This window comes from Cavia porcellus, unplaced genomic scaffold (assembly GCF_034190915.1).
Source record: "Cavia porcellus strain 051 isolate PalLab524CR breed Dunkin Hartley unplaced genomic scaffold, mCavPor4.1 scaffold_3, whole genome shotgun sequence".
Classification (NCBI taxonomy): domain Eukaryota; kingdom Metazoa; phylum Chordata; class Mammalia; order Rodentia; family Caviidae; genus Cavia; species Cavia porcellus.
This window is the reverse complement of record NW_026947486.1, coordinates 40696172-40818067: the sequence shown is the minus strand read 5'-3', so window position 1 is coordinate 40818067 and position 121896 is coordinate 40696172. Positions and strand designations below refer to the sequence as shown.

Sequence of the window (121896 nt, the reverse complement as noted above, 5' to 3'; positions counted from 1 at the left end):
GTTAAATCTGTTCCTATCTCCATGTACTGATGTGCATAACTGGCTAAGCCATTTCTTTATCCCTTCAATTGGCTTTAAGCAATGGAAACAGGGCTGGTTGAGGTGCTGATGTGTATTATTTGAAGCTAGGCAACAGTAAACTGCTTCCCTGCTGTGTGACTCCAAAAAAAAAAAAACATGATTAAGCTAGGCAGGATGAAAAACCACCCTTCCATGCTGCCAACTGGGGTTGGATGTTGAGATAAGAGACTGTAACATTCCAGGGCAGAAAAGCTTACACATCAGAAATGAAGTTCTGCCCTGGAAACATTAGATGCTACCTTAATTACGTTATGCAGGTCACTCTTTCTATGTAACTTTCCCTCTGCATATTGCAGAGGTGATCTCTGGTCATCTATCTAGCCAAGGTCAAAGAACTCATATTCTTCCCACCACTCTCACAGTTACCCATCCTCAAGTCACTCTCCTCTTCACAAATGAATAAAACCCAGGTTCAACCCTGAATCAAAGCCTTTGTTGTGGCGAACCACCATTTTGTATGGACCTGTGGCCCTCTTGGCTCCTCATAACTATAAATATGTCTTGGTGTGTTCATTCTTACTGTATCTTGCACTGGAATTGGTAGATTGCAATTAACTTTCCAGAATTCCTATAACTTTTCCATGGGATTACAAATGTCAACTTCCTGGATAAAATAAGGGCTTAATATAATGTACAACATACAAAGTTAAATATGATTTATATTTTGCATGTCATGTCATGTATCAAGTATCATGATTGTTGCATACTACATATTTTAAACACTATACAACTTGTTTATATATTAGTGAAATTAACAACATTTATTTATTTATTTATTTATTATAGTGCTGGTGATCAAACCCATTATATATAAAACATGGGGCCAGAAATATAGATCAGCAGCACAGCATCTGCCTGGCAAGTGCAAGGTTGTGAGTTTGAGTCCCAGTACCAAAACAAAGTGAAACAAATAAAAAAAACACATAAGAATATTTTTTATTCTATAAAGTTTACATGAAAATGTTTTAGAACATTGTAAGAGTGTAATTTTATATCATTTGTATATTCTACATTACAATGTATATTATATAATTTAATCAGAATTTATAGTATATAAATCTAATATACACACTATATATAGTAGAAATAATTATTTGGAGCATACAATAAATAAATACCATGGGCTAGATTTAGTAGTGCATGTCTGTAGTCTCAGCACTCCTTAGGCTGAAGTAGGGGAGTGGGGAAGAAGATGGCAGCTTGCTAGGTAGCTGGGTAGAGAGTCGCTCTGGGATAAACAACTCAGATGCTGGAATTTGAGAACATGCAGAGGGCCAGATGAGTGGAGAGGGATTCTCATGACCCCAGGAGGAAACTGAAGGAAAAACAAAAATAGGAAGAGAAGGGAAAAACGTAGGTGGAGGGCTGGAGCCAGACATGCTCTGAGACCCTTCTCGTGCTGTGCTGGGAGTGCCATGGGGTCACAAGATCTATAGTTGCACTGAAGCTGTAGCTGCTGATCATGGGAGTTGGTGAGTCCTGGGCCCTTGGTGGGAGGACATGGGGCAGTGTAGAGTAGAGCTAAGGTGGAAATTGCATTCTCACTGAGTGCTGGAAATTTGGTCCTGCGACAGGTGTGGCTGGTTGGAAGATATCTTGGAGTGGGGCAAATCCGGGCACCACAGTAGTGTCAATCAGCCACCCTTGGCCCAGAGAGGAATGGTGGGATCAGCTTGGGCTGAGTCATGCCCCTGGGCATGACCCAATAGCCAGGGATGAAACTGTCTCAACCATGTGAGGTTGCCACAGCACAGCCTAAATTGCTGAAGTCACTTGCCGGTTGACTGGCTCAGAGTAGGGAGGCCAGCCTGCATTGTCCCAGCAAGCACCTCAGATAGTTGCAAATTGGAGAAGGCATCAAGCCCCCAGTCAACATGCTTCTGAAAAACTGTAAGCAATACGGAAAGGACCTGAGACCTCTACCACACACCTGTGAAAGAAACCAGAAACATGACAAGAGAAAAAAAAGAGAAAACCTCCAGCCACTGACCCTGGGGAAATAAGCCCAGGAGAGGTAACTACAGTGCAGCAATCATGCAATATTAGCCACAACATCAGCAGACATAAAGAAATTCCTTCATGACCTCATAGACGAACTTAAAACTGAAATTCTAATCCAAATGAGGCAAGATATAAAAAAATTAATTAAAGAAATGCTAAGCTCCTCTCAAGAAAACACAGATGGAACAATGGAGGAACCCAGGAAAGGAAGAGAAACCATTGGTGAAGAATATAAACAAAATCTAGAATACATGAAGCAGATCCAAAGAGATTACTAGAAAATTAAAACTCCATTGAAAGCTGGCAAAATGCCTTGACAGAAACTACAGTAAGCCTTTTGAAACTTGAAGAGAGATTGACAATGTGTCATCGTGAAACAAAAGACCTATTAAAAATAACAAGGAACCAGGAAATAACAATTCAAAGGCTAGATGACAAGAAGATCTATAACTTAAGAATAAAAATGTGGCAAAGAAGCAGGAGTAACCAAAAATGAATTACAAAGACTATTCACAGAAATAATCAATGAAAACTTCGCAAGCATAGGAAAAAGAAATGATATCCAGATAAATGGTGCATACTGAACTCCAACCAACTGCAACCAAAAGAGATCTACATCCAGATGTATAATAATCAAGATACCAGAAATCCACCACAAGAACAGGATATTAAAAGCAGCCAGGGAAAAGAAGCAGATCATCTACAAAGGACAAATCATCAAAATAATGACAGATTTATCAATGCAAACTATCAAATAGAGAAGAGCCTGAGGGGAAATAGTCCAAGCCCTGAAAGAAAATAACCTCCAACCTAGATTGATGTAACCTGAAAAATTCCCTCTCAAAATTAATGGAGAAATAAGATGTTTCCAAGATAAGGAGGAACTGTGGGAGTACATGGCCACCAATCCAACCCTACAAAAAATACTGAAGGACATTCTAGAGAGAGAAAGAAAAAATATCAGAATTCCAGCAACAGTAGCAGAGAGGCCTCAGTGAATGGGGCAGACAGTGGAGTGAAGGAGACAAGTGGACAAATAATAGCAGAAAAATAGATTAGTAGAGGTGAGGCAGAGAAGGTGGGCTATAATCTCTAATATAGATAGCCTTGATACACTAACAAAAAGAAACACAGGCAGAGTAGATCAGGAGATAGGATCCATCGAGATGCTCTTAATAGGAAATATATTCAACCTGAAAGAGGGTTAATAGTCAAAGATGAGAAAATGATGCCCTATGTGACAGGGAACTAGAGAGAAATATGGACAACTCACCCAGCAGCTGCACATAGGTTGGAAAGTTATGACACTCTTGTGCAGTATAGAACTACACAGCTAGAAGGAAGGAAAACCTTGTGACTTTAGTAAGTAAAGGAGTACAACTCAGGATCAAGCTCAAGGGCAAAAAAGTTGAGCACCACTCAGACAGATAATGGGTTAACCCCCTAATCTAAAAACTAAAGGAGCTAGTGGGACCCAAAATATACAAAGCATCCTGAGAAAGCAAAGGTGAGGAATTCCCTAAAAAGGAAAGCAAAGGACATTGCTAATAGTGTATCAGGATTTAATAAACCACAGTAGTCTTATTGCTCTGTTTAGTTTGATTTTATTTTGTTCTGGTCTGTCTACTTATACTAGATTTGAGGCCACAGACAGCTATCCCAAAAATTGCAGGCTATACCATGGTAACTATCCTTAATTTCCTATTAACTTAAACTCAAGCCCTGTATTACTACTAACATTGTCTTACTATGACTGATCTTATTTGAAGTTGTTTTGTTAGACTGCTATTTGCCTTGACTCATTTTATTCAAATTTCGTATGCTTGATAGTATCTACTCTAAGAGTAGAGGCAACTACTCTGAAGATAACAAGATGTAATAAGATACCCATTCCAGTTTGATTATTAACTGCTTTTGAAATCCTACAATGTCTTCAAAGTTATGTTTTTATTAAAATTGCTCTGTAGGGGCTGGGGGTTTAGCTCAGCGGCATAAGCACCTGCCTTGCAAGCAGGTGGTCGTGAGTTTGATCCCGGTACCGATAAAAACATGAAAAAGACAAAAAATAAAATAAAATAAAATTGCTATGTAATACTATGTTCAATTATGTTATTTCTGAGGTGGACAATTCTATTGAAAATAACAAGAGAAAGCATAGTAATTACTGTAGATCACATAATTTTGTGGTTTTATATGTCTTTTTCATTTCATGTTTTTCTAGGAATTTGTTTTGTTGTCTTGTTATGATCTGTTTTTCCTTATAATACAGAAAGGATAGGTATACATGTAGAGATCCACACATGGAGAGAATTTCTAAACAGTTTATGGGAACAGATTATATAATACATGATATAATGAACAGATTCTCTGAAGAAGAGACACTAAGAAACCCAGTGCTAATTCTGTAGCATTATGATATAAAATCTAGCAATACTATTATTCACTGTTCAGAGTGATATTAGTCTAGTGTCATATGTTCAGTTTCAGCTTATGTAAAGATAAGGACAGCTACTACAAAGAGAATGAGAGACAATATGGCAGTCATTATTGACTTCCCCAGTGTCAGGTCTTCAAGACCTAGATAGCCTTCATCATCCTGTTATGATTAGATTAGTTCTATAATGTTCAGTATGTATTCAATGTATGTGAAGATGGGCACAACTATTTGGAACAAAACTAGAAACAATAAGATAGATGGTGAAGATCTCCAGTGGACTTGCTTTGAAATCTATGTTTCTTAAAATTGTTTCCTTATTTTCTGCTTTGTTTTGCTTTGTTCTGTTTTTTTTTTTTTTTTACACATTTTGGATTTTATTACTCCTTAGTTCTTATTACTTTTTTGGGGGGGGGAGAATAAAATCAAATATGGCAAAACAAAGCTGTCAGTCAAAACCAAGGATAGACATAGCACATGATGTAAAACAGAGTACAAGGTTATCAACAATGGTTATCAGCGATGTCTCTTGTTTCCTTAAAAAGAATTGTCTATCTCATTAGATATTATAAAGTTGAACAAAACAGTAGAGAACAAGACCAATAATACTTAGGCATTGTAAACATTACAGGACTTCCAAAGGAGACAATAGTCAAACCAGAATGGGCATCTTAGTGAATCTTATTGCTTTCAAAGTAGTTGCCTATACCCTCAAACTTGATATTATCATACAGAATGGAACAGAGTCTAATCAGTCAAAACAAGATCGTGGGAATATTACAGGACTTCAAAACAAGTTAATAGGAAATGAAAAAAAGTTACTATTATATATCCTGCTAATTTTTTAATTTTCCCCTTAATTAGAACAAACATAAGAAATAACTAAATAATTTTTTTTAAAGAATAAGGGAGAGATTGAGATAAAACAGAACATAACGATATAACAATACAGGTCAAAGCATGACTGTTTCAGCAACCTAGTGCTTCACCACCATGCTTTGTTCTGTTTAATCTTACCCTCTTTAAAATAAAAAAATAGGCTGAGGTAGGAGGAGTACTGTGAGTTAGAAGCCAGACTGGGCTACATAAGCAAGTTCACAGCCAGCCTGAATTACAAAGTAAGACCCTGTCTCAAAAAAAATATTATATATCACATATAATATACAATATTGTACGTGATTCTATGAAAAAGTGTATTATATATTTATATATAACATATTTTATGAGCACAAAATTGTGTATATATATATATATATATGTATATATATACACACACACTTATATGTATGTTTACCTATATACACATAATCTTTTCCTTTCTTTCTTTTTTCCTTTCCCCCACCTCAATTGTTCTTTCCTTTTGAGCCCTTTCTTTCTTTTTCCCTTTCACAATATCCATTGTACATTTTGGATCTTATTGATCTAAGGGTTTTTTTGTTATACTAGAGGCACAATATGCTATTTACACTTGTAAGTTTGATTTATTTCATTTATGAATATGGTCTCAAGTTGTATCCATTTACCTATAAAAGCCTCAAGTTTATCTTTACAACTGAGTCATACTCCATTGGTATAAAAATACCACATCTTTTTTTAATCCATTCGGCAGTTGATGGACATTTGGGTTGTTTCCCAAATTGTGCTGCTATAAACATGGGTGCACGCATATTGCTGTGGCATGATACTTTCACTTTTTCTGGGACAAGATTCCTGAAGGGGAGTAGATAGACTGGATGGGACATCCAATCCTAGATTTTGAGGAATCTCCACACCGATTTCCAAAGTGGTTGTACCATTCTACATGCCCAACAGTGGAGAAGCTTTACTTTTTCTCCACAGCCATACCAACATTTTGTATTGATTTCTTCATGGCAGCCATTTTTTCTACAGTGCGATGAAATCTCAATGTTGATTTAATTTGCATGATGCTAATGACCAGTGATGTTGAACATGTCTTCATGTATTTATTTGCCATTTATATTTCTTCATCAGAGAAGTGAGTGTTCATCTCAGATGTTCATTTTTTTTATTGAGTCTTTAAATTTGGGGACCCTGATGTTTTTTCATTCTTTATGTTCTAAATATAAGTATATATCAAAATAATCAAATATAACTTTTATAGTATTTAAGTGTGCATACTTTGTGTATTACTGTGGAGGACCAACTGGATGACTCTCCTTGAAAGAAGAACAATTATCTCCATTTTGGCTAATGCCCTATTTCCAGGTAGTGATTTGTACAGAGCTGGCTAGGACTTTTTCTTATCCCTTCAATTGGTTTTAAGTAATGTAATTTGGGCTGGATGAAGTGCTGATGTGTAGTCTTTAAAGCAAGGTGACAGGTCAGTGTTACCCGACCCTCATAGTTCCCAAAAACCATGTGTGAGCCAGGTGGGAGGGAGAGCCATGCTCCCTGCTGTCAACTGAGACTGAGCCTTGAGATAAGAGGCTATGACTTCTCAGGGCATAAAAGTTTACACATCAGAGTTGAAGCACTTACCCTACAACATTAGATGCTACCTCATATTGTGTCATGCAGATTACTTTTTCTGAATACACTTCTCTCTGCATATTGCAGAGATAATTTTAGGGCTAGCCCAGCTCATGTACTCACATACATCTCACCACTCTCACAGTCACTCATTCCTGAGTCACTCCCTTCATCAAGAAGTAATAAAATCCAGTTAAACATCACTCCCGCAGAATTTAGGACTCCCTTGGCTCCCTGCAACTAAAAATATGTCTTGGTGTTTTTATTCTTACCTTGGGTTGCACTGGAAGCGGTAGATTGGAATTAACTCGCTAGAATTCCAAAAATTTTTCAATGGAATTACAAATATAAGCTTGTCAGACTGCAATGTGGTCTGGGAAGTGCTCTCTGTATAATACAGTATTATGTCCATAATGTTTATAGATTATATATAATATACAGTTTTTAAAATATAAATGTAAACTAGGGATGGTGACAGTTGTAATCCCAGGTATCTGGGAAACTGAGACAATAGGATCACGTGTTTAAGCACGGACACAGATTTCTTGAGACTTTATCTCAAAATAAATAATAGAGCTGTGCATAGGAGCCCATTCTTATAATCCAAGTACTTAGGAGGCTAAAGTGGTCTACATAGTGAATTCAAGTCCAGCTTCAAAAAGTAAAATAATAGAAGGCCTGGGAAGGTAGCTCACTGATAGAGCTCTTGCCTAGGATTCATGAGATCCTGTGTTCACTCCCTAGCATTAGAAAAAAAAAATATGATATAGGATTATACATCATTATTATATAGTGATATGTAAATATTAAGTGCAATATTATTAGGATTTAGTTTTAGTCCATAATTTACATAACTATGATAATTATGTTGCCATAGTGGTATGTATGATCTTTCTGTGTAATCTTCATTTATATAAATTTTATACAGATTACATATGACATAATCAAAACAATAATTATATTTATTGAATATAATTAGAAATGTAGTACATATAAATATTAAATTTATCACATGGGTTGTTATGAATAATTCATATATTACATTAATTATATATAAAGTATATTTTACATATGTAACATGTAATATAATTTTGTCTTAGTCATTTTTCTCATTGCTGAAACAAATACCCAATATCCACAAGTTAAAGGGGAAAAGTTTATTTCAGCTCCCAGTTTAAAGTTATTATAGTCCACAGTTGGCTGGCTCAAAGTCAGTGTGGCAGGGCAATGAGTCTTGGCAAAGGAGAAGTGGTGCATGGCATGGCAGGCAGAAAGTAGCCAAGCAGTGAGCCTTTTTTACTTTTATCCTATCCAGGCTACAAGCCTATTGGATAGTGCCACCTTCACCAAGGTGGGCCTTCCCTTTACACTCAGAAACATGCTTAGACAATTAGTAGACTAAACCAGCACCACACACCTTTAATCCCAACATCACATACTCATGAGCCAACCACTTCTCCATATTCCCACCTATAAATGCATGAGGTTTTGGGAGGATATTAAATACTAAATATAGTATAAAATATATATAATATAAAGCATAATTTATTTTCAATGTTTGTATATGGAATTAACTAAAAATAGTGATGCTTTCCATTATTACATGTAATAATATAATCATGATAATATATAAGTGTGACATTTATAACAGTTATAAATGTCACAATGTAAAAATGATATGATATTCTTTGTCACAAAGCATGTTATATTATACATTAATTAGCTAAATTACATGGGGTATATTACATTGTATCATAGGTAACATGTTATAATATTTATAAAAATATAATTGTGTATTAAATTTTATATTGGAAGCTATGTGTAATATATAATTCATATATCATAATAGATGCATCATAGCTGTGTATTACATGTAACTTAAAATATAAACAATACATAACTGTAATGTATTATGCAATGATCATATAATTGTTTATATTTTACAAATATGCAAAACTAGAAAATTACTATATTCTACATAATCTATAATTATATTTTATTAATGTCTTGATATTAGTTAAAGATAAATGCATATTATAGATATGTAGTTATACACTAAATTTAAAAATTCTAAATCATATAATTTACAATAACCAAATGTTATGTTATCATGTGATTATATAATTATATATCATGTATGAATATGCACTATAACACATCCAGTTATGTACCATATATTTTGCATATTTTACTATATAACACATATCACATGTCCTATATATTTAACATTGCATGTGAAATATATACTTTCTACTATATATTATTCTTTTGTGTAAAACATGCAACATATATGATAACAAAGTATAGTCTGATATGATGCAAAACACCTGTAATCATAACACCCTGGGAGACTGAAGTGGGAAGATTCTGAGTTTGAACACAGCCTGGAAAATTTAGTGAATTATGACCTTGACTCAAAATTTAAAAATATAAAATGTAGTAGAGATGTAGCTCACTGCAAAGACTTTACTTAAGCCCTGAGTATCATTAAAATATATATATATGTAACTTTATGAAGCACTTTACATTTACTTTATGAAGCATTTTACAGTTGACAAATGTAAAATGCTTCAAATTTAGTATATGATGAAAATATAATTTCATTATATTTAGTATATAATGAAATAATCATATATGATATATAATCATATCATGCATGTAATTATTGTAGTATGTGTTACATATAACATACTTGCATAAAGTATCTTTATATGGGGTATTATGTGAATGATGTAATATTACATAATATTTAATTATATAGAAGTTATGTAATTTGTATTATTTATAATTAGGTAACATACATTAAATATTGATAAAATATCTCATATTCTACAGTACACTATATTGTGTATTATCATATAAGGCATGAAGTACTATATATAATAATTTATATTTTCACATATCATTATTGTTTTGATTCATATCTAGATATCCCCCTAAATCTTCATATAGTCATGTACATGATTTGACGAGGTGATTTGATCACAGGGGAACTGTACTCATTGGTGGATTAGTCCACTGATGAATTTATAACGAAATGAGGAGGTATGATGTGGTCAGAATAGAGGCATGACCTGGAAGGGTTATTTATTTATGTATTTATTTATTTATTTATAAAAATTTATTTAAGGAAAAAAAACCAAAAAGGGTACAAGTTATACAGAATCTCAGAAAATCAAACAGTAGGAAATCACTAGCTAACAGATTACATATTGTCATCTTAGAAATAACTGTTCAAGTTACAAAATCAAAGCACACAAAGTGGACAATGAAACAGTGAGACTGCAAACAGTTCTGTTCAATGATCCAACAAAACTCAATAATATGGTTATCTATCTTATACACTTAAATATACACGCAGTTACATCCTTTAGAGCACTTTCTTTTCCTCTCTTTTGTACAATGACAACTCCACATTTTGGGTTTTATTACTCCCACAGTTCTTATTACTTTTTTTGAAGAGAATGAAACCAAATGGGATGTAACGAAATAGAGTCAGTCAAACAAAAAGGATGGGCATAATACATACTGTAAAAACAAAATATAAAGTGATCAACATTGGTTACTATAATGCCTCTTGCTATCTTAAAAAGGATTGCCTATATCATCAGTTATAAAAAAACAGTAAAGAGCAAAACCAATAAAACCAAAATATTGGAGACATTACAGGACTTCAAAAGAGGATAACAGTCAAACCAGAATGAGTATCATAATGAATCTTATTGCCTTCACAGTTGTTCCCTATACTCTCAACCTTGGTAGTATCAAGCAAGACAGAATAGAGGAAAATCAGTCAAAACAAGATGGTGAGGGGCTGGGGATTTAGCTCAGCGGCATAAGCACCTCCCTTGCAAGCAGGCAGTCGTGAGTGCTATTCCTGGTACCGATAAAAAGGAAAAAGACAAAAAAAAAAAAAAAAAAAAAAAAAAAAGATGGTGAGAGCAATACAGAGTTTCAAGTTAATAGGAAATAGAAGTGGGTTACTAAAATATATCCTACTATTTTTTATTTTTCCCTTAATTACAAAGATAAAAATGAAAAGGTAAATAAAAAAAAGGAGACTGAGATAAAAGAGGGCATAACAACAAAACAGCACAGGTCAGAACATAACCATTTAAGCAAAATAGTGTTTCACCACCAGATATCCTAACATAAAATTTGTTATCATAGTGTCTCTTTTCTTGAAATCTTTGAGTATAAGTCTGTATACTGTGGCATCAAACTTATCAAGACAATGTAAAACCATTCAAGAGAATGACAGTATTACAGGGTATTTAGAACCAACTAACAGAAAATGAACAATGGTTTCTGTATTATCTCCTTGTCTATAAAAGTTTTTGTTTATATTATCACATATAATAAGAAACAACATGTTAAGACCGATGGAGACAGAAGAACAAAAGCTTGATGGGACTTCAAAACAAAATGATATTAAATCAGCACTAGCTATTATGATGTCTTGTTTTCTCCAAAATAGCTGTTCCTACCCATTTTCTCTGCCTCATTTGTTGAGCTCTCTTTCTGTCATTAGTTGTCAGTTTGTCTTCTTCATTTTGCTTTCTGCTCCATTCATTGTGGCCTCTCTGCCACTGTTTCTGGAATCTTGGTATTTTTCTCTTTTAGAATGTTCTGCAGTATTCTCTTTAGAGTTGAATTGGTGGTTGCAAATTCCTCTAGTTCCTCTTTATCCTGGAAGCACCTTGTTTTTCCATCAATTTCTAGGGATAGTTATGCAGGGTATATCAATCTTGGCTGGAGGTTATTATCTTTCAAAGCTTGAATTGTTTCCCCTCATGCTTTTCATGATTTGATGGTTTGTGCTGAGAAGTCTGCTGTAATTCTGATGGGTGTTCCCTTGTAAGTGATCTGTTTCTTGTCTCTGACGGCTTTTAATGTTCTGTTCTTATATTGGATTTCTGGAATTTTGATTATTATATGCCTGGGTGTTGTTCTGTTTGGGTTGTAGGTGGCTGGTGTCCTATATGGCTCATACATCTGAATATCGTTACCTTTTGCTAAATTTGGGAAATTCTCCTGGATTATTTCTGTGAATAGCCTTTGCAGTTCATTTGTTTGTGTCCCTACTTCTTCTTTTACGTTCTTAATTATTAAGTTATGTAAATATCACCAGTATAAATGTAAGATGTATGCTAATGTTCCCCAGGCAGCTGGGGGAGTTGGCCTCAACTTTGCTGTCTTAAGAGTACTGTCTTAGGGAACGCCCAGGGGGTCTCCATCCTGATGGCTTAAAGTGCATTGTTTTTCAAGTGGCTAAGGGAGTCCACTCTTCTAGGAAGGTACTAGTACCAACTCTGTTTCAGATAGAGACATCTGTCTAGTGTATGTGTCTCACAAGGGACTACTTGTGAATGGAACTGACTTATCTTCTGTTGGTATATAAAGACCACAGACCTGGTTCTCTCTGTCCATAAGTCCCAAGATGAGCCATGGGAAACACCATGAACTGTACCCCATAGATCCCATAGGAGCCACCATTAGGCTACATCCTTTAACACTGGGAGTGCTTCAACTCTACAAACCTGAAAAAGGAACAATTTATTTACCATTGCAATATGATTTGGCTTAAGTATGAAGTAAGAAATGGTGAGAGATGGGTATAGCATGCCTGTTTAAATTACAATACCGTTTTTTTAGTAAAATCATTTCTGCAAAAAGCATAGATATTAGAGTGAAATCCCTTTTATTAAGGATTTTATGTCTCTTTATCTCTGAAAATCCTTCAAACTATGATACTTACAAAAGCTCCTGGGAAGGAAGAGGATACCATTGATAAACTTGTCCTCAGATAACTGTCTCTCCGTGATATATAGTTCTTTCTAAACTTTTTAATGAAAATGACCACACTGGGAGATCTGCTCAGCCACCTCGTCATAATTTTCATGCTAGTAAATTAGTCCTCTTTTCTTCATGTATCTCAGGAATCCTACCAGCACCTACCCACTCCAAAGAGACCGAATATTTTCAGATCCTGGTAAGTTTGCAGAAGGATTTCAAATTTTGACCCTTGCTTTGGAGATCTCATGCCAAGATATCCAATTTGTCTTGCCATCTCCTGTACCTCAGATCCTTATCTCCCAATGGGCAGACACAGCCATTTCTGTGTTCAACAATTGAGCTCTAGGTAAGGATAATGGAGAAGGGCTAAGAAACAAGACAGTAAAATTACAACTGTCCAAATTGGCAATGCTTTAAGCACATACAAGTCATGCAAGGAAAAGCCCAGGGCCAGCTAAGGTCTGTGACACAACTGTGACACTGGACACATGAGTGCACCACCTGGGCCTTTCTTCATGTGTCAGGTAGCTGATGTGCTTTGACTCGTGGCACCCAATTACTGTCTGTCCCTGCTCTCAGAGAGGAATAAGGCCAGTCAAAACTTTCACCTCCCATACTAATGAAGAGGATGGAATGGATATGGAGCAACCTTAATGCCCTTGTCCACAGATAACACTATTTCCTGTAAAGAGCCCAGGATATCATGAGTAAGGAAAGTCAATTCTGTTTTAGCTTCCTTCTGCAGAAAACCCTCCTCTAGATCTACAGTCATAATTTGGGTTGAGGGGATCCTTAGTCAGAGCTTCTTTACACCTGCTCTTATATAAGAGCATGTCTCTTTGTTGTATATTGAAGTGAATGACAATGACCTGCCTGGGAAGACAAGACTGCCTCTAATTTTACTAGCAAGTCTCCTCTTATAGCCAATAGGGCACTAAGGGACAATTGAAAGACCAAACATTCAACCATGAGTTTTTAATTGTCCCACAGTGCCCTATTGACCGATTAAAAGACATGTCTAAATTCTCCTTGGGAAATCAAAAGATGATAGAGAGGCAAAAAGGGCAATGATATTTGTTATTGTTTTATGTTTGCTTCTTGATTTTTGTTTTTTTCTCTTTAAAATAAAAAATAGAGAAATAACCCTCCTACCCCCCCCCCCAAAAAAAAAACCCTAACCTTATTTTCACTTTCTGAGGAACCATTAAAACTAGGAAACTGGTCATTCTTCAAGGGACACAGTAGAAAGCAATAATAACCCTACATGAAAAATGGTGAATCATATTTTCATATGACTAGGACTACCAGTGACTTCCTGACAGGTTTGCAAAGCTTTCTCACTAACCTTGTAAAGTTCAGACCATCTTGTTTGTTAGAACTTGTGCAAAGGAGATGAACACCTCTTAGGAAAGACTGAGAATTATAAAGCTGGTTCTACTTGAACTGTCTGAAAAAAAAAAGACTATCCAAAAGAAGAAAGTTATTCCTGTAAATCTCTAGAAGAACTGAGGCTCAAATTTTTCTCTTTTTTCTTTTCTTTGCTTTTTTTTTTTTTTGAGGCTCTTCTTTTAAAAAGTAACTCTAGTTTTTCTCTAAGAAAAGATAAATAGAATCATATCCACTGTAGGTCGTACCTATTTGTCCCTTCTTCAGGAAGTAGCAATATGATAACAGAGATCACCACACCCTTTGTAGCATGAAGAATTGTGGGGATTTATGTGTCTATGGAGAAAATGAGGCAGGCAATTATGGTGTAGCAAACTGACTGAGCAAATGGTCATGCTCTATCATATCATGAAGATCCAGCAAAACAGTTTACAAACCCCTGTGTGCTAGAGCAATCAAAGAATTCTGTCTTCAGTTCTTATGAAAACTGAAGTAGGTTTTTTATAGGACAGTGTAGATTTAACATCAATCTGAAGAATAGGAGATATAAAAGATGGTCACCATTTGTCTCCTAGACATTGTGTGCTCTTTTTCACAGTGGTGTACTTTGTCCCTGCAGAGTATACTTTTTCCAGTATTTAGTTGACCCACACTCAGTTTCAATGCAAAATCGTTGTGACTGATTCATGAGATAAACTTATGGAAAGCCAAGGGTTTGAGAAACAAGCAAGTTTATTTGATAAGAGAATGACAGACCAGCTAAGAGTGGCTGATGCTGTTGATGATGAGTCTTCATTCCCCCAAACTTTTATACTGGATTGTGAGATCAAAGGTTTTTGGTTACCATAGCAACCATATCACAGTACATCACTTCATTGAAATGCCATAAGATCCTTTTCCTCAACCACTGGTCTTTTTTCACACAGGATTAGGGCAGTGGTCATTTTGGCCAGTGTACTAAAACTGCCTGTTCCTTATCTAACTGCTTGGTTCTCTTTTATGAGATTTATGGCTAAGTACAGTGGAGGGAGGATTTTAGGAGTGAGGTCATCTAAAGTTTAGCTATAAGCTAAAATGCACACTAAAAGGAAATGGAATCACAGTTACTTCCATTACTTCAACAAAAACTCATTTGCATTTACCCTTATTTTGTCCAGTTCTTTGTTTAAGACAGGAAGACCCTAGGAAAAAACTCTAGAAAGGGTCTCTAGAACTCTAGAACCTGGTTTAAAAATGGGGAGAGCATTTGTTTTGGTAAAAGATAAAAAGGGTTTATTGAGAATTATGGTGTAGCAAACTGACTGAGCAAATGGTCAACTCTGAAGTGATGAAGAGGCCTCATCATACAGATCAACATCTCACAATGTGCAGTTGTGTCAGAATCTTTTATAGCAAGGAAGAGTACAAGCAAGGATAAAAAGAGACAAAAATATCATAGCTTACCAATTACTATTATGGAAATGCAGTTGTTGCACCCTAATTATAAGGTCTCAAAAAGGAAAATAGTCCACCTTTAAAAGCTAATTCAAGAAGTTTGTTAAGATTAGAGATGCAAAGACAAACAAAAAGAATAAAAGCTACCAAAAAAGGGAGATAAGGACTAGAGTAGATGGTATGGAAAAAATGGTATACTAAGCTAATTGACACTTCCTCTCTACCCTTGGCTGTGCTCTTCAGTGTTAAATAGAAAATATTAGAAATGCAAGACAATCTGGTTTTTTATTTAACTTTTTTTTTTTTTTATCTTTTTCCTTTTTATCGGTACCGGGGGTCGAACTCATGACTGCCTGCTTGCAAGGCAGGTGGCTTATGCTGCTGAGCTAAATCCCCAGCCCTTACTTAACTTTTTTGAACTCAAGTCCTTTGAAACAAGTCCCCATTCTTTGGCTCTCTGTATAAGGCCAAAACAAAGAAAGCATGTTGGCCCTCTTTATCTTCTTTGTGGATATCCACCAAGAGCTTTTTCTCATTATTATTCCTAATAAATACTCTCCTTAATTCCTACTTTCATACTTAAATCTATTCTTCAACTTTAGGACACAGAGAATTTACAATTTATAAAATTACAAATTTTACAATTTACAATTTACAATTTTACAAAATTAACCATTTAGTAAGACATGTTTATTCTTATTTCCTCCCTTCCTGGACTCAAATCTTTTCCCTTTTTTGCCTAAGGAAATGGAACTGGGCCTTCATGTCCTGGTGCTGGCACCTACATACCCAGTCAATCTTCTGGGCTCAGGAGAAGTGAAAGTAGATATTTACGCCCTGGGCCTGAGGAATTCTGGAAGAGCCACTTGCCTTGACAAGAAACATCTTAAATTTTAAAATTCTATTTTGCATCCAAGGATATAGCTCAGTGAGTAGTACAGTGCCTTCCTGGCAAGGGTGAGGTCAAGAGTTCAATCCCCAGTACCAATAAATAAATTTCCATTTTGCAGGGCTGGGGATTAAGTTCAGCACAGTGCTTGACAGCAAGCCTAAGGCCATGAATTCAATTCCAGGTTCAAAAATATTTTTCATTTTGCTGTGACAATTAAAACTTTCTCCTCTGATTTGATACAGCCCTCAGTATTAAAGGCCTTAAGGTACCACATCCTTAGGCTGACTTTCACACATTGGATGGGCATGTAGATTCTAAGTAGCTGGAGCATAAGTGGATGTCAAGTATTTGACCCTAAAAAGGGACCACCAATGATTAAAAATGGCAAAGTAAAAGCTGTTAACAAACTACAGTCTATCTTGGATTTGGAATTGAGACAACTGAAAAAGTAACAACTTAGTGAAGAAAATAAGAAACAGATCTCCAGGAATCAGGAAGGAGCTGACAGCAAACCTAGAAACTGCTGGAATGAATGGAGAAACTGAGTACAAGGACTTCTGGAAGAACATGGTGGATAGATAATAGCAGCTATGAAGGCTCTCTGAGGTAGCCAGCTTAGATTCCAGGAATGGTGCAGTGTGGGGAGTCCTAAGCAGGGCAAGTTATAGCCTGGCAACCCAGGAATGAACTAAGCTGAAAGAAAGCAACTGGAAATATAATCCTGGTGTTATGACTGGAACAGCTAAAGTATCTGCCAAAGCAGGAACTTGCACCTCTGAAAATCAGCTTGAATTTCCTGTCACTGCTGCTGCATCTGAATTGGCACAGCAGGGATAGAGATGGGAAAGAGCTGAGAGTGGGAATCGGTGAAGCAAATTGAGAACAGAGCTAGCCAGGAGCCCTGCATTGACCTGCGGTGAGTGAGAGGAACAAGGACCCTTCCATAGACTAGGAGGCTCCAATAGAGGACATCCTGTGACCAGACAGACTAGCTGGAACAGGACACTGCAGTGACTTCAGTCACATATTCCACTCTCAAGCAGGATTTGTGGGGGGCACTTGACCTGGGTGATGCCATGGGCTAAGACCCAGTAGGCTAGCCCAAACCAGGTCCCTGCACCTGGCAGTGCACCCTGGGGCAGGCTCACATAGGCTGTCCAGGTCTGTGTCTCCCTAGTACACTGCAGTGGGCAGGAACACCTAGCCAGTATGATTCAAATAAACTGTAACTGACAAAGAAAGAAACTGGGCCTCCTATATATGCTTGTATGGAAGGAACAAAAAGTATGGGAAGAGGGAGTAACAAGACAGGGTCCTTGGCCCCCAATCCTGAGAACACTGACCCAGGAAAGATAAATGCAAAGGAGAGTGAGGACAGAAAACATGTAATATCAGGCACGGCACCAATAGACATAAAGCGATATCTCTGGGACCTCATAGACAAGTTCAAAAGTGAAGTATTTAACCAAGTAAAGCAAGATATAAGTAGAATAGTTAAAGAAATGCTAAGAACCTCCCAAGAAAAAACACATGGTAGAATGGAAGAACAGAAAAGAAGGGGAGAATTGTTTGATGGAGAAAATAGAGAAAACATAGAATACATGAAGCAGGTTCAAAGAGATTACCAGGAAACTAAAAACTATTGAAAACTGACATAACAGCTTGAGAGAAACTAAGGATAGACTATCTGAACTGGAAGACAGATTTGTAATGTGGAAGCATGAAAGGAAAAACTTCTTAAAAATAACAAGGAAACAAGCAGTGACAATACAAAGGCTAGAAGGTGATAAGAGGATCTATAACTTAAGAATGTAAAGGAAGAAGCAGGGGTACAAACAAATGAACTGCAAAGGCTATTCACAGAAATAATCAAGGAGAAGTTCCCTAATATGGGAAAAGGTAAAGATACTCAGATCTATGAGGCATACGGGACCCCAGCCACCTACAACCCAAACAGAACTACACTCATGTATATAATAATCAAAATTCCAGAAATCCAATATAAAAACAGAATATTAAAAGCTGTCAGAGACAAGAAACAGATCACTTACAAGGGAATACCCATCAGAATAATGGCAGACTTCTCACCACAAACCATCAAATCATGAAGAGTGTGGGGCAAAATAATTCAAGCCTTGAAAGACAATAACCTCCATCCAAGATTGATATATCCTGCACAATTGTCCCTTGAAATTACTGGAAAAACAAGGTGCTTCCAGGATAAAGAGGAACTAGGGGAATTTGCAACCACCAATTCAACTCTAAAGAGAATACTGCAGGACATTCTAAAAGAGAAAAATACCAAGATTCCAGAAACAGTGGCAGAGAGGCCACAATGAATGGAGCAGAAAGCAAAATGAAGAAGACAAACTGACAACTAATGACAGAAAAAGAGCTCAACAGAAATGAGGCAGAGAAAGTTGGATGATAGGAACAACTATTTTAAAGAAAAGAAGACATCATAATAGCTAATGCTGATTTAATATCATCTTTTTTTGAAGTCCCATCGAGCTTTTGTTCTTCTGTCTCCATTGTTCTTAACTGGTTGCATCTTATTGGATTTTATTACATGTGATAGTATAAACAAAAACTTTTATAGACAAGGAGATTATACAGAAACTATTGTTCATTTTCTGTTAGTTGGTCCTAAATATCCTGTAATAATGTCATTCTCTTGAATAAATTTACCCTGTCTTGATATGTTTGATGCTAGAGTATACAAGTTTTACTCAAAGATTTCAAGGAAAGAGACACAATGGTAACTACTTTTATGTTGGGATATCTTGTGGTGAAACACTATTTTTCTTAAATGGTTATGTTCTGACCTGTGCTGTTTTGTTATGTCCTCTTTTATCTCAGTCTCATTTTTTTATTATTTATTTTTTTATCTTTTTAATTAAGGGAAAAATATATAAAAATAGCAGAATATATTATAGTAACTCACTTTGATCTCCTACTAACTTGATTTGAAACCCTCTATTGCTCTCACCACTTTGTTTTGACTGATTTTGCTCTATTCTCTTTTGCTTGATAGTACCAAGTTTGAAAGTATATACAACAACTCTGAAGACACTAAGATTCACTATGATGCCCGTTCTGGTTTGACTATCATCTTCTTTTGAAGTCCTGTAATGTCTCCAATGTTTTGGTTTTATTGGTTTTCTTCTGTACTGTTTTGTTCAATTTTATTATAACTGATGATATAGGCAATTCTTTTTAAGATAGCAAGAGGCATTATGGTAACCATTGTTGATCACCTTGTATTCTCTTTTTACATTATATACTATGTCCATCCTTCTGTTCTAACTGACTCTGTTTTGTTATGTCACATTTGGTTTTATTCTCTTCAAAAAAAGTAATAAGAACTGTGGGAGTGATAAAACCCAAAATGTGTAATTGTCATTGCAAAAAAGAGAGGAAAACAAAGTGCTCTAAAGGATATAACTGCATGTATATTTAAGCATATAAGATAGGTAACCATATTACTGAGTTTTTGTTGGATCATTGAAAAGAACTCTTTGCAGTCTCACTGTTTGGATGCCCACTTTATATGCTTTAATTTTGTAACTTGAACAATTATTTCTAAGATGACAGTATGTAATCTATTAACTAGTGATCTCCTACTGTTTATTTTTTTGAAATTCTGTATAACATACCCTCTTTCTGTTTTTTTTCTTTTTCTCCTTTAAATGAAATTTAAAAAAAGAGAGAGAAACTGAGTACAAAGCTGAGAAAAGAATGATGCAGTTGGAAATCCTAACCCCAGATCTTGAAAAAGGGAACCTGTCTTCTCTAACACAAGGTAAGCCTTGAGAGGGTTGCCAGCTTCAGGGAAAAACAGCAGACCAGTTTGGCTATGCTAGTCTTAATAAGAGCCCATTGTTATAATATGCAAAAGCAGCATAGGGTTATACTTTGAAAGTAGCTCCTTTCACATGAATTTGAGAATATTTAATTAGTGTTATACACAGTTAATATAGGTAGAAACATAGGCAGTTACTTAGGACTAGGTCCTTGAGAGAGCCAGAATGAAAGATGAAAATGGTTCACAATGATGGTCAGAGACGCATTAGTTGGAGGCCAGGTCTCAACATAACAACAAGGAAACCAGGCCTACATACTCCACCAGAGATGTGATAAGTGATAATATCTGATATGATAATGTCTAAATAGGTATCAGTCACCTCAGTGGACAACTAACACCTCTATATCTTTTGCCTACCTGAGAAGTTCTTTGTTCTTTCTATTCCACTTTGCTATGTGAGCTGCTTCCCCATTGGACCAAAGTTGCCTAAGTATCTATACTTATAATCTTGGTTGATCATAGCTATAGACCAGATTATACCTACATAACTGTGGTTTATAAAACTTCCTCAGAAAAGTGGGTTCCTTGGGCAATCCTTTCTGGGGATCACCTCCTGTCCCTTTGGATGGAAGTTTTTTTTTAATCTCTCAATAATTATTTCCTACTGTTACCATTCATTGTTCCTAAAATTCATTCTTCAATTTTATAGAACATGAACTTAGTATATTAGACATCTAACAGGTTGGGAGTTAGAATGCTTCCTTTATATCATACTTGGAGGTTCTGTTACCATCTCTGTATCATTTGGAAACATTTTATTCAGGGTTAATATTTAAGACTAGACTACAAAATAACTGTACAGTATCTACAACCCACAGTTTCTGGGGTCATCCTATATCAGTGATTGGATAAGGAATGAGTAAAAGATATAGCCATGGAGAAGTAATGGACTAGATATGGATGCTCCTGAGAAGTTTATGCTCAGGCCAGAAAGGGCACAACAGTTTGGATCTTCATGTTGAGAGTTAAGGCCTGCTATGTATGGTTTCAGGAAGTAGCTGAGTCTGAAAGTGTTGACTTTCAGTCCAGCCAATAGATTGCTTACCTCACCTATACTGCCGCTTCCATCCAGCATGGAACTCAATAGCCTTTGCACTTTGTCCATCTGCCAACACAATCAAGGATATACCTCAGCTTGAATAGTTGCCACAAACTGGGATGTATGGGCAAAGAGGTCTTTGGAGTGGGAGGGGCACTTCACAAAGCTATAAGCTGTAAAACTAGGCAAAGAGAGCAGTGACTTAAGGTGTATAAGGGTACATGGAAATTTGGATCACCTGGTGTGAAAGTAGCCCCAGAGAAGATAAAATTCACAGCCACACCCAGAAGAAAAAATGTGGTAGGATTCAGGATTGACACACGAAACCATGACTGTGGCAACAAAATAGGACTTACTTGTGGCTCACTAAGCATCTCCTGTACTCCAAAATCTGGTGGATTCCAGTTCTGCAGATCCTAAAAAGTAACCACTCATTCAAAAATGAAGGAATATTTTAGAATCATTCAGTTTTGTTTTTCTTTTTCTTTTTTTCACTGGGATCAAACTTATAATCTTACACTTGCAAGGCAGGTGCTGTGCCACGGAACTATATTCCCAGCCATAGAATCATTCAGTTTTGTTCGTCATTGGTATTTTGGTTTTTTCTTTCTTGTTTTTGTATTTTTTTATACTTTTCCTTGCTTGTTATCTTGTTATATTTATAAAATTCTACAATTGTCTTTTATACTTTAACAGGATCTCTTTTATCATTCTTCTCTTTCTCATCTTCCTTTTTATTTTTCCAATTTTACTTCTTTCATTCTCCTTTGCTCAAATCAGTTTCTCTATTTTGCTAGTATTACTAGTAATCTTTATTGTTCTCCATTTATTCAGTTGACTCAATGTTATTATTGTTCAATTTTTCTATTGTCAACAGAACTACAGTTGTTAAAGTTAGTAGATATTTACTGTATGTCAATACTTGTTTTGTCTTTGAACATATATATATGTACATATATATGTATGTATATATATGTACATATATATGTATGTATATATATTTTTCTTTTTGATACAGGGTCTCACTATACAGTTCAGGTTGGCCTTCAGCTCATTTTGTAACCCAGGCTGGTCTTGAAATCACAATGATCCTCTTGCCTCAGCTTCCTGAATGCTGGGATTACAGGCATATGCCACCAGTCTGGCTATGTCTATATTTAAATTTTTTCATTTCTATGTGGTTGCAACATATAATGTTTACATTCTTTGTGTGGAGGTTTTTCATCCCCTGTCCCTCTCCTTCCTCTCCAGTATTTCCGTCTCTTTTCTTTTTTTTTTGGGGGGGGGGCAGCAGAATAAAACAAAATGAGACAAAAAGAAAATGGAGGCATTCAAAAGAAATTGATGGACATAGTACATGATTTAAAATCACAATACAAGGTGATCTACAATGGTTACTATGATGTCTCTTATGTTCAATAGAATTTTTTGTAGGGTTGAACTGGTGGTCACAAACTCTCCCAGTTCCTCTTTGTCATGGAAACATCTTGTTTCTCCACAGTTTTTCAGGGTACATCAATCTGGGTTGCAGGTTATTTTTATTCAGGGTTTGGAAAACTTCAATCAAAGTTATGTTTGATTTGATGGTTTGTGTCGATAAGTCCACTGTCATAATTCTGATGGTTTTTCTTTATAGATGATCTGTTTCTTTTCTCTGACAGCTTTTAGTATTCTGTTCTTTGTATTTCATTTGTGTTTATCCCTGCTTCTTCAGTCACATTTTTTATTCTTTTTTTTTTTTTTATCAGTATCGGGGATCGAACTCATGACCATCTGCTTGGAAGGCAGGTGCTTATGCCGCTGAGTTAAATCCCCAGCCCCCACAGTTTTTATTCTTAATATACACATCCTCTTGTCATATTCTATCCTTTGTATTGTTACTTCCTGGATCCTTGTTACTTTTCAGAAATCTTTTCTTTCATGACCACAAGTTGCAAACCTGTCTTCAAGGTTTGATAGTCTGTCTTTAGTTTCTTTCAAGCAGTTTTGCCAGCTTTCAATGGAGTTTTTAATTCCTTGATAATCTCTTTGACTCTGTTTCATGTAGTCTAGATTTTTTAAATATTCTTCATCAAAGGTTTCCCTCCTTTTTCTCTGCTCCTCCAGTCTTCCATCGGTGTCTTCTTGAGAGGTGCTTAGCATTTGTTTTATTATTTTTCTTATATCTTCCTTTACTCGTATTAGTATTTATAATGTCACAAAGATATTTCTTTATGTCAGGTGCTGCTTCTTCAGAAATTGCAGGTGTGCAATCCCCGATCTCTTCTGTCTTTACCTCTCCTGGCTCAGTATTGTTTGCGTTAGAGGCTGGAGACTTCCTTTTGTTTCTTCCTCTTGTCATGTTTCTAGTTTCTTCCATAAAGTGGGTAGTGGGGATTCTGGGCACTTCCTGTATTGGTTGATTCCTATGAACCAAGTTGGCTAGGGATTGTTGCCCTACCCAGTCTGCTGATAACCACTGAAGTATAATCAGAGGTCGGTCAGGCTGGCCCCTCCCTTCTCAGCTGGTCAACCACTGGGAGTATTCACCATGTTAGTGTATGCCATGCAGATGTGGCCGGTTAGGGGTAACTTCAGGAAAACCTCAGCCTTGGCTATGGGATCACACACAGGGACAAGACTCAGTCCAAGCAATTCTCACCAATCTGCTTTGCATTAAGAGTGGCTGACTGAAGCCTCTGCAGTTCTGGTTCTGGGATTATCCTGCCTGACTCCAAAATGTTGCCTGACCAATTGCCCACTCTTGTAGGACTGATTTTTCCCCCACTCACTGTGAGCCAGTGTAGATCTCTGAGCTGGTGCTGTTCTCCACTCCCTCTCTCTCCTCCATGACCACGTCCTCTCACTGAGGCCCTCAGGATTGCCAACCTCCAACTTCACCACGACCACACATCTTTGGATTCCAGTGGCATTTGGTACACAGTGGGACTGACTCTGGGGAGAGTGTGTCTGGCTACAGCCTTCCATTTTTCTTTTTTTTTCTTTCTTTTTTTTCCCCCTTTAGTTTCTTCCTGCGTTGAGAGGATCCATCTCCTTCCTTCTAGTCTTCTCCAGGATGCTATTTTCCAGCATCTGAGATGTTTCTCTCAGAGAGGTTCTTTACTTTGCTGCTTATTGATCTGCCATCTTGCCACCTTCCTCTCCAGTATTTCCATCTCTTGCTCACCTTCCCATTACAATTACTGTAGCTTTATAATGAGATAACTTTGTAGCCCAGTTTTGAGTATAATGCAAATCAGAGATATTTTTATTTGTAAATGCACATGTATGTTCACCACAAATTATTATTACACAAAACTTGTATATAGAATTATTTTATTTTATTTTATTTTATTTTGGTACTGGGGATTAAACTCATGACCTTACACTTGCCAGGCAGGTGCTTATGCTGCTGAGTTAAATCCTCAGCCTTTAGAAGTATTTTAATGTAAGTAGTATCATTTCATTGACTTTGATTCTTTTATATATAGGAAATTGCAATAGCATCTCTGATAACCCTACAAAGCACTAAAATTTTACATATCTATAATTCCTTTAAATTTTTGATAACATATTACGGTTTTCAATTTTACAGAAGTAAGCATAAAATGAATTTATTTCTGATTCTTTTAATTTTTTAATTTTAAGAATCAGAATAAAAAAGGATAGGAATGACACACAATTTAAAAAAACAATAGAAAATCAACACTAGTTAACGTATTACATATTGTTATGCTAGAAGTAGTTATTTCAGTTACTAGATTTAGTAATAAAAACAATCAAACAATGAAAGCACAAACTGTTCTTTTTGATGAACTAACAGAGATTTGTACTATAGTTACATATCTTGCATATATATAGAAGCATACATATATATATATATATATATATATATATATATATATATATATGTATATGCATACAATCTTTTCTCTTTCCTTTTCTCTTTTCCCTATCACAGTTCTTTCATTTTGAGCATTTTCTTACCCTTTCATTATCACAATATCTATTGTACATTTTGGATCTTATTGATCTTTCAATTTTTTTTTACACTAGAAAGAATCCAATATTTACATATGTGAGTTTGATTCATTTCATTTGTGAATATGGTCTCAAGTTGGCTCCATTAACCTATAAAAGCATTAAGATTATCTATCATTATAGTTTAGTAATATTTCATTGTATAAAAATACCACATTTTTTTTTATCCATTCTGCTAGAAATTTGAGTTGTTTCCAAGATTTGGCTACTACAAATTGTGTTGCTATAAACAGGGATGCACATACATCACTATAGCACAATATTTTCAATTTTTTCTCACTGTTTACTTTTGTTTTATCAGTACCAGGAATTGAACTCATGACCGCACACTTGCAAGGCAGGGGCTTAAGCCACTGAACTTAATCACCAACTCAACATTTGCAATTTTTCTGGGAAAACACCCAAAATGGGAATAGCTGGATTAAATGGGACATTCAAACCTAGTTTTGTGAGGAATCTCCACAATGATTTTCACAGTGATTTTGCCAGTCTACACTCCCACCAACAATGGAGAAGTGTTCCTTTTTCCCCACAGCCCTGCCAACATTTGTTATTGGTTGATTTCTTGATGGCAGCCATTTTTTCTGGAGTGAGATGGAATCCCAATATTATTTCAATTTGTATTTCTGGAATGACCAGTGATGTTGAACACTTCTTCATGTGTTTATTTGCCATTTGTAATTCTTCATCTGAGAAGTGTGTGGTCATCTCAGATGTTCATTTTTGGACTGGGTCTTTGAATTTGGGAGGCCAGATGTTTTTCAATTCTTTATATGTTCTAGATATAAATCCTTGGTTTGAGGGACAGCTAACTAAAATTCTTTCCCATTTTGTGAGTTTTCTTTTCACTCTGTTGGAGATTTCTTTTGACATGTGAAAACTTTTTCATAAGATGAGATACTACTTGTTGATTCTTTGAATTAGTTCCTCTGTCCTTTGCAGTTTCGTCATGAACTCCCTGCCTACCCCTATTCAAAATTTCTTCCTACTTTGTCTTCCAGTACATTTGGTGTTTCTATTTTAATATTTAGATCTTTGATCCATTTTTACTTTAGTGCATAGTGATAGACATGGATTTAGTTTTAGTCTTTGGCATATGGAAATACAATATTTCCACAACCATTTGTAGGAGAGGGTATCGTTCTTTGAATAAACATGTTTAGTCCCTTTATCAAAGATTAGGTGGCTGAGTGTCTTTGTAATTGAGTCTGAATCTTCTAATCTGTGCCATTCATCTTCAAATCCATTCTTGTTGCCAGTACTATGCTGATTTTATCTTGTAGCTTTCAAGTATAATTTCAAATCTGGAATTGTGATGCTTCCTGCCTTGCCTTTGTTGCTCAGGATTTCCTCTGCTATTCTTGGTCTCTTCTGTTTTCAAATGAATTCTGGAATGTTTTCTCTAGATCCGTGAGGTATGTTAATGATATTTTGATTGTAATTGCATTAAATCTTATAACAGTTTTGGGAGTATGGCCATTTTTCCTCTGTCAGTTTTTCCTGTCCAAGAGCAAGGGAAATCTTTCCATTTTCTGACATCCTCTTCAATATCCTTTTTTGAGAATGCAATAGTTTACAATATATACATCTTTACATCTCTTCTTAGGTTGATTCCTAAGCATTTCTATTGTTACATGCTATTATGAAAGCATTATTATTTCCCTAATTTCTCTCTCAGTGAGTTTTTTGTTTGTGTACAGGAATACTATTGATTTTTGAGTGTTGACATTGCATTTAGCTATTTTAGAGAATGCCCCATGTGAAGCTGAGCACAATCTGTATTCTGATGCTGTTGGGTGCAATACTCTCTAATATCTTAAAGTATCAGTACCTGTTGACAGGTTTGATGCAGTTGTTTCTTTGCTGACTTTTTGTTCAGATAATCTATCTCTTTATGACAATGGGCCCCTGGGGGACCTGCTAAAGGTCCCCTATTACAATTGTGTTATTACTACTTGGTTTTTTCATTTCTATTAATATTTGTTGTATATAGTTGGGTTCTTCTATTTTTGCTACATAAATATTTATGATTGTTATCTCTTCTTATTTTTCCCCAAAGAAGTATGTAGTGTCCTTCATTTTCTCTTATTATCATTTTTGGTTTGCAGTACCTATTGTCTGCAAACAGAATAGCTACCACTGCTTTTTTTCTGGGTTCTTTTTTTTTTTTTTTTTTTGTCTTTTTCATTTTAATCGGTACCGGGGATCGAATTCATGACCGCCTGCTTGCAAGATAGGTGCTTATGCCGCTGAGCTAAATCCCCAGCCCCTTTTTCTGGGTTATTGTCACGTGGAATATTGTTATCCATCCTTTGATTTTGAGTCTATGAGTTTCCTTTGAGTCAGATGTGTTTCTTGTATACAGCATATTTTTGGATCCTGTTTCTTGAGCCATTCTGTCAATCTGCTTCTTTTAATTGGTGAATTAAATCCATTTACATTGATAGTTATAACTCATATGTGCTGGCTTAACATTGTTATTTTCCTGTTTTTGGTTCCCTGCTTTTCTCCTTTATTGCTTCTACTGCCTGGTGGTTTCTTTCTGTTGTTATTCTGAGAATTGTAGTCATTTTTGTCTCTTTCTAGTATGCCTTTTAGTAGTTGTTCTTTGTCATGAAAGCATCTTATTTCTCCACTAATTTTCAAAGAAATTTTTGTAGGGTAAGTCAATCTGGGTTGAAAGTTGTTTTCTTTCAAAGCTTGAATTATTTCACTCTAAGCTCATCTTGACTTGAGGGTTTCTGTTGACAAGTTGACCATGATTCTAATGGACTTTCCTTGATAGGTTAGCCCATTAGGTTATCTTTTCTCTAACAGCTTTTAGTAATGTGTTCTTGTGCTGAATTTCTGGGATCTTGATTATTATATGTGTGGGTGTAGGTTTATTTTATTTATGACTGTTTGGAGTTATACATGCATCACTTATCTGTTTGTCAGTGGCAAACTTACAGAACACAATAATTAAAAACAAGTTGAGTAAAAACAGAAGAGCAAATTAAAACAATAACAACTGTTTTAACAAAGAATTAGGGTCCATGAAAATGTACTTAAAATAACCCTAGTGATAACAAATGCTATTGAAAGTATCAGTAATATGACCTATATAAGAACAGTGTTAGAACTAGAAGGTAATGCAGATGCAGCTGACTTTATACTCAGAAAAAAAAAACCCTTAAAAACAACAAGAGAATATAGAAAATGGATCCAGATGTTGCCAGATGATGTAAAGATGACTAATCAAAAGTTCACTAGAATTAGCAGAAAAACCAAGATGGTACAAATGGCATAAAAAAAAAAAAAACTGTTTACAGAAATACCAGGAAACTTTCAAAGTTGGTGGAAAATATCACAAATGCAAATAAATGAAACATATAGAACCCCAAATAGCTAATATTAGAAAAAATATTGTCCATGACACCTCACAGGCAAAAATCCCAAAAATGAGCACAAAGAATCTATAAAGCTATTAGAGAGAAACAATAAGTCACCTATAAACCCAACAGAAGTAGAGCAGATTTCTCAACACAAACCTTAAAGACCTGAAAAGTTTGCCGTGATGCAAGTCACCCACCTACCTCATGCTCTGCAAAAACCAAAAAAGCCTTCTAACCCAGCCAATAGAATCTGTAAAAATACATTTAAAAATTGATTGAATCAATTTTCAAATACATGACCACCAAACCAAAGCAGTAAGGTACTGGTGTAACAGAAAATGGTCCTTCCTGTCAGTATACATCAGTTTGTTAGTTCCTCACATTCCTATTGCAGTTTCAGTTGCTTCTGTCTCCTAGAAATTGCTGGTTAAAAAAATAAATAAATAAAAATAAGATAAATTGCTGGTCACTGTGATATATGGCTGGTAACTATGATGCATACTGTAAGACCCAAAGATAGTCAAGTACTCTACCTTTGTACTTTTCTTCTTTGAAATCCAAGCAAAACATCCCTCCCTTTGGTTCCTGATGTTTTGGAAATGACCTCAATCATTCTCCCTCATCATAAACTAAAGCTGTCTGCAAATCATGGGGTCATTTTTGTGTTTTTGCATCCCATTGTTCTGGAACAAAAGCAGAAATGTTGATGAATGGAATAAAATAGAAGGTCCAGGAGCAAATCCAGGCCCATTCAACCATCTGATTGTTGACAAAGATTGAAAACGATGCTGGAGAAAAGACAACCTCTTTAGCAAGCAGTTCTAGGAAAACTGCCTATTTACATATAGAAGATTAAATCTAGATATATATCTCTTGATATCTAATAAACTAAAATCAGGATAGGATAGGCATGGAAGGACTTTTTATTTTTAGGCAATCATTGATAAGAATGCCCTTTCATAATCACTATATCTCTGCTTATTTTTATAGGGTTGACAGAAAGCAACTTTTTGAAGTTCACAAGTCTCCCCTTATCTGAATGCATTTTCTTTTCTTCTGAAGGCACTGCCAAAAAACTATATGTGGCCTAGTCCCTCAGTGACAAGGTAAATTTCCCTGATGCTCCATCAGAATAAGTCCCACTTTGTTTCCTTTTGGTCCTCTATTTAAAAATGATGAAAAACCAAACAGTCATATCAAAAAGGGCCACAGTCATGTGCAGCCTATTTGGTCCTCGCTGTGCCCCACCCAGTGAATTCCAGGTAACTGGGCTTTGCATATGTAAGCAGAAACTCACCAGAATGATTACTACCTAGCTGTGCAGTGGTAGCTCTTTGCTTGGAACCTGTTGGAGCCACACCCAGAGACCCCAAGAAGCCTGGGAGATTTGATGTGCTATGTGGTGTGAGCTGAAAGCCTGCCCAGTATACCCCACATACCATTCAGCCTTACTATGCTACTCAGAAACAGGTAGGGCCCTATTCAGTGACCTCAAGCAGCCAGGGAGCTTTGTTGAGCTACATGGGGTGTGTTGAAATTCCATCCAGTGCACAACCCCCACCTGGTGAGCTGTTAAATGCCCCTAGGGATCCATGGAATACAGGAAAATGACAACATGAAAGAGCAAAATGCAATTTCAAACCTCCAGTGCATCCCAAATGAGCCTAGAAAATATAAGCCATAAACCTGGAATTACTGAAATGATAGCAACTGAAGTAAAGAAACAACTCCATGAAGCTGTAAAGGAACTCAGATCATAAATAATCTCCCAGATCAAAGAAGAAATGATAAACATAGTTTTAAAAAGTTGAAGAACACTACAAAAAGATAGAAACCTTGCATGAACAACATAAGAAAGCAATAGAATGCATGAAGCAGATTCAAGGAGATACCCAAGAAATTAAAAAAAAAAAAAAACATCAAAAGCTGGCAAAATCACTTGAATGAATGTGAAGACAGGTTTTCACACCTAGAGAACAAGACTGCAGCTACTGAACAAGAAAGGAAAGATCTTTTAAAAATAACAAGGAGGAAAAAGCAACATACCTCCCTTCCTGGTAAGTGGCCCTGGCGTAGCCTAGCAGGTGAGCAAGGAAGGGAACCAGTCAGTGTCTCCCATGAGGCTCCTGGCACATGGGTTGAGAATCAAACATCCCATGCCCCACCACTCCTGTTAGCAACTAGAGGTCTGAGTATCTCTTAGGAGGATAACTATATGCAATATAAAAAATATGAGGGATTTCCTTCTATCTTCTGTTTGAAGGCAAATGTTATTTCACTATTTTTGCTTTTTTCTGATTAATTGTTTTTGCTCTATTTGATATTCTGTTTTGATCAGTTTTATAATATTCTGCTTTTGGTTTGATTTTGCTATATCTGATTGAATGGACAACTATTGTGAAGACAACAAGATATACACTGGTACCTATTACTATTATCCTGGTATCCTGCTGTAAAGTTCTGTACCAATTTCAGTGCATTGTCATGATTGGCTTTGTTCTGTCTTGTTACATTATATTTTACTATGTTCAAAATAATAACAAGGAATTAGGAACTAACAATTCAATGGCTACAAGATGATGCAAAGAATAACAAGATAAGATTTATATGTGTAAATGAAAAAGTGACAAAACAAATGATATCAAAAGGCTGTTCACAGAAATAATACTAGAAAATTACCCAAACATGGGAAAGGAAACTGATATACAGATAAGTGATACATATAGAACTCCAATTAACCATAACCAAAACAAATCTATGAATTTCATAAGAATAGAATATTAAAAACTGTTAGAAAAAAGAGACAGATAACCTATGAAGAAAAGCCCATTGGCATCACAGCAGACTTCTCAACACAAACAATGAAGTCAAGAAGAGCATGGAGTGAACTATTTCAAATCCTAAAGGAAAATGACTTCCAACCCAGATTGATATAACTTGCAAAACTGTCCTTCAAAATTAATGGAGAAATAAGATACTTCCAAGACAATGAACAGCTGAAGAACTTCATGACCACCAAACCAACCCTTCAAAAAATACTGAAAGGTATTCTATATAGACATAAAAACAACTACAACTTGAAGAACACCAATAGAGGAAAGGAAAGACAATTAAAAAGAGGGGAACTGTAAAGAATCAACAGCAAAAAGATAACATGACAAAAAAGGAGCCTATATATATATCAGTTATATCCATTAATAAAAATGGCCTCAGTATACCAATTTAAAGAAATTGGTGGATCAAGATACAACTGACAGAATTTCAAGAAACAACAACCAACCTTATGCTGTAAACAAAAAACCCATCTAACCCTAAAGGAAATGCATAGACTGAAAGTCAAAGGATGGAAAACAATACTTCATTCAAAAGAACCCTCCCCCCAAAAGCAGGGGTAGCTGTACTGTTTGCAGACAATGTGAATCTCAAACCAGAATGATCAGAAGAAATAAAGAAGGTAATGATACTGATAATATGGTAATGATAATAATACTGGTTAGGGGAAAACTTCAAGAGGAACAGATAACAATCTTAATTATATATGCACTGAATATGGGAGCACCAACTTATATAAAATAAATATTAACAGAAATGAAAACTCAAATAAGCAATAACACAATTATAATGGGAGACAGTAACATCCTTTGACAAAAAGAGACAGATTAACTAGACAGAAAGTCAGCAAACAAATAACAAAATTGAATTAAACTTGTGAACAAATGAACTTAGTAGATGTTTGCAGGATATTCAACCTGCAAGCAAAAATATACATTCTTCTCAGTTGAACACGGGACATTCTATAAAAGAGACTATATACTAGACCACAAAGCATGCTTAAGTAAATGCAAAAGAATTGAAATTACCCCATGCATATTATCTGATCATAGAGCTATAAAATTGAAATTTAATGACAAAGAAAGTGGAAAAACACTATAAACACATAGATATTAAATAATATACTACTGAACAATCAAAAGATCATAGAAGAAAGTAAAGAAGTGATTAAATAATATCTACAAGTAAATGAAAATACAAATACATCTTACCGGAACCAGTAAAATGCAATGAAAGCAGTCCTCAGAGGGAAATTTATTGCAGTGAAATCCCACATCAGGAAAACAGAATGAACATAAATAAACAACGTGCTGCTACAACTCCAGTGAAGCTTAAAACCAAAAGAAGGGGGGCACTTATAAAGATCAGAGCAGAAATCAATGAAATAAAGACTAAGAAAGTGATATAAAGATATAAATAATCAAAGAGTTGGTTCTTTGAAAAAATAAATGAAATTGAAAAGCCTCTAGCCAAGATTATTAATAAAAGAACAGAAAACACTCAAATTCATGCAATAAGGAATGAAAAGGGTAAAATCACTACAGACCCTGTGGAAATACAGCAGATCATCAATACTTACTTTAAAAGCCTTTACTCTCATAGGGTGGATGACACAGAAGAAATGTACAGATTCCTAGAAACATATGAATTACCAAAGTTGAATCAAAAAGATATAAAACTGATGAATAAATCATTTTCAGTTAATTAACCTGAAAATGTGATTAAAACCTTATCAACAAAGAAAAGCTCAGGTCCTGATGGATGCACAGCTGAATTCACGGAAGACTTGACGCCAACATTCCTCAAAATCTTCAGTGTTATTGAAGGGGAAGCAATTCTCCCTAACCTCTTGCTGGAAGCAAGTATTACCCTAATACCAAAACCAGAGAAAAACCAAACCAAAAATGAGAACTACAGGCCAAACTCTCTAATGAACATGCAACAAAAATCCTCATTAAAATACTGGCAAATAGAATGCAGCAAGTCATTGAGAAGATCATATTCCATGACAAAGTGGGATTCATCATGGGATCAATATATGTAAATAAATAAGCATAATAAGTCATATCAATATGGCCAAAGATAAAAATCACATGATCATTTCAATAGATGCAGAAAAATCTTTTGATAAAACCCAACACTCATTCATCATAAGAACCCTTAAGGAATACTGAAATAGACTGTCTCCATCTTAAGCTGATAAAAGCTGTCTATGACAAATCAACAGATACCATCATATTAAATGGTCAAAAAATGAAAATTTTCATTCTAAAATCAGAAACAAGACAAGGCTGTCCACTATCACCGCTCCTGTTCAATATAATGCTATAAATTCTAGTGAGAGCAATTAAACAAGAGAGAGAATTAAAAGGAATAAAGATAGGGAAGTAAGAGAAAAACTATCATTATTTGCAGATGGCATGGTATTCTATATAGAACACTCCCAAAACTCCATTGGAAAACTTCTACAAGTAATAAACAAACTCAATAATGCAGCTAGGTACCAAGTTAACACTCAAAAATCAATAGGATTCCTCTACACAAACAACAAACAGAAATAAAAGAAACCACAGCCATCCTAGTAGCATCCAAATAATGAAATATGTAGGAATCATTCTAACAAAGGAAGCTAAACATCCATTCACTGAGAATTACAGAACTCTTTAAAAAGTAATCAAAAAGGACCTCAAAAAATGGAGACATTCCTTGTTCATGGATAGGAAGAACAGACATTGTGAAAGTGACTGTTTTCCCAAAATTGTTATACACATTTAATGCAGTTTTCATCAAAATATCATTAATATACCTCACAGATATATAGAAATCATTCATAAAATTCATCTGGAATCAGAAGAGACTTAGAATAGCATAGGCAATTCTGGGCAACAAAGGTAAGGCAGGAAGCATCACAATCCCTGACTTGAAGTCATACTACAAAGATACTGTGATAAAATCAGCACAGTACTGGCATAAAAACAGACCTGAAGATCAGTGGAATAGATTAGAAGATACAACCACAACTACAAACACACTCAGCCACCTTATCTTTAACAAAGGGGCCAAACATGTTCACTGGAAGAAAGATAGCCTCTTTAATGGTGGTGCGGGAAAAACTGGTTTTCCATATGCCAAAAACTAAAATTAGACCCATGCCTATCACCATGCACTAAACTATTAAAACAGAAATGCCAAATCTCCTGGAAGGCAGAATAGGTAGAAATCTTGAAGACATATGGGTCAGCAGAGAATTCATGAAGAAAATCAAATTGTATGGGAAATACTTCCCAGAATCAGTAACTTAGAACTCATCTTATTAAGAAGTTGTTTCATCTCACAGAAATCTCAAAGAGGAATGGAGAAAAATAGATTTGGTATTTTTATACAATAGATTACTACTCAGCTATAAAGAACGAACACATTGAAAGGGTCGTGGATTTAGCTCAGTGGTATAAGTGCCTGCCTGGCAAGCATGAGGTGGTGATTTTGATCCCCTGTACCAAAGAGAGAGAGAGAGAGAGAGAGAGAGAGAGAGAGAGAGAGAGAGAGAGAGAGAGAGCGAGAGCGAGAGCGAGAGAGAGAGAACATATTGAGGCTTTTATATGTAAATGGATGTGACTTGAGACTAATAAGTGAAATAAATGAGACTCACCTGTGTAAATACTGTATGGTGTCCCTAGTGTAAGAAACTGAAAGTGTAAATAAGATAGAATATCTTCAATACATATTGTGAAATGGTGAGAAACTTCTCAAAGGGAAAAAAATAACCCAGACAGGGAAATAGAGAAATAATGGAAGAGAAATAAAGTAGAATATAAATTTTTATATATACACTAAGATTACTAAGATGATTGTGCTACTAATTCTATCAGTTCTTGGAACAAAACATAAAATCCATAGGATTAGATCAATTTTGCATGACTACATCTGGTAATTCAAATAAGTCTTATGAAGATAACTATGCAAAACAAAAATTGTTATCTTCCTACCACTGTGTTTTGAAATCCTACATTGTTATTATTTTGAGCTCATAATTATAGTTATTAATCTGTTGTTTTGTTTTCCCCTGTAGTACAGAAAGGACAGATATTCATGCATAGGCTTATATATGCCTAGAACTTCACTTAAAGGATTCATAAGATTTGATTTTAGTATGTGTGATAGTATGAGCAACTACACTGAAGAATATGAGACACCATGGTAACCATCAATGGTTTCCTATCATTTTGATTCAAAAATCAAGAATGCTTTTATTCTTGGTTTTTATTGGTTTTAGTCTGTTTTCAATTATTTGATTTCAGTATGTATGAAGATATGTACATCTATTTTTTTAAATTTTATTTAAGAGGAAAAAGAAAAACACAAAACAAAACAAAGCGCTGTAAGGGTACACGTAATACAGAACTACAAAAAAAAACATAGCAATAAGAAATCACCTGTTAATAGATTACATATTATCATCTTGAAAATAGTTGCTCAAACCACAGTATCAGAGAATACAAAGTGGACATTCAAACAGGGAGACTGCAAACAGCTGTGTTCAATGATCCAAAAACATTAATATAGTCAGCTATTTAACACCCCTAAACACACTTGCTGTTACATCCGTTAGAGCTCTTTTTTTCACCTCTCTTTTTTACAACAAAATTTACACATTTTGGATTTTATTACTCCTTAGTTCTTATTACTTTTTTGGCAGGGAGAGAATACAGTCAAATATGGCAAAACAAAGCTGTCAGTCAAAACCAAGGATAGACATAGCACATGGTGTAGAACACAGTACAAGGTTATCAACAATGGTTATCAACGTTGTCTCTTGTTTCCTTAAAAGAATTGTCTATCTCATTAGATATTATAAAGTTGACAAAACAGTAGAGAACAAGACCAATAAAACTTAGGCATTGTAAACATTACAGGACTTCCAAAGGAGACAATAGTCAAACCAGAATGGGCATCTTAGTGAATCTTATTGCCTTCAAAGTAGTTGCCTATACCCTCAAACTTGATACTATCATACAGAATGGAACAGTCTAATCAGTCAAAACAAGATCGTAGGAGTATTACAGGACTTCAAAACAAGTTAATAGGAAATCAAAAAGAGTTACTATTATATATCCTAATTTTTAAAATTTTTTCCCTTAATTAAAACAAACATAAGAAATAACTAAATAATTTTTTTAAAGAATAAGGGAGAGATTGAGATAAAACAGGACATAACAATATAACAATAGAGGTCAAAGCATGACTGTTTCAGCAACCTAGTACTTCACCACCAAATAACCCGACTTAATAGTAGTTACCATAGTGTCTGTCTTTTTCCTTGAAATATTTGGATAAAACTTCATATGCTATAGCTTCAAATATTTCCATATCAAGAAGCCCAGAATAAAGCCTTTCTAATTAATAAGTGAAAACTTTATAAGGCTTCAAGGCCACATAATGGGGAATCATGATTACCACATATTTTTATATATTTGAATCATTACTTACATTGTACATCTATTTTGAAGAAAATAAGAGACATTATGGTAGCTATTATTGATTTCCTAGTGTCTGGTCTTTAAAGGCCTTAAGTCTGATTCTTGCGTTTTCACTCCTTTTGTATTATTGTGATGTATATTAACTAATTGTGTATGAAGATCTGGACATCTATTTTGAAGAAATCAAGAGATGCCCTGGTATCCACTGTTGATTTCCTGCTGTCTTTTTCTAACATACTGTGTTATTTTCATTTTATTACTCTAATCTACTTTGTTCTGTTTTGATTTGCTTTGTTTTACTTCCTTTAAAATACAAATAAAAATAAATAAATAAACAAATAATGAAAAGAAAAAGGGAAAGAAAGTGCTGAAAGAGAAATTAAATTATATTGTTAGGCCAATCCCACATGCCTGAATCTGGTAGCCTGAGCAAGCATTTTTGGGAAAATGATATACAATATAACAACCATTGTTAAATTGCTATCTTCCTTTGAAATCCTGTGCTGTCACACAGAAGATTTTTTTTTTTTTTGCTTCATTATCATTTGGAATTTTTACATGTATTTTTATTTTAAAGAGAATAAAACAGATAAAAAACAATAAAGAAAATCAGAACAAAACAGGAAATCAACAATGACTACCATGTCTCTCCTTTCCTTCAAAATAGCTCTCCATGCTATTACACACACACACACACACACATTAGACAAAACAAAAGAGAACAAAACCAATCAAAACAAAGGAATGAAAGAATTGAAGGACTTCAAAACAAGGCAACAGGAAATCAACAATGACTACCATGTCTCTTGTTTTCTTCAAAGTAGTTCTCCAAATATAACACTATCAAATATAACACCAAACAGAACAAAATAGAATGAAATCAATCAAAACAAACAAATGAAAGTATTATTGGACTTCAAAACAAGATAATAGGAAATCATCAATGGCTAGTATAAAGTCTCTTGTTCAAAATAGCTGTTCATAGTTCCACACATAATAAAACCACCCCCCCAAAAAATAATGAAAACAAAAGAATGATAGCATTATAGGATTTCAAAAGAAGATAACAGGAAATCAACAATGCTTAGCATAATACATCCTGTTTTCTTCAAAATAGCTGCCCATACCATCTGGCACAGTAAAATTTAACAAAATATGACAGATTAAAGCAAACCGAATAAAATTATGAAAACAACACCAGGATTCAAAACAAGATATTAGGAAATTAACAGTTGTTATCACTTTCCCTTTTTAGGTGCTTCCTCCTCTATCACTTTTGTAATACCTGTTGTGCTTTTTGAATCCTACTAACTCAGATTTTTATGCTAGGGATACAACTTAGTGTTCACTTGTTTGAGTCCAAATCACTTCACCCATGAGCATGAACTTGAGTTGCATCCATTTACCTGCAAGTGCCGTGAGATTATCCTACTTTGTAGCTGATAGCTTTCCATTGTATGAAAATACCGTAACATTCTTATCCATTCTTTAGCTGATGGGCAAGTTACTTTTGCTTTTTTCTGCTCTCCCACCTCATGAAACACTTGTTTTATCTCCTTTAATTTTCAGTCCATGAATTTCCTTTTGAGTTAAATGTGTTTCTTTTATACAGTGTATTGATGGATCACGTTTTTTGATGCATTTTCCCCATGTTTCTCTCAGCCTGCATCAGGAGTTCTCTAAGGATGGCAGGCACACAGGTTTTTTTTTTGTTTGTTTGTTTGTTTGTTTGTTTTATCTGATTGTCTGTCTTGATGGGCATGGGCTGCCTGAAGAAAACAAGTATCTCAAATGTGGGCCTTTGGACCTACGTGTTAAATCTGGCTGTCTCCCTACCTCCATTTGCTGCCCACAGGAAGCAAGTCTTTTGATGTTGGCAGCAGGTGTGCAGGGTTGGATCTTTCTCTATCTCCCTGCCAATGCTGGCTGCCCATAGGAATCAAGCCTTCTGATCCTAATGTCAGATTTAAATTGTCCTATCAAAGACCTGCTTAATTTTTGTATCACATGTAAATGAAAAATTGAACATTGCATTTTTCCAATGATTCAGAGGTTGGCATTCGAGAAAATGATCAGATTCTGTGTTCTGTATTTGTGCCCTAGGTCTCATGACATTCAAGATTATGCTTATGTTTTTGCCAGGCTTTACCTTACTCTAGTCTCCTACCACAAGGCCAGACAATGTGTTCCTGAGAGATCTGTGTGTAAAGCCTTGAGAGTGAAGCTGAAGGCTCTGTGAAGACATGTTCTAAAGCAGCATATGTAGAGTTCATTAGGCAAAGATGGAGAAAATAGCACTATTCAAGAGCAAGGAGTGGACACGTAGAGAAACAAGATGCATTATAGTTTTGAATTAAATACAGTTGTAACTTGGTTCATGGACACCTTTGTTTTCAAACTATTTGGTTTGTGAACAAAAGCATTTAGCAAAATCTTGTTTTTGTTTGAAAATTGTGTTATGTGACAAACTTGAGTACAGTCATCTTTTGTGAACAAACACATACATGGCCATCTTTTCCAAAACCGTAGAACAAATTAAGATTATGAACTGATGTACTACTGTACATCTGAGACTGCACTGTGATTTAAATGCAAATTTTTTTGTATGTTTGTCCTCCTGTTTAATCTGTGTTAACCAGGTAAAGCACCTTAAACTGCTTCACTGAAGAAAAATATTTTTTGAGTTCAGCAATTTCCCATTTTTCCCTAATAGATAGCTCTTTTTGAGATACCCATAAAAAATTTATGTAGGTTTTCAGAGCAGCAGAATTCACTTAAAACATTATGAGATAAAAGACTGACAAGCTCAGGGTTTACATAGGACTAATAAAAGCCTTAAGGCTTGATAACATGAAGATTACATATGATTTCATTTAATACGTATGCTTCTATGTTAAATTTTAGGTGTACACTATCCTCTAAAAGTTCTATTTACATTGTCTTATTGATAAATAACCAGTTAAGATATTACCTCAAATGCTTGTGGTTCATATAGTTTAACAGTAGGCTAATTTAAATCATTTGATGAGAATAAATATATCATTAAATTTGGTAACATATTACCATCCAAGGCATTACATAACTCAAGATAATATAAAAATTATTTTACAAATGCAATATCTATTATCATCTTTGTATAATATATAAAGCATCTTGCTTGATCAAAGATAGTATAGCTTTACTAGAAGTGTTAATTGGTATAGTCATCCAAATTAATTGTTTTGCTATAATATAAAGATTATATTTAACCAGGTATTGTGCAAATGTATTGTAAGAATGTAAGACCGGTGTTGCTAAGGAGACTCCAAGGGCTCTGTTCTCATGTAAGAACAAAGGGATCTTTAATTATTCCGCGCGCACGGGGTCCTCCAAAGAGGTGGAAACGGAGAACCCTGAGTTGGGGCAAGGCTGGTGATTTTAAGGGGGAAAAAACCGCAATGTAAGCGTTTTTTTTACAGAAGCCAATCACAGCAGTTAGAGCGGGATAGTCGGCGGTCTGTCTATTTGTGGTTGGTTAGCTCATAAGGGATGACCAGCAGGTCAGAGTTAATTAACTGTCTTATTCTGCACAACTTATCTTTAGGACACCTGGTTTCTGTATGGTTCAAGTTTGACGTGTTTTACAACCCTGAGTAATGTAATCGGCAGGCTCTATCTCTGAGTTCCCTGGCACAGCACAGCCTGAGCATATCACAGCTGCAGATGTTTTCTTTGATCTCCCTGCAGGGCTGAGTTAGGACTGAGTCATGAGGCCCAGAGCTGTTTCTAGCTGAGAAAAAGCATCTTGTTTTTAACCCTTAAATTTCTGGTCCTTCAGTATATAATCCCAGCACTAGGAAGACTGAGGGAAGAAATTGCCAAAATTTTGGAGCCAGTCTCAGCTGCATAGTGAGTTCAAATGTAGCCTGAACTTCATAATGAGACCCTGTTTCAAAAAATAAATAAATAAAATAAGCTAAAATAAAAAGTTACATTTTCTGTCTCTAAAATAATACAGTTTTCTTAAAATATAGAGATGCTTTGGTGTAAAATTACAAAATTAGATTTAAAAGCAAACATTCCATGCGGTAAATCTGCAAATTATGAATGAGTTCCATTCTGAAAGAACATTCATAATTTAGATTTGTTCTTATTCCAAAAAGGCAGTTTTATGTGGTACACCTGTAAAAGCATGAAACTCAAATATTCATAAATCATGAACTTACTGTATTTTACTAAAATATTTTCTTGTGTTCCTATCATTAGTCATTTGGTTACCAAAAAGCAAGCTTTGTCAAGAAGGGTGATGCATGCCTATAATCCTAACATGAGGGAGGCTGTGGCAGCAGAATCACCATGAGTTTAAGGCCATGCTGGGCTACTTAGTGAATTCAAGGCCAGCCTGCACTTCAAAGCAAGACTCTTTCTCAAAACGACAACAAAATGTACTTTAAGAGTTACAGAGTATTTAAATATTAACTTATAAGATGTTTTCAATCAGTTTATAAGTGGTTAAGCAAACAAGTGTTATCTTAGTTTATGACATCATTTACATATTTGGGAATACAAACATGTATGCATCAAAAAACAAATTACACAGTGAATCTAAGTTTTAAAGGAAAATTTATAGAATTAAAACCACATAAATTTAATGTATACAGTGTAACAAGTAGATACTCTCTTTTACACAAATACATTTAGATCTTAAACATTTAAAATTATCAAACATTGGAATCTCTTTAAATTTCGCCCTGGCCAATTATGGTGGTACATGCATGTAATTCCAGCATTTATGGATAACCTCCATCAGTAGACAGTTCTAAGAACCAACGGGTTTGTAATCCTTATTCCTTTAAAAGAAGTGTCTGTAATGTACCTCCATTCCTCAAGCTGTCTTTCCATTCTACTACTCATGTTTTGGTTATGAGCACTTAGTAAAATTTGTTTATACCTGCTTAGAGGCTGCCAGCTTTAAGTGATCATACAAGTGGAACCAATAGTAAATGAGCCAGACTCCTTTAACTGGGGTCCACTGGATCAACCTTCTGAAGGGGACTCAAAACTGCTAAATCCCAACATGACTGCTATCCATTAAGTCTCTGAAAAAGCCCCATAACTGTGGTTTCTACTACATTGATCCATCTCAACTTGGAGAAGCTAGATTGAAACTACACTCAACCTTTTCTAAACAAAATGGGGGATAGTCTTTAGAAGGGAGAATTTTTTTTATTTCAAACAGAAAAAAAATAAAAACAGTTTCAAAGCAGGGTAGTGTAAGAGCAACAATAATGAATTTATGGTGTGTTGTTATATTCATGGAAGCTGTTAAGAGTACCACATATAGGAAAGAAATATTGTCCTAAAGTATTAGCACAAATCTTTCTTTTCAATGAAGAGAAACTAGCTGTATAATTATCTTGTGTATATATATTTTCTTTTACCTTCCTTTTCTTTTTCTCCTATAAGTTTTTATTTTCATTTTATTTACTTATTTTTGGCCCTGGGGATTGAACTCTTGGGGATCAAGCTCAAGACCTCTTGCTTGCCAGGCAGGTGCTTGGGCCACTGAGCTAAACTCCTGCCCCCATCACAGTTTTTATATTCATTTGAACAGTTACTCCTTTATTCATGATATCTACTGTACATTTTGGATTTTATTTACTCTTTCAGTTTCTCTAATGAGATAATATGTTTACACAGGTGGGTCTGGTTTATTTTACTTATGACTATGGTTTCACCTTGTATCCATTACCTATAAAAGTCTCAAGTTTGTCTCTCTTTTTGGCTGAATAATACTACATCATTATTACTAATTTCTATCTTTTTGAGACAGGGCTTGGCTATGCAGTTCAAGCTTAATTTGAGCTCACTTTGTAGTTCAGGCTTGTCTCAAACATGCAACAATCCTCAAGCCTCAGGCTCCCTGAGTGCCGGGATTACAGGCATGTGCCATCATGCCCAGCTGTTGTACCGAATTATGCTTTTTTTAAAAAAAGAAACACACACACACACACATCTTTTTTCATCCACTTCTTGGGTGATGGGCATTTTGGCTATTTCCAAGACTTAGCTATTAAAAATTGTGCTGCTATAAACATGGGTGCACATATATGGCTGTGGTATATTTCTTTAATTCTTCTGGGAAGACACCCAGCAGGAGAAGAGCTGGGCCAAATAGGACCTCCAATCCTAGCATTTTAAGGAATCTCCACACTGATTTCCACATTGGATATACCAGTCTACTCTTTCCAACAGTGGAGAATTGTCCCCTTTTCACCAGAGCCCTGTCAGCATTTGCTATTGATTTCTTCATAATAACCATTCTTTCTGGAGTGAGATGGAATCTCAGGATTGTTTTAATTTGCATCTCTCAAATCACTAGTGATGTTGAATATTTTCATATATTTATTTGCTGTTTCTATTTTGTCATCTGAGAAGTATATATTGATCTCAGATGCTCATTTTTGGATTGGCTCTTTGAACTAGGGGCCTGATTTTTTTTCAAGTTCTTAATATGTTTTAGATATAAGTCCTTTTTCTGAGGGACAGTTGACTATAACAATTTCCAACTCTGTGGGGGGTATTTTATCTCTGTTGGTGATTTCTTTTGTTGTACAGAATCTTTTTTTAAGGTGAGATCCCAGTTGTTGATTCTTTGTAGTATTTTTTGTGCAGTCTCAGTTTTGTTCATGAAGACTCTGCTGTCACCTGTGACTTCAACATTTCTATCTATTTTCCATTTCAGTATATTTAATGCTTTTGTTTTAATATTAAGATCTTTGACTCATTTTGACTTTAGTTATTACACAATGATAGACATGAGTCTAGCTTTAGTCTTTGGCATGTGGAAAGCCAGTTTTTTCAACAATATTTTTTCAGGGGACAACAATGTGTATGCATTGTGCATTGTCACCCCCAAATCATTCACCCATAGCAGAAGACATTTACATTCAATTGTCCAGACAATACTAGTTCAAATCTTTCTCTTCAGTGAACTCAGAGAAATCAGTACTATAACTAACTGAATTTTTTTATATACAAATACATCTACATGTACGCATGATGTTTCTTTCAGCTTCTCACACTAATGAGAGAATATGATGCTTGCACATGTGAGTTGTATTTATTTGACTAATGAGTATGGTCTCAAGTTGCATCTATTTACCAATAAAATTATCCTTGCCCCTCCTTATGGCTGAGTAGTTCTCCATTGTATAAAAATACCACATCTTGGCCATCTTTTGAGCAGTGTCACCTGAGGGTGTCTGCAGCAATCCCTACCTAGTTGTGCAGCCACAGACCTTTGCTCACAACCTGGTAGGGTTCTGGCTAAAGTTCACAAACAGTCTGGAACTTTTTGGACATAATTGGGGCCTGATTCAGCCCCACCCAGCAACCCTTAGATAGCTGGGAGATGCCTCATGTTGTGCCACATGACCTGAAGTACTCCACCATGATCCCTACCTAGAGGTTCAACCATAAGATTTTGCTTGGAATCTGGTAGGGCTCTGCCCAGGAATCCCAAATGTTCCAGGATCTTTGGGTCATTGCTCATGTCTTGGCTGGGCCCCACCCAGTGACCCCATGTAGCTGGGAGTAGCCACGTGTTGAGTGGCACAACCTGAGGGACTTCCAGAACAAACTCAAACTAGCTGTGCAGCCCTGGAAATTGCTCAGATCCTGGTTGGGCCACACCCAGTGAACCCCAGAATCTGGGGAGCTTTGGTGTGCTGCATGACATGAGCAGAAGGCATGCCCAGTGTACTCTACATACCTTTCAGCCTAAGTATGCCTCTAAGAACCTTGTAGAGCCTAGCCCAGTGACCTCAAGTAGCCAGAGAGCTTCAGTAAACCACATGGGATGTATTAAAAGTCTACACAGTGCACCCACTCACATTTGGGGAGCCTTTGAAAGCCACTAGTGACCCAGTAAGAACTGTTTAACATGCCCTTAACTGGGGAAACTCCCTGCAGTACAGATAACAATCTTCAATCCAAGAAACAACTGAGACTTTGCATTCCACTGCCACAGTGGAATACAGGAAAGTGGCAAAACAAAAGAGCAAAATGTAATCACAAACTTTCAGCCCATCCCAAACAGGCTTAGGGGTTATGGACACAGAAGACAATGTAAGCCATAGACCTGAAATTTCTGAAATAATAGCAACTAAAGTAAAGAAACATCTCCATGAAGTAAAGGAACTCAAATCAGAAATAACCTCCAGGATAAAAGAACAATTGATAAATGTAATAAAAGAAATGCTGAACACATCGAAAAAAGACAGTTAAAAAAAATTGAGAAGGGCTGCAAAAAGATGTAAACATTGAGTGAACAATATAAGAAAGAAAGAGAATACATGAAACAGATTTAAAGAGATATCCAGGATATGAAAAATTCCATCAAAAGCTGGCAAAAACACCTCAATGAATGTGAAAATAAAATCTGAGACTTAGAAGACAAGATTGTAGCTAGTGAACAGGAAAGGAAAGAGCATTTAAAAATAAAAAGGAATCTAAAAATAAAAATTCCAACTGTTACAAGATGATGCAAAGAAAAACAATATAAGATTAATAAAATAAAGCTGGGATTGGAAGTCCCATTTGTTCCAGCTATTCCACTTCTAGGCATCTTCCCAGAAGAACTGAAAGCATCATACCACAGTGATATATGTGCACCTATGTTTATAGCAGCACAGTTTGTAATCACCAGATCTTGGAAACAACCCAAGTGTCCATCAACTAAGGAATGGATAAAAAAGTTGTGGTATGTTTATACAATGGAGTACTACTCAGCTATAAAGAAGTATCACATTGAGGTATTTATCAATAAATGGGTGCAGCTTGAAACCATACTCATAAGTGAACTAAATCAAACTCGCATCTGTGAACACCAAATAGTTTCCCTAGTGTAGGAAATGACTCAAATATATAAAAGTATGTGATAACCATGATTCCCCATTATATGGCTTTGAAGCCTTAAAAATTTTTCACTCATTAATTGGAATGGCTTTATTCTGGGCAGTTTGATATTATGGCCTGTGATGCAATGAACAGCTACTTTGAAGAAAATAAGACATAATAATAGCTAGTGCTGATTTAATACCATCTTGTCTTAAAGCCACACCAAACTATGGCTCTTCTGTCTCCATTGATTTTATCATGCTGTAATTTGCTGGATTTTATCGTATGTGGTAGTATAAACAAAAATTGTTATAGGCAAAGGGATAATATTGAAACCATTGATCATTTTTTCTGTTAGCTGGTTCTAAATACTCTACAATGCTTTCATCCACTTGAATGGTGTTACACAATCTTGATATGTTTGATGCTATAGCATAGGAAGTTATATTCAAATATTTCAAAGAAAAATTCACTATGCTAACTACTATTAAGTTGGGTTATTTGGTGGTGAAGCACTAGGTTGCTGAAAGTGTCATGCTTTAACCTGTATTGTTATGTTGTTGTGCCCCCTTTTATCTCATCCTCTCCCTTAAAGAGAAAGGATAGAAGGGAAAAGAAAAAAATGCAAGTTAGTTATACCATTAGTGTCACTTAGTTCACTGAATAGGAAAGGTTGTGCTAATTTTGATTGAAGAAATTTTTATGCCTATATTTTGTACTTGAGTGACTAAAGATAATGATGTGTAATTTATCAACAATTGTTACTTTTTTATTATTTTGTTGTGAAAATTTGTTTTACCTTTTCTCCTTAATATTAACAAGTAAAGTAAAAAAAAAGAAATGATACCTCAAAATAAAGAAAAACAGATGAAGAATTTCAGACCACTAAGCCAACACTGTAAAGAATACTGAAAGATATTCTAGATAGACATTAAAATACCTATGACTTCAAGAACATCAACAGAAACACCATCAAGCAGCAAAAACAATTAAATGGAGGGAAAAGGTAAAGAAACAACAGCAAAAAGATAAAGTGACAAAAATGAGCCAATATATATCAGCTCTCACCATTAATTTAAATGACCTCAATTCTCCAATTAAAAGAAACAAACTGGCATACTGGATCAAGAAACAAAAACAAATCATATACTGTATACAAGAAACATCTAATACAAAAGAAAATAAATATACTGAACATCAAAGGATAGAAAATAATGCTTCATGCAACAGGAACTCAAAAACAAAAGTAGGGGTAGCTATTCTGTTTGTAGATAATGTGATAAATAAGATCATTACATACTGGTTAAGGGAAAATTTCAAAAGCAAGAGATAATAATCATATATGTATCAAATATGGGAGCACTCAGCTTAATAAAACAAATATTAATAGAATTGAAAACTAAAATAAGCAATCACAATTATAAAGAGAAAACACCCCACTGACACAAAAAGATTGATCAATGAGCCAGAAAATCAGCAAAGAAATAAAGGAACTGAATCAAACTCGTGAATAAACAGATTTAATAGATATGTACAGAGTGTTTCACCCAGCAACAACAGAATATGCATTGTCTCAGTTTCACGTTGGACATTCTATGTAATACATCAGATACTAGCCTATAAAACTTGCTCAAGTAAATGCAAAAGAACTGAAATTCTCTCATGCGTATTATCTGATCATAGTGCTATATAAAACTGGAAATTAATGACAAAGGAAATGGCAAAAACTCCATAAACACATGGAAACTAAATAATACACTCCTGATCAATCAGTGGGTCACAGAAGAAATTAAACAATTTCTACAAGTAAATGAAAACACAAGTACAACTTATTGGAGCATGTGGAATGCAATGAAAGTAGAACATAGGGGAAAATTTGTTGTGGTGAATTCTCACATCAGAAAAACAGAATGAACACATATAAACAAACTGATGCTACACCTCAAACATCTAGAAAAAAAAGAGCAAGTCAAGCATAAAACCAAATGAATAGAGGAAATTATAAAGATCATAGTGGAAATTGATGCAATAGAGACTAAGAAAACAACATAAAGAAATAATGAATCAAAGAACTGGTTCTTTGAAAGTAAACAAAGTTGATAAGCCACTAGATAATCTTATGTTAAAAAGGAGGGAAAAAACTCAAATTCATACAACAAGAAATAAAAAGGGTGAAATTACTACAGACCCTGTGGAAATACAGCAGATCATCAACATTTACTTTAAAAACCTTTACTTTTATAGGATTGATGACACAGAAGAAATGCACAGATTCCTAGAAACACAAAAATTACCAAAGTTGAATCAAGAAGATATAAAACTTCTGAATAATCAAATTTCAGTTAATTAAATTGAAAATATAATTAGAACCTTATCATCAAAGAAAAACCCAGGTTCTGATGGATACACAGTTGAAATCTACAAGAAATTCAAGGAAGGTTTAACGCCAATGCTCCTCAAACACTTCAGTGAAATTGAAAGGGAAACAATTCTTCCTAACTCATTCCTAGAAGCAAATATTACCCTAATACCAAAACCAGACAAAGACCCAAACAAAAAAGAGAACTACAGGTTCATCTCCCTAGTGAACATAGATGCAAAAATCTTCAATAAAATACTGGCAAACAGAATTCAGCAAATCAACAATAAGAATATACAACATGGCAAGGTGGGCCTCATACCAGGAATGCAGGGATGATTCAGCATATGCAAGTCAATAAGTGTAATACTTCATATCAATAGAGGCAAGGATAAGAATCACATGATCATTTGAATAGATACAGAAAAATCTTTTGATCAAGTCCAGCACTCATTCATGATAAGAGCCCTAAGGAATACTGTAACACATGGTCTATACTTCAATCTGATAAAAGACATCTGTGACAAATCAACAGCCATTATCATATTAAATGTTCAAAAACCGAAAGATTTCATTCTAAAATCAGGAACAAGACAAGGCTGTCCACTATCACCAATCCTATTCAATATAGTGCTGGAAATATTAGTAGAGCAATTAGACAAGAGAGAGAAATAAATGAAATAAACATAGGAAAGGAAGAGGTTAAACTATCATTATTTGCAGATGACGTGATGCTCTACATAAAAACTTCCAAAATGCTATTGAAAGACTTCCACATGTAACAACTGGATTCAGTCATGTAGCTGGATACAAAGTTAACACAAAAAAATTAACGGCAGTTCTTTACACAAAGAACAAACTCACCAAGAATGAAATATGAGAACGTACACCCTTCAAAATAACATTCAAAAAAGTGAAAAATTTAGGAACCAATGCACCATAGGAAGTAAAAGGTCTATTCACGACAATTACAGTACTCTGAAAAAAGAAATCTGAGAGGATTTCAGAAATTGAAAGCCATTCCTTGTTTTTGGGTAGGAAGAACAAACATTGTGAAAATGGTCATTCTTATACAGATTTAATGCAATTCCAACCAAAATACTATCAGTATAATTTACAGGTCTAGAGAAATCATTCCTAAAATTCACCTGGAACTAGAGAAGAAGTAGAATAGCAAAGGCAATTCTTGGCAATGAAGGCAAGGCAGGAGGCATCACAATCTTTGCCTTGAAGTTATACTAAAAAGCTAGTGTGATAAAATCGGCATGGTACTTGAATAAAAACTAACCTCAAGATAAACAGAATAGATTATAAGATACAACCACAACTACAAACACACTCAGCCACCTTATATTTCAAAAATTATCCAAACAGGCTCACTGGAAGAAAGATAGCTTCTTTAATAATTGGTGCTGGAAATAGTGGCTTTCCATATTCCAAAAACTGAAACTAGACCCATGCTAACCACCATGCACTAAACTAATGATAAAATGTATCAAGTTCTAAGCATTAAATTAGAAACACTAAATATGTTAAAAGACAAAACAGGTAGAAATCTGAAACTATAGAGGTCAGCAGAGAATTCATGAACAAAAATCAAACTGCACAGGAAATACTTCCCAGAATCAACAACTGGGATCTCATTTACTAAAATGTTTTTGCATGTTAAAAGAAACTTAAGAGAGTGAAAAGAAAACTCATGAATTAGGAATAAAATCTTAGTCAACTCTCCCTCAGACAAAGGACTTCTGTCTAGAAGATATAAAGAATTTTATAATATCAGACCTCCAAAATTCAAAGGCCCAATCCAAAAATGAGCATCTGAAATGAATACACACTTCTCAGATGAAGAAATACAAATGGGGGAAAATATATGAAAAAATGTTTAGCATCATTTGTCATAAAATAAATGCAAACTACAGCAACACAGATTTCATCTCACCCTAGAAAGACTAGCCACAATCAAGAAAACCACCAATAACAAATGCTGGAGAGGCTATGGAGAGAAAGGAACACTTCTGCACTGTGGGGGAAATTGTAGACTGATGCTACCATTGTGGAAATCAGTGTAGAGGTTCATCAAAAAGCTGGGGTTAGGGGTTGGGGATGCTCAGTGGCATAAGTGCCTCTCTGGCAAGTGCTAGGTTGTGAGTTTGATCCCCAGTACCAAGAAAGAAAATGAAAATGCTGGGATTGGAGGTCCAGTTTGACCCAGCTATTCCACTTCTCTCTATATTCACAGAAAAACTGAAAATATCATACCATGTGATATATATGCACCCATATTTATAGTGGCAAAATCTGTAATAGCTAAATCTTGAAAACATCCCAAATGCCCATCAACTGAAGAATAGATAAAAAAGTAGTAGTACTTTTTTTTTTTGGCACCAGAGATTGAACTCACGAACACCCACTTGCCAGGCAAGTGCTTATGCTGCTGAGCCAAATCCCCGGCCCAAGTAGTAGTATTTTTATACATTGGAGTACTGCTCAGCTATAAAGACCACATTGAGGCTTTTATAGGTAAACAGATGCAACTTGTGTCCATACTTGTAAGTGAAATAAATCAAACTCACATGTGTAAATATCAGATTCTCTCACTAGTGTAAGAAATTGAAAGAGTAAATAACATACAAACTGTTCATAAAATATTGTAAAAGGGTAAGAAACTGATCAACGAGGAAAAAATAACTCAGATATGGTAAAGGAGAAAAGAATGAAGAGAGTAGAAAAAATGTAGACTTGTATATATGCACTTAAGATTATTAAGATAGATGTAAGAGAAGATGGCAGAATAGTAAGCAGCAGAGAAAACAACCTCCTGAGAGAAACAATCCAGATGCTGAAATATAGTATCATGGGGAAGACAAGAAGAAAGAGAGTCCGCTTGACCCAGGAAGAACCTTAAGTGAGAATTGAAGCCCACAGAGAGAATTAAAAAATGAAACACTTAAACAAAGAAGAAGGTGGTAGGTGGAAGCACCTTCACCCAGAGCCAGACCCATCATGCGAGAGGAGCTGTTGAAACTTGGGGACACACGTTCACAGTGACTGTGGTGGCTGGTGAGTCTGAAGGCCTCTGCAAAGAGATTCAGTGGTAGAGGGGAGCAGTGGATGTGGAGAACTGCACTGGCTGGTGCTGAGTGCAGAGGACTCCGTCCTGGCACTGGAGAGGATGATTGGCTGGGAGCCATTTTGGAGTTGGGCAGGATAAGTCCAGAACCAGAACTGCAACCAGTTTCCTCCAGGAGTTCCTAGTGGGGAGCAGACTTATGGAAATTGCTTGGACTGAATCCCTAGTATAAAATCTAAGGGAGTTAGTGGGATCCAAAGTGTACAATACTTCCTGTGAACATTAAAGAGGAGGAATTGTTTAAAAAGGGAAGGCAGTGGCCATTGTGAATCAATTGTGATTTGAAACCCATATTATTTTCATTGTTCTGTTTAGTTTGGTTTTATTCTGTTTCAGTTTGTCAACTTGTATTAGATATGATGGCATGGACAGCTATTTCAAAGATAACAGGATATATTATAGTAACCATTTTTGATTTCTTATTAGCTTGATTTGAAGTCCTGTATTGCTTTCATTGTTTTGTTTTGACTCATTTTATTCTATTCTGTTTTGTTTGATTGTATCTTGTCTTATGGTATAAGGCAACTAATTTTAGGTAATAAGATGCATTATGATACCCCTTGTAGTTTTGCTATTATATTCTTTTATAGTACCTTACTGTTTCCATTGTTTTGTTTTTATTCATTTCATTCTGTGTTATTTTGCTTGCTTCTATTATGCCTGATGGTATGGGCAATTCTTTTGAAGATAACAAGAGTCGTTATGGTAGCCATTGTTGATCTCCTTATATTTTTTTAAGTCATGTGCCATGTTTATTGCTGTTTTAATTGACTATTCTGTTTTGTTTCATTTGGTTTTATTCTTTCTTTTTTTTTTTTTTTTTTTTTTTTTGTGGTACCGGGGATCAAACTCAGGGCCTCACACTTGCCAGGCAGGTGCTTATGCCACTGAGCTAAATCCCCAGCCCAGTTTTATTCTCTTTAAAATAAAAAATTTTTTAAATTTTATAAAATATTCCTAAGATGTTTGTACTAATAATTGTATTCTTGTAACAAAACAGTTAATATCTGGAGGATTAGATCAATATTGCATGTCTATATATGGTAATGCTAGTAAGACTTTTGGAGATAACTGTGCAAAACAGCAAAATTATTTATGTTCCTACCACCTTGCTTTGAAAGCCTACAGTGTCATTGTTTGGGAATTTTTGTCACAGTTATTTATTTTAGTATTCTTAGTTTTGTTACACTTTACTGTGTTTTAATTTATTTTTGTCTAATACAGAAAAAATAGATGTACATGTATAGGCTTATATATGCCCAGAATTTCACCTAAGTAGGTTGCAAGAATTGATTTTAATATGTGTGATGGTATGGACAGCTAAATTGAAAGAAAAAAATCATGGTAGCCACTGCAGATTTCCTACCTTCCTGTTTTAAAGTCCAGTGGTGCTTTTATTCTTGGTTTTGATTAGTTTTAATCTGTTTTCAATTATTTTATTTCAATATGTGTGAATGTATGGACAGCTATTTTGAAGAAAAGAAGAGTCAATATGGTAGCCACTTGATTTCCTGTTGTCTGGTTTTGGAGATTCATAAGGCTCTCATTCTTTTTTTCTGATTACTTTTATACTATTTTGAATTGTACTAATTTATTGTGTGTGAAGATATGAACAACTATTTTGAAGAAAACATGAGACACCTTGGTAGGCCAGGGATTTAGCTCAGTGGCATAAGCACCTGCCTGGCAAGTGCAAGGTCATGAGTTCAATCCCCAGTACAAAAAATAAGAGACAGTATGGTAGCCACTGTTGATTTCCTGTTGTCTTGTCTTGAAGTCCTGTGTTATTTTCATTTTTTTGCTCTGATACATTTTGTTTGATTTGTATTTTTGTTTTATACTTTTTAAAGTAAAAAACAAATACTGTATCTTTTTTATCCATTCCTCAGTTGGTGGGCATTTAGGTTGTTTCCAAGATCTTGCTATTACAAATTGTGTTGCTATTATCATTGCTGCTATAAATATGAATGCATGACACCCCACTTGGGGCCCCTTCTATCTGTAAGACAGAAGCTTTCTTTCTTTCAATAAACATATTCTGCTCTTGACCTACATCATTCCTATAATTCATTCTTAAATTTTAGAGAACACAAATTCTTACCGACATCTAGTAGGTTGGGAGTTTCATTCCCCTATTTCAATGGGATGTTTTCCACTTAGGTAATTGGACAAAGGTAAGAGTTTTCTTTGCTTAAATAAACTCTGGACTGTAACTCATTTGGGTAACAAATTTTATGCTTCAAATTTTCCTTTTCTCTTTGCCCATTGCTTACAGTTATTTGTGCCTTTTCCACTGCTTATAATTGCTTGTGATATAATTGCTTTCTCTCATGTAGTTTTCTTAAATAATGATAAATTTAAGTTAAAACATGGGAAGGTTATAAGGTTGTGATATTTCTTTAATGGAACACTTTTATTGTTATTTTGTTCTTGTACATGTTGCATTTGAAATACTCACCAAATTTACTGGTACTCCTTGCTTGACCTTATTTAGACATGTGCTAGAGAGTGTAGCATTAGAATATACCTAGTAAACTTTAATATAAACTTCTGTAAAATGTGTCCTCTTAAATAAAATCTAGCTCAGATTTAGAGAGTATGCATGCCTATGATAAAACTGGGACTCCTTCTACAGTTAAAACAGCATAAGGCTGATGATCAGACTTTAAGACATAGAGGACAGGTTTCACTGGGGGCAAACTGGTTCTGATCCTTCTCTACACTCTAGAGGAATGTAAAGCCTATTCTTCTTCAGTTTCCTTTCTTTGACTTTACTTCTAATGTTTTCCCCCACTTTGTACTTTCCTTTTTAGAGGCATGTGAAATTAGAAAGAACTCTACACTGTTCCAACCTTTTTCTCCTACTAAGTTAAGCTCATGGAAAATGAGCATTTGCTAATGCTGAAGAAAGGGAAGTCATCTTAGATGAGAGACACATATCCTGTCTCTGGATCAGATGAGACATTGGAATTTTGCCTGTCCAAGAGGACACACATAAAAGCCATGTCCCAGCTTAGTGTTCTGGGCAAGTGTCCTTTGGGAGACTGAACCTGAGAAACAGTGGAAACAACCGACTTCTGGATGAAACCAGTGCTGCATTTCCAAATGCAGCACTCTTATGGTAACAAAACACATTTAGGCTATGGATGCTTTCCAACCTTTTAGTTATGGACTTTAAAGTCTTTATTGTAAACTTATAAAGTATTAGGTCATGGTCTTGCTCAGGCTTTTAACTATCCCTTATACATATTTGATAAACAGTGGCTATTCTGCCAGCTAATTAAATACACTTAGAGCAACTTCCACTCTTAAAGTAGAAGAACAGATTTCCCCAGCACCTCTTTGGTGAATCCCCATTGATCCCAATGGCCAATGGAATCAATGGAACGTTGATCAGACAGACAGTTGGATTCTTTTCAACTGATCTCTAGTTGTGTGGGCCAATAGAAACTGAGGACAACTGAGGAGTCATAGCCAGGACACCCAAAATTTCCTAAGTAGAAACTGGCTCTCCAACTACAGAGAAATTTCTATGTATCTATAGTATTTATCTCTCTGATAGTAGACTAGAAGCTCTCCCTAAGGTTTTCAGTCAATTTTAAAACTGTCTCCCTCTTCAGATTTGGCTGATGCAGCTTAGGGCAATTGTATATATTTCACAGCAGCTAATAGGGGAATGATTTCCATTTATGCTTTAAATATGTTAATTAAGAGTGAATAGTGAGCCCTTTCTTGTATATGTGCACAGAAAAGTGATGTGCCTTTGCTAACATATCAAATGTTATTGCTAGATAATAAATATGTTTAACTTATACAAGAGCTTCAATGATAAAAAGATTAAATGAAGTATAGCCTTCTTTTTCTAGGAAATGTTATCTAGGTAAATAGATAGAAGATACAAATGTCTGGGGACTTCTTTGCCCTATTTCATGGAGCAAGTCTCCTCCAGTTAATTGTTCTATCTTTCTAGAGGTGAGCTCCTTTACAACCTGAAAAGGGCTCTAACTACTTCCATCTCTCTTTTTACTTATTCTCTCTTCCAGTGAACAAAAGCAATAGTTTATTACAAAGTTATGCTTCCTTCTTTAAACGTTCCTGCCACAGTTAGGATCAATTGTAATATAAGCTTATAAATGTCTTGTAGAAACAAAATACAAAAGCTATCAGGGAAGATAAGATTGGGCACCAGCTTGAGGATGGATAGACTAGCTGAATCATTTACTCTCTCCAGATGGCATGTGCCTGTCTTGGAGTGGAATCAACTCCAGGGGTGCCTTGATGACATTATCAAATAGGAATAAGAAAGGGATGCCTAATTATTTACTTTTGCATAGACAGGTGGCTTAGTGTCAAAGTCTCATCCACTACAGGTTGGAGACAAAATGGTCAGAATTGCCTTATGTTCAAATTTCTTATATTAAGTAATTAATCTTTTATTTTACAGGTGTAATTATAATTCATATGAGACTATCTCCATTCGCAGGTCTCTTTCTCTCAGTGACTTAAAGCAAATTAAGCTAGAGCTAGGAAAATTTTCAGATGACCCTGATAAATACATTGATGTCTTTAGAGGATTTATTCAAACCTATAATCTAGTCAGAATTGATATAATATTAATCTTAACATTGTTAATCAAACATTGACTTCTAGTGAGAGGTAAGCAGCGTTATAAGTTGCTATTTTATTTGAAGATAAATATCTTACTGTTAATTTTAGAAGGCCAGAAGACAGACAGTGAGGGGAACCACCAGATTCCATTGATGTACAAGCAGTTTCCACCCAAGACCCCTACTGGCCTGGCAACCAGATAGGAGATTAGAGCAGGAGACATTTTCAAGTGTGTATTTTTAAAGGTCTAAAAAGGATTTAAAAAAAGTCTAAGCCCTCTTGTTAGCTGTTTTTCAGGAGAAAGATGAAAACCCCTCTGACTTCTTAGGTAGCTTACTAGAGGCACTGGTAAAACACACTTCCCTAGATTCTGATTCAATTGAGGGAAAGATTTTGCTTAAAGACTTGTTCTTTATCCAGTCCACCTCAGATATTAGAAAAAGTTACAAAACATAGCCTTTGCTCCAGATAGTTCACTTGATGCTTTAATAAAACTGCCTCCTTAGTATTCTATATTCAGAACTGGGACAAAATCAAAGAGAGAAAACAAAGAAATCAAAAAGTGGCTGTGTTTGTTGTAGCTTTAAGAGAAACAGACCCTAAGTCTGGTTCTCTGGCCCCAAGAAGAGCTCAATGAAGACTAAACTGATCTGCTACTACTGTTAAAAGCCAGGCGAGTTTAAGAGAGACTACCTTAACAGGCCCCCAAAGCCATGCTTTGACTGCAATGGAGCTCAGACTGCCCACTGAGGCCACAGCCCCAGAGTTCACACTCATTCTATCAACTGGTCTGGCAAGACTGAAAGGCCTCAGGGCACTAACCTCTTTCCTCTGGCCATACCATCTTCTCCACCTTTCATCTCTGTGGAGGAGCCCTAAGTAATCATGACAAGAGGTTAAAAACCAGCCTATTGCTGGACATTGGCACATGTCTCTTTGTCCTTCTCAACTCTGGTCCTTTCTTCCAGGAATTGCACCTCAATGAACAGCCACCAAAAGATGTGTTTCTTAAGCTGTAACTGGGATAATGTTCTCTTGATTCATTTCTTTTAGTTATGTCTGAAAGCCCAACTCCAATCCAGAAGATATTTTATCTTGTCTACTAATCAAAATAATGCTGAGACTGGTTTTTCAAATACAATACATATTGTTGTTCATATATAAAAATACAAGAGAGTTTTTCACTAGTCAAAATAGTGTATTACTCTGGTTCTTCATATGTCATAAAAATTTAGACGTATTTACAAGTAAAGTTATAGAGATTCATGACAAAATGTCAGACTCCATCAATAAAGTGACTTAAATCAATGGATTACAATTGCTATTCCTTAAAAAAGTTTCTAAACCTTACCTGTCAGCTTTAATGCTCATTTGTTGATTGCACATGCCTTTGTATACATACTTTGATTATACATGCTTTGCTAAAAATTTGTTCTTGCCTAAAGAATGCCAAATCCCAAGTAATCACACAGATAATACAAATAACAAAAATGATAGACTCTTTTAAGATTCCTTTTACTGTGATCTTCCAGATCATGTTCAGAAAAAAAGTTATGACACATATTGAGGCCTTAAGTGATTGTACACAGTGAGCCTTAAATAACACAGTAACTGGTCTTTCTCTCCTACATGAAGAAGTAAAATTAATGAGACAGACTCTCCTCCAAAATTGGATGGTATTAGACATTCTAATAGCACCAAAGATAGTTGTGCAATTGTAAAAACTAAATGTGTGTACATTTCTGATCTTTCTGCTTGTATTTCAATAGTTGTCCGAGATATTAGATGACAAATCAATGACATGGCAGACTAAAATTTCATGGATATTATCCTTATCCTTTTTATGGGAAGCCATATTAGCACCTCTTGGTAGAAATCTTTGTTAACTATACTCATAATTATCCTGTTGATTCTATTAACTGGCCCATGCATACTTAATTATTTCTCTGGCTTTGTATCCTCCAGACTTAAAGCTGTACACTTGCCCGTGCTGAAAGTGCCTGGTGTCTATTGAGGGTTTTTAGATAGACCATATGTAGAGTATCTCTGCTGATCAAGAGCAAGGACCCATTTCAGCCTGAAGAAGCCAGATCAATTATCAACCATTTCTCCATCATAGCAGTTTGGGTTACTTCTTCAGAGGGGGCAGTTGAGTTAATTAGAAAGTTGAGTTTTATAGGCAGTTGAGTTAATTAGAAATATTATAAGCAGTCAGATGGGGCTAGACCTTCAAATAGCTAGTGCAGAAGACTTGATAATTTGTGACTTTGAAGGAGAACACATCCTGCTGTGGGCCAGACCTCAAGACAAAAGATCAGATACACATACATCCTAAGAACTAATATATTTTTTAAATTTTATTTTGAAAGTATACAACAGAACAAGATAGAATAAAGCCAACTAAGACTGTACAGTGAAATTGGTACAGAATTTCACAGCAGGTTATTGGGATAACAGTAATAGGTATCACAATATATTTTGTTATCTTTATAATAGTTCTTTCAATCATGTATATCAAATTGAGATAAAATATAGAACACTATAGAACTTATCAAAACAGAATACTGAATAGAGCAGTACCATTAATCAGAAAAGAGCAAAACAGTAATAAAAATATTTGCCTTCAAAGAGATGGTAGAAGGAAATCCCCCTTATTTGCTGTGGTCAACCTCCCAGGAGACGCTCAGATTTCTGGTTCCCATTTGCTAATAGGTGGCGGGGACGGGGGGAGAGGGATAGGGGAATGGGATATTTGACTCTAGGCCATGCATCAGCAGGTTCACTATTACTTACGGGGGGGGGGTGCTTGCTTTGCTTCCCAGCGTCCTAAGTTCCAACATGGTGCAGATCTCAGGAGCTGCTGCTGGTTCTCCCCCTGGAAGGGCTGCAGAAGAACTAATATTTTAAAAATGTCTCTATGACCCTGAGGAAGACAAGAGTCACTAGCCCAACACTCTACAGCCAAAGGTGCCCTGTTCTATATTCATGCACATTTCCTAAGTGACTTTCCTCCCCATTAGATCCCAATTTAATCAATTTCACCTGAGTAATTACACTCAAACTTACTGGTTAACCATAATTCTGTCCCATCTGATGCCCAGCTGCTTTGTGAATTCCCATTTTTCCCCACATGAGACCTGCCTCACCTCATAGTTTTGCTCTATTAAATTCCCTAGAAAAATGAAGGTCTTCAGCTCCTTCTCAAGATCCTTTATGTCTCTCTCTCTCAGACAGAAGTTTTCTTTCTCTCAATAAATACATTCTGCTCTTAACCTCCATTATTCCTAAAATTCATTATCTGATTTTAGAGAACATGAACTAGTACTGGGCATCTATTAGGCTGGGAATTTCACTCCCCTATATCACTAGCATAGAAAAAGTAATGATGGTTAGAAAGGAGATAAAGAAAATCATATATATATATATATATTGTTTTGTTTTGGTTTTTTTTTGTTTGTTTGTTTTTTGAGACAATGTCTTGCTATGCAGTTCAGGCTGGCTTTGAACTCACTTTGTAGCCCTGATTGTTCTTAAATTCACAATCATCTTCCTGCCTCAAACTCACAGGTAACTGGGATTACAGGCATGTGCCATCACATCTGACAGCAAGAAAATCATAATTTTAAAAATGAAAACTCTAGCTTCAGGATGCAAGATCAGTTTAATAATTTTTCTTTCTTTTCTCCCTAAACATTAAGCCTGGGCAATTTTCCTTTCAACTGAAAATTGGTATCTTTCACCTATGAATAGATCACCTATTTTTCCAATACATTAAAATAGGTTTTTTTTTAATAGGAATAGACCATTATTTTTCTATGGATAGCACACCATTTTAAGTCCCAAGAGGAAATTTTCAATGTTCCAAGCTCCAAACTATAGAATATGTCTCTCTCTCAAGGGCCAGTGTTCTATTTCTTTGAGCAAGTACTATACTTTAAATTTCTACCTACTGTATAGTAAATCCTCTTATACCTCTTTAAAAACTCTATTCCAGCCAAAGATTTAGCTCAGTGGCACAGTGCCTGGCTGGCATGTGTGAGGTCCTGAGTTCCACTCTTGATACCCAAAGGAAAAAAGTCTAGTTCCATGCTAGAATCTTATCAATACCTAAAAAATTAATTCAGGCATAGTATTATGTATCTTTAGGCACAGCTACTTAAGAGACTGAAGCCAGAAGATTTCAAAGTCAAGTCCACGTTGGGCAACTTATTTTTATATTTTTTTTTTATTTTAGTTACATGGTGTTTGGAAGGGTGGCAATAAGATTTTTCCTCATTTTGGTTTCAGAACATGAGTAGTGCTGATTAAAACTCCTTTAGTACCTACCACTTCTAAAACCAACATCTTTTTCACAAATGTTGGCTGTGTAGGTCCAGGTCCCTTCATTGTAATTTGTGTAATGTTTATGAATATCTGTATCTTATGGCTTTCATAAATGGCTAGTTGATACTCAAAAACCTATTTCTGTATTTTGAGGAGTGGGAAAAAAACACATGACAATTTAAGAAAGACATAGTCCTTCTGGATTCTAAGTGTGGGAAAATACTGTTGCAATGAAAATGTTGATAATTTACTGTAACAAGCAATCATTAGTTTCTCAAAACTAATAAATCTTTGCCACAGTATTGTTTTCTTTAAAAAAAAGTTTTTTAAAGGCCTGGTAATGCAGTTCAGTGGTAGACCATTTGCCTAGAATGCTTGAAGCCCAAGGTTCAATCCTCAGTACAGTACTACAGAAGGAAAAGAAAAAAAGAAAGAAAGAAATTTATAACATAATATCTGTACAATTTTAGTATCATGTAAATACAAAATTCCAGGAACAAACAACACTCTAGACTTTGTGGTTTATTCTTTCAAGTCATTTCAAACATTGCAAAAAACATACGGTTATATACCTACAGGTTTTGTTTTTACATTACTACATTTATATCACTATCATCAGATTTGCTTAACCACTGATTGGGGAGGGGACAGCCCTATGTAGTGCAGGTTGGTTTTGAACTTACAAGTCTACCTTAAGCTTCCAAAACCTGGGATTGCAGGCACAAACCACCACAACCAGAAACTGTATATATTTATCATATAACTTCTTTTTGTGTATGTGCCTGGAATTGAATATGGGACTTTGCACATGCTAGGCCAAAATTCTACCACTAAACCATATATATCACCAGCCATGATTTTTTTCTCTATAATTATACCAACTTTTATGATGATCATTTAATGACTTTCTGTAAGCGTTCTTTTGTGTGGTTATGGAAATCTCCACTTTCATAATCTACACTGTTACAGGAGCATGTCTTTAATGTTTCCAGACAAAAAGTTACAGGGTTAATCTGTTTGCATTTTGAGGTGCACCCTAGTAGGGAGAACCTATAAAATTAATGGGGGGTATTAAATAGTAAAACGCAACTTTTGTCTTGTGGAAAATAAAATCTTTTTAAAGGTAAAAATCCCTTGTCATACCTAAAACAATTCTTAACCAAAATTTTTCTGAAATTCTTACATGTTCAACTTATTTTTGTTTGAAATATGATTTTTCCCCTCTCTTCTAAAACTCTCAAAACAAGTGAATCTCTGAAAAAAAACCCAGACTATATATTTAACATTTTATGACTTTTGAGCTGTGTAAAAATACTGAATACTTGATACTCTGCTTTATTATGGAATTTATGAAATGGTGAAATGTATTAATAGTTCAACCATGTATTTATACTGTCTGCATGTTTATAGTTCTGTGGGAGAAATAGTTTGTCAATATACTCCACCTTGTAAGAATTTACTGTGAGAGTTTCACATCTAAATCAATAATGAAATGTCCTCATCATTTTAAAAAATGAGTGCACATATCTCATTGTGGTATGATGTTTTTAATTCTTTTGGGAAAATAACCAGAAGGAGAATAGCTGGGTCCAATGGACCCCTTAGTCCTGCATTTTGAGGTATCTACACACTGATTTCCCCAGTGGTTGCACCAGTCTGCATTCCCACCAACACTGGAGAAGGGTTACTATCCTCCAGCTTTTATTATTGCTCGATTTTTTGACAATATCCATATTTCTGGGGTGAGGTGGGATCTCAGTGCTGTTTTAATTTGAATCTTTCAAATGACCAGTGAGGTTGAACAGTTTTTCATGTATTTATTTGCTGTTTGTATTTCTTCATCTGAAAAGTGTGTTTTCAAATCAGATGCACTTTTTTGGATTGGATCTTTAAATCTTAGATGGCTGAGTTTTTGAGGTCTCTATATGTTCTTTTTGTATTTAAAGAAAGAGTAAACAAAACAGAAAATAGGTAGAAATAGTACATACATTCAGAGAAAAAAAGAGTAAGAAATCACTAGTTGATGTTGTCGTTTTACAAATAGTTGTTCAAGGTACAAAAATGGAACATGAAAGTGGGAATTCAAACAGAGAGACTGCAAAAAGTTCTAATCAACTGTCCAACAAAAACTTAGTAACATGGTTGTCAATCCTATACATTCAAATATACACACAGTTATCCATATTTTCATTTATGTTTAGATTAAACAAACTAAAGCAGGTTAAAATCATTTTGAACAAAGAATAATAGTATTGCTGGATTTCACATCATGACACTCTCTGATCAGCACTGGGTACTGTAGTGTCTTCTTTTTAAAACTGAATTTAAAGAAAGACTTAAAATACAGAAAACGGGTAGAAATAATACATAATTTCAAAGAAAAATAAACAGAAATCACTAATTGATGATTACAGATTGTCTTCTTACAAATAGTTCTTTAAGATACTAAATTAGAGCATATAAAGTGGGGATTCAAACAGTGTGATTGCAAACAGTTCTGTTCAGCTATCCAACAAAAACTTAGAAATATGGTTATCAATCCTCTACACTTAAACATATATGCAGTTACCTATATCTTCAATTATGTTGACTTTCAATAAATCCAAGCAGGTTAATATTACTCTGAACAAAGAATAACACTATTGCTGGGTTTCACATTATGACACTCCAGGATCAGCACTGGGTATTTTAGTGTCTCATTTTCTTCAAAATATCTGTTCATTTCATCAATTGTCATAAGATCAGTTCTCATAAACTGTTTATAGATTCTACATATGCATGGGTCTTAACATGTACTTTTTTTTTTTTTTTTAATTTTGAGAGTAGCAAATATGCAACAGTGCAAGACAGGACAAAGCCAATCAAGACAATGCAGTGAAATTGGTACAGGATTTCACAGTAGGATACTGGGATAGTAGTACTAAGTACTATGGTATATCTCTTTAATTTAACAATAGCTATTGAGTCACTTACGTATTGTAAAATCAAACCAAAAATAGAACATTGTAAAACCAATTGAGAATACTGAATAGAGCAAAAGAAATATAACAAAAAGTGAAAACAACCTATGCCTTCAAACAGAAGATAGAAGGAAATCCCCCATATTTGCTATGCTGCATATGGTCATCCTCGCAAGAGATGTTGAAATATCTATCCCCAGTAGGTAAGGGGGGAGGGGGGAGGGGGGAGAAGGATGCTTGATTTTCAGCTCATGTGGAAGTTGGCTCACAGGTAATGGTTCTCCTCCAGGCCCAAGCTGCAGGTGCTTATCAAGAGGGCAGGTGAATAAGCTGCCTGAGTCCCTCCATGACCAGAGCTCTGGAGCTCTGTTCTCCTGGCCCACGTTGCAAATGCTTACCAAGAGGGCGGGTGAATAAGCTGCCTGAATCCCTCCATGGCCGGAAGTCTGGAGCTCTGTTCTCCTCCTGGCCCACGTTGCAGATGCTTACCAAGAGGGTGGGTGAATAATCTCTCTATATGTTCTTGACAGTAATCTTTGAGGTACAGCTGGCAAACATTTTCTCTTACATTGTGGGTTGTGTCTTCACTCTGTTGGTGGTTTCTCATCCTGTGAAAAAGTTATTCTATAGGATTAGATCCCAGTTGCTGATTCTTTGTGATAGTTTCTGAGGTATCTTTTTAAAAAAAAATTTTTTTTTAAATTTTATTTTGAAAGTATACAACAGAACAAGACAGAATAAAGCCAACTAAGATGGTACAATGAAATTAGTATAGAACTTTACAGCAGGTTACCGGCCAGGTACCTTTTAATAAAGAGACTTTCTTCCAGTGTACCTGTTTGGCTCCATTATGGAAGATAAGGTGGTTTAGCATGTTTGGAGTTGCATCTTCATTTTCTAATCTGTTCCATTGATGCTGAAGTCAGTTTTTCCCCTGAAGGACCAGAAATTTAAAGGTTAAAAACAAGATGCTGTTTCTCAGCTAGAAACAGCACTGGGCTTCATGACTTAGTCCAAACTCAGCCCCGAGGGAGGATCAAAAAGAAAACATCTGCAGCTGTGATATGCTCGGGCTGTGCTGTGCCAGGGAACTCAGAGATAGAGCCTGCCGATTACGCTAATCAGGGTTGTAAAGCTTGTCAAACTCGAACCATACAGAAACCAGGTGTCCTAAAGATAAGTTGTGCAGAACAAGACAGTTAATTAACTCTGACCCACTGGTCACCCCTTATGAGCTAACCAACCACAAATAGATAGACTGCCGACTATCCCGCTCTAACTGCTATGATTGGCTTCTGTAAAAAATGCTTGCATTGTGGTTTTTTCCCCCTTAAAAGCACCAGCCTTGCCCCAACTCGGGGTTCTCCGTTTCCACCTGTTTGGAGGACCCCATGCGCTCGGAATAATAAAGACCCCTTTGTTCTTACATGAGAGTGGAGTCCTTGGAGTCTCCTCCACGACACCGGTCTTACACCCCCAATATCATGCTGATTTTATCACAGTAGCCTTGTAGTATAATTTTAAGTCTGTAGTATAATTTTAAGATTGTGATGCCTCCTGTCTTACCATTTTTGCCTAGGATTGCCCTGGCTATTCTAGGTCCTTTCTGTTTCCAAATGAAATTTAGAAATGTCTTCTCTAGATCCATGAGGCGCACTAGTGGCATTTTGATCCAAATTGCATTAAATCTGTATCACAGTTTTGAGAGTATGGCCATTTTCATGTTTGCTCTTCCTATCCAAGAGCAAGTGATATCTTTGCATCTTCTGATATCCTCTTCAATTTAATTTTTTGAGTACCATGATATTCAACACAAAGATTTTTCATACTCTTTGTCAGACTGATTCCTAAGTATTTAATTTTTTTTGGATTTTACTATGAAAACTGTTATTCCACAATTTCTCTCTCAGTGAGTTTGTTGTTTCTGTGCAAGAATGCCATTGATTTTTATCATCACACATTTTTATTTTTAGTTTTTAATTTTTGTATTTTAAAAACGATAAAACAAAACAAAACAGAACAAAGTGGGGCACAGTAAAGCAATGCAAATAAAACAGGATTTCAGAAAATGACAGCAGGAAATCAACAGTGACTACCATAATGTCTCTTGTTTTCTTCAAAATAGTTGTCCATACCTTCATACACAATAAGTTAATACAAAACAAAATAGTATAAAAACAGTCAGAAAAAAGAATGAGAGGTTTTCAAAACCAGACAATAGGAAATCAATAGTGGCTACCATATTGTCTCTTGTTTTCTTCAAAATAGCTGTCCATACATTCACACATATTGAAGTCAAATAATTGATAACAGAATAAAACCAGTCAAAACCAAGAATAAAAGCATTATAAGTAAGAGCCAAAAACAATAACAATGTGGGCTTTCAAAACAGTGATAGGAACATCGCAATTTTTGTTGTTTTGCATAGTTGTCTTCATAAGTCTTATTTGAATTACCAGATATAGTTATGCAAAATTGATCTAATCCTCCAGATGTTATCTGTTTTGTTCCAAGAGCTAATAGAATTAGCAGTATAATCGTCTTAGTAATCTTAAGTGTACATATATGAATTTAATATTATTTCTTTTTTTCTAACTTGTTTCAGTCTATGTAATGGCCTGTCTCACAGAAAGGAGAGTGTTAGAATAGGTTAGACTTTCTTGCTATAAACTCAAATTGTGACAGACTACTTTGATAATCTGTCAGAGTGTTGCTTGCACGAATTTAATATTGTTACATTTCTCTTCCTTCTTTTTTCCTTTTCCCTGTTTGACTTACTTATTCCTCTGAGCAGTTCTTTACCCTGTCACAATATTTATTGAATCTTTTGCATTGTATTTACTCTTTCAGTTTCTTACAGAAGGGAGCTAATACTGTATTTACAAATGTGAGTTTGATTTATTTCTCTTATGAGCATGATCTCAACTCATCCATTTACTTACAAAAGCCTCAATGTGGTCTTTCTTTATAGCTGAGTAGTACTCCATTGTATAAAAAAAAACCCTCATCTTTTTTATTCATTCCTCAGTTGGTGGGCATTTTGGCCATTTCCAAGATTTAGCTATTACAAATTGTGCTGCTGTATACGTGGGTCTACATATATCACTGTGATATGATGTTTTCACCTTACATGGGAATATGCAAAGAAGCAGCATAGCTGGGTCAAATTGGACCTTCAATCCCAGATTTCTGATGAACCTTCACACAGATTTCCACAGTGGTTGCACCAGTCTACACTCTCAGTACAGAAGTGTACAGAAGTGTTCTTTTTCCCCCACAGCCTCTCCAGCATTTGTTATTGGTGATTTTTATGATCCTGGCTATTCTTTCTGGATTGAGATGGAATTTCAGTGTTGTTTTAACTTGCATTTCTCTCATGACCATGATGTTGAAGATTTTTAAATGTATTTATTTTCCATTTGTGTTTCTTCATCTGAGAAGCATGTATTCATCTCAGATTCCTATTTTGGATTGGGTCTTTGAAATTTGGGTACCTGATTTTTAAAAATTCCTTACATGTTCTGGATAGAAGTCTGAGGGAGTTGGCTAAGATTTTTTCCCAATTTGTGGATTTTCCTTTCATTCTCCTTGAGATTTCTTTTGACATGCAAAACCTTTCTAATAAGGTGAGATTCCAGTTGTTGATTCTGGGAAGTATTTCCCGTGCAGTATCATTTTTGTTCTTAAATTGTCTGCCAAGCTCTATATCATCAATATTTCAACCTAATTTGTCTTCCAGCATATTTAGTGTTTCTGTTTTAATATTTAGATCTTTGATCCATTTTGACTTTAGGTTAGTGCATGGTGATAGGCATGCATCTAGTTTTAGTTTTCAGCATATGGAGAACCAGTGTTACTCTTTTTTATTTTGAAGAGAATAAGACCAAATGAGACAAAACAAAATAGAGTCAATCAAAACAGAAGGATCCACACAGAACATGACTTAAAAAATATATAAGGAGATCAATAATGGCTACCATGATGCCTCTTGTTATCTTTAAAAGAATTGCCCATCTCATCAGGCATTATAAAATTGAACAAAACAGTACTGAAGAAAATCAATAAAAACAAAACTTTAGAGACATTATAGGACTTCAAAAGAAGATAATAGTCCAACCAGAATTGGTTTCATAGTGTATCTTGTTGTCTTAAAGGAGTTTCCTATGCCATCAGACTTGATACTTTCAAAAAAACAGAATAGAATGAAATTAGTCAAAATAAAAAAGTGAAAGCAATACAAGGCTTCATATCAATCCTATAGAAAATCAAAAGTGGTTACCATAGTATATCCTGCTATCTTTGGAATAGCTGCCCATGCCATCAATACAAGTAGACAAACTGAAACAGGGTAAAACCAATCTAAACAAAACAATGAAAAAATATGGGTTTCAAATTACGATAATAGATTAATAGTTGCCACTGCCTTTCCTTTTTATACAATTCCTCCCCTTTCACTTTCATGAGGTGTATTGTACATTTTGGATCCCACTAATTCCTTTAGGTTTTATACTAGGAAGATAACCCACTATTCACCTAAGTGATTGTGAACCTTTGTATCCCTGAGCATGATCTCAAGGTGTATCCATTTGTCTACAAGAGCCTCAAGGTTTTCTTTCTTATAGCTGAGGAGTTTTCTATTGTATAAATGTGTCATGGTTTCATAACCTATCTGTAGCTGATAGGCAACCTACCCCCACTTTTTTCCTGGTTCCCTGTTACATAGAGCACTGTTTTCTCATCTTTGACTTTCAGTCTAGAAATCTCCTTTTGAGTTAAATGTATTTCTTATACAAAGCATATTGATGTACCTTATCCACTCTGGCTGTGTTTCTTTTTATTAGTGAATTGAGGCCATATTTACTAGTGGTTATAGCTAACCTCTGCCTCTTCTCTCCCATGCTATTTTTCTGCCTTTGGTTGTCTACTTTTCTGCTTCTTTCCACTGTCTGCCCCATTCATTGAGTGCCCTCTGCCACTGTTCCTGAAACCATGGGCTTTTCTCTCTCTCTGTTGAATGTCCTTCAGTATTTTTTTGTAGGGTTGGTTTGGTGGTCATGAACTCTCCCAGTTCCTCTTTGTCATAGAAACATCTTGTTTCCTGGTTTCTTCCAGACAAGTGGGTAGTGGGGTTCCTGGCACTTACTCTATTGTGTATAATTACTCTGAAGCATGCTGGCTAGGGATTTCTACTGTTTGCTGCCTTTCCCAGCCTGCTGGTGGCTACTGGAGTGTTAGCAGGGATGGGGTAGGCTGACCCCTCCTATCGGAGCTGGTCAACTGCAGGGAGTCTTCACTACAATAGTATGTGCAGGGTGGGTGATGCTGGTTGGAGATAGCTTTAGGGAAACTTTGGTGGTAGCTGTTGGACCGTACACAGAGGTAGGACTCAGTCCAAGCAATTCTCACCAGTCTGCTACAAACTAGGAGTGGCTGAATGAAGCCAACTGCAGTTCTGGCTCCGGGCTTATCCTGCCTGATTCCAAAATGGCCCCTGGCTAATTGCCCACTCCCACAGAAAGACTAAATCCCCCAAACTCACTGCCAGCCAGTACAGTTCTCTGGTACGTTGCTCCCCTCTGCCACCATGTCTCCGGAGAGTCCTTCGGGCTTTCTAACCACTGGCTTCACTGTGACTGTGTCTCCAGGTTCTAACGCACTTCTCATATGGTGGTAAATGGTTCCATTGAAAGTGCTGCCAACTCCTCCCTTCTTTTGTTTTGGTTCTTCTTTTTTTTTATTCTCTATGTGGGCTTCAGTTCTCACTTTAGTTTCTTTCTGGGTTGAAGGGACCCACTTCCTTCCTTCTTGTCTTTTCCAGAATGCCATGTTCCAGCATCGGCAGTTTTTTTTGTTTGTTTGTTTGTTTGTTTGTTTGTTTGTTTTACCAGAGAGGCTGTTTATTCTGCTGCTTATTGTTCTGCCACCTTTGTTGACTCTGGAGAGCCAGTTTTCCAGCATCACTTATTAAGGAGGCTAACTTTCTTCCGGTGTACATGTTTGGTCCCTTTGTCAAAGATAAGGCTGCTGAGTTGTGATTTATCTTCTAGTCTATTCCATTGATCTTCAGGTCTGTTTTTATTTCTGTACCATACTTATTTTATCATGGTAACTTTGTAGTATAACTTCAATTCAGATTGTGATGCCTCCTGCCTTGCCTTTGCTCCTCAGAATTGCCTTTACTCTTCCACATCACTTGTGCTTCTAGATTAATTTTAGGAATGATTTCTCTAGATCTATGAAACACACTAATGATATTTTGATTGGAATTGCATTAAATGTGCATAATAAATGTGTATAACAATTTTGAGAGAATGGCCATTTTTACGTTTGTTCTTCCTATCCATGAACAAGGAATGTCTTTCAAATTTCTGAGATCCTCTTTGATTTCTTTTTTTTTTTCTTTTAGGGTACTGTAATTTTCACTGAATAGATCTTTTATTTTCTTTGGTAGATGGATTCCTAAGATTTTCATTTTTTTGGATGCTACTGTGAAGGTTGTGGTTTCTCTTGTTTCCCTCTCAGTGAGTATATTGTGTAGAGGGATGATGTTAATTTTTCAGTGTTGATTTTGTATCCAACTACATTACTGAATTTGGTTATTATATCTAGAAGTTTTTCTATAGGATTTTTATGGTCTTCTATATAGAGTATCATGTCATCTTCAAATAATGATAGTTTAACCTCTTCCTTTCCTATGTTTATTCCATTTATTTCTCTCTCTTGTCTAACTGCTCTGGCTAATATTCCCAGCACTATACTGGGATTGGTGATAGTGGATGGCTTTGTCTTGTTCCTGATTTTAGAGTGAAAGCTTTCAATTTTTGAGCATTTAATATGATGCTGGCTGTTGGTTTGTCATAGATGGCTTTTATTGGATTCAAGAAAATCTGTTCTGATTTTCCATGGGGTTCTTATCACGAATGATTTTTGGACTTCGTTAAAACTTTTTCTGCATCTATTGAGATAATCATGTGATTCTTATCTTTGGCTCTATTGATATGAAGTATTATGCTTATTGATTTGTGTGTGTTGAACTGTCCCTGCATTCCCGGGATGGATCCCCCTTGGTTCTGGTGTATAATCTACTTGATAACTTGCTGCATTCTGTTTGCCAGTATTTTACTGAGGATTTTTGCATCTGTGTTCAGTAGGGACACTGGCCTGTAGTTTTCTTTTTTAGTTGGGTATTTCTCTGGTTTAGGTATTATGGTAATACTTCTTCTAACAATGAATTAGGGAGAATTGCTTCCCTTTCACTTTCTTTGAAGGCTTTGAAAAGTGTTGGCATTGTCTTCCTTGAATTTCTCATAGAATTCAGCTGTAAATCCATTCAGACCTGGGCTTTTTTTTTGTTGGTAAGGTTCTAATTACATTTTTAAAGTCATGAACTGAAATTGGGTTATTCAGCAGATTTACATCTTCTTGATTTGCCTTTGTAATTCATATGTTTCTAGGAATCTGTCCATTTCTTCTGTTATCAAACCTATGAGAGCAAAGGTTTTCAAAGTATATATTGATGATCTTCTGTATTTCTGTAGAGATTTCAAACTTTTTATTCCTTATTGTCTGAATTTGAGTGTTTCTTTCCTTTTAAAAATAAGATTGGCTAGTGGCTTATTGATTTTATTTATTGTTTCAAAAAACCAAATCTTTTGTTCATTAATTCTTTATATTGCTTTCTTAGTCTCTATTGCATTGATTTCTGCACTGATCTTTATAATTTCATCCCTTTTCATTTTGCACTTGACTTGGTATTCTTTTTCTAGATATTTGAGGTATAACATCAGGATGCATATTTGTGTTCATTCTGTTTTCCTGATGTGGGAGTTCACTACAATCAGTTTCCCTCTGAGGACTACTTTCATTGCATCCCACAGGTTCTGGTAAGATGTATTTGTATTTTCATTTACTTATAGATATTGTTTAATTTATTCTTTCATTTCTTCTATGGCCTATTAATTGTTCAGGAGTGTATTTAATTTCCATGTGTCTACAGAATGTTTGAAGTTTCTCTTGTCATTAATTTCCAGTTTTATAGCACTGTGATCAGATAGTATGCATGGGATAATTTTTATTCTTTTGCGTTTAGTTAGGCATGCACTATATGCTAGTACATGATCTATTTTAGAGAATATCCATGTGCTGCTGAGAAGAATGTATATCCTGATGTTGCTGGGTGTAACACTCTGTACACATCTACTAAGTGTATTTGTTCACAAATTTGATTCAGTTTTGTTATTTCTTTGCTGACCTTATGTCTAAGTTATCTATTTGTGTCAAAGGAGTATTAAAGTCTCCAATTATAAATTTTTGCTTATTTGATTTTTCATTTCTATTAATATTTTTATATAGGTGGGTGCTCCCATATGTGTTGCATGTATATTTAGAATTGCTATCCCTTCCTCTTAAAATTTTCCCCTAACAAGTGTATAGTGACCTTCTTTATCTCTTCTGAGTATTTTTGGTTTTAAGTTCACATTGTCTGCAAACAACCTGCTTTTGAGGGAGCCTCCTCTTGCATATTGTTTTCCATCTTTTGACTTTCAGTGTATTAATTTACTTTTGTTTACATGTATTTCTTGTATATAGCATATGGTTGGCTATGTTTCTTGATCCATTCTATCAGTTTCTTTTAATTGGTGCATGGAGGCCATTTATATTATAACTGATATAAATTGTTTCAGTTTTGTCATGTTATCATTCTGCTATTGGTGCTTTACCTTTCCCCTCTTTTTAGTTGTTTGCCCTGCTTAGTGGTTTTTTTTCCCATTCGTGTTCTTTGAGTCATCATTGTTTTTATGTTTATCTAGAACATATTTCAGTTGTCTTTGCAAGAATGATTTGGTAGTCATGAAGCTTTTCAGTTCTTTTTTTGTCTTGGAAGTATCTTATTTCTCCATCCATTTTAGAGGACAGTTTTTCAGGGTGCATCAATCTGGGTTGAAAGATATTTTTCTTTAGGATTTGAAATAGTTCACTCCATGCTCTTCTTAACTTCATTGTTGGTGTCAAGAAGTCTTCTGTGATTCTCATGGGCTTTCCTTTATAGGCTATCTTTCTCTTTTCTCTAGCAGCTTTTAATATTCTGTTCTTATGTTGAATTTCTGAGATGTTGATTATTATATGTCTGCATGTAGATTTACTTTGGTTATGGCTAACTGCAGTTCTTTTTTTAAAAAAACTAGAGTTCTACAAGCTTCACTTATCTGTATATCCATTTCCTTTTCCATGTTTGGGAAATTTTCTCCTATTACATCTGTGAATAGTCTTTTGGTGTCATTTGTGTTGTCACCTTTTTATTTACACCTATCCATCTTATGTTATTTTTCTTTGCATCATCTTGCAACAGTTTGTTATTTCCTGATTCTTTATTTTTAACATATATTTCCTTTCTTGTTCACTAACTGCAATCTTGTGTTCTAGGGAGGAAAGTCTATTTTCCCATGCATTCAGGTGTTTTGCCAGGTTTTGGTGGAATATTTGATTTCCTGGATATCTCCTTGAATCTATTTCATGCATTCTATTTTTTTCTAATTTTGTTTATGCAAGGCTTCCTTCTTTTTGCAGTGTTCCTCAATTTTTAACTATGCTTTCTTTAGATGTGTTCAGCATTTCTTTATTATATTTTTAATTTCTTCTTTTATCTGGGAGACTATTTCTGATCTGAATTCCTTTATAGCTTCATTGAATTTCTTCTTTACTTTAGTTGCTCTCATTATAGAAGTTTCAGGTGTATGACATGCTTTTTTCTATGTCCATGTCTCCTAGGCTTGTTTAGGTTGGGCTAGAAGTTTGATATTGCATTTTACTTTTTCATTTTGTTATTTTCCTGTATCTTCTGGATCCCTAGTGGCATTTAAATGCTCTAAAAATGGGTGCTAAACACTGGATGGACCTTCAGCATTCCCCAAATAGCTCATAGAAGCTCCCTAGCTGCTTGAGGTCACTGAGCAGAGCCCTAACTTCTGAGTGGTATATTGAGGCTGAATGGTATATGGAGTATACTGTGCACACTTTCAACTCATGACACATGGTACACCAAACCTCCCCAGCTCCGTGGGATCTCTGAGTTTGGTTCTACCAGGTAACAAGCAAAGATCTGCCACTGCACAGTTAACCAAGGATCACTGTGGCAGGCTTCAGCTCACACATGGCAGCTCCTGGATACCTGTAGGTAATGGGGCAGGGCCCAATCACGCACACACACACACACACACACACACACACTGAGGCTGGAGATTGCCATGAGTTTGAGGTCAGTCTGTGCTACATAGTGAGTTTAAATCCAGCCTGAACTACATCATGACAGCTTTTTTTAAAAATAAAAATAATGCCTTATTCAAGCAAAGATGGTGGATAGATAACAGCTGGCTACTGAGGCTCCCTGAGATAATCAACTTAGAATTCAACATAATACAGCATGGGGAGTTCCAAACAGAGGGAGATAAATTCTGTCTTCCCAAGAAGAAACTAAGGTGAGAACCAATCAAACATATAGTCCCAGTGCTATTACTGGAACAGCTAAAGCTTCAGTGCTCCCACCACAGCAGGCAACTTGGCAAGCTATCCCAGGTCCTGCCACCTCGACTCATTGGAGGCACAGTCACACTGAGGTCAGGAGTTATCCAGCTGAACGGACAGCTGAGCTGGAGGGGGAGCCTGCATCAACCAGTGGTGAGTGATGGGAGTGGAACTATTCCACAGAAAGGGAGGCTCTGGTAGATGGCATTCTGGAACCAGGCAGTACTGGTAAGTACAAATGGCAGTAGTGACTTCAGTCAGTTGTTCCCTTCCTGAATGGGATTAGTGAAGTATGCTTGGCCTGGGTCATGTGAACTGGCTGAGACCTAATAGGTTATCTGAAATCAGTTTCCTATGACAGCGGTGCACACTGATGCAGTGAAGGCCTCAGAAGTTTGACTGTCCCAGAGGGAAGGTGGTGCACAGTAATTAACTGAAGGTCTCACCAGCTTGACTGATCTGGAGGGGATGGGCCAGCATATCCTCCCCCTGTTTGCAACTCACTAGCACACTGCAGTGGGAAGGATCATCTAGCCAGTGTGCTTCAGAAGAATTGTAACAAAAAAAGAAACTGGGGCCTCCTGGAATAAACAAAAAAGATAGGATGAGGAAGCAACAAGAAAAAGTCCCCAACCCTGAGAACACTGACCCAGGACAGGTAAATACAAAGGAGAATGAGAACAGCAAACATGCAATATCAGACACAGCACCAGTGGACATAAAGAGATATCTTCAGGACCTCATAGATGAGTTCAAAAGGGAAATATTTAGCCAAGTAAAGCAAGATATAAGAAGACTAACAAAAAAGATGCTATGCACCCCTCAAGAAGACACAGATGGAAGAAGGGAGGAACTATAACAAAGGAGAGAACCATGTGATGAGGAATATAAAGAAAATATAGAATACATGAAGCAGATTCAAAGAGATTACCAGGAAACTAAAAATGCTATGGAAACATGACAAATCTGCTTGAAAGAAACTAAGGATAGATTCTCCAAACTGGAGGACAGTTTTCCAATGTGGGATTATGAAAGGAAAAAATTTCATAAAAATAACAAGGAAACAAACAGTAACAATACAAAGGCTAGAAGACAACAAGAGGATCTATAACTTGAGAATAAAGAATGTGAATGAAGAATCAGGTGTACAAGTGGGAGTAATAAAACCATAATGTGTAATTGTCATTGTACAAAAGAGAGGAAAAGAAAGTGCTCTAAAGGACATAACTGCATGTATATTTAAGTGTATAAGATAGGTAACCATATTACTGAGTTTTATTGGATCATTGAACAGAACTGTTTGCAGTCTCACTGTTTGAATGTCCACTTTATATGCTTTAATTTTGTAACTTGAACAACTATTTCTAAGATGACAATATGTAATCTATTAACTAGTGATTTCCTGTTTATTTTTTTTCTGAAATTCTGTATAACTTGTACCCTTTTTCTGTTTTTTCTTTTTTCCGTTTAAATAAAATTTTAAAAAAGAATCAGATGTACAAACAAAGGAACTACAAAGGCTATTCACAGAAATAATTAAGGAAAACTTACAAACATAGAAAAAGGAAATGATATTCAGATTGTATGAGGGATACAGAACTCCAGCCACCTACAACCAAAGCAGAACTACACCTAGGCATATAATAATCAAGATCCAAGAAATTCAATACAAGAACAGAATATTAAAAGCTGTTAAGAGACAAGAAACAGATAACCTATAAATGAAGGCCCATCAGAATAACGGCAGACTTCTCAGCACAAACCATCAGGTCAAGAAGAGCCTGGAGCAAAATATTCCAAGCCCTAAAAGAAAATAACCTCTAGCCCAGATTGATATACCCTGCTAAACTGTCTCTAGAAATTAATGGAGAAACAAGATGCTTCTAAGACAAAGAGGAACTTGGGAAATTTTCAACCACCAATCCAACTCTGCAGAGAGTCATGCAGGGCATTCTAGACAGAGAGAAAAGTACTAGGATTCCAGGAACAGTGGCAGAGGGGCCTCAATGAATGGAGCAAAAAACAGAATGAAGAAGATAACAGACAACTGGTGGGAAAAAATTAGCATGACAAAAATGAGACAGAGAAAGTTAGTTATATTCTCTAATATAGATGGCTTTGATACACTAAATTAAAAAAGAAAAAAAAAAAGAACCACACGTGGAATGGAGCAGGAGGTAGGGTCCACCGAGATGCTATTTATAGAAAATATAATTAACATGAAAAAAGAGTACATGGACTGAAAACCAAATATGAGAAAAACAATGCTCTATGTGACAGAGAACCAGGAGTAATAGGGGCAACTAGACCAGTATTTGTGGATAGGTTGGAAAGACAGGCTTTAATAGGTAAAGGAATACAATTAGAGATCAAGTTCAGGAGAGAAAAGGTTTGGAACCACTTAGGTAAATAACAGGTTGCCCCCCCCCAATTTAAAGCCAAGGGTCTTTGTGAGACCCAAAAATACACAGTGTACCCTGAGGAAGTGAAAGAGAAGGGAGAGTCTTAAAAAAGATGGCAGAAGATATTGTTAATAGTGTATCACGATTTAAAACCCACATAATTCACACCATTCTACTTTGATAGATTTTATTCTGTCCCAGTTTGTCTACTTGCATTAGATTTGAGGGCACAGACAAGTATCCCAAAACATCAGGATATAGCACAGTAATCATTTTTAATGTCCTATTAACTTAATCTGGACCCCTGAATGACTTATACTGTTTTATCATAACTGATCTTAGTTAAATGAGGTTTATTTGATTGCTGTTTGGTATTAGCAGATTTTATTCAAAACTAATTTGATTGATAGTATCAAATCTGAGAGTATAGGCAACTACACTAAAGATGACAAACCTCACTATGATACACATTCTGGTTTAATTACTGCCTGTTTTTGAAGTTTTATGCTATATACAAAGTTATGGTTTTATTCATACTCTTATGTATTTGTCTATTCAATTATACTATGTCTGATGATATAGTCAATTCTATTGAAGATAACAAGAGACAGCACAGGAACTATGGTAGAATTCCTTGTACAATGATCTTATCTGTCTTTTTCATCTCATGTGTTTATAGGAATATGTTGTGTTTTACCTTGCTTTTCTTTATTTCTCCCTCTAATATAGAAAGGATAGAAATACATGTTAAGACTCATCCATGTGTAGAGCCTATAAAGAGTTTATGAGAACTGATCTTATGATACATGATGAAATGAACAAATACTTTGAAGAAAAAGAGACACTAAAGTACCTAGTGCTGATCCTGGAATGCCATAATGTGAAATCCAGCAATATTATTATTCTTTGTTTAGAGTTGTATTAGCCTGCTTGGGTTTGTTCAGTCTCAACATAATTGAAGATATGGACAGCTGCATGTATGTTTAAGTGTATAGGATTGATAATCATATTTCTAAGTTTTTGTTGGGTAGTTGAACAGAACTGGTTGCAGTGTCACTGTTTGAATCCCCACTTTATATGCTCCATTTTAGTATCTTGAATAACTATTTGTAAGAGGACAATTTGTAATCATCAACTAGTGATTTCTTACTGTTTATTTTTTTCTTTGAAAGTATGTATTATTTCTACCCATTTTCTGTTTTGTTTAGTCTTTCTTTAAATAAAATTTAAAAAAAAGAAAAAAATAGGAGAGTAACAATAGTTAATATATTATTATCTTTACTCAGAGTACAAGATATAGGCATTTAATTGTCCAAACAGTATTAGTACAAACCTTTTTTCTCAATTAACTAAGAGAGATTAGTAGTATAATTACCTTAACTATCAGTACACACACACACACACACACACACACACACAATTTTCCCCTTCCTTTTCTCTTTTCCCTCACCCTAGTTTTTCTTTCTTTTTGAACAGTTTCTTCCCATTTTAGAGTATCAATTACAAATTTTAGATCTTATCTACTTTCAGTTTCTCACACTTGGGAGATAATATGATGTTTATGAAGGTGTATCTGGTTTATCTCACTTATGTGTATAGTCTTGAGTTATATCGATTTACTCATAAAAATTTCAATTTTATTCCTTTTTATACCTGAGCAGCAATCCATTGTATAAAAAAAGACTGTATCTTTTTCATCCATTCCCTGGTTGATGGACATTTGAGTTTTTTCCAAGATCTAGCTATTACAAATTGTGCTACTATAAACATCGGGGCACATATATCACTGTGGTGTCATGTTTTTTTTTTTCAGTTCTGGGAAGAAGCGGAATAGCTGGGTCAAACAGGACCTCCAATTCTAGTTTTCTGAGAAATCTCCCCACTGACTGCACCAGTTTACACTCCCGCCAACAGTGGAGATGGATCCCTTTTTCCCCATAGCCCCTTGTTATGGGTTGAGAACTGGTGGTCAACTTAATGCCAGCTGGATTACATCAGCATGCATTGAGCGGAGATGCGCCACCTGAGAAGGGTTGCCAGGATAAATAGGTGGAGAAGAAGGGTGGTGTTGAGGGTTGAGGCACTAAGGAGGCATTGTGTGTTCTCTGAAGAGTTGCTGTTTGAGCCATTGGTTCTCCTGGGGAAGCTTTGGTCCTCACATCGAGCATTGCTTCCTGGCTCCGGAGGGGAAGACACGTGCTGCTTGGTCTCCAGGATGAACTCGTCACACTGCTTCCTGGCACGTACCCAACTGTGCTTGTTGTCAGAGGAGCTCAGGGCCTCCGTGTCACTGAGGACAGCTGTGATGCCTTTCAGGATAGCCCTGGTCTTTGTGAGTGTGACTCCTCAGCTCCAGCGTAGAACCCTCATCCCACTATCACAGCTCCTTAATCCTGCTGGCATAGACTTTCTGGCTTTCCCCGCTGACCCTTGGATCTTCCTGGCATGGATCCATAAAACAGACTGGTGTGAGTCCTTCTTGTGGGCTCTGGACTTCCAGTTGGACTCATGGGAGGCATTGTCCTGAGCTCTGGGTTTTTATCTGGACTCATGTGGGACATTGCGGTGGGGTTTAAGGCTCTTGACTAAATAATCTATGTCTTTGCTGTTGCGGATAGATTTCCTGCATTTTCCTGTGTTAACTTCCCGTGACCATTATAAAAATATTATAAACTCCATGTCCTGATCTGAATTGTTCGCTGTGTACAACCCCTGACTACAACACCCCTCTAGTATTTGTTACTGGCTGATTTCTTGGTTATAGCCATTCTTTCTGGGGTGAGAGGAGAATCTTAGTATTGTTTTAATTTGTATCGCTTGAATGACCAGTGATGTTTAACATTTTCTCATATATTTATTTGCTGTTCATATTTTTTATCTGAGAAGTATACATTCATTTCAGATGCCCATTTTTTGTACTGGGTCTTTAAATCTGGGAGAGACTAAAGATTCTAAGGAGGGAAAAAACCCCTTGAATTGTTTAATATTGACTATAAAATTAGGTATGGGCTAGTCACATATAGCCTTTTATGTAGTGAGCTACATTTTTTACACTTAATTTCCAGCACAAAATGTATCCTGAAGAAAATGTAAAATGCTATCAAATGCTTTTTTCTGTAACTATTAAGATTTATTAGTTTATTTTTCACTTTGTGGATATGATGTGACACATTTATCACACTTTGAACCATGCTTGTATGTTCAGAATGAATCCTACTCTATAATGGCAAATCATCCATTTAGTGTGTGCCATTAAATCTGAATTGCTAGTATTTTTCTACCCATGTTCATCAGGAATATTGGCCTATTTTTAGTTTCCTCACCTGAATTTACTATCAAGATAATGTAAAACATATAAAAGTGGAAGTACTTATTCCACTTCATTTTTTTAATGATTTAGTGAAAAGTTAGCAATAGCTTATCTTTAAATGTTTTCTACAATTCAGCAAGAAAAGCACCAAACCTTATTCTGTTTAGAAGAAATTCAGTGATTCAATCTTATTAATGTATTCAAGTCTTCTATTCCTTTATGGTTTAGTACATTATATTTCTAAGAAGTTATCCATTTCTTCTGAGCTGTATAATTTCTTATGATCCATTGTACCTTGGTGGCATCAGTGCAATGTCCCTTTTTAAAAATGTGGTTCTGAGGAGTTGAAGTGAGAACTTCAAGCATGCAAAACCATGTGCTCTAACAGTGACATATATCCTTACACCATTCTTTCAGTTTTGATGTTGAGATTTTTAGTGCCAAAGTTGGGATACACAGAGATTTATCAATTTTATCTTTACAAAGAACCATTTTGTGTCTAATTTTTTAGCATTTTACCTTTTTATTTGGTGTATGTTTAGAGTACATAATCTTTACATTCATCTTAAGAAGTTACATGTACTTAAAATATCTTGATTATTTGTATTGCCTTTCACCTTCCGACTTACCTCCCTTGCTCTTTGGCTAAATCTCCTTTCCCTATTTTATTACACTTGTAGTTCACTTTTGCAACATATAAAGATTGCATTCATTGGGCATAGTTAGTATATACACAATGACACATCTTAAATCTTTTTATGTTTCCATCTCCTACCCTCTCCCTTCATCCTTAGTCTCTTGGTCTCCTTCCCATTTGCAAAAGATCTCCCAGTTTCATTTTATTAATCTTTTATTTTGTTCTGAATATGTACTTTGGATTATGCAAATGAGAAAGCATGTTATTTAAGTTTGTATTTTTCATTTATTCTTCAAGCTTTCTAATAGTTTTCTATGATCTATTTGTTTCCAATATAAACTTTGTGTTTTTTGTAATTATACTTATTTTAGTTTGATTTGTGATAACGCTTTTACTTGGAATCATTTTTTGTGTATTCCTTTAATGTTACACATTTTCCTACTAGAGCACAGTGCTAATTAATACACTATGTTTCCAATCTTGATTTATTAATTTACATATACATTTCTTCTTATCCACTGATTAATCAGTGACATTTAATTTCCATATGTTTTTGAATTTTCCAAACTTCCTCTTGTTATTTCCAATTTCCAGTCATTGTGATTAAAGTGCTTAACATGATTTCAATATTTTAAAATTCATTTTTTATGACACAACATATAATGTATTCTTGAAAAAGTTCCATATACACTTGAGAAAAGTGTTGCTTCACTGGCTGTGGGATGGAAGGCTATGTAACCATCAAACTCACTTGGTCTAATGTATAGCTAAAACCAGCATTTCCTTATGGATATTCAGTATGGCTATTCTGGCTATTGATTAAAGTGAGGTATTGAAATTCCTTGCCACTTTTGTATACAGTCTTTCCTGTCAAATCTCTTACATATTAGGTACTAAAGGGTTCGATGCACATATATTTACCTGTGTGGTAACTCTCTTGATGAACTGTTCCTTTTATTATTGTGCAATGGTTACCTGTATCTTTACATGATTTTCTAACTCAAATCATATTTTACCTGATAAATGTACCTGTGTTCTCTTTTGGTTTCATTTGCATATAATATCTATTTACATCAGTTTACTTTAACTCTATGTATGTCACAAAAAATTTAGTGTTATAAATCATCATATAAATATCTTCTTTTCATCTATTCATTCACTCAGTGCCTTCTGCTTGGGAAATTCAATCTGTTTGCATTCAAAGTAATTATGGACAATTTGTTTCTATGATTGCACTAATTGATTTTTTTTTTGTGTCTTTTTCATTTTTATCGGTACCGGGGATCGAACTCACGACCGCCTGCTAGCAAGGCAGGTACTTATGCCGCTGAGCTAAATCCCCAGCCCCGCACTAATTGATTTTGGATTGAGTTGTGTGTACTTCATGTTTTCCTGTCTTGCTTTGTGACTTGATTTTCTTTTCTATTTTTTTTTTCTTTGCTGGTAATGGAGATCAAATTCAGGACTCCGTGCTTGCAAGGCAGGTGCTTATGCCACTGACCTAAATCCCTAGCAGTGTGACTTGATTTTCTATAGCCATATGCTTTGAATTCTGTCTTTTTTTTTCTGTAATCTACTAAGGGTATAGGTTTTCTGGTTACCACAACTGTTATAAAAATCACTAGTCCACAGATTAGGTGTTATACTTTACATCTAGATTTTCTCTCAAAGTCTCATGTGGTCATAAATGGAGCTTTCCAGGGGTGGCTGGATGTAAGAAGTGTAATGCTTAGATTACAGACAAGACACAGGGATTAAAGGTGCAATGCTGCAATTAAAGGTAACCCACTCTGACTGTAAGTATTACCCACCAAAAGGGCAAGGAGCCTAGATGGAATGTAAGGGACAGAAAAACGGTGGCTGCTGCTTCCTCCTTGCTACTCAACTGCTTTGCTGCCTTCTCCTTGCCATGAATTGTTTTTCCTGTTTAATGCCCCTCTGCCATGCTATTCTGCCTTGGAGCCAGTCAATTATGGACTGAAACCTCTATAAACTGTGAGGCTACAATAAATCCTTTTGAGTGTTGAGTATTGTGTCTCAGCAACATGAAGAGTATCTAAGACACATTTCATACCAGGAGTGAGACTCTTGCTATAATTTCACCTGACCATGCAGTTTAGGACCCTTTGGAATTGGCTCGTGGGAAGAGTCTGGCAAGGTCTGGAGATCCTGGCTGAAGAAGTAGCCTTGGAGTACTTTAAGCTCTACTTCATTGGAGATTCTGGTCAGAGTTCAGAAAATCAAAATGCTGATAGAAGGGTCAGTAATTTTGCTCAATGGTGTTGCGTCTGCCTGGCATGCATGAGGTCCTGAGTTTGAGTCTCACTAACTCACTACCCAAAGAAAGAATTCTGATAGAAATGTAACAGATAAAGACCAGGCTCAGAAGGTTTCTCCTAGAAACAACTACTGTGTTAGCTCCTAGTCTCCAGACCATGTATTATTCTTTAGCGGAAAATTCACCTGAATTTACTCATGTTCAAAGACTTTGCCTGAAACTGAGATTAAGCCTAATTAATTTGGCAGAAGAAATTTCAAGGTAGTCTAATTTGAGGTAGTGGCATGGCTAATGGCAGAGGCTTTTAGCCAGACCTATGTTGAGAATCAACAGCAAATAGCCCATCAGAATGATTTAGAACATGCTTTGAATTTGGCCAGAAAGGAATCTCCTGTAAAGTTTCAGAATTTGGTTGCAAAAAAGGAACAGGACAATATAAAAGTGGGCCTGAGGACATCATTAAAACCAGCATGATTCCATACTTTGCAGCCTGAAGATTGCAAAGGTAAAAGACTTTGTTTGAGAAAAAAGCTCCAGAGTACTAAGTTTCAGAATGGCTGCTGCCTACAGAATTTGTTCCTCTGGACAGAGTTGACAGTGCTCAGCAATTCAGGCTGATAAGATTTTGGTGCTACAGAGACAAAGAAATAAGAAAACAGGCTTTTTTTGCAGGTATGAGAAAGCTGCAGAAGAGATGCAAGCACCTTGAGGTAAGAACAAAGAAATGGAAGTACTTTTATCATGTCTGGCTGGGGGAAGAGTTTGGGAGGTAGGCAAAATGACATCAATAGCTGACTTGAAAGAGGATCTCTGTGCACAAAACAGGAAACAGAAAGATTTACTGGAGGTTGAGGGTGGGACCTTTGGGTGTTTGTGGAGTCTTGGGATTGGATAGGGCTCAGTGCAGACACAAAAAGGGAGTGGGAGGTTTATTTCTGGAACTAGAAGAACATAGGAGTTACTCTTGGAGAGATAAGTTGCTTCTCCCAGTACCAAGTTGGGCAGATGTCATGTTGAAGACAGCTAAGCCCCAGGCTTTCAGAATCTATCATAGGCATTCCACTGCTACAGCCAAGAGAGAAGCAAATCTGGATATCACTCCAGCTGGCAGCACAACCTGGCATAATCTGTGGAGTTCTTATTTCAGTGCATGTAGAATGCAAGCATTCTGGGGTCAGAAAGGCTTCTGCCAGATTTCAACTATAGGAAGCCAAGTAGAGTGCTCCTCTCAGTGTGAAGCTGTGAGTTTGAAGCTGAAAAGTGCAGTGGAGACCCTAAAAGGTTGGAAAAGCCAGGAATGCAGATTGTCTCAGAAAAGCTGCATACAGAGAGCAAAGCTGGCTCAAAAGAAATTGAGGGAGCTAAAACTACCTGCAGTCCCATAGATGCAGACCCACCCAAGCCCTTTGGAGTTCACGTCCTATCACAGACTGCACCAGACACTGGACATGGAACTATGGGACTTAATGTTTGCCCTGCTGAATTTGGGGCTTACTTTAGTTCTACTTTCCCCCCCACTATTTGTACCTTCTGGAATGGAAATGTTTATCCTGTGCCACAGTATATTGGAAGACTTTAATTTTTTTTTCATTTGTACAGGGGCTCTCAGATAAGAGTTTGTGTTAAATATCAGAGGAGATTCTGTTATCTGATATCAGATTGGACTGAACTTCTGGACAGATTGGACTGGACTTGAACTTTTTAGCAATGCTAAATCTGTTAGGAATGTGAGAACTCTCAGAGGTAGACTCAATGCCTTTTTCATAAAGGGATGTTTGTGCAACTTTTGGGGAATGGGGCAGAATGTTATGGCTCATTATATAGATGTTCTCCAAATCCTCATTAGTTGTAGATGGAGCTTTTTAGATGTGACTGGATTTAGGGTGTGTGATTCTGGGATTATAAAGGTGATTCTGGGATTAAATGTGTAATGCTGGGATTAAGAGTGACTCACTCAGCCGGGCGTGGTGGCTCATACCTATAATCCCAGCACTTGGGAGGCTGAGGCAGGAGGATCATTGTGAGTTCCAGACTAGCCTGGGCTACAAAGTGGGCTCAAGGCCATCCTGAACTACATAGCAAGACCCTGTCTCGAAAAGACAAAAAAAAAGTGATTCACTCTGGGTGTAAGTGCTACCCATCTAAAGGGCAAATAGTCTAAATAGAATTTAAGGGTCATATAAAAAAGGCTGTTGCTACATGTTATTACTTTACTGCCTTTCTGCCTGCCTTGACCTGTTTCTTTTCTATGCTATCATGCCTCCCTGCCTTGGAGGCCACCAACTGTAGACTGAAATTTCTATAAACTGTGAGATACAAGAAACTTCTCTTTTAATTTTAGGCATCAGCTATTAGGTCTCAGTAAAGAGAAAAGTAACTAAGATTATTGTACCCCTATATATAGTAAGTATCTGTTCATGATTTCAAGGTTTTGTGCTTTTTCTTTTGCTTTCTACACTTTATGATACACCCAAGAGAGGTCTTTTTATTTTTACAATACTTGTCATTTAACATTTTGCATCTGTAAATTTTTCTATTTTACTGAGTTGGGGGAATATTTTTTTTGCTTATTTATTTATTTTTAACTGATGACCTCATACTTGCCAGGCAGGGGCTGTGCTGCTGAGCTATATCTCTGCTGGAAATATTTTATATATTCAGCTTCCATTACTAAAAAAGTTTTTGGCCTATTTTCTTTCTCATCTCCATTTGAAATTCCAATTATGCATAATTACAACTGATATAAGCCAGTAAGTCCCCAACACTTGGTTCTGTCTGTTCCAATCTTTTTCTACTTTGTTCTCCACCTAAAGATTATTAGAGTTACTCTATTTTGACATTCCTTTAACTTTTTTCTTTATCCACTGAGCTTTTCACTTCAAAAACTGTACTGTTCATTAATTTACAATTGTTTTATTTTCCTGGCTTGGATTTCTGTATTGAGAATAACTTTTTCTGCTACTATTGATTTGTACACTGAAAATATGTCATTTTATTGTACTGAAAATAGTTAAAAGTATTCACCTGAAAATTTTTGTATTTGGTTCACATTACAGACAAAATTAAATTTTTTTTTCCTCTGGAGCAAATATCAGTCAGTATGCTGTTTTTTTTTTTTTTTTTTTTTTTTTTTATAAGTCAAGAATGTACTTTGCAATGAACCTTGTAAGGGTAACAACTATGGGGTTTTATTCTATCAACCTAATAGAAAAATAACAGCTAAAGAGCAAACATGAAAACTAAAAATAGGATTCCACAAACAAGGAGCAGAAGAAACAGATAAAACAAAATAAAATGCAAAACTCCAAAAAAAGTTCATCAGAAACTACATTAATTGTTGTCAGAGTAGGCAATATAATTCAGTTAGAGCTTACAAAAATTGATCAAAAAAGTAAAAATTAAATGATTTTCCAATTCTAAGAAATGATTTTAAAATATAAAGAAAGTGGTAGGTTGAAAGTAAACACACAAAAAAGTATAAGACTGAAATGGCTATATTAATAACAAGATAAATTTCAAAATAAAACAGTACCAGAATGCAGGAACTCTTACTAATGACAATAATAAAAACTGATTCAATAAAACCAACAATTAAAAAATGTAGATGCATTGAAAATCAATTATCAGGGTAGAGACACAGCTTAGTCAGAAAGCATGTGTAAGAAACCATTGGTTTAATTCCGAGCAGCACAAAAACCAACCAAACAAATGAACAACAACAACAAAACCCATGTATCAAACTTCATAACATAAACATGGGCAAAATTAAAAGCAAAAATAGTTCACTCATAATCAATCACAACTGGTTATTTTAAACTCATCACTCATCAATTGATAAACTTTAGAGGATGCTGGGAAACCAAGCAAGCAGCTCCCCTCCCTGGTAAGTGGCTGTGGTGTGGCCAGCTGCACCCCTTCCAGGGGGAGAACCACCAGCGACTCCTGAGATCCATGCCATGTTGGAACTTAGGGTTCTGGGAAACCAAGCAAGCAGCTCCCCTCCCTGGTGAGCAGCTGTGTTGTGGCTGGCTGCAGCACTTCCAGGGGGAGAACTGCCAGTGTCTCCTGAGATCTGCACCATGTTGGAACTTAGGACACTGGGAAACCAAGCAACCAGCTTGCCTCTCTGATAAGCAATAGTGCATGGCCTAGAGTCAAACATCCCACTGGTGCATGGCCTAGAGTCAAACATCCCACTTCCCTTACCCTTCTTCCCCTGTCTCCCCATTAGCAAATGGGAACCAGAAATCTGAGCATCTCTTGGGAGTTTGACCATAGCAAATAAGGGGGATTTCCTTCTACCATCTCTTTGAAGGCAAATATTTTTATTACTGTTTTGCTTTATTCTGATTAATGGTATTATTCTAGTCAATATTCTGTTTTGATAAGTTTTATAATGTTCTGTATTTCATTTTATTTTGATATACGTGATTGAAAGAACAACTATTGTAAAGATAATGAAATATACTGTGATATCTATTACTGTTATCCAAGTAACCTGCTGTGAAGTTGTATGCCAATTTCACTACCTGGTCTCAGTTGGCTTTGAAAAAGAGCATTGATAAACTTTAAAAAATGTCAGAAAGACATAATGATCTGACATTATCAATAATATAGGCACTATTTTTAAAGATACAACAAAAATTGCACACATATCTATTTTTTCAATATCACAAGATAATTTTACCAGAATAGATAACATTCTAAACCATAAAGACTTTCAGTATAACTGAAAACACTTGGATCAGAAAGAGTACATTCTCTCACCATAACAGAACTAAAATAGAAAACAAAACCACATATTTGGAAATTCAGTAATATTTTTTGTTTAGTTTTGTTTTGTTTTTTCCTTTCCCTTTTTGAGACAAGAGTCTTGCTATGCAATTCAGGCTGGCCTTCAGCTCACTTTGTAGCCCAGGCTAGTTTCAAACTTGCAATGATCCTTTTGCCTCTCAGCCTCTTGAGTGCTGGGATTATAGGTGCATGTTACCCTGCCCAGCTCTACTTTGATATAATATCAGAACCATTAACAATATCCAGAGAAAAGAGTTAATTACTGTTAAGTAAACTATAATGAAATACAATAATATAATATGTGGAATAAAGCTAAGAAGAAAAATGTGTAAGTTTAAATGTCTATGTAGAAGAGGCCTCAAATCATGATCTAAACCACAAGTGATCAAAATACAACTTCTATGACTGCATTCTTTGTTTTATTAGAACACAGTCACATTCACTCATGTAGGTATTATCTATGATTGTTAACTTTAGCTACAATGGCAGAGTTGAACAGTGGGTCTATAAAGACCAGATAGTATATAAAAGTAAAATAATTATTATGTTGCCCTTTTATTCCTGGTTTTCCTATACCTGCTCTAATCACATTAAGCACAATTTGTTTAGATAAATTAAATGCAAAAAGAAAGAAATTATAAAGAGCAAAATAAATCAAATAGTAGAGAAAATAATTAAGGCACGTCTTAATAAAACTGATAAATGTCTAGCTATATAAGAGGAAAAGTCACATTTCTAATTATTCAGAATTAAGGGACATTGCTGTAGACAGACAGAAGGCTTATACATTTAAAGGATAACAAGAAGGCCTAGGAATATAGCTCAAAAATGCAGCATCTTCCTGGCTAGCTCAAGATCCTGAGTTCAATTTTTGGTACCCCCTAACCTCCCAAAAAAAGGATAAGAAAGTATTAATAAGTTTTTATGGAGATACTAAGTGAAAAAAGCAAAAGTGTTACAGAAGATATATAGTTCACTCTATGTAAGAAGAGAAAATATGAACCATCTATCAAATGACTAAAGCAGAAAACAATTGATTTTTCTATATGGTTACCTATAAGGGGTGGGAAGTGAATGAGATATATATATGTGTATGGTTTTTATACACTTTATTTTTAAAAATAATGTTAGTATCTCAAATATTCCAATACTAAATTTGTTATTGAGAATGAGATGAAAAATTAAAACTAAATTAACTGAACCTTGTTGCATTTTGCATTTGTACTATGATAAAGGCAGAAAAAAAAATGAAGACAGAAATGGACAAGTGAAGGAAGAACAGAAAGAAAGGCAGACAGGCAACCTTGCTTGTTTCAAATCTCATAAATAGCCTGTGGGAAGGAGTAGCAATGTGTGTGGGGAGTAACAATAGAGAAGCAGACAAATCTTTAGTTATTTTGAGTAGGTTTATTGTTTCTTAAATGAGAGATTTTGAAACTATTTTAGATGTAAAATAAGATCATACTATGGAGCAAAATGTTTCTGAATAAAGTTTTTTTTGCTGTTGGATCCAGTTTCCTCATGGAGCTTAGAAGGCACATACAATTGTAGAATGAGGAACAGCAAAGAAAGAATACTGGAAAGATGAGTGGGATCTGAAGATACAATATGAACCTTCACAGTTTTTAAAATATGTGTATGTCTGTGTGCATATATATTTGTGTATCTCTGTATATAAATGCATCATTTGTAGTTCTAAATGAATAGTCTAACAAAGAATGATTTGCAAGGAGTAATGAGCAACTTAAAATTACAAATACAATCTTGATTTGTAAATACAGTTCTCCCACTAAAAGGAATTAGGTCTTTTAGCAAAAAAGGAGGATTACTAAAATAGGGTGTGCAACGAAAATCTTATCACAGAAAGTATGGAAGTGCTCCAGGCTAGACATAAAGCTACAAGGAACACTCTGAAGTGGCTTCCACTGGCCAGTTCTAGAACATTGAATACAAAATAATAAATCATTGCTAAAAGCCAGAAATTTTAGTTCCTTTTAATAGCAAATAAATAAATCACAGAGAAAGGAGGCTTTGTGATTACAGTATTATGGTGAGATCTAACTAGTAAATCTGTAATGAGTACCACAGTTCCAAAGTAACCATGTGTAAAGAATGAGCCAGAACAAAGAGCAATCAATGATCCTAAACCCAGGAGAATATTTTGACAAGGAGCAAGACATGTTTGTGAAAGAAAGAAAAAGAGATAAGAGGGGAAAAAAGGAAAGGGAGAGAGGGAAAGAAGAAGGGAGGAAATAAATTCTTGAGAAAAAGGTTTTGGTAGATGATAGTAAAAAGATCAACCCTAAAAGAACCAACAATTAGACTTCATTAAAAAAATCAAATCCCTCCACTTTACAAGACAACATTCAGAAAATGAAAGACATGTACTAGAAGAATTTGTAAAGCACATATTGCATTAAGAAAATTGTATTATTTGGCTGGAGATTTAGCTCAGAGACATAAGCGCCTGCCTTGCAAGCAGGCAGTCGTGAGTTTGATCCCCGGTACCGATAAAAACGAAAAAGACAAAAAAAAAAAAAAAAAAGAAAGAAAGAAAGAAAGAAAGAAAAGAAAAGAAAATTGTATTATTTAATACATATCAAGAACCATTAACTCAGTAATAAAATAAAACAAACATTCTACTTTAAAAATTGGGCAAAAGCCACAGATATAGCTCAGCAGCACAAGCATCTGTCTACCTGGCAAGCTTAAGGTCCTGAGCTCAATTCCTGGTACAAAACAACTGGGCAAAAGATTTAAATAGACATTTTATCAAGGAATATATTAAGAACACAAATAAAGAATTTTACATGATTCCCTATTTCATTACTCATTAAAGAAATGCAATGAAACCACATGAGAAACGATTCTATTTCCACCAGAATGCTTTTAGTAAAAGTTGGTAAGAAATGTAGATAGGTAAGCTGGGCGTGGTGGCTCATGCCTATAATCCCAGCACTTGGGAGGCTGAAGGCAGAAGGATCATTGCGAGTTCGAGACTAGCCCCCAGCTACAAAGTGAGTTCAAGGCCAACTTGAACTGCATAGAGATCCTGTCTCAAAAAGATGAAAAAAGAAAGAAAGAAAGAAATGTTTGAGTACATAGAGAATCTCTTAAGAGAAATGAAAGCAAGTCTACATAAAGTACTTGAATATTCATACATTTGCACTTGAATATTCATAGAAACATAATTCACATAAAAGTCTACCCAAAGCCATGCATGGTGGCACAAGCCTGTAATCCCAGCACTTGGAAGGTTGAGGCAGAGAACTGCCATGAGTTTGAGACCAGCATGTGCAACATAGCAAAAACATCTTTCAAAAACAAAAACATAAAGCAAAAATCCCAAAAGTCTAACTAGGTATCTAGACAATGAAAGAAAAAAATTAAAAAGATAAAACAACAAAACCAAAAGCTGATTCATTGAAAACATGAATTCATAACCTCTAGCAAAATGATCTAAAAATAATGAAGATACAACCTATCAATACCAGAAATGACACCAAAGATATTAAGGTTATTATGAAGGAATATTACAATGATATGCTCACAAATTTGATGAATTATATAAAGTAGAACAATTATTTGAAAGATATAAACTATCACAATTTGCTCAAGAAAACCTAAATAGCCCTACTGTGTAATAAATCAGCTCGAACTTATAAACCTCTTAAACACTATTGATTCAACCAAACTGTGATAGCTCAGACCCCAGAATAAAACCCAAGGAAGAAAGAAATTAAAATTTGGGGATCAAAGGCTTTATTTTAGGCCAGGCCTGGTGACCAGACACAATCCCCAGGAGCCAATTTGGAGACTGCACGCCTTATAGCTAGAAAGCTTGGGTTTTAAAGCTGAAAACCACAGGAATGTAGTAACTGTTAACACAGCTAGATAACAGTTGGGCTTTACAGAACTTCCTGTAATTTCTTTGAGGTTAAGCATTTCTTAAAGAACAGCACAATTAGCACATTTTATGATAGACCACCGGTAGGGAAGGGAGTTAACCAGGAACTGAAACCTAAGGCTTTTATGGCCTTTTGGGAAATTGAAACTTAACCTAGATAGATAGGAGGGGGAAAGGGGAGGGGGACGCAGTACGACATGCACAGAACAGACAATGAGGTGCAATGGTTAGGGCTTAGGCTATAACAAAACAAAGAAGAAATAATAGTATCAATTTTATTGCATCATTTCCATTAAATAGAATTATCATATGGTCCAGCAATCCAAAGGAATTGCCCAAGATAAATATACAAATATTGTAAAGTAGAAAAAATTGTTAATTACATTGATTTAATCATTCTATAATATAAACATACAGTAAAACATCACCTTGCACCCCATAAATAAAAAAACAGGTACCACTAAAAAAAAAAACTCAGAAATGAGATATAGTTCAGTTGTAGAACATTTGCCTAGTACATTTGAGATGATTTTGGCTACAATTTCAATTTCTGAGAGAAACTACATATCAATATCTGTAGTGGTAAAAGATGCAGGAAAAGGCACTTGTCAAATTCAATACATTTTTATGAAAAAACTTTTTAGCAAATTAAAAATAGACTGGAAAGTGTTCAATCTAATAAAAGGCATCTATCAAAGACCTTTAGTTAACACAGACATAACATACAAACTGAAAATAAAAGTATGCCATCTCTTTCCATCATATTTAATACTGTACAGGAAGGCCTACCCATTAAGTAAAGCAAGGAAATTAACTACAATATATTTTGAATAAAAATTTATAGTTACAGATCTAACAAAATCAAGAATCAAAGTAAATACAAATTTGAATATAAATGGATTTCACAGGTTAAGAAAATGAAGGGCATTGTTAGAGCACTAAAAAGACCACCATTCAGTTCTGACAAGTATCAATCACCCTCGGTGGCATAACCACAAATATAAAAAAAAATTGACAGAACTGTAGACACATAAATCTACAATTGTAATTAGAGACTTCAACAATCCTGTATCATTAATAGAGTAAGTAGAAAGAAGTCAATGAGGTTATGGACACCTAAACAACTCTAACAATGAGCTTGACCTGATTTACATTTGCAACCCCCTCAACAGAATACATATTCTTTTCAAGAGCACAAGGAATTTTCTCAAAGATCTTGTATTTTTAATCAAATACAAATTTTTACAAATTTTAAAGAATTTAAGCTATACAAAGTGTGTTTTCTGGAAAAATAAACTAGAGGTGAGTACCAGGATTATACCTGGAAATAAAATTATACATGGAAATGAAACTACACACTTCTGCATACTCCACATAGGACATGGGGAATGTCTCAGATGAAATCTAAAAATATGTTCCTGATTGGAAATCAAAATACAATTTATCAAAGTTAAGAGGTGAAAAATAAAGCAGTTTTAAGAATATTTTAAGCATTAAATAAAGGTCTTATAAAAAGTCTATCAACATTCTAAGTTTCGAATTTAAGACCCCAAAAGTTGCACCATAAGCAGCAAAAGAAATAAAAAATATCTGAGCACAGATGACTAACATTACAAACAATGTATTAATGAAACTTAAAATAAGTTTATGGAAAAGCTTTTATAAAATTGCTAACCAACTGGCAAAAATAACCATTACAATGAGAGAAAAAAGAACTTATGAATATCAGTAATAAAAGAGTAGGCATTATTATACAACCCATACAAACTAACAAATTAATACTGCATACTACACGACAAAAAGTGAGCAACTTAAAGGAAATAATTTCTTCAGAAACAGTACTTTTTGTTGTTGTGAAGAGTTAAAACATTCAGGAAACCCTTCTTGCCTTGTCACTCAGTCAGAACAACCAGATGTTCTGACTTGATAGGGAAGTTGTGATCCGATGTCCCAAAAAATAAGACCACCATGAACTATCGACCCTGCCAGACAGGATATGAGTTTTCAAAAACATCAAGCCACCTGCAGCAGATAGCTCACCCACCAGTAAGCAAAGGACACAACCCCTATTAACCAATGCCATCTGCTTCTGTAACCAATGCTTGCTTTGAGGTTTTCGGCTATATATACTCTGTACTCCCTTACCTGGGGCTCTCTCCCACTCCCCTTTCCCACTGGAGTGCGGTTGGAGGGTCCCTCACATGCTCCGACAATAAAAACCCCTTGATTTTACATGAGAGCTGGATCTTTGGGGCCTTCTTCACGACAGAGATCTTACATTTGGAGGCCCCAGCGAGATCTGCCCCCCCCCCCCTTGCCGAAGGAGGCCCCAAAGGCCACAAAGTGTCTCTCGGGGTAAGTACAGCCGTTCCTTTTAGTTTCATTTTTGTGATCGATCGTTTGTCTTAACTGCCCTAAATCGCTTCTGACCCATACCTTGTGATCCTAATATAGGACAGTTTCTTTGGGGGATGCCCCAAAAAGATTTTCTTGGGAGTCCATTTGTCCCTCAGACTCCCAGTTTGTTAGGAAGGGTCTCTTCCCCCCTCATTGGTGGTGGATTCACCGATCTGGTGAGTGTGGCTGGCCAGAACGTGTGATGTGTTTTGTCTTATTGGTGTTCTCTGTTGTCTCAGTCTTTGTCCTCTATTTTGTCATGGGACAAAGTGTCTCGACCCCTCTTTCCCTTACTCTAGACTATTGGTCAAAAGTAAGGGAACTGTAATAACCTAAGGCCCCCTAACTATTGCTGTGAAGCCTGTTCTGTATAAGCCCGCCTACTGCTTTCCCTTCCTCTTCCCCCTTCAAATCTAACTAGGTCAAGTTTTAACTTCCTAAAAGACCATAAAACAAAGGCCTGGGGTGATAGCTCCTGACAGCTCCCCCCCCCCTCTACCAGGTAGTCAGTCACAAATTGTGTTAATTGCATTAGATAGTAATAGCTTCATTTGTATCATAACAATACCTGTGTGTTCCTTTCCCTCTGAGTAAAGGATTGATATGTTTAATCAATGCTGTGTAAAGAATTGTAAAATCTTACCTAATTGATATGTTAACCATTGTTGCCCTCTACAAATAACAGTTGTGGTGCTAAAGTATGGTAACCAAGGTTGTTAATTGCTTTTAGACTTCTCTATTCTTTGCTAAGAAAAACAAGATTTCTTCTTATCTAAACTTGCTAGTATGCAGGGAAACTTGCAATTGCCGTTTCTGCTTTGTAATGTGTCACAACCCCATCCCCCTCCTGACACTGTGTGACCAGCAGCTGTTTGTGGATTTACAAGATAAAAAGTCCTGACTTTTAGCTGTGAGGGTGCAATCTCCAAATTGGCTCCTGGAGACTCATCACCAAGCCTGGATTTTACCTAATAAAGCCTTTGCTTCCCAAATTTTAATTTCTTGCTTCCTTGAATTTCATACCGGGGTCCGAGTTATCACATTTAGGGGCTCAGTCCGGGATGAGAGCAAGACCCCAGACTCATTTCTGAACATCTGAAAATAAGTACTCTGGAGGGTTTGTTTGGGCCATGGTCAATTTGTAATTTGGAGGGAATGCCCTCAATTTGGCAGTGGGAACCTCTCAAGGACAGAGTCAATTTGTTTTTCGGACAAACTGTCCATCTGTGACTCTGCCCCGGGTGGGGAACCGCTCTGTTAGGAAGGGGACACCCTTAATTTGGGGAGTGAAACCTCCCGAGGACAGAGTCAGTTAGTTTTTGCCATTTGTGACTCTGCCCTGGGTGGGGAACTGCTCCATTAGTTAATTCCTCCAGATCCCAAAATTTGACTAATTTTTGAGCAAAGGCTATTTTTGCTGCAGCTTGTCTTGTGTGTCTGTTTGTGTGTCCATTTGTTCTAATTGTTCTCCTTTTGGTTACCCCAAATCTAACAGAACATTCTCTCCTAGGAGCCCCTTCTACGAGCCCAAAATGGACTAAGGGATTTAGATACTTATGTTCAGAGTTTTTGTACTTTAGAATTGTTTGCCTGTTTAAATTTGTTACTAACTTAGGGGCTTGTTGTCCATTTCTGTTGCAGGATCCATATGGCTTATTAGATTCAAGGTTCATAATAAGAAAAATTATTTCCTTTAGCTCACCAAACTGTGCAGGAAGCACCCTTTGTTTGTGTCTTTAATGTTCTGGCACCTTGTTTAATATGTTAGTCCTCAATTGATTGCTTGTGACCTCGGCATGCCTTTTAAAAGGAGTATTTTTCTTTCTGGTTAAAATGTAAACATATGTGCACATATACATGTATATTTATGGTTTGTAAGAATCATATCAACTTTACCAAGTAAAAACCAGGTCATACTATATTTGAGCCAGTTAAAAGGTTACAGTTTTGTTTTTAAAAAATACAGCATTTTTATGTGGTAAAAAGACATAAAATAATTAAGTATGTTTTAGACTACTAAAAGATGACTTCAAGGGTTTTGTTAAGAGTTTTGATGTTGCCTGAGAAGCAAAAAAAAAAAAAAAAAAAGGTAATTGACTGGTAATAGTAAAAAGAGGGACAAAAAAAGTGGTTTTGTCTTCAAGTAAAAATGTCTGGCTGTGCCAGAATGTAAAAAAGATAAAAGCTTAACTTGGGGGGGTATATTGTAAGTTGTAGAAGGCTTAAGAGGATGTGAATTGTATTTGTCTTTGTTTATAGTACTGCGAATAACAGGTTTGACAAGAATTAAATTTGTTCAGAATTTCACAGTATTAGATCAGTTTTGGTAAAAGTATTCATAAGATTGTACTTTGCTGCAAAATGTTTCCATTAAAATGAGATTATAGGTGATACTAGAGATAAAATACAAGTTCTTGCATGTGCTGTGAACATCTGGGAGATTATGCAGCACAATTTTGTTACCTATGAAAAAGCCCTTTTTTTGTTAAGAATATAATTTCAGTAAAATGATGGCCTGCCACGTGACACCCTTGGACAAAAAAGCGGTGTGCCATCCAAATGAAGCTGGCTCTCTGATCCAGAATGCTAAAACCATGTTCTCCTTTTGTCCCACCCTGATTGGACATCCAGAGGTAAGGAGATTTCCCCAGTATCACCAGTTGTTCTCTTTGCAACTCAGTCGGCCCCACATGTTAGACAAAAATTGCAAAGGTTTGAGACATTTAAGGAAATGCCCCTCAGCCAGTTAACAGAGATAGCACAAAAGGTCTTTGAGAACTGAAAAAATTTACAGGAAGCTACTAACAAAAAGATAACCAAGGTGTTAGAATTGCTCTATGAGAGAAAATTTTTTTAAAAAGCAGACGAGAGTTTCTGGGGTGGTTGGATACTGTAGGCTAAATTTTACTGAAAAGCTTGCCTCTGTATGACTCCCATAAGGGAGAAACTCAAAACTCACTTAACTGGACTGATGAATGTGAACAGGCCTTCCAGCAACTCAAGCGGGCCTTGACAGAGGCCCCAGCCCTGGAACTCCCTGATGTTACCAAGCCGTTCACCTTGTTCATAGATAAACTCAGGTGCATTGCCAAAGGAGTCCTAACTCAGAACATTGGCCCTTGGAAGAGGCCTATAGCCTACCTCTCCAAAAGACTTGATCCAGTGACAGGAGTATGGCCCCCATGCCCAAGAATACTAGCTGCTGTGACAATGTTACTTAAGGAGGCGAAGAAACTCGCTTTGGGCAAGTGATTTCTGTGGTAACCTCTCACAGTTTAGAGACTCTTATCAAAACCCCTCCTGAAAAAAGGCTCTTGAATGCCAGAATTCTACTGTCAGGCCCTGCTTCTAGACCCAGAGTCAATGATATTCAGACTTCTTCAGCTTTAAACCCAGCCACCCTTATGCCTGATGATGACCTGGAGGAACAAAGGACACCTCTCCATAAGTGTGCTGACATTCTTGAACTGCACCAGAACCTACGGGCTGATCTTACCAACCAGCTTTTAGGAAATGCCGACAACTATTTCATCGATGGAAGCAGCTTCATCCAGAATGACAAATGAGTGGCCGGGGCAGCAGTGACCACCAAAAAGGAGGTACTCTGGGTTAAGTGGTTAGAGCCTGGCACCTCTGCCCAAAAGGCAGAGCTTGTTGCTTTGACTGAGAGGCTAAAACTAGCCACGGGAAAGAGGGTAAACATTTTTTTTTTTCACTGACAGTAGATATGCCTTTCCTACTGTACATATATGTGGAGCCATCTATCAAGAGCGAGGTCTCTTAACCTCAGCTGGGACTAAGATTAAAAATGCTCCACAGATTCTAGACTTGCTGGCAGTTGTCTGGCTGCCTCAACGGGTTGCTATTATTCATTACAAGGCTCACCAGACAGGAGATGACACTGTCACCTTAGGAAACAGTTTGGCAGATCAAGCCACTCGAAAAATAGCAACCACATCAGAGGGGCCAACCAAGGAAGTAACTGCTCTGATGCTAGTCCCTCCAACCTTGTCAGAACCAGTCTACACAAAGAAAGACCTATAGTTAGCATCTTAACTTGGAGTAAAGTCCCCCACCCCAGGGAGCTGGTACCAGTTAAGTGATACACAAGTAATGTTACTGGAGGCACTAGGGCGGGAGCTATTACACCTTGCAGAATTGTTCAGAACTCAGTATTTTATTCCAAAACTCTACAAACTGACCACCTCTTTGAGCTCCAGATGCCCACAGTGATTGTTAGTCAACTCAGCTAAGAGCTCTATGCTGGAGACCACCCGACATTAAAGAATTGTTCCAGGACTTCTGGGAGAACATGGCGGACAGATAACAGCAGCTATGGAGGCTCTCTGAAAGACTCGGCTCAGAAGTCAGGAATGGTGCGGAATAAGGAGACATAAGTTGGTGGAGATATGCTCTGCTGACCCAGGAACGAACTGGGCTGAGAGAAACCAACTTGGAATGCAGTCCTGGTGCTAGAACAGGAACAGAAAAGCCTCAGTGTGGAGGCTGGAGCCCACGCCATTGGAAGCCGCAATTTGGGTTTCCTGCTGCGTGGTGGCTGCGTCTACATCGGCTCGGCAGGGAGAGAGACGCATGGAAGCTCTGAGAATAGGAATCTGAGAACGGAGTCGAAAACAGGACAGGCAGGGAGCCATGCACTGACTTGTAGTGAGGTGAGTGAGAGAAACTGACACTCTACCACAGTTTGACTCCAGCGGAGGACATTCTGGGACTGGGCAGACTTGTGGGAGTAGGGCGCTGTGGCGACTTCAACCACATATCCCTCTCTCAGGTGGGATTGGTGAGAAGTGCCTAGCCTACGTGACGCTGCTGATGGACCCAGTAGGCTAGCCCAACCCAGATCCCAGAGCCTGAGGGTGGTCTGAAGGGGCAGGCCCCGTGTAGGCTGCCTGGTCTGGAACTTCCTGGTGTGCTGCGGTGGGCGGGAACACCTAGCCAGTGCAATTTGATCAGGCTGTGGCTGACAGGGAGGGAAGCTGGGCCTCCTATATACACTTGCATATATAAGGAACAAAGAATATGGGAAGAGAAAGCAACAAGAAAGGGTCCTCGGCCCCTAATCCTGAGAAACAGGCAATAGCGGACACCGCACCAATAGACATAAAGCGCCATCTAGAGAACCTCATAGATCAGTTCAGGAATGAAGTTATTAATGACCTGAAGCTAGAAATAAGCAGAATAGTTAGAGAAATGCTAAGCACCACCCAAGAAAAAACAGATGGTGGAATGGAAGAACAGAAAAAGAGGGGAGAATTGTTTGATGGAGAAAATAGAGAAAGCATAGAATACATGAAGCAGGTTCAAAGGGACTACCAGGAAACTAAAAACTCTATCAAAAACTAGCATAATAGCTTGAAAGAAACTAAGGACAGACTATCTGAACTGGAGGGCAGATTTGTAATATGGGAGAATGAAATGAAAAACTTCTTAAAAATAACAAAGAAACAAACAGCAATAATACAAAGACAAGAAGATGATAAAAGGATCCATAACTTAAGAATTAAGAACATAAAAGAAGAAGTAGGGACACAAACAAATGAACTACAAAAGCTACTCACAGAAATAATCTAGGAGAATTTTCCTAATTTAGCAAAAGATAAAGATACTCAGATGTATGAGGCATACAGGACCCCAGCTACCTACAACCCAAACAGAGCAACACCCAGGCATATAATAATAAAAATTCCAGAAATTCAATATAAGAACAGAATATTAAAAGCCATCAGAGACAAGAAACAGATCACTTACAAGGGAACACTCATCAGAATTACAGCAGACTTCTCTGCACAAACCATCAAATCACAAAGAGCGTGGGGAGAAATAATTCAAGCTTTGAAAGATAATAATCTCCAGCCAAGATTGAGATATCCTGCACAACTGTCCCTGGAAATTGATGGAAAAACAAGGTGCTTCCAGCATAAAGAGGAACTGGGGGAATATGCAACCAACAATTCAACTCTACAGAGAGTATTGCAGGATATTCTAAAAAAAGAAAAATACAAAGAATCCAGAAATAGTGGCAGGGAGGCCACAATGAATGGAGCAGAGAACAAAATGAAGAAGACAAACTGACAACTAATGACAGAAAAAGAGCTCAACAGAAATGAGGCAGAGAAGATTGGATGATAGGAACAGCTATTTTGGAGAAAATGACGTCTTAATAGGTAATACTGATTTAGTATTATCTTGTTTTGAAGTCTCATCAAGCTTTTGTTCTTCTGTCTCCATTGGTCTAAACAGGTTGTATCTTATTGGATTTTATTATGTACGATAGTATAAGCAAAAACTTTTAAGGACAAGGAGATTATACAGAAACCATTGTTCATTTTCTGTTAGTTGATTCAAAATACCCTGTAATGCTGTCATTCTCTTAAATGGTTTTACATTGTTTTGATATATTTAATGCTACAGTATATGAAGTTGTACTCAAAGATTTCAAGGAAAGAGACAATATGGTAACTACTTTTATGTCAGGATTATCTTGTGGTGAAACACTATTCTGCTTAAATGGTTATGTTTTGATCTGCGCTGTTTTGCTGTTATGCCCTCTTTTATCTCAATCTCCACTCCATTATTTACTTTTTTATTTTTATCCTTTTAATTAAGGGAAGAATAAATAAAAATAGCAGGATATATTATAGTAACCCACTTTGACTTTCCATTATCTTGATTTAAAGCCCTGTATTACTCTCACCATCTTGTTTTTGACTGATGTCCCCTTATTCTGTTTTGCTGGATCGTACCAGGTTCGAAAGTTTAGGCAACAGCTGTGAAAATAGTGAGATTCATTATGATGCCCATTCTCGATGACTTTTATCTACTTTTGAAGATCTACAATGTCTCCAATGTTTTGGTTTTGTCGGTTTTGTTCTTTACTGTTTTGTTCAATTTTATTATAACTGATGACATAGGCAATTCTATTAGAGATAGCGGGAGGCATTATGGTAACCATTGTTGATAACCTTGTATTATGTTTTACATTATTTTTTATGTCCACCCTTTTGATTTGACCGACTCTGTTCTGTTATGTCACATTGGTTTTACTGTCTTCCAAAAAAAGAAATAATAACCGTGGGAGCAATAAAACCCAAAATGTATAATAGTCATTGTACAAAAGAGAGGAAAAGAAAGTGCTCTAAATGATATAACTGCATGTATATTTAAGTGTATAAGATAGAAAATGATATCACTGAGTTTTATTGGATCATTGAACAGAACTGTTTGCAGTATCATTGTTGGAATGTCCATTTTACAAGCTTTAATTTTGTGACTTGAACAATTATTTCTAAGATGACAATATGTAATCCATTAACATTTGATTTCCTACTGTTTATTTTTTTCTGTAAATCTGTATAACTTGTACCCTTTCTCTGCTTTTTTTCTCCTTAAATAAAATTAAAAAAAAAAAAGAAAAGAATTGTTCCAGGAGAACATTGGGAAGTAGACTTCATGGACATGGTAAAACTTAATTTACAGGGACACCGCTATCTCTTGGTATTAATAAACACTTTTACTAGCTGGGTTGGGGCTTTCCCTACTAAGTCTGAGTCAGCCTCAGTGGTAGTTAAAGGGCTATTGCATGAGATCATACCTTGATTTGGCTTCCCACTATCAATGGGGTCTGATAATGGCCTGCTTTTCATAGCCCAAGTCACCCAAAAGTTAGCCCAGGCATTAAAAATTAATTGAAACTCCACTGTGCCTATCAGCCACAAAGCTCAGGGAAAATAGAACATATAAAGCAAAGTCTCAAGGACATTTTAGCTAAGCTGTCTTTAAAAACTGGCGATAATTTGATGAGCCTTCTTCCCTTTGCACTAAGAGCTAGATGTACCCCATATGTTTCTGGAATTTCCCCCATTAAAGCCATGTTGGGAGGCCTTTGCCATTGGTTTCGGGATTGCCAAAAAAATAAACTAGCTAAAATAACTAATCAAGATCTCATTAAGTCCTGGCAGACTCTCCAACCCGTGTTGACTTCAATCCACCAGCTGTTTAGACTAGACAAAAACACCCAGATCTGCCTTCAGAGACACCTCTCAAGGTGCCGATTGAGCCAGGGACTCCAGTCTTGGTGCAATGTCACCACCGTGACTCCCTCAAACCCCGCTGGGAAGGACCTTTCACTGTGGTGCTCAGTACCCCCACTGCCATCAAGGTAACAGGAAAAACTGCGTGAATTCACTACACTCACGTAAAGCCACTGGAAACAGTGGACAACGAGGGACATACTCAGTGGACTACACAACAGACTGAAAACCCCTTAAAGTTAAAATTGACTAAGACATAGTTAGATTATGCTGGTCATAAACTGTTTTAGCTTGGTTGCTTTGATTTTAATAACATTGATGCTGACCTTGCACGGCGGCTCTGGTCCCCCTGTAAGCAAAGAACAATTGTTAAGGTCTTTATGTGGGAGCTCCTGTGATTGTAGAGGGGGCTATATTACTAAAGGTAAAGACACCAACTGGGGGGAATTATACATACAATAGAAAACAAAGATCGAGATCCTCCCCACACAAGTGATAAATTGTATACATACGGTCTTCGGACAGATTGTGGGGACAAGTTAACATTCCTTGTTGCTATACCCTCAGTTACAGGGGGTTTGACTAAAAGGTAGATGTAAATGATAAAGCCCCATGTGATACCTAACAAAGGCAGCCAGTGAGGGCCATGCCCTCAAAATTGTTTAGTATTCAAAAATGCATTCCTCCTGCTATGACTCTGTACAAAAATATATAGGCATAGATAGCAAAACTTACTTCACTGCTGAGCTTATGAGGACAAAGGCTAAAAGAGTTAAAGGTGATTGGTCGACAAATCCGACAGTGATAGGAGGTTCAAAGTATGCCCAAGCCTCATGTCTCAACATGGTTGGTAAATCTGTGCTGGAGCAGGGTGGCCCCTATACATGTGTCTGATAGGGGCGGGCCACAAGATAAGATCAAAAAGCTCTGGTGGTTAAAAAATGAGTCAAGCTGCTAATAAAAATAAGCTGCCTAAATCATGGGGAGTTAATCTAGATGCTCAAACTTACGATATTCTAGAGGCCACTCATAAAGCCTTAAATGCTTCCAACCCAACTTTGGCTATAATCTCTAGGATTAGAGATCCTCACAAAAAAGGGGGGGGGAGATGAAGAGTTAAAACATTCAGGAAACCCCTCTCGCCTTGTCACTCAGTCAGAACAACCAGATGTTCTGATTTGATAGAGAAGTTGTGATCCGATGTCCCCAAAAATAAGACCACCATGAACTATCGACCCTGCCAGACAGGATATGAGTTTTCAAAAACATCAAGCCACCTGCAGCAGATAGCTCACCCACCAGTAAGCAAAGGACATGACCCCTATTAACCAATGCCATCTGCTTCTGTAACCAATGCTTGCTTTGAGGTTTTTGGCTATATATACTCTGTACTCCCTTACCTGGGGTTCTCTCCCACTCCCCTTTCTCACTGGAGTGCAGTCAGAGGGTCCCTCGCATGCACAGACAATAAAAACCCCTTGATTTTACATGAGAGCTGGATCTTTGGGGCCTTCTTCACGACAGAGATCTTACAGTTGTTGTTGTTGTTGTTGTTTTGTTTTTGAGACAGGGTCTGGCTATGTAGTGCAGGTTAGCTTTGAACTCCCTTATGCCGTCTATGTATCCCAAATTGGCCTCCAATTCAGTGATCTTCCTGCCTCACCCTCTCAAGTGCTGGTGTTAAAGCAGCTGAGTAAGATAGAAATATTGTAGGTAGTAAGACAGGGCTGGGCCCTCAAAGGCCCCAGTTCAAAAGACCAGATTCCTTGCAACATTGGAGGAGACAGACACCTCTCCTGTGGGCCAGATCTCAAGACAAAAGCAAATGCAACCACACACTAAGAATAAACATCAGTGATTGACATTCTAAATAGGTATCAATCACCTTGTGGAAGACAGAAGGAGCTATTCATCCAAACTCTTACCAGCAACTGACTGTGTTCTGTATTCATGCCCACTTATTATATGACTCACCTCCCCATTTGATCTTGATTTAATCAATTTTTACCTGAGTAAATTACATTTGTAATCTTATTGGTTGACCATAGTTCTGTCCCACCCCATGCCCACTTACCTTAGAGTTCCCTATTTCCCCATCTAGAACATGTGTCACCTTGTGATTTTGCTATATAAAAGTACCTAGAAAAGACAGTCACTAGCAACCCATTCAGGACCCTTACTGTCTCTCTGACAGAAGCTTTCTTCTCTATCAAAAAAAAAAATTCTGTTCATGACCTCAATTGTTCCTAAATTTCATTCTTCAATTCTAAAGAACACTCCTACTGGACATCTAGTAAGATGAAAGTTTCATTTCTCTATATCACTGGGATTTCAGGCATGTGCTACCATGCCCAGTTTGAAAAATATTACTTATCAGAACTAAGAGGATAAGCACAATTGTATAATATGTCACAGAAATTGTTGAAGTTATAATCAAAACTCTTCCACATATATACTGTTATAACTTGTAGTTTTCCACAGATCATTCCACACCATGTTCCTGTTCTGAATGTGTCACGCACCCCCCTCCCTTTTTCTGTTCTTTCTCAGCTGGGCTCATATAGATAAGTTAACTGATAGAACTGTGGGGACCAGCGGTGGCTGAAAAGATAAGAAGTATGAAATATAAATGACCTTTATTTTGAGAATGCAGGGAGAGACACCCCCAATCCCTTGGGGCATGGCAACACCCCCCCCATTGGCGATCTCTCTGTGGAACATGTGGAGTGGAGGCACGTAAGTAGCTTAAGTTTGGGTTGGAACCTAAGGGGCATTAGTGATGTGCAGGTAGCCCATTGGCACTCATGTGGTACCAGAGGTAAATTCCTAGGGGTGGGGGAGATGGAACTCCTTGGTTTCACCTGAGGCTTTACTGGCTACAGTGTCCTGTCTGGGCCAAAACTCTTTCATTAACCATCAGCTTTGTACCTCTCCCACCCCTTTATCATAGAAACATTCTGCATCTAGCCCTCAGTCCAATGCAGCCCAACACCCCATTTTCTGAGATCACTGTGCTCCAGATGTCCTTTGTAAAACTCCCTGGAATCACACTCTGTCTTGCAAACCTCCCACCCTGTTTTGTGTTTTTTCTTTTTTCTATTTTTTTTTTCTTTTTTTGCCAATAAAAGCTATGCCCCACGCTATCTCTGCAAGCAGACATGGTTAGTCTCCACTGCTCCCTGTGTTGCTGGCTACCAGCTAAATAAAGTGCTTCTTTTTCTTCAAAAACATCTTGCCTCATTCTGAGCAACATTTGGGGATCTCATTTCTGGGGTGGAACATTTGGGGGCTTGTCTTGGAAGGACTGAGACCACCCTGAGTCCCCTATTTTCAGCTAGAACCCTTTTTTGGCTTCATTCAACCATCAGCCTCACAACCTCCCTTGAAGGACCTCTGTAAGTACATTTTGAAACTTCCAATCTGCATTTGACTTTGTGGGAGTGGGACACCCTCCAAATTGGTAGCATTATTTGCTCTATTTGTCTCTTTGTAGAGAATTTCTTTCTTTGTAGGGACTATTTGTCTATTCTCATTTGGTGGATTAGGTGGTCTTATGGAGCTTTTTGGTTGTGAAGGCATATTTTACCATCCTCTTAGAGAACAAAAGGCCTAAGATACTGGTACTATTGTGTCTTGTCTACCGTCTTTTGTGTTTTCAGTCAGTGTCATTTGTGTCCTTCTAACAGAACATTTTTCTTCACAGGACATGGGCCAAGGAAATTCAGCAAACTCCCTTGATCCATTAACACTTGTTCTTAACCATTTTAAGGAATTTAAACAAAGAGCCCGAGGCTACGGAGAACCAGTCCACCCAGGCCGCCTCTGAGTCTGTGTTTCACTAGAATGGCCACAGGGGGTTCCGGGTTGGCCACCTGAAAGTTCTTTTGACATGCCTCTCAAGGAGGCAGTTCAGAGATACGTCTTCCACCCCTCTTCCCACCCTGACCAAATTGTTTACATACAGGTTTGGATTGATCTCATAAATGATTCTCCCCCTTGGATAAAGAAATATACACAGGCTTCTTCGCATGAGCCTGGGAAACCCGCACTGCTCGCGCCCTTAAAGGAAAAACTGAAACCAACAGCGCAACTCTTAGAAGGAGATACTGAAGAAACCTTGCGCCCCCTTATCACCCAACAGGTCAACAATCCCCTCGAGATGAGGAGCCCACTTCGCCTGAGGGATTCCCTCCGGCACTCAGTCCTAGTCAAACCCAGAGCCACTACAGACCGGTCTCCCCAGATTCCTCTTCTGCCACACCTGCCTTGCTTCCCCTCCAAGAAGTCCCCAACCCTGAGGACCCAGCTCATGCTGTCCCTTTCTCTACTTCTGATCTCTATAACTGGAAGGGACAAAACCCACCTTTCTCTAAGGACCCTCAGAGTCTTATTTCCCTCATTGAATCCATCTTTTCCACTCACCCACCCACTTGGGATGACTGCCAGTAGATTTTGCAAGTTCTTTCTACAGCTGAGGAAAGGGAGCATATTGGGTCGCTGGGGCAAAAGGCAGTTTGTGACACAGGTCTTCTGACCCGGCATGGCTAAACCTTGTTTTCCCCTTGACCTGACCCAAGTGGAATCCCAACACAGTGGGAGGTAAGGAGTCTCTCTAACACTACGAGTTATTCTTGGAAGCCCTTAAAGGTGCAGCTAAAAAACCTACTAACCTGCCAAGACCCCAGATGTAAGGCAAGTCCCCTGTGGGTTTTCTGGAAAGATTACAGAAGGCCTATTGCATTTACACTTCCTTTGACCGGGTGGCACCAGAGAATGCAAGGGCCATAAGTATAGCCTTTGTGATGCAGTCAGCCCAGATATTAAAAGAAAATTGCAGAAACTAGATGGATTTGAAGGGATGCCTCTTAGCCAGTTATTAGAAATTGCTCAGAAATTGTTTTAGAATTATGAAGACCCTAGAGACCAGAAGCTGACTAAAGTATTAGAAGTTTTAACTGAAAAGGTGACTTAGAAGAATAAAAAGGCCCGGCCACCTATTGATAAGAACCAATGTGCCTATTTGAAGGAGATGGGACATTGGTGAAAAGATTGCCCCATACTGAAAGCATAATTAAAGTAAGAGGCAAAGGCCTTGTTGTCTCACAATTAGGAATGTTGGGGCTCACATGCTCCCCTGGAGCCCAGGCTAACTTTGTCTGTGGTGGGCCAACCAATTGATTTCTTGGTGGATTCCAGCTCAGTCTTAACATGGTCCATAGGAACCCCTACGTGGGACAAATTAAAAGTATTAGGAGCCACTAGCATCACAAAAGTTTATCCGAAGTTCCAGGCTCAGTTAGCCTGACCAGGACAAAAGACCATTTCTCATGAATTCTTGTGTGTCCTGGAATGCCCAGACCCCTTACTAGGTCAAGACCTCTTACACAAATTAAAGGTTCATCTCAGTTTTGAAACAGCCACCTCACAGGTGCAAATAGATGATAACCTACTTGAATTCCCCAGTACAACCAAGGTTCTAGCCCTATACCCTGAAGGAGAAGCACATTTGCTATTGGCAAGCCCAAAAATTTTGAATGACAATAGCCTGTTACACCAATGGATGCAAGACATCCCCAGGGTGTGAGCAGAACATAACCCTCCTTGTTTAGCAGTAAATCAAGTCCCTCTGGTAACTGAGCTTATACCACAAGCTTCTCCCATCCAACTCAAGCAATATCCCATCAACCTGAAGGCCTGCCAAGGCATTGCAAAACATATACTAAGGCTGAAAGAACATGGTATATTGAAATCTTGTGTTTCTCCTTGGAATATCCCTTTGTTGCCAGTCCAGAAGTCAGGAACCCAGGATTACTGACCAGTACAGGATCTCAGAGAAGTAAAAAAAGAGTTGTAACCCTCCACCTGACTGTGCCTAACCCTATACTTTGTTGAGTCTACTAAACCTGGAACGAACTTGGTATTCTGTATTGGACCTGAAAGATGCCTTCTTCGCTCTACTTATCACCTTGGTAAGTCAACCCATTTTTGCTTTTGAGTGGGCTGACCTCCTCATGTGGGTCTCTGAACAACTGACTTGGACACACTTGCCTCAAGGTTTCAAAAATGTGCCCACTTTTTTGATGAGGCTCTATCCAGAGAACTTCTGGGCTACAGAGAGGATTTTCCCGAAGTGATTCTCTTGCAATACATAGATGACCTCTTGGTGGCAACCCACTCCCATGAATATTGTGTAAGTGCCACCCAGGCCTTACTAGAGGCTCTAGATAAACTGGGCTATAAGGTCTCAGCAAAGAAAGCTCAGTTATGTCAAAAACAAGTAACCTATTTGGGCTGCCTGATCAACGAAAGGAAACATACTCTCTCCCCTCAACGGATACAAGCTATCCAACAAATTCCCACCCCTACAACTAAAAAGCAAGTGAGAGAATTTTTGAGGGTGGTGTGGTGCTATCAACTCTGGATTATCAACTTTGCTGAGATAGCCCAGTCATTATATGGTTCATTGAGTGGAGCCACACAAGACCCTCTGGAATGGACAGACTCACAGGCCCAGGCTTTCAGTCAACTAAAGATGGTCCTAACCGAGGCACCAGCCCTCATGCTCCCGAACTTGCAAAAACCCTTTTCCCTTTTTGTGGATGAAAAATGAGGAATTGCAAAAGGGGTTTTAACCCAGAGCCTAGGAACATAGCAAAGACCCGTCACCTATCTCCAAAAGACTAGATAATGTGGTGGCTGGGTGGCCACCACACCTGTGAGTGGTTGCCTTGGTAGCCCTACTGGTTAAGGAGGCTCAAAAACTAACTTTTGGACAAAAACTCACAGTTGTCTCCTCTCATTCACCGGATACCCTCTTTAAAGACCACCCCAGACTGGTGGCTGTCAAGTTCTCGAGTCTTGCATTATCAGGCATTGCTCTTGGATCCAGCTACCATCAATTTCAGGGAAACCACTGGCCTGAATCCAGCAACCCTGCTGCCTGATCATGACCCCACTTTACCTCTTCATGACTGCACTGAGATTATGGAGCACCTCACAGGACTTCGACCTGACTTGACAGATGAAGCCCTACCCGGGGTCCCCACCTATTTTTCTGATGGGAGCAGTTATATCCATCAAGGTAAGCAGGTTGCAGGAGCTGCTGTTACCACAGACTCTCAAGTTCTATGGGAACAAACTCTGGAACCCAGCACCTCAGCTCAGAAGGCCAAACTTGTGGTACTGACTGAGGCCCTAAAATTGGAAAAGGAAAGAACATAAACATCTACACTGATAGCAGGTATGCATTTGCCACTGCTCATGTCCATGGGGCCATTTATCAGGAACAGGGTTTACTAATTTCAGGGGGCCAAAAGATTAAAAATTCCCCCCAGATACTGGACTTTTTGGCTGCCATTTGGCTACCAAGGAATGTAACCATTATCCATTGTAAGGCCCACCAAAAGGGAGAAGTCCCCATGACACATGGGAACAATTTGGCAGATCTCACTGCATGGGAAGCAGCCATAAAATCACTGGGGATTGAGACAGTCTGGACATTTTTGTTGATTCCACCTACCCTGTCAGAACCTGTGTATACTCAAGAGGACTTGCATCTGGCAACACAACTTCAAGCAAAACCTGATATCCCAGGAGGCTGGTATCAACTGCTTGATAAATGAATTCTCCTTCCTAAGGTTTTAGGATGGAAACTACTTCAGCAGGCTTACCAATCAACTCATCTGGAAGGGTCCAAACTGGCTGCCTATTTCGAGACAGGTTCTGTATTCCTCGATTGTCAAGGCTTGCCCAGTCAATAAGTTCAAGGTGTCCACAATGCCAGCTTGTAAATCCTAAATGACCTCAACAAATGGAAACAATCTGTTATTGAGGAGCTATGCCCAGAAAACATTGGGAAATAGACTTTACTGAAATAGGAAAACCTGGGCTCCATTGACACAAGTATTTGCTAGTAATGTTCAACACCTTCACTGGCTGGACTGATGCTTTCCCCACTAGGTTAGAGTCAGCATAAATTGTAGTTAAGAAGCTTTTATATGAAGTTGTACCTTGATTTGGCTTTCTCTTATCCATGGGGTCCAACAATGGGCTGGCTTGTATAGCTCAAATAACTCAAAAATTAGCTCAGGTTTTACAGATTAATTGGAAGCTCCATTGTGCCCACTGGCCTCAAAGTTCAGGGAAAGTAGAAAAGATGATGGGGCTGGGGGTTTAGCTCAGCGGCATAAGTGCCTGACTTGAAAGCAGGCAGTCGTGAGTTCGATCCCTGGTACCGATAAAAAGGAAAAAGACCAAAAAAAAAAAAAAAAAAAAAAAAAAAAAAAAAGAAAGTAGAAAAGATGAGAGCCAAACCCTAAAGACTAATAACCAAAATGGCCTTAGAAACTGGTGAGAACTGGGTGAGTATCCTTCCTTTTGCTCTCTTGTACGTGCATTGTACTCCCTATGTTGCAGGGATTTTTCCTTTCAAAGCTCTATATGGAAGACACGCCCTCTTATTCCTAAAATCTCTGAGGAAAAACTAGCAGAAATGACTAACCAGGATCTTATTAAGTCCCTCCAGGATGGCCAGCCAGCCCTGGCATCCATTCATCAGTTGTTCCAGCAGCAGAACCCTCCACCTGAGGTGAACCCACCTAGGGATCAGCAACTGATTGCAGAACCAGGAGCATTGGTCCTCATCAAAAGGCACCATCAAGAAACACTTGAGCCTCACTAAGAAGGCCCCTACACTGTAGTTCTCAGCACCTCAACTGCCATCAAGGTCACTGGAAAGACTGTCTGGATTCATCATTCCCACATCAAGCCAGTACCTCCCTCAGAGGTTCAACTTACAGATAAGTGGACTGTAACCCCCTTCAAGGACCCCTTAAAAGTTTAAAATTATAGATGTGACTGATGTGGCTGTATATTCTAGTCTGTCTGATCCCTGCAGTTTCACTTAGCAAACTTCAGCATACTGCCTATTATGGGACCTGGAAAATAACTGATTAGAACACAGGTGAACTCCTGGCAGCCAATTCCACATCCATGGAAGGATTAAAATAGATTTATATGTCAAATAACATCCCAACAAGAATTAGACATAAGAGGATGTTATTAGGTCAGCACGCTGACCGGAGCCGCGGGAGACAGGAGACCAAACTCGAGCAGGATCAGCTCTCAAACTTTATTACGTACAGCGAACCGGACCTAACAAGGTCTGCCACCCTCAACGTTTGTTCCTCTTCCGCCGTTGGGGGCAGGAACAACCTCTTATAAGGGGAAGCAGTATCCAATCACAGAGAAGCGTGCCTAACAAGCTGATAGGCTAGCGTCACGGGTAACTGGGCAGATATGACAATTTGGCGGGCTTGTTCAGGCCGGGAAGAACCCGGAAGCAGGAAATGGGCGCCATCATAGGCGGCTTCCCACATCTCCCCCTTTTTTATATATTAAAATAGGATGGTCTGTGGGTCCCTCCAAGGTGTCTATGACCTTGTTGCTGTTAAGACACCTAGGAGTGGGCCTACCTTGTAGGCCGAGGCATGAGAGAATGTAGAGGTCTATACCCTGCTGTGCATCACCCTGTTTTGTGCATATCCTTGCGGCAGGACCATGCTCAAGGTGAGTGGTTCATTTTTTCGCAGGGCCAGGCTTTTGTGAACCGAACCTGGATGCATATAGACATTCATTCCTGCCTTCCCCCCAACCTTTGGGGTGGATGGCACTGCAGTACCCTTGGTCTCGCATCTCAATGCCAATAATTTGACTCCGGGAGGGACCCCTGGCCTTATAGGCCATGTATATCTGAGTGGAGCCTGTCTTAGGTTGACCGGGAGGGCTTTTCCCGTCTTACCCGTCATTGGCTTGCCCACTCAGCTCTTATAGCTGATGTTCTGCAATGTGAAGGAGATATGCGGTGGCCTGCTGGCCTGATGGACCACCTGCTGCCATTTGCATGGCTGCCATGGCTGTGATCTTAACCTGCTGCTGAGTTTGTATGAGGCGATCTAACAAGCATTTGATAACCACAAGCCCTACTAGGATAGCCATGGCAATTAGGATCCAAAAAGAGGTAATAATAGGAACCCACAGAATAGAAGAAGCTCCAAACCAGACATTTTAGTTTGTAGATGGTCTCGGGCACTGAGCGTCGGTCCCAGAAGGGTCAAGTTGACTTGTGTCCGCGGGCTTATCCTCCTGTGCTTTATCAGGAACTGGTGGGGAGTTTACTGCTCGCGTCAATCTTTCCGAGACCCACAGCGGTTCGCGACCTGGTTCCTGTGGGAAAACACAAACCGCACCTCGGGTCCAGCTAACCACTGCATCCGGGCCCATCCATTGTCCTGTAAGGACATCTTTCCATCTCACCAGCCCTTTGTCGGCTGGGGACGGATTGCTATGTTCCATGGCAGGGGAATGATTATGGTAAAGAGTGCCAATGATATTCTTCCTTTGGGCGTTAGGCCGTGGCCACCCAATTCACGGTACAGGCGTGTCCACTCTTCTAAGGACCTATTTTTGTTAGTTCTTAGGACATCACAGCACTCCTTAGTGCACTGTTCAAAAATCAATTGTTTTATGAGAGGGTGAGCCGCCTCAGCATCTGGAAAAATCCTGTTAGCAGCCTCAAGCATGCGGGCCACAAAGTCTGAAAATGGCTCTCCCTGCCCTTGTATAATTTTTGTAAGGTGACCCGTATGTTCTCCCTTTCCAGCCAGCCGTCTCCAGGCCTGGAGGCCACAGCAGCTAATTTGTTCATAAACCTGGCGAGGGTATTGAGTTTGATCTTCCTCAAAGGCTCCTCGCCCTAATAGCATATCCCTGTTCCACTCTCTCTGGTTATTTTCCCTGTTGGCTGCCGCCTGCTCTACACAGAATTCCTCATTCCAAGACTTCCAATCTAAATACTGTCCAAGGGAAAGGCAGGCACGCGCCAGCTGGGTCCAATCTCCAGGAGTTAAAAGCAGACCTGCCAATGCCTCTAAAAGCGCCATGGTAAATGGCGCATTGGGCCCATAAGCTGAAACTGCGTCCTTGATAGTTTTAAGTTGTTTAATTTCTAAGGGCTCATAATATCCTCCTCCTCCCCTGCCTCCTACTTGTACCGGGAATGCATGGAGACCGGAACACTCAAAGGGAAGCCGCGACCATACCCTCTGGTGGAAGGAACGTCCTCCTCCCTCCCCAGATGGGGGCGCAGAAGGCAACCCAGGAAGTAGCTCTCCCTCTAACCAGGGCGGTGCCATAGTAGGGCCTGGCGCCCTGAAGGGGGCGACCATGGGTCGCGAGCTTGCCAAGGAGCGGAAGGGCTTAAGCTCCTCCCGTAAGGCGGAGTAGCTCGGGCAGGGTGATGTTTGGTTCCCCTTTTTATCTTCCCGAGCCCTGAATTCCTCTTTAAGCTGTGCAGGAGGGTCCTGTTTAGCGAAGACAACCTCCTCTTCTGAACCTTCCGAATCAGAATCAGAATTAGAGCCCTGAGGGTCCTCCGGAGACCCACAATTGGCAGTGGCTCCGGGCTCCTCTGAGCATTCCGATCGAGCTTTATCAAAAGCCTGTCGGGCTGTATTAGCGAAGCGAAAGCAAAACAGATGCAAAGGGAAAAGAAAAGAAAAAAAAAAAAACCGGCGTCCACTCGTGTGGCGCTCAAAATCTGTTAGGTGCGTCCACCCAACCCAGGTGACCCAGTACTCACCTGTCCCGGGAACCGCTGTATCTCACGTAGCTGATCAGGGTGAAGAGAAGAGGCGCTCGCGGCCTTCCGTTGTTATTGGGCCAGGTCCTCCGTCGTACCGCAGGCGACAGCAATTGCACCTCCCGGCCGAAGAGGCACGTCGCTGAGTCTTTTACCTTTTTCCCCGTACGGGCCACCAGATGACCGGAGCCGCGGGAGACAGGAGACCAAACTCGAGCAGGATCAGCTCTCAAACTTTATTACGTACAGCGAACCGGACCTAACAAGGTCCGCCACCCTCAACGTTTGTTCCTCTTCCGCCGTTGGGGGCAGGAACAACCTCTTATAAGGGGAAGCAGTATCCAATCACAGAGAAGCGCGCCTAACAAGCTGATAGGCTAGCGTCACGGGTAACTGGGCAGATATGACAATTTGGCGGGCTTGTTCAGGCCGGGAAGAACCCGGAAGCAGGAAATGGGCGCCATCATAGGCGGCTTCCCACAGCACGCCATGCAATATGATCAACTGCTAATGGGAGGAAAACCAATCAGGTCCTGTAGAGGCTTAAACAGTCCAAAAGAAAATTAAGGTCCATCAGTTGGTATCTCTGTCCTCAGCTCCAGTACAGTGGAGGAGTTGCTGACTCATCCAACACCAAGTACTGCTCCTATGCTGACAGTACAGAATTCTTTTGTTATGCCTGGAGATGTGTAACTATTGCTTACTGGAAAAATGTAGATGAACACCTCAAATTAACCCTCAAGACCTCCACTTCCTGCCAATTGAACCAATGTAATCCTATGACCTTCACAATAAAACATCCCACTAGCTCAATATGGAAGACAGGATTACATTACGGTATTAGGTTGTGGGTCAATGGATATAACCCAGGCAAATCTTTTACCATCCAATTTGTCCTTGGTCACCACCACCAATTGCTTGCTCACCCCATAGGGGCCTTAGCTTAGGGCTTCCTCCCCACCCAACTGTTAAAGAGTCTGCCTCCACTCTGGCCATTAATATGCTTGCTACTACTGGCCCAGCACTCCAGATGTCTGACCCTCTCTCTCTGGACCCTTTTTGCTTTTAGATACAGTCTTTAAATATGTGAACCTCAGTAACCCCAATCTCACTAATGACTGCTGGTTATACCTGCCTGCTCGCCCCCCATTTTATATGGGAATTCCTATTACCATTAAGGTGACAGACATCAACAATTCAAGTGAAGATGACCCTTATTGCTGGTGGAATAAGGATACTAGCCCCTTACTCACTTTGGCTGATGTCCAAGGTGAACCTGGTACTTGCATTTATTCTGCCTCTTATCCACTTCCCCACCCCTCTCTACTTGTCCCTTTAAAAGTCCCAATTCTCAGAAGAGATACAAAAAAGATCTTATTCAGCTAACCAACATTTAGGAGCACCTAATGGAACCTGGTTTGCTCTTACTTCAGGGATTACATGCTGTGCCATGTTCTCACTGTCCTCCTCTCACCCAAAACCAGAATTATGCATCTTAGTGCACATTCTACCACAGGTTTATTGGTACTCAGGAGAAAATGGCCGAAGCCACGCTCTCCCCAGAGGTGAGTTGGGCCATCTTTTTAGGGAAAAAAGAAACCCCATATTCCTCCCTATCCTTTTGGGTGCTAGTATAGCTGGATCTATTGGACTAAGCATAACCACTCTTGTACGGGAGAACAAAACTACCAACATTTGACAAACTTAATAAATCAAGACCTGTCCAGCCTGGGAGATACTATAGAAAAATTAGGGGATTCTTTGAGCTCACTAGCTGAAATGGTTTTGGAGAACAGACAAGGACTAGATCCCCTTTTCCTTAAGGAAGGGGGCCTTTGTCTAGCTCTAGGTGAAACTTGCTGCCGGTACGTGAATCATTCATGCACTTTTAGGCAAAATCTAGCAACAACAAAAAGGAGATTACAAGAAAGAGGGCAAGCTGTTCTCACTAGTCAAACCTGGTTTGAACGCTGGTTCTCATTTTCACCCTGGCTGGCCACCATCTTGACCGTGGCAGCAGGCCCTTTACTAATACTCCTCCTACTAGTAACTGTTGGATCTTGTGTAATCAAAAAATTAGTCTCATATGTTTAAATAAGAATGCAATCTGTTCAACAGATGATTTTAAGAAACCAAGGATATGAATTGGAACCTAGGGAATAAAATTAAGAGTCAAGGATTTGACTCTTTGCAATGAAATCAGTGGGGAATGTTATAACTTGTAATTTTCCACAGACCACTCCACGCCGTGTTTCTGTTCTGTATTCATCACCCACCCCTCTCCCTTTTTCTGTTCCTTCTCAGCTGGGCTCATATAGATAAGTTAACCACCAGCCTTGTACCTCCCCCCACCCCTTTATCATAGAAACATTCTGCACCTAGCCCTCAGCCCAACGCAGCCCAACACACCGTTTTCTGAGATCAGTGTGCTCCAGATGTCCCTTGTAAAACTCCCTGGACTCCTACCCTGTCTTGTGAACCTCGACCCTGTTTTGTGTTTTTTGCCAATAAAAGCTGTACCCCCCACTATCTCAGCATGCAGAGGTGGTCAGTTTCCACTGCTCCCTGCGTTACTGGCTACCAGCTAAATAAAGTGCTTCTTTTTCTTCAAAAACATCTTGCCTCATTCTGAGCAACATTTGGGGATCTCATTTCTGGGGTAAAATATACACTATAAAACAAATGACCAAACTTGGTTTCAGTGCACCTCCTCCTCAAAAACTAAGAGGAACAGAACACTTGCCAAATGTGATTCCAGACTACTCTTGTTACAGGCAGTGGAGTTAGTTAGAAATATTACAGGCAATCAGACAGGGCTGAGTATTCAAAGAACACAGTATAGAAGACCAGATACCTTGCAACCTTGGAGGAGAGACACCTTTATTGATCTCACCACAATAGGCAAAACAAATGCAACCAATCCCTAAGTATAAACATCAGGGATTGATATCTTAAATAGGTATGGATCACTTTGAGGCAGCAAGGACTCCCCATTCCATCCTCCTACAGGAAGAGTCACTGCTCTTTAAGCATGTCAGCTTGCTATGTGACTGGCTTCTCTATTTGTTCCTGATTTGGTCAATTTTACTTGAATAATTAATCTTATTGGTTGATTATACTTCTGTACCACCTTATGCCTTCTGCCTTGTCAGTTCCCATGTTTTCCCCATCTTGGATCTATCTCACTTCCTGGTTTTGTATAGACAGCTGGGTTAGTTAGAAAAATTATAGGCAGTCAGACAGGGCTGAGCCCACAAAGGAGCCAGAGCAGAAGTTCAGATTGTTAGACTTTGCTGCTGCAATAAAAGAGCACAATATAAGAAAAATCAAAAATGCTTTTTTATTTGAAGCATGTAGAGAGGAGCCCACAACCAGCAAGGGTTCCACTTTTTTCTCTGCCCCATATGGGGGTGTGGGGTATATGTGACCTTTGACCAGATGTGGTGCTTGGGGCAGGTGTTGATGATGCATGAAGAGCTGATTGGAATTTTCTTTTTGTGCACTGGGAAATGAAGGAGGAAGTTGTACTGGGGAAGAAGGAGTAAGTGGCCATCAGGGTAAGCATCTCCAATTTGGCCCTCCACCATGTTGAACTATGCCATAGTGTCCTATAATTTATTCCAGGGCAAACCTCTTTCATTCTCATCTTTTAATTGTTAGGAAAAGGGTGAAGACTCTCTCTTATTATTTTGTGCTGAATTGGGTTGTCATGTTGGGGTTTAGGAGGGTCAACAGGGTGATGGTCAGTGTCCACATAGAGGCTGGTACCAGGTGTTTTTTAGCCAGGATAACTTTATCATTGGTGAATACTCACATCCTAGATTGGAGAAATAAAAAGACAAAGTGCTATGAGGAGGCCCTTTTTAAATCATATTTAAAAAGGACCCAGGAGAGGTAGAAGGAAAGGCAGCCTTGATCCAAATGTATTGTTCCATCAAGGCCTTGATGAGGGAGAATTTGAAAAATGAGCATGGAGTTGGAGGAGGTGAAGTTACAGGAGGCAAGTGTTTTATTTTATCTGAAAGAATAAAAGTAAGAGTGTAGCTAGTACTTGTCATTGGTCCAGAGGTTGACCTGGAAAGAATAGGAAGCATGAGGAATATAAGGCCTGACAGCTGAATCATGTTTGGGAAATTATAGAGTAGGGATGTGGAGAGCCATGACTTGTTGTACCCCAAAATGTTGTACTTCAAAAACAGGGCAAGACATCTTTAAAAGGAAAAAGAAGTGCTTTGTTTAAGCTGGTACCCAGTGGCACAGTCACATTGGAATCTGCAAAGCTGTGCAACTAGGTTAGGTTACAGGGAGGTTTATAAAAGGAAAAAATGCAAAGAAGAGGGAGGAAACTTATGCAAACAGGCAGTTAATCATTGTGAAATGTTTTACAACCAAGGGTCAGCCAGTTCCAGGAACAACTTGCTTTTCTTGGAAGGGGGTAATTCACAGGAAAGAGCAATTAGAACAAAGGTCAGGGCAATGACACTTACAGAACAAGATGGCGGCGCTTTAGTTAGGTTACATCGTTCCCCACTGATTTTAGTCAGTGAGTCAAATCATTGGCTCATGGGAAGGGACTTCAGAAAAAGAGTATTTGTTCATATCCTTGGGTCCTTAAGATCATTAATTTAATAGTTTGAACTCAGTCTTTGACATAGTTTACTAATTTACTAATGCAAGGTCCAATAGTTACACAGATTAGGAGGATTAACAAAAGCCCTGCAACTGCTGTTATCAAAGTTGTTAATGCTCTAAAACCCCCCCAACAGGTGGAGTCATCCATAGAGGAGATTAAAAGCTGATTTGCCCTAACATCAATTACAGGAGTACCCATATAGAAAGGTGGTTGAGATGGGAGGCATAGCCAGCAGTCAGCAGTGAGACTTGCAGTACTAAGATTAAGGAATTGGTATGCAATATCTAGAGGCAGGAAAGGGTCTGGGGGTGGCACAAGAGTTGCTCCAAGGGGAGAAACAGGGGTCCCAGAGGGAAAGGAAGGGAGGTGTGTGGTGAAAGGAGGTTGAGGTGGCTAGGGAGCTTGAGGGCCTATCAGTCTGGTAGGGGCTGTCTGGATAGGCCCAGGAACAAACTAGATAGTAAAGGTATTTCTGGGGTTATATCCAGAGACCCATATTATAATTTCATAATGGATCCTGCTTTCCAAATAGGGTCAGTTGGGACTTTCAGTTGTAAAGTCATAAGGTTACATTGGTAGACGGTACAGGAAGATGGGGTCTCACGGGTAAGGTGGGTGTCAACTTGATTTCCATGCCAAGAGGATATAGTTTCACAACCCCAATATCTACAAAAGTATTCTGTCTCTAAAGATTCTGAGCACCTCCAGGTATCATAATCTCTAGATACTCCAATACGGGCAAGGTCAGTAGCTAGTTGTGGTATCTGGGGGCAGAGGTATCAGCCAATGGACTGTAATTTATTTTGTCTATTCAGGTCTTTGCAAGGCCCAGTTTGTCTCCCTTCAATCTGCCGGATGTGCTGCATGGCATACTTTCCTATTTCCATTCTCTTCTGTCTAATTTTTACTGGGATGTTATTTAATAGGGCACATAAATCTAATTTAATTATCCCATAGAGAGTGGCATTGGTTGTCAACATTTCACAAGTATTATAATCTGTTATCTTCCAACTTCTAAGTTGAGGATCATGAGACATGCCCCTGAAGTCTCCATAAAGGAGTACCCATAAGAACAAGACTATTAGGTACATTTAGCAATCTTCCACTTTAAGGGGTTCTTGGAGGATACGATAGTCCACTTATCTGTAGGCTTGTTATCTTCAGAGCCTGGGATGGGCTTGAAGTGGGAATGATGGATCCAGGCAGGTTTCCCAGCAATCCTGACGGTGGTTGGAGTGCTAAGGACCATGGTGTAGGGGCCCTCCCATCATGGTTCGAGAGATTCTCGGTGATGTCTTCTGATGAGGACTGGTGTTCCAGGTTCGACTGCAGGTGTTTGTCCTCAGAATGGGCTGCAGGCAAAGGATGTTGTTGTTGGAATAACTGGTGGATGGAAGTCAGAACTGGCTGAAGGGGCTGGGGGAACTTAATAAGATCTTTGTTAGCTAGATCAGCTAGTTTTTCTTCAGAAATCTTAGGGATGAGGGGAGGGGTCTCCCATACAAAGCCTTGAAAGGGGAATTACCAGCAACATAGGTGGTACATTGCACACTTAAGAGGGCAAAAGGAGACTCCCCCAGTTCTTGGCAGTTTCCAAGGCCATCTTAGTTATTATTGTTTTTAAAGTCTGGTTCATCCTTTCCACTTGTCATGAACTTTCAGGCTGGTAAGCACAATGGAGTTTCCAACCAATCTGCAAGGTTTGGTCAGTTTTTGAGTTATCTGGGCTATAAAAGCCAGGCCACTATCAGACCCCATGGATAAGGTAAGGCCAAATAGGGGGATGATCTCATATAAGAGCCTTTTAACTACTATCAGGGCTGATTCAGACTTAGCAAGAAAAGCTTTGACCCATCCAGTGAAAGTATCAACCATTACTAGTAGGTATTTATACCCTTGAATTCCAGGTTTTCCGATCTCTGTAAAATCTATTTCCCAGTGTTCTCCAGGCATGGTCCCATGGTAGCGAGTGGTTGCTATTTGTTGCTGTCACTTTGGGTTCACCAATTGACATTGGGGGCGCCTGAGGCTCACAGACTGGGTAAGCTTTGATAATTGGGGAATAAAGAAACAATCTAAAAATAGGGCAGCAAGCTTTGATGCTCCCAGGTGAGTGGACTGATGGGCTTGTTGGATGAGCTCACGTTCCAATGCCTTGGGGAGGAGGACCCACTTATCAGGCAGTTGGTACCAGATGGAGACAGGAGATTGGAGATGAGATGACCACTCAGGATGTTTAGTCAGGGGAGTTAGGGTTAGGAGAGCACCAGTTAGCTTGAGTGATGTAGAAACAGAATGGCAGTTTAGCAACCATGACCGCTGTCAGAATTCTGAGGAAGACTAGGTAGGGGCCACTCCATTTTGGTTGCAGTCCTATTGAGAGATCTGAGAAATAAAGGTAAGAGCATTATGTAACTGGATACTCTGAGGTAGACCAAAGCTTGGAATGATTTTTTGTAACAGGACTTTAGTAACTACATAAGCAGTCTCCCTGGTGATGCAAAGGCTTCTATCCATCCTGAAAATGTACAAACAAAGGTGAGAAGATATTTGAGAGATATGTGGCAGGCATGAGTATAAAATCTACCTGCCAGTCCTGACCAGGTGTGTGTCCCTGAAATTGATGAGTAGGAAAGGAAAGGGGTGGTATGTGTCCCTGAGGAGAGGTTATAATATAGAGATGACAGGTGTAAGTTGCTGAGACCTGAGAGTGTCTGGATCAGTCTACATAAACACAAAGTAATCCTGACGATCAGGATGTAGAGAGGATGGTAAAAAAAAGCATCTTTAAGGTCTAAGACTATGAAGTGAGTGGTGGAACAAGGGATACAACAGAACATAGTACAAGGATTTGGCACCATTGGGGAATTGGGGTAACAGCATCATTGATTACCCTAAGGTCTTGTACCAGACAATAAGACCCATTAGGCTTGAGTATCAGGAGAATGGGAGTATTGTAGGGCAAATGGGTAGGTTTAAGAAAACCATTGTCTAAAAGATGTTTGATTATAGGTTTCAGTCCCCTAAATGCTTGGGAATTATAGGATATTGGGAAACACAAGGAAAAATTGAAGGATCCCTGAGACGAATTAAAAAAGGTACAGAATGGATAGTGCAGGTAGGGTTGGAGGTATCTCAAAATATGGAATCAATCAGATAAGAAGGGAGAGGAGGGGATGGCTTTGCAGTGCAGTGTGAGGGTGTTTGGAAGATGAGAGCTGTAGGGAGGGGCAAGGTAAAAAAGAAGTTAAGCTTTTGGAGAATATCCTTACCTAAAAGGGATATAGGACATGTTGGAATTACCAGAAAGCTATGGGTGAAGAAAAGAGTTTGGAACCTGCATAGAATGGGCCTTGTTTGTAGAGGCTGTGTAGGTTGGCTGTCAACACCCACTACAGAGACTGAGGATTAAACATAATGGCCTGAAAAATCAGGAAGAACACTATACATGGCTCCTCTGTCTACAAGTACAGAGAATGTCTTACCTGAGACCTCCAGTGAGATGTGAGGCTCTGAGAAGTTTACCTTAATGGGGGCTGTGGGCCATGAATCTTCAGCAGCAAGTCCACGTAGATCAGCCAGTGATGAACCCAGGGGTGATGAGATCTCCTGTGAGGGTAAAGAGTTAGAGGATAGCTTACCCACACTCTGGTGGTTAGGATAGTCAATCTTCCAATGGCCCTTGAGATTGCAGAATGGGCATTCTCTTGCCCAGAGTACTTTTTGTTGCACTTGAAACATGGTCTAGGAGGAGCTCTGGCAACTCCCCTTTGTCTTGCTTTACCTGTCTTAGACCTCCAAGTGGCACTGCTAAAAGATCAGATTTTTATTTTCTTCCTTTTGATTTTTACCTATGGCTTTTACACAAAAAGCCATATTGAGAAAGTTTCCCTGTCTAGTTTGAGGGCCAAGTTTAGTCTTTCATCTTGGGATCTGGCCCACAG

The 121896-nt window shown here is 37.5% G+C and overlaps 1 long non-coding RNA gene and 1 other non-coding gene across 2 annotated transcripts; one reads left to right on the top strand and one right to left on the bottom strand.

The window, feature by feature from the left end:
* Nucleotides 1-13008: 13008 nt before the first annotated feature.
* Nucleotides 13009-82281, top strand: LOC111757144 (uncharacterized). The gene is made up of 4 exons (XR_002791515.2): nt 13009-19642; nt 20221-20316; nt 29803-30869; nt 78121-82281. It is a non-coding gene; the product is annotated as an uncharacterized LOC111757144 (long non-coding RNA).
* LOC111757164 (small nucleolar RNA SNORA28) lies at nt 65980-66100 on the bottom strand. The gene has a single exon (XR_002791530.1). It is a non-coding gene; the product is annotated as a small nucleolar RNA SNORA28 (small nucleolar RNA).
* Nucleotides 82282-121896: the final 39615 nt, after the last annotated feature.